Source organism: Lepisma saccharinum, chromosome 21 (genome assembly GCF_977018435.1).
Source record: "Lepisma saccharinum chromosome 21, izLepSacc3.1, whole genome shotgun sequence".
NCBI classification, from domain to species: domain Eukaryota; kingdom Metazoa; phylum Arthropoda; class Insecta; order Zygentoma; family Lepismatidae; genus Lepisma; species Lepisma saccharinum.
In genome coordinates, this window is record NC_139249.1 from 14,001,465 (window position 1) to 14,145,643 (window position 144,179).

A 144,179-nucleotide genomic window follows, 5' to 3' on the forward strand; every position below is an offset into this window, starting at 1 on the left:
GTTAGTCGATATGTGTATAGCACGAAGACGATAATACAAGCGACAAATCAAATTATATTGTGAGACTACATCGATCTGTACTTTCTAGTATGTTCATGGACGTACCCAGAGATTTTTCCAGGGAAACAAACTTTCTCCCACGGGGGGAAAACAACATTAAGATATTTTTAAATATTTACAAATTTGAAAATGTATATTTTATTCAGGCAGATGAACAACTACAATTTTAATGTCTGAGCAATATCGCTGAACCAATATTAAAACGTTTGCCATCACAAAATGTTGGACAATTTTTGGGGAGAGGGTGCTAACGCTCCTTGTTGTCCGCTCTGGATGCGCCCGTAATTATGTTCTTCGTCTCAAATAAACAACGAAATATAAAATAGATATAAAAACATCAAATCCATTCAAAACATACAGTCAGGACACTTCTGGAATGTAACGATTACATTGAGAGTTAATGGGGTTCTTACAGCCCAGAAGTGTCTGTGACTGTACAACATAGAATGCAAGACAAATCCAAAGACTTACCTATTTGTATGTGAAGTCCATTCGACGCTCTGCTGTAGCGAAGTGGTCAATTACAGACTCAAGAAATGTATCTTGTTCCTTTAGTTCACTCAGCAGTCTTGATTCAATTGATATAAGCGCAAGATTAGAAAGACGAATTTGTCCGCATCTGTTTCTCGCGTAGTTCTTAATCCTTTTCATTGCTGGAAACGATCGTTACGGTGGCTGTCATTACCGGTATTGTAGAGATCAAGGAGGCTAGTATGAGAAGCTGTGGCATTGCCTTCCCAACAGGCGTTGCGCTCAGATAAAGTAGCAGCTGGTGAGGAGATTTGTCTGCAAATTCAGCAGAAGAATAGGCTACGAACAACTCATTTTTCAACAGAACTTCATCAAAGAAACGACCGTAACTTGCAATTAGGTTCTTGAAGTGTTCCGAAGGAAATTGATGTTTATATGTCTGAAATTTGGATGTGTCCAAAAGACTCAAAAATGAAATGCCATTGTAGTCCTGAAATCTGGTCTGAATCTGTTGCTGTATATTATCTAATATTTCAATGAACAAACGCTTGAAATTTAACTTCGGATCTAACGAAGCATCGGAACTACGTGGTCTTCTACGTGGTGGCCCCACATCAGTGACAATTTCATCATAAATTTCATCAAAAGAATTTCTTAGAGACTGAATCGCCATTAAAGTTTCCGACACCTTATGTCTGCAGTACACAATGTCCAAAGCTTGCTTCTGAAGATAGGAAAAGAGAACATCTGTGTGCATGAATATTCGGTGGAAAACAGCAAGAAGGAAACAAAATTGAAAATTTTCCATGTTTGCTAAGTGACCCTCTACAGATTCCAAAACATCTCTTTCAAGTTCATTGTTGTGGTCTATCATGACACAAAACACTTCGCGTAGGCTTTCTTTCTTTTCGTGCACAGTGTTTACCAGACGCGATGAATAGTTCCACCTGGTTGGACAGACACTTGGGAGACGGCGTTTCAGGAACTCTTCTAAATATTTTGCACGTTTTGGCGACCGAAAAAAAAATGCTGCCAATCCACCTAAGGTGGCAAAAAAAATACGACATTCTGAAATATTTGACGCACTTTGTGACAGTACTAGATTTAAAACGTGTGCGTAGCAATGAATAAAAACCGCTCCAGGAAAGAATTCCTTGACGATTGCTTGTACTCCATTCAGGCCCGAAGCCATTACAGCAGCTCCACCGTAAGTTTGTGCTATAACTTTGTCGCAACAGCCCATATTTACTTCATTTGCGACAATGACTTCAGCAACAGCTTGGGCTCTTTTGTTAGCACTAACGTCACAAAAACCAACAAATCTCTCAACCACGTGGCCATCTTTAATGTACCGATATACCATTGACAACTGAGATTTATTCGTGACATCAGTTGTCTCATCAGCCATGATTGCAACATGGTGGGTGGCAGCGACGAAATTTTTGCGGCATTGACTTACTCCCTCAATAGTATCAAACTTTTATTCTGTGCAATTTTTCGATTGGATGAATTCTGCATGCGATATTCCATACTATCATTATAAATGGACCACCCGGTATAATAAAAATCAGTATGTATCAGTAATATTCCTAATATATATATATATATATATATATATATATATATATATTGCACATAAACTAATTCTTGTCCTTTGTGGAACATACTGTAACTCATATCTTGATATATGAAATCCATAGAATCGTGGAGTGTCCAACAGGATGGAGTGGAGAGCTACAACCTGCCCTTCAACCCAGATTTAAAGAATATATCTTGCAGGAAAAGAAGACAAAATATAGGAATGACTGCTCCCCCTCACTCCCACTTGTGGTCATTGATTGAGTCTCTCTTTTTAAGTTCACTTTATTCACAGAAAGGATAACCGGAACTGGACCAACTTTTAAAGTGGAATCCAAATCACTATGTGCCTCCAGTGGGTATCAAACCTGGGACCTTTTGATTAAAAGGCAATGATGTTATCACCATGCCATACCGGTAATACAGCAAACCTTCCAAATTTCCTATTCACATCAATAATAGAACTAAACAGACACATTATGACATTAGGTCCATTCTTGTCACTGAATGTGGCCGCGGTGGCTCAGTCGGTAACGCGTCTGACTACCATGCTCAAGGTCCCGGGTTCGATCCCCGGCCGGTTCAAATCCGGGAACTTTTCTAACGGTGAAAGCGGCCACGGCGCCCACCCAGCGTCGAATAACATGGGTACCTGGGGGAAACCCTGGGGGGTAAAGGCGGTCAGGGGCGTGATGCTGATCACATCACCCCCACTCACGACCGAGATCAAGAAAGTGTGAGGCGTTACCCCCACACCCCCTATACGCCTTCATGGCGTGGTGCTCTGCACAGGGGAACACTTTACTTTACTTGTCACTGAATAATGCTCTGTTCAAGAAAGGAAATAAATAAAATGATAATAATGCGAAGAAGAATTATGGCCTACGACGAAATAATTATGGAACATTCAAATTCAAATCTAAGGTTTTACAATACAGGGATTTTATTTGCAACATGATTACATACAATCAAAAAAATCAGCTACACCCTTAATATTCATAATGAGATACTAAATTATCACAGTAATAAAAAGGGAACATAAATAGAAAAACAGCTAAATATGTACATTGTTTTTTACAAATATCACTTCTTCAATAAATTAACTACAAATCTTATATTGACACTACTTGTTCTCTACCACATTGCTACCAAAACTTCTGTAGCTCCAATGGCAAAAGCAGTTACTGTTGAAGGTGTATAACTTGGAGCAATGGAAGCATTACCAATATTCTTATCGCCACGGTACGAGGGTCACTATTTATATTTTGAGCCTAACAATGAAAAAACAGGAATTTGGCATTGAAAACTGCTTTATTGTTTTTCGAAGTATTCTCCTTTATGGTCAATACACTTTTGCATTCGTTCGAACCATTTGTCAAAGCAGTTTTTCCAATCTTCTTGAGACAACTCCATAATATGGTTTTTGAACGCATCAACGGCATCTTCCGCCGACGAAAATCGTTGTCCACGCAATTTATTCTTGACATTCGGGAACAAGAAGAAGTCATTGGGTGCCAAATCAGGACTGTACGGTGGATGACCCATCAATTCGATTTTTTGACTGTTCATAAAGTCGGTTGTTAGACGAGATGTGTGACAGCTGGCATTGTCTTGATGAAGAATGATCCGACGGCGTTTGTTTGTTTTCCGTATTTGACCAAAGACCTCTGGCAAACAAATTGTTGTGTACCATTCAGAGTTGACCGTTCTACGTTCCTCTAAAGGCACAGTTGCCACATGCACCAGTTTTCCCGAAAAAACAGGCGACCATTTGTTTCGATGGGCTTCGAGCGCGAACAACTTTTGTTGGATTGGGTTCATCTTGAAACACCCATACAGTCGACTGCTGTTTACGTTCCGGCTCATATGCATATATCCATGATTCGTCACCTGTTACAATCTTATATACGTCTTTTGAAGCATAACGATTGTATTTATTGAGCATTTGTTTGCAACAATTGACGCGAGCATCTTTTCCAGTTTTTGTCAAATTGTGTGGGATTCAACGAGAACATACCTCTCTCACAGCTAAATGATCATGTAATATTTTATATATGCTGGTGGAACTAATGCCTATGGTTGCCTCAATCTCACAGTATGTCACATGGCGACCTTGCAGTATTAGGTTTTGCACAGCATCAATGTTTTCTTGAACAACAACTGATTTTGGACGACCTTCACGAATCTCGTCGGTGAGCGAATGGCGGCCACGATTAAATTCGTTATACCAGCGTTTCACAGTGGCAAAGGATGGGGCTTCATCGCCAAATGTGGAAGTAAGTTGATCGATGCACTCTTGTCTTGATAATCCACGTCGAAAATCGTAAAAAATCAACGCACGAAAATGTTCACGAGTTAATTCCATTTTATTGTTGTCACGCAATCTCCAAGGCAACATAAACAACACAAATCAAGCTATTGACAAAACATTTGAAGTACTTTATGGTCAATAATGGCAGACGATTCCGTGCAAACGTCAAATCGCACCTAACTTCAATCAGTGTTGCCAAGGCTCAAAATATAAATAGTGGCCCTCGTATAGTGTCCCCCATCCCTTGCAGAAACCATAATACATGCTACGGTTGACAGTTGAAAGCATTGCCACATCTTTTCCTTCTTCTCAGCCCTCCTCTCCATATGGTCACTACATCCCCAGCGGCATGTATATGAGGGAATGATGAAGACAGGAAGGTAAAAAAGAAAGGGACTGAACCGAACCTTTCGCAACTCTCAAGTACACTCAAGGGAGTAAGGGATGAACATCCACCTGTGCCACCCTCTCCTTGTCCTGTTTTAGGGGTGGGGGGAATGGCAAGACACTTGGCAACTCCGGACTAGCCTTCCATTGTTGGTATGCACTACACCCCTATTTGATTTATTGTTGTGGTTTTTCTCTCTGAAATACAGTATACCATGGCGAAGAGAATACATGTTTTCCACACAGGAAGCCCCTGATCAGATTGCCAGGTAGAAAGTACTTATACGTACTTGTATTTTTGCTATTTAGCATCACTTTTCTGCCACTTTTGGCTAATCGTAACAGTGAGGATGAGTGATAATTAAGAGTTGGAAGCGGACAAAAAAATAAAACTGCTTTTTTGAAGAAAGAAAAGTTTCTTTCAGCAGCATTTTTGGTTAGCTTTCTTTTTGGCTTTCCCAAAAGCGTTTCAAATCAATGAAAATACATTACTCTGGTTCATTTATCTTGTTTCACTGCTTTCATTTATCTCTACTGTAAATAGTCACTCATATCTAAATTGAAAATACAACTTTCGACATGGAATTCATAACTAGACAAAACCAGTAGCTGTAAAAATGCCACCTTTCTTGGAATGGATGGTTTTTCCTCAAGTGTTAACTTCATATTTCAGTAAGCATATTACATATATCTACAAAGTATACAAACACTTGGATCACTAGAGTAGTTTTGTATATAACAGTTGGGCTGAAAAGTTCGTAGGCTAACATAGTAAAAAATAATTTTTTGACAAAATTCGATTTTATTATTCAATATAGTTGCCTTCGAGGGCGATACAACGATTATAGCGGTCATACAATTTTTCGATGCCATTTTTATAGTACGATTTCTCTTTAGCCTCAAAATAGGCCTCAGTTTCGGCGATTACCTCATCAGTGCTAAATTTCTTTCCAGCGAGCATTCTTTTAAGGTCTGCAAACAGGAAAAAGTCACTGGGGGCCAGATCTGGAGAATATGGTGGATGGGGAAGCAATTCGTAGTCTAATTCATATAATTTTGCCATCGTTTTCAGTGATTTGTGACACGGTGCATTACCTTGATGAAACAGCACTTTTTTCTTCTTCAAATGGAGCCGTTTTTTCGTGATTTCATCCTTTAAACGCTCCAACAACGCTATGTAATAATCTCAGCTATCTCGATCAACTTCACTTTACGATCATTTAAAATTATTTTGTGGACTTTTTTGATGTTTTCGTCGGTAACAGCCTCTTTGGGGCGTCCACTGCGTGCATCGTCTCAACGGTTGATTTTCCTGATGCAGAGTCCGAATAATGTTTATCAAGCCAAGCCTTGGCTTCAACAGTATTTTTTTTTCACCAAAAAGCAATGCTTTATTAACACACGAAATTCTTTTTTATCCATTTTTTCACAATAACAAAAGCTGCTTCACTCACAATGCTATATCTCACGAACTAATTATCCGGCAGCTGTGAAATTTATACACGTATCTTTTGAAGGTTAGTACTAAGTAAAAATCACATGGATTTAATTCTAGTAACGCCATCTATGAGTCAGCCTACGAACTTTTCAGCCCAACTGTTATTTTGTAAATAGAATCTAATAGTATTATAACATTTATATCTGAGACCAATACTGCCAAAGTACATCCAAGTTTTTGGAAAACATTGTGATTAAGTCATGATTTTAATTACAGGTGGTATAAGCTCATTGCTACAGCAGTGCCAGAGTAACCATCATGGTGAAGGAAAGTAGGATTTATTTAGCTCAGATATTTTTCATAGCTACAGAAATTTTGGTGCTAGATTGTGACGGAACAAATTTCTAAACTAATATTTGATTCTTTTTGCATAGTAAGAAAAATTTTATAATATACATTATATAATACAATTATCTTTGGACGGCCATTATCTTCAAGGTATCTTCAGTCAACTAAGAACCAACAGTAAAAACAAATAAATACCTTTTTTTTAAAAAAAAAGTCTTATATTTCATACAATACTGAAAAAACTGTCTCAATTGTAAATAAATAATTTTAATGAACCTTAGATAAGAGCAATGCAGTAAAATTAATAATAAATATAATACATTCCTGCACAAGCAATAATAACAAAAAAAATGTTTGCAAATTTACAAATACACTACATGAACAACAAAAAATAATAAAAATTACAATTCATTCAGGTCACGAAACGAATTCAATATTTTTAAGAATGCATTTGTATTCAATAGCCACTTTTCTAAAAAAATTATCTACAATGATAGAAATGACACATCTTATATTTCTTTTGAACATTTTACCCAGCTATCCACCAAATCATCCTCGCTATCACTATCATTGGAATGTACAGTCTTCCATGTCAGAGCATCTCCCAGGGGTTTGTGAGCAGAAGGGAGAAGTATATGCCTCCATGTTCTGTAAAAAAATCGAAAATGTATACTGATCACATTACATAAAAAACTAACCATGAACATGTAATGGATTAGTGAACTAGTATGTGCCAGTCGAATGAGAAAAGGGGAAGCCATAAATTTTCCAAGCAAATGAAAGAGGGGGGGGGGCAAGGGAGGATTTCACCCTCCTGCAAAATAAATGTCTATCAAATTATATATTCAAACGTATAATTTCAGTCGCAGTGTTTTGCGTTAACTATTACAAAAGGACTGGTAATTAAAAGTAACACTGGTATTAATCGCTGAAGAAATGCGATTAATTTCAAACTGAAGCAGTGTTTTGGGGTGAAAATGCCACCTTACCCTCTACAAAATATAGCATCGTAAAATACTAACATTGTAAAGTAAAATCTAAACTCTCTTATGCTTAATAAAAATATTAATTCCATATCTATGTAATTACCCTTAAACGCATATGCAGCAATTAAATGTTCTTGTATTTTACATTTTCCTGCATTATACATTCAATCTTGATTGTCCTAACATAGCAAAATGTTAAAAAAGAATTTCCTCGATTTTACATTTCCCCGCATAGTTTTTTCAGCTTGATCCCCTGCACAATGTAAAATCCAGGTTTCACTGTATTACTAGTTCTCTGAAAGTACAACAGTCATTAGTTCTCTACCTTAGTGTGCAGGGTAGCTTACCTTCCCCTAACCAAACCCAGAAACAATCTCCAGTTCTTCCTTGGTTTGAAGTCATATGGGTTTATGTAAACCTGAAATTGAAATGAGATTATCAGACATTATGAGCAAGAAAGTAAACCATAAAATATATCCTCAATACACTTAGTGCTTCAAGTAATTATGATCAATTCCCGCCATGTGACTTTCAATCATTAAGTTCTATAGTGACTACTTGTCACTTTTCTGTGGCACTGACTTGGTCCTATTTAAAACAATTTATTTTCAGAAAAAACAGTATTAACTCTTTCTGGACGAGCATAACCTATGTTCACTATAAAATTATAGTGTGAATGAATGACGGGCTTTAATCACAATGCAGCTCTTGAGCACATGTGTTGCAACCACCTCTTTCAAATTCCAACTGCATTTTCTTCGGTGCTGAATTTTACTTGTACTTGTGTCGCTTTTGTTTATACTCTTGAAATAGCACTGAATAATTTATGTGCACATTGTGGACATTTTTTACAATGATTCTGATTCAGATTTCACGTTTAGTGACAATTTCAATCCCAAGAAGTTTTTGGTTATTTTTCATTAATTATTTCTATATTGTGTATTGAAAATAAGTTTTCAGTAACTTTTCTTGCAATGTTTATTTTTTTTACTTTCAAAAAAAGTTACAGAAAAAAATAATAAATGTAAGAAAATTTGTGTAAAATGTAACACATTATATATCTGTATATATCAGAAAAAATGTAAAATACTCCCTCTGTCCCATAATTATAGTCCGGTATGCCTAAATGGTAACTTTTTATTTATGTTCTTTTGGATACTTGATTGGCCAATTTGTACTGATCCTTGAGTAATAACGTTGTATGACTCATTCCCATGTTTCATTTTCTTCTTCTGTATACACCAATGTCACAGTTTGCATATCGGACAATTATTATCGGACACCAAACAAAAGTGTACCGGACAATAATTATGGGACAGAGAGAGTAATACGTAATACACTTAACAATATATTTTCTATGATTTTCTGGGGAAAAATAATATTTTCAGGAAGGGTCTGGAAATAGTTAACCAGTGACATAGCATACTACAAATCTGGGACTTGTAGGTTGGAATTCCATATAAGGCACGGAATTTCTCTGTGTTATGTCCTTCAGCTCTTTCATTGATTCATCTTCATTGTAGTGACTGGCATTGAAAGGTACGATGGATGATCGGAAAAAAAGGTTACAAAGCATATAACTTTTGTTTTATTCACTGTAACGTAACGAAAATTTATGTGTAAACTAATAACATGTTTGTCTTGTTGCGAGTTTGAGGACTTCGGATTCTGACCATGTATACCCAAGAAGCGGACATTTAAAATGGTGACTCGTCTAGAAAATTGGTCAAGAGTAGAAGTGAGGGCAGTGGTGTGGTTCCTGTGGGCCAAAAACACTACACCTGCTGACATTCATAGGCAGATTGTGGAGGTGTATGGGGAGGGGACAATTTCAAGGCAACATGTAGCGAAGTGGTGTTGTGCCTCCAAAGAAGGACGGACGAGTATTGTTAATGACAACCGTGGACACAGCAGTAGACCCAGTACCTCAACCACTGACATGAACTGTGCTCTTGTGGATGAGTGTATTCTTGAGGACAGAAGAAGAACATTACGCTCAATATCAGCTGAGCTGCGACTACCATTTGGTTGGCTGGCCACCATTATCTGACATGTGATGATGTCAAAAGAGCTGCCTCACGGTGGCTACGAGAACTTGACATGGATTTCTGTGCAACCGGTATGGAAAACCTCATCTACCGTTGTGACAAGTGCTTGAACAAAAAAGGTGATTACATCGAGGACTAGTATTGAGTGCCCTTCATCATTAGGTGTGTTTATCTTCCAGCTATGTCTAACACATACGCCATAATAGGCTTTGTAACCTTCTTTTTCGATCATCCCTCGTAGAAAAGAAATGCAGACTATTGGTGAGTCCAACTTAAAGAGTTCAGTATGGGGCTTATGGCGACAGTGTTGCCGCATTATGCGCAGTAGAAGAAGGCTCCAGTACGAATTGAATGTCTGATGTAGTATACGCTGCAACAAAAGTTAGTGATCAACAGACGGTCCATGGAGGGAGATTTGGAAATATCTGTTCCTAAATATTCTTGTCATACGTCTTGCTGTCCATTTTATCGTGTACGTTGGCCATGTTTTTTTTCTCTTTTAAGTCCACTTTTTGCACAGAAAGACTAATCGAAACTGGACCTACAGTTTAAACTGGGATATGAACCACTATATACCTCCACCGGGTAACAAACCCGAGACCCCTTGATTACAAGGCCAGAACGTTACCACTGTGCCATCGGGGAGGCCTGTTTCACATTTCTCGGCACACTGTCTCATTTGAGACAAAACAGTGTTCACTACCTGCATGCACCAAAGCAAATCTCTCACCCCGACCTGTAGGCGCTCGCAAACCACTCGTAAGGCAGCAAAGAAAGTCTTGTTGTGTCTATATTGTTTTGTCCCTCCATTCTTCTTGCACAGCAGTAGCAGCTCCACGACTCGACAGTCATAGGCGGATCTACATTTTTTTTCTGGGACGTGCACAGAATATGCTGTAAGCATTACTTAATATTGGAAATTTAATGTGCACATTTGCAACTTATTCGACACATCAAAAAGTGCCCTAATATCAGTGGTGTGAACAGTATTTTCAAAGAGGGGGGGGGGGGGGTACATATACTAATTAGTAGCTGGTCCTCATATGTCATCTTCTTCTGCCGCTGACCCTCTTTTTTTAGGAATACTTATCCAAGGGGGAGTTATGACCAGCACATACTCCCATTGGACACATCACGTCATTAACATCAATACAATCACAAGGGTTCATTCTAGGTCTAATTTGTGGTCAGATGAATTAATCGGGACTGAACCTTCAACGTATAATCCATCCGAGAATGTACCTCCACCAAAAAACAAATCCAGGGTCCTTCGATTACAAGGGGATAGCATTAGCAAAATTTCCGTCGTCGCATTATAATCGAGGGATCTAGGGATCGATACCTGCTGGAGACACATAGTGGTTCATATCTCACATAAAACTGTATGTCCAGTCCCAATTAACCTATCTGTGCATAAAAGTGGACTTAAAACTCAATCAATCAATTATTAGCAGAGGTGTCAAATAAAAGGAGTTCTGTTGTGTTTTCATGAAGAATAATTACAGGAAGAAGAAGACAGACATTCTTTTAACTATATAGTCAACTACCTAGATACTTAGTTATCATTTTGGGAGGCAAGTGAACCTTCTCCTGAAAAATCTGCCAATGTACCAAAATACAATGTACCTGGGGCTTTTCGCTGCACATCGCCTCATATAAAAGTTGTATTCGAAGTCGTTGCATCTTGCGTACCTGTTGTTTTTTGGCATTTTTTCTCCTCATTTGGTGTTGCAAGAGGACCTTTAATCGCTTCGCTATTAATTTTGAACGAAATTCCAGTCGTTCCAGCAGTTTCGTTTGCAGTCCAATTAACACTTTTACCAGGATTTTTCTGCTTTAAGTATACAATAATATTTATTACAATTTGTTCCCCCTTCTCCCTCCCTCTAGAAAAGGAAGGGAGGTACCTGGGGATAGCCAGGAAAAGAAGACCTCCGCCCCTAAATGAGAAGAAGAAAGAGAAAGAAAGAAGGAAAGAGAGAAGGAGAGGGTCCTCCTCTCCTCTCCTCTGAAGGAAGAGAAAAAGAGAGAAAGAAGGGGTAGGGACGAAGAAAGGAGAGAAAGAGAGAGGTCTCTCCCTCTCTCTCTCTTTTTCTCTCTCCCTTCTCTTCTCTCTCTCAACTCTCTTTTTCTCCCTACCCCCCTCTCTCTCTCTCTCTCTCCTTCTTCTCTCCCGTCCTTCCCCTCTATTGCTCTTCTCTCTTCTTCTCTCATCTCCTCACGCCCCCTTCCCCCTTCCCTTTCTTTCTGTCTCCTCTTCTCCATTCTCTCTTCCTTTTCTTCCTTTCTCCCTTCTTTCTTTGCTCTCTCTCTCTCAGTAGAGAGAGAGAAACGGGCAGGAAGCCCCCGTTCCCTCTTTCTTTTCTCTCTTTCTTAGGAGAGGAAAGAAAGAAAGAGAGAAAGAAGAAAGAAAGAAAGAAGGTAATAAAAGGAGAGAGAGAGAGAGAGAGAGAGAGAGAGAGAGAGAGAGAGAGAGAGGAAGCCCTTCTTTCTTGGCTTCTTCTTCTTCTCCCTTCAGAGAGAGAGAGAGAGAGAGAGAGAGAGAGAGAGAGAGAGAGAGAAAGGGAAAGAAGGGGGAGAGAAGAAGGAGAAGGAGAGAAGAAGGAAGAGGAAGAGAGGGAGAGAAAGAGAAAGAGAGAAGGTTGTCTCTCTCTCTGCCCCGGGTTCCCCTAGAAAGAGAGAAAGAGAGAAGGTTGTCTCTCTTCTTTCTCTCTCTCTCTCTGCCCCGGGTTCCCCTAGATTGATTGATTGATTTAATTTATTTTACTTCGCGTTTTGTGCCTCTTGGCTAATTTGCGAAGATGGGGATGAGTGATGAAATGATGAAATTGATGAATGGACATTCACAAACAACCAAGCCCGACCAGGATTCGAACCCGGGACCCTTGGCGTCGCAGCGCGATGTGCTAACCACTCGGCCACAGGGTCGGGCAGGGGGGGGGTTCCCCTAGAAAGAGAGAAGGTTGTCTCTCTCTCTGCCCCGGGTTCCCCTAGAAAGAAAGAGAGAGAGAGAGAGAGAGAGAGAGAGAGAGAGAGAGAGAGAGAGAGAGAGTTAGACTCTGGACACTTTTATGCTTAATAATACTGTAACACAATGTTACTTCTGCATTTGGGGTCGAACCAAGAACCTTTAGATTGTATTATTCATCTCTCAGATGGTTATCACTTGCTTGGCCTAAATGTGATAAATGCGAGAGGTTACCTTTAAAGGAATGGCCATAGAAATTAACTTAAGTTAGATTTGGGTTTTTGTACTCTCCATGGCTGAACAGATATGGATTGGTTTAGAAAAGGCCTTATAATTAGATGAAGATTATTCCCACACTTGCCCTCTCAAATGTCACTTGTCTGACCTCCCTGTCAGACATGAATCTCATCACACACCATTGTCCTACTCGCTTTTCACTTCGCTTCTCTCTCACAATCTGCAGTCCTTACTCTTTCTTGTATTCTCGCCAACTGATCTCACTCCCTGTCAATTCCAACACATCAAGCCTCCTCCTCTCCCAAGTCAATAACCTTACGTTTGCCTCATTGCTTATTCTGCATTCCTATCTCTGTTTCCTACTATGCTAAGAATGACACAAGACTTGTCATCTCTATCCAATACCTTGGGTACGATACAATAACCCCCTTTCCATTTTGCTGTTGTAGAATAATTATCCACTTTCTTGATCCGGTCGTGAGTGGGGGTGATGTGATCAGGATCACGCCCCTGACTGCCTTTAACCCACAGGGTTTCCCCCAGGTACCCATGTCATTCGACTCTGGGTGGGCGCCGGGGCCGCTTCCATCGTTAGAAAAGTTCCCGGATTTGAACCAGCCGTGGATCGAACCCGGGACCTTGAGCATGGTAGTCAGACATGTTACCGACTGAGCCACCGTGGCCACCTTAATTATAATACCTAGGCAATAAATTCATTAAAGAAATACCCAAAATGAGAAAGTGTGCACGCAAACAATAAACCACTTGACCCCCGAGGGAAGCCTATTCACAAACTTTTGCCTGAAGATTCCCTGCCCCATTCCATCTTCCCAACACTTGTTTGAAGCAAGTAGCAACCGTCAGACGGCTGTTATTTTTAACTCCCCAAATCGCGGTAAACACAAGAAAGAAAAACGTCTTGTTTGGATGGTCCGAATTGCAATAGGTGTGGAACATCAAATCCTTACATTTCCTCTGGTTTTTGCTTATTTATTATTTTCTGTTTGAATGTTAACGACTTTGGTTTCTGACAGAAACACTCTTGTTTAGGGGTGGTGATCTCAAAAGTAAAAGCTCATAAGAGCCCATACTGAACTCTTAACTTGGGCTCCACTATAGCCAAAATACTTAGTGCATGGGAACCTAACATTACCAGGTACCTTTTTCTCCAATGCCAGCCTCTTTGTTTCAGCTTTGTTGATATGAGCCTCAATGCTGGTTTCTCCATTACCGATCAGCCTCGCGTGCCACACTGCCAAGCTGCCCAAAGCGACAAGAACACCTGCAACAATGAAAGTGGTTCAACTTCCATGCTCAATCACTAGTGCCTTTCAAGAACTGGAAATTATAGAAAAGATCAATGAGCATCAGTATTTATAATCCTACCCCTTATTTAAAGGCCTAAAGTTTGCATTTAGGTCATGTTCAGAATTTCAAAATGTACATTACACTGAATGAAGGGATAATGATTTAATGCATGTATAAGAAAAATTACGCTAATGTAAATTACTTAACTCTCTGGCACACACACGGGAAGTACTACGTAGAAATTTCAGTGAAAAATGTACACTCTACCAAGACTCGAACATGGGTCTCTGGAACACCATGCTACCAACTGAGCATCTGTTGACGTTGACGATGTCTAGTTTCTCACAGTATTGTTTGGAACACACAGGAGATGTACTACATACAAGAATCGCTGACAGACACAATTCCAAGAAAGTAAAACAGCAAGAACGAAAAAGTGGGTGAATCCAGGGCTGGCTTTGTAGTTCACTTGATAGAGAAATGGCACAATATGTCAGAGACCCACATTCAAGTCCTGGTCAAGCCTGCATTATTTACTGAAATTATTATGTAAGTAAATTTGTCCCAAATGAAACAAATCAGAACTATATACAATGTAAGCGAAACCAAAGCAGATATGAACAAGTAGTCTATGTGAGTAATCGAGCAGCAGGATTTGGAGACTTCCTCTCCATACACCTTCTCATGCTATCGCTGATGACGGTGCAGAGGTCAATGAAATATCCAAGTTTTCATCTTTTTATTATTATTACACTACATGGTTTGTTTTATTTCAAATATTAATGTTACTAAACGCAGTATCATCTAGTCGGAAGGGCATCTGACTGCCATGAGGAAGAGACTGGTTTGATTTCTGGGATGGGTTATCTAAGGTTGGAATTTTTCTGGCATTGTCCCCACATAAAGTTGCTCTGGGGTTCACCCAGCCTCAAATCAATGGGTACCAGGGGGCGAATCTGGAGAGGGGAGGGGTAAAGGTGGTCGGGGCATGGTGCTGATCACATCACCTCCAAAATGGCCAAGATCAAGAAGGTGTGGAGACCATAACCTCTAAATATGCCTTCATGGTACAGTGCTATATGCACGGGGAACTTTACCTTTTACCTAGGATCATCTATTACACTTATTTCATATACAATTGATATTTATTTTTCCAAAAAGGCTACTCCTGTGTGTAAAGTATGCAATGACAGTAATAAATTTTCATTCAAATATGCACAAGGCACAGCTCACTGCTCAGGAGAAGATCCCTGCCAGAAGTCAAGTGACGCAGCGGCAGGTGACTCCACTATTAGGGTTGGGGGAGTGCACCCTGGGTCAGAAACAAGCCCTGTGGTCTCGCTGTAAGGCTTGATTCACATCTACGCTCAAATCACTGTCTGCGTACGGTCAGAGGGTATCCACATTAGCGGTCAAGGTATGATCATCGTCAATCTGGTGTTGATTTCTTGACAGAGTAAACTGATTTTTTTTTCTTAATAAAGAGCCTGCCGATTGTACTAACTACAATGTTTAAGATATTTTCAACGACGGAATTGGCTGTTACAGCACTGGCATTCGAAGAAAATGGCAAAGAAAAAAAAGAATTGCGAAAGTGGAGACCATTTATTTGCACTTATAATGTGCAAAGCTACAAATGTCAATAATGGTAAACACTACTTTGTCCGTAATTTTCGTGTTGATTGTTTCATATCGACATTGTTGATCTAGTCTTTTATTCAAATGTTTCCGATACAACACGGCTAATGTACAGGATAAGCAATACAAAAATATTCTGTACACTGGGGGAAAAAATAGCAACCAATGAGAAATAAACAAATTAATAATTAAAATCTCAATAAAGAGAATCAAAATTGGCCAAACTTACTGCATTTATGAAAGAGGTTGTGCCAGATCATCATCCCCATCATTGCAGCTTGTGGTGCTTTCTGAAGAACTGTCGCTGTTCTCTGCTCCTCCAAAAGAAATAATTATTTGTTCGACCTTGTCTTCATTCAGTCCGTCCTTTTCCCAGTACTTTTTCCACGTGCACACAGTACCCCTTCCAGTCCTCTTGTATAGTGAGATCATTTAGTTGGGATGCCGACAGCGATCCCACACATATTTTTTTACTTTCGCCCAAGCTAATTCGATGGAGTTCAAATCGCATGCATAAGGTGGTAAACGGAGTACTGTATGGCCATACTAATGCAGTGTCTTGTTCACACGGAAGGCTTTTCTTGTGGCTTATTAGTCTGTATTAGTTTGTGCAGATAGACTTTTCTCATGTTTGCGTCGAAAGGGACGTTATGATTTGTCAGCCACGTTACCATGTCTAACTTAAGGCTGTAGCTTGAGGGAACCTTATCCACCCTCACAGTATATTAAGGAGCATTATCTCTGATGACAACGGACCGATGGGGTATATTCGGGACCAGCTTCTCTGTCAGCCACTTTTCAAAGTTTGAACTGTTCATTTGCTTATGGTAGTCTCCTGTGGAGCAGCCTGCTTTATAGATCAGGCTTGCATTGGGAATGAACCCATTACTGCAACCTGCATGGACAACAATGAATCGATGTGCAGAACTTGCATTGATATCGCACCCGAAATATCATTTGATTGCCAACATTTGTTTGATATTAGATTGGTGTCCACAGTCGTTTCGTCAACATACACAAGCGTGCGATTCTCTTCCGGAAATCTTTTTATGGCATGTAAATATCTGCTCCGCCATGTCACAATGTCCGGTCTCTACATCAAAACTTTCCTTTTGTTCCTGCACGTCTTCCATTCAAAGCCGGCTCTTCTCATTAAAGAACACAAAGAATCCTCCTTCCACGGGAAATTATTTTTTTGTCGTATGACAGACAAAGGTTTACCACACGTCGGCACACTTTTTTCACTTACGTACATATCACGAATTGAATTCCTGATGACATCGAGAGTCACATTACAGTGAGGTGATCTTTTCCTAATCTTTCCGGGGGAAACGAGTTTTCTCATCCTTGACCGATCATTCTGTTCACACTATTCTTTCCGAATCCTCTTGATTGTCGGATCCGACAAACCTGTTGTTGCAGATGCAAGCTTGAGGCTTTGTGTAATTGGCAGCAAATATTGCTTTTCTTTGGATTCACGATCACAGAAATCAATAACTTTGCTGACAATCTTACGCACTTCACTATGCACAGTAGCACCCTTCATGAAAAAACCATGAAAAATCCCCAAAAAATCACAATTAAACACCTACACACAAGCATTTCCACGACAACAATGACCCTGCAGCGGAAGACTTCCTGTTACCCTTAAAAGCTGCAAATAGACCGGTCTTCCCCTGTCCCTCCGCACACCCTCTCCCCTCATTTGGGGGATCTTCTCGTGAGCGGTGTGCTGTATATTGTCATGCCAAGTCAAGTTTTCTTTTATAATAAAGCAATATTCCATTTTCTTTGGGTACAAAATCTGTTCCACCTATAGAATGTTCGAAAGTGGATAATATCAGGAACAGTTACATACAGCTAATGGTAGAATATAATTCAAACTGTGCTTTTCACATAAATCATATCAGTCCATATTGGATCCAAATTGGAATGATTCACATGTGTTCGGTACGAGAAGGGTAGGAAGGAATATCCATCAGTCCAGATCCAGGTTTTTTCTCGTTATTATAAAATATAATGTGGACAGAACAAAAATAAAGCTCACCTGTTGTGATAAGAGCCAAATAAATAAGAGCACCCCTGCGCCATTTCACCCTCCCATTTGCCTTTGAAACATCATTGTGGGAGATGTTGTGCAATAAATATTCCATCTGAAAAATAGGAACATGTGTTCATCTTATTAAACTGCATTTGCACAATTGCCTGCAGTGCTTTCCAACTTTATAACGTAAATAATTACAGGGTGATTCTTTCGCTGCTAGACCCTGGAAAATGTAAATATATCAGCTCATTGAAAACGTACAAATACGAAACATGCAGTAAAAAGAACCTTATACATACAGTGTGTATAAAAAGAATTACCAATTTTAAAACCTTTTATCTGTGCAACCATCAGTGAATGAAATTTCCAATACTACAACTGTCGTAGCCTAGAGTTTTAAATGTCTGCCACTAGACACCACTAGTAGCGCCTAAATAGATGCTAACCTTAGATGTTCACAATAGGACGTCTATGCAACACAAGGCATTTTGTGTTCTACAATTCAGCAATAGATTACAGCCTGTGACTTTCTTGTGGGGATACGTAAAACACATATGTATTTTTTTTTTTTTTGCTAATACACTTTTTTTGCATTTGTAGACATGTTTTACTGATAACCCTTGATTTTACATTTTCCCACTTTTTACATTTTACCTGTCTGGTCCCAAAGAAGCAATACGCTACAAAAGTTTTCCAGATTACATATTGGGCAGCTTTATAAGTTCCAAAGCCTCAGTTGCCTTAAAAACATATAATTGAGTTCCACTGTACAGGGTGTCTAAGAAATACATGTACCCCTACACTATATTACATAGGGGTGTAAGGGGTACCTTCCACGTAGGTGCCCAAAAGTCAACCTCACTTCCACCTAGTGCACCCTGGACTAAAGACTAACGAGGCTCTGGCGACTGGCACTATGGCCAGTATAATTTTGTGTGTGTTGTTCTGTTTTTTGTCCTCCTGTGTGCTGAGTGCCCGTCTCAGCTTTTTACAGAAGTCAGAACATTTTAAGATTTTTAGTTATGCAACGTTAGAGTTGTTATTTGTAATGATAAGGGGCTGGCCCCCGTATAATGTGACGGGAGCAAAATAGCCGAAGTGCTGACGCTCCCAAAATTTTAAATTCAAATTCAAAATTCAAACTATATTACATAGTACATATTACCTCATCTATTTATTATAGTATACTTGTGAACTTTACAACACATTACATTACAGTACATTGCCCAATGTATTGTTGATTGTGCACCCACAAACACGTACCTTGCCGTTCATCAGCACTATAATTATGTCCAATTAAAAAAAAAAAAAAGTAAAGTGTTCCCCTGTGCATAGCACCACGCCATGAAGGCGTATAGGGGGTGTGGGGGTAACGCCCCACACTTTCTTGATCCGGTCGTGAGTGGGGGTGATGTGATCAGCATCACGCCCCTGACCGCCTTTACCCCCCAGGGTTTCCCCCAGGTACCCATGTTATTCGACGCTGGGTGGGCGCCGGGGCCGCTTTCACCGTTAGAAAAGTTCCCGGATTTGAACCGGCCGGGGGTCGAACCCGGGACCTTGAGCATGGTAGTCAGACGCGTTACCGACTGAGCCACCGCGGCCAATTAAGTCTGATTATATCAGCCATGGTGCAACAACTGGCATATGAATTTCAGCGAATGTTCCATGTAACCTTAACAGGAGGGATGCAGAGCACAAAAACTTAATCATTCCAAAGCAACTGAATACCAGCCAATTTTCAACATGGTTGCATGTCACCTTTTCTGTAATCATTCCACTCGGTTTGATCCAATAGCGAGCCTCTTTCGTTAATTTTTTGGAAAAAATTACAACAGGATACACGTAAGTAGGGTTACGGGGACTTCTCAGGCATAATGTATTTTGTTCATTTGAAATTAAGCAGTTTACGCAACCATACAAGAAGGTTCTTTCTCATTTATCCATACATGTCAATGAAAAATTAATTTTAGAACTGACTTTTAAAGGATTGATATTAGATCAGTGCATGCCACATTAATAAAAATACTTACTACTGGAATAATCACAGAGTTATTTATCCTCACTGGATGACCTACTATTTCTTCCTCTTCATCTCCGTTGGTTTCCTCCAACCACACTTCCACGTATGCCAAATCGAATCCAAATATCATTAAGAATAGAACACCAAGGCACACATAGACCATATACATATAAAAGTATCGATGATTGTAATGTCCAACACAATTATTCAACCAGGCTGAATCACAGTTAAGGAAGAGCAGTTTTAACACAAGTGACGGTGAATAAAAAAGGATTCAATATTACAGATATAATTGAAGCTCACTGCATTCTATTGAACAAGTAAAAAGTAAGCAAGTATTCTCTCCAAAATTATTGGCAAAATACATGTTATAGATCCATTCAAAAATATACAATGAGTAAGTAATATATTTATATTCTAGTTATATTCAGACAGATTGTTGCAGAAATGCGGCAACTTAAAACTGTTTCTGAGAGCGGCTCCTCCCGCAAATAGTACATCCTGCTCCGATGTCAGGATTTCCGGGTTTGAATCACAACTTGGACATGGGTGTCCCTTCAGGTTATGTATATTTTAAAGAAAAACTCTTGTATGTTGATAAAGTATAATTCAAATGAGAAAAAAAGAAATAAATTATAACTACTTTGAATTGTTACAATTTTCGGTTACTGCATCAGAATTAGTGGAAATAAACAAGAGATCATGTCTACTTGTAAGCAATTTTTTTCTTCTGTGCCGATTTATAAGGACAGAAAAAAATCTGCTACCGAGATACATACTGCATGCAACCCAACATATCCTTAATCATTGCAAAATTTGACACATAACAGGAGTTTGTGGTATCTGTAGCAACAAGATTTTGACTTGATAAGTTTCTTAGATTTCATTTAAGCTCAGAAAAAAGAAGGATACGGCAGTGATGATCCATTTTTAGAATGCAACGGTTACACACGGAACAATGGTGCGTTCTTGGAGGTTTTGGTGCTATGCATTTTTTACATATGCTTACTGCTTCAGGAATGAGAGCACCCTGAAAAGAAAAAGAAAAGTTTTCAATATACTGCAATCTTAAATATAAAAAAAAGCAAAGGGAATAGAAACATGTATACCATTAATGTACACATACCCTACATGTATACATAATGTATACCATTAGGAATGTCCTCATAAAATAAAAGAGTACAATAATAATACAAAAGTTACTGTGAAGATCTGGTATAGCTCTAGCAAGGTGGGATAAAACCGGGCAAACTCGTGAATTAAATTGGACAGTCATTTGTTTTCTCCTTTTGCTTCCTCTTTGCTTGTGCCAAGTGCCCCCTGTTTCATTGTCCAAAAAATCAATATCATTTATATACAGTGAGCCTAAAAGAAGACAGACCAAACTCATTATAAATTGAAAACTTTCATTTATCAGAAAGCATTTAGTACTGTTGTATAGAGAAAGTCTTCAAGTTTACGACCTCCGCTTTTCGTTTGTTTTTGTGATGTCAGCATCATGTGAGAACCCTTGATGTCAGTCGAGCAGTATGCCCAACATGCTGAGACGTGTTTGGGGAGAACTGGACTCTCGCATTGATATCTGTCTTGTTATAAAAGGGTCACACATAGAATATTTGTAACTTAGCCATGTAAACTTCAGGACATACTCTTCCAACCATGTAAATATTTCAGCCATGTTATTAAAACTTTTGTATCTGTAAACCTTTGAAAGTGACTATTTCGTTTAGGCCCACCCTGTATATGATGTCTCTCCTTTTGTTGTGTACTGTTTTCTCCTTCATGATGAGGTGATGATGTGTTTAAGAATGCTGCACATTTTGGCAATACAAGGGCAGCATTACATGGTAAGCAGCTGATTGCATCGCTCATGCTCCCTTCACTCACTTCTGGTTGAAAATTCTACCACCGCACCCGAGGGGTTTTCTTTTCTTGGTTAGGCTGTATACTAATCTGAATTATACATTGTTTATAGACATACATAAAAGAAGATTACTAAGTTATAATATTTACAAGGAAAATATGTACAGATAATAATCAAGTGTGAAGTGACAAGTCTAGGAACTTTGAACAGAGGTTGAAACCATTTTCTTTGTACTCGATCCAAAATGTACAATCTTATTATGTATCTGTTATTCCTTTTTGTAGGAAATACAAAAAGGAGGGTTATAACACCTACCAACCTATTTTCATGATCTTAGCCATTTCTGGAAATGACGTGATCAGCATCATGCTGTGGCTGCCATTACCACCAAGGGTTGCCCAAGGTACCTACTGATTATAGGCTGGGTGGACCCTGGAGCTGCTTTAACCTTTACTCGTATTATTGTTGATTTTTGGACCATCGAAAATAAGGTGCTACTCGTAGTTTGGTCGATTTTTCGACCATGCAGCTGATTACAAAATTCCTGTTTTTTTTAATATCTTGATATTTATCTGTTATGTCGGAAACACTTACAGTGGGTTAAACGAAGCTTTATGTGGATGCAACCCCCCCCCCCTCAACTCCAAATTTACGTATGGAAGATGGCGCGAATTTTAAATTCGTACACTTATTTGACAAAAAAAATGTTATAACTCGTAGACTATTTGACCAATCTACTTCGGGTAACTTTTGTATTGCAGCTAAAACATCAGGGCATGCAACCGTGCAGAAATCAAAACGCCAAAAACCAATAAGAGGGGTTGGGTGGGCCGCGGCCCCCAACTTCCAATGAAAAAATCATAAAAATGGGGAGTTTGCCTCCCCTTCCCCCTATTTTGGGAAGGGGATGCAAATTTAGCCTTAATTCCAAAGAATGGACCTTTCTCAAGTGAATGAAATTTTATTCATGTTCCTGGGTGTATTACATTATCGAATATGTGAAACTCCCCTACTCCCCATTTATATGATTTTTTGCATTGAAAGTTGGGGGCCGTGGCAAACCCAAGCCCTCTTAGTGGCTTTGGCATTTTGATTTCTGCACGGTTGCATGCTCTGATGTTTTAGCTGCAAAACAAAAGTTGCCCAAAGTAGATTGGTTGAATAGTCTAGGAGTTACAACATTTTTTGTCAAATAAGTGTACGAATTTAAAATTCGCGCCAAATGCCTCGGTGAAACCGAGGGTTGCTTTCTGACGACCCCCTCGGCAGAGTAAAGGTTAAGGAGGGACAAAGTTAGAAAAATTCCCAACCTTGAGATCACTCACCATGGGAATCGAACCCGGGTCTCCCACATGGCAGTCAGACATCCTGCTGTGACACGGTCGTGCCAGGTTCAACTATAGCATATTAATATCCATAAGAATAGATTTATCTCAATACAAATTGAGCATGAGTAACATGAGACTGTATATCGGTATACACGTGATACCTCCCAGGGCACGGGAAAACATTAAGATTTGCAGTAAATTAACAAACTCAGGACTTACGTGTTAACATCTAAGTTCAGAATATATTTATCTTGATTATGCAATTAAGAACAACATTTTACATCATAACGAAATGCACTAAAAATCATAGTAACAGCAGCACAAAAATTATCACATGAACTTCCATTAATCTCCTAACTTCTATTCCAAGATTCATATCTATCAGGCGGGATGATGTACTTCAGCAGACTGTTCATACGTCCGGGAAGGACATGTCAATCGCCCCCTCCATTGAGAAACAAAATCGACGACGACTCGTGGAAGCACTCACAGTCTAGGAGATTTTGGATTCAACCTTCTAAAAGTATTTTCCTCATGTCTGGAGAACAATTAAAAATCTTCAGATTGTCGAAATTTACCTTGCACACTTCCTTACGAGTTTTTGTGTCCAATAACACTGCCGTGTTGAATTTCACTTGGGTAGCTATGAACGGTCCTGTCCACAAATAAAACAACTTAGAAATGGTTCGGTTAACAGCTGAACTTGGACGATGACTTCTTAGCAGCACCAGGTCATCCTCTTTCAACTGCAAAGCATGGCACTTCTGCTTCAGTTTCCGCCTCTGCACAGAATATCGTTCCCTTAACTGCACTTGAACAACCTTACTCTGCCAGTCTTTCTCACCTTCTTCGGATTCGGGCTCGAAATTTAGTACAATCTTGGATAGAACTGCACGTACAAAACAATTTGTAATTGTTATCAACCAATGAGGCAATGTTGAAGAGCATTTTGAACAATATCAGGTAGACACACTGGCAATACATGTGAAGAAAACGTAAGAATTTCTGCAACTCAACTGGATAAAGTCTTTGACTCACTGGAACGTCACTGGACAAATGAATATCACAAACTAAGTTCTTGGCAGTGCCAGGCCTCTCTGAAAACACCTTACTATGGGCAATAAATATCTCGAACAATTCGGCTCTTTGTTCCTTAGCCAATAATTCACTGGAGTCAATCTTCTCCCTTATATCCTCTAGCGGTGTAGCCCATTTATCGTAGCTAGCTTCAATCCTCCGGACGCTCATTTGCTTATCAACGGAATCATCATCGTCTAGCTTTTGCTCAATTGGCTCTCCATCCACCATTAGATACAACTTCTTATGCTTGAGATTGATCTCTGCTTCATATTTCTGCAGGAACGAATAACCCAATAATAAGTCTGAAGGCAAATCCTTCACAACAAAAATTTCTAAAGGTATGGTGTTCTCAGCAATTTCCAGCACGATTCTGCGCTTTCCCACAACTCGAGTTCGACTTTTTCCAGCGAAATCAATAAGTCGTACCTCTGGAGTAGCTTGTAACATGGCCCCTGGCAAATTTTGCTTTATTTTCTTCCAAATCTCGAGACTCAGAACAGATATTTCAGCTGCAGTGTCCACTATACAAGTGATATCAACATTTGCTACACGTGCCTTGAACTCAGGCGCTCTTCCAAAGTTTTTAGACTGACTAGCCTGACACAAATTGTAAAGAAACTCACTCTCTTCATGATTAATAACAAACACCAGCTTCAGATCATTACTTACAGACTGGGAATTATTTTCTGCAGGCCCCAATTCTATCCGAGACCGCCCGACATCAGAAGGGGACGTTTCTATGCCAGGCGTGGGGTAAAATCCCGCACCTGGTCGAGATTTGCTCCATTCTCCCAGCAAAAATTTCTGGTCAGCTCAACGCTCTGTTGCTGCTCGTTACTAGGGTACGACACTGCAGCATCTGTTTGTAAGCCACTGCTCGCCGTTTGGAATCGTGGAGAGCTACGACCTTCCCTCAAAGGTTCACTGTGCTCCGGTGAAGATACACGGTTCTCATTTCGTGGTCTCTCACAAGGTTCGTATCTGGGAGCAGCATACTCACGTCTCTGCCTATTTTGGCTTTGTTGACGATAACGGTTGCCGTTTCTATATGGACCTGCAGGGCGATTTTCACGGTAATTATTCTGCCTCTGGACCATACGAACCCTCGGGTTTCTGTTTGCCGAGTTGCCTGGAATATCTCTGTTGTTCTGGTGAGTAGGATTCTCCTTCCTCCACGCAGTTCGCCAAGCATCCTGCTCTTCCGCTTGCTCGTATCTCTTAACAAAATCTGCAAGCAAATCAACAGTTACGGGTGCGTGGGCCATACACAATTGCTTCACTCTATAAGGCAATTGGCCGATTATGAGGTTTACCACCTCATGCTCTGTGTAGTGGCTACTCAGGTTTCTGTAAGCAGAGTATACAGACCAAACATATTCTTCCAAACTGTTGTCATTGTTTTTATTGTACCGTTTGGCCCTAACAGATGCCAACTCCCTTTCTTTTGCCTCTGAAGACGCAAAACGCCTCTTAAACGCCCTACGGAAATCTGAATATGTGTGGAAATCATTCTTATGAGAGTAGAACCAATGATAAGCCATGCCCGTTAGCAAACGAGGAATAATCTCCAGCCTGTATCTATGCGGGATCTGAAGGATCTCAAGGTTGGTATCTAATTCTTTGAGATAAATCTCAGCCGAAGTGGCTATAATATTTCCGTCGAATTTCCGCATGGAATTCAGGTCAGCCATCCGGGGAGTCATCCCACCACGCGTAGCATTGATTCGAGATTTTCTTTCTTTTCTCTTTTCCGATAAAGTCGACTCGCTGCCTGAAGAACTGGAAACGATCTCTCTGTGGCGTCTTTTCTTTACATGTGTACGGTTTCGTTGCCCCGAAGAGACCTCAAAACGACTAGGAGACAGCAACCTTCGAAAAGGCGGGCCTAGCTGGTCCATCCGCGGTAACTCTGGTTCACCGGAGAGTGGCAACTTGCTTAAAGTGGTTGAAATTTGAGCCACTTCGTCACAAAGATTACGCATGTCTAAAGAAAGCTTCCCTTGTTTGGATTCCATATCATTTTTCCACTCTTCAGCATTCTCTCTAGGACCCTCCGTGCTGCTTTTAAGGTTTTCTGCCACCGTCTCTACAACTCGCAAATTCAAGTTCTCTCTCAGCTGATATGCCATACTGGTCACCTGGTTATCCAACTCTCTGGACATTTCTTCCCTGAAACCACTCTGTGTTTCAGTGATTTCCTTTCGGAAGTCCTCCTTGGTCTGCTCAGCTTCTTCCCTCAACAGAACAACTGTTTCATGGAGTTTAGATTCCAGCTGCTGAGAATTTGACTGACACGCTTGACGTAAGCTCATCTTCTCAATTTCAAGGTTTTCGTTCAATTTCTGCTGTCCCTCAGACATTTGCAGAGTCAGTTGTTCGATCCTCCGTCCCATCTCTGAATTGGACGCAGCGAGTTGTGAACAACTATGGGACAGTTTCTCCTCCATCCTTGCTTCTAGCCGACACTCAAGACTTCTACTACTTTCTTCTAGTTTTAGTTGTAAACTGTGCTCCAATATATTCATATTTTCCTGGAGTTTATCCTCTAAGCTCCTAGAGTTCTCGTGTAACTTAGCCTCCAAGCTATCAGAATGTTCCCGCATTCTAGATTCTAGATTATTAGCATTTTCCGTAATCCTTTCCTGGATTCTAAGTTCTAGATTACTAGAATTTTCGGTAATCCTTTCCTGGATTCTAAGTTCTAGATTACTAGAATTTTCGGTAATCCTTTCCTGGATTCTAAGTTCTAGATTACTAGAATTTTCGGCCATTTTTTTCTCGATTCTAGTTTCCAGGTTGCTGGAATTTGCCTCCAGCATTCGCTGCAATGACGCAAGCAAATCAGCAGTAACAGGAACAACAGGAACTGCAAGTTTTTCTTTGCATGCGAGACATGCTAATTCACCAGGAGAATTACTTTCCTTTGGTGACTTTAACTTTGCACAATTCAAATGAAAAGTATTGTGACACTCAGTGCAAACAAACGTATCATCAAGCCTTGATGTAGTCTCACAGCAAAACACATGAACTGTGCTTTCATCAACACATGAAGCTTTGGTTCCACTTCTTAATATTTTCTTTTCCATTGTTGCGCATCAAAAGTTCTGAGTCAACTGCAAATCTAAAACACGTTACCAAAGATTAACGTAGCTAATGCACAATGTGTTCGTGGCCCCACGTTCTGTCCGCCAAATTATTGACACGGTCGTGCCAGGTTCAACTATAGCATATTAATATCCATAAGAATAGATTTATCTCAATACAAATTGAGCATGAGTAACATGAGACTGTATATCGGTATACACGTGATACCTCCCAGGGCACGGGAAAACATTAAGATTTGCAGTAAATTAACAAACTCAGGACTTACGTGTTAACATCTAAGTTCAGAATATATTTATCTTGATTATGCAATTAAGAACAACATTTTACATCATAACGAAATGCACTAAAAATCATAGTAACAGCAGCACAAAAATTATCACATGAACTTCCATTAATCTCCTAACTTCTATTCCCAGATTCATATCTATCAGGCGGGATGATGTACTTCAGCAGACTGTTCATACGTCCGGGAAGGACATGTCAGCTGACAGGACCACCACAGCTCCAGTGATTATAATAACACAAAAAAAAATTGAAAATAATAGAATTAAAATGAAAACTAAAAGTATATCCTAAAAATATCATCATATGTGTTACATTAACATTTAGAAAAACTGAATGTAGCTTGTAGGCTCAAATTCACAAATGGACTAAAGATGGATACATAATTCTAATACTAGTTACTGTATAATTTAAGACAGATTGATTAATTGATGAAAATAGGTTGTTTCAAATCATTTTTCTGCAACTTTTGGCTAATTGCAACAAGGATGAATGATGAATCCCTTGGTTGGGATTCAAACCCGAACTTCTGACGCATTGTCATTTTGCTAACCACTCTGCCATGGAGGTCGGCTTTATAATTTAAGAAGTACGGCAATATTCATTAATCTACATAACCATTAATAAAAAAAAAATATAAAATCACGAAAATTTGAATTAAACTTGCAGGACTAGTAACATGCTGTTTTGGTGGCTAACTCATGATTTCACCACCAATAGTTATGGGCTCAAGTTCTGGAATGGGTTTGTTTTTAAGTTGCTTTAAAACCGAAACAAAAATGTACACAAGAGTTGAATGTACCATTTATTGTTTCTTTTAGGTTGCTTCAATATTTGTACTTTTTCTTATTTTATGTGAAGCTTCCTGGTTTAAGTACCGGCCTGTGCAAGGGTGTTTTTTTGTGAGTTACCCTTTATCACTTTCAACTAATCATCTTTATCGTGACTGGCACATACAAAAACACAATTCCTTTTTTATGCGCCTCTTTTGCGAATTTTGGATGCTTACAGTGATGAGAATGAATGAAGATTAGATAAAATTTATAAAGACACTCGTACAGAAATACCAATGCCTAAGACTCAAACCTGGTACCACCACCATGGGTGGTGAGTTCATTAGTCTACTACATGTGTTCGACAATAGATACACCTTTATTAGGGACGGACTGATATGAAATTTTAGTCGAAATTGATAACCAATATTCTACCGATCCAATATAAGATTCCACATGATCCTTGAAGAACGTGAATGGTTCAATGTCTTCCGAAATAAATGTGTGTTTCCAGGTAAATGCAATGCAAAAGAAGTTCTATATTATATTTTTAAAAAGTGGGAGCATGGAGCTTATCCATAAAAATTATAACAAAAAGGCAGAATAAATTATAATATATTTATAGATATATTAATAACCCGTGGCTCGACAGCCCTTGAAGGGCCTAGGCTGATCTCCCGACTGGCAGTCTCCCTCCCACAATCCTACCTAGAGGTGTGGTGATCTTCAACCGGTAATGGGGTGACGTGAAGTCAGCACGTCGAACCCCTAGCAGTTATAGGAGATTTGCAAGACCAGGTTACGCTACTCGCTCGTAGCTCCCCAATTTCCTCACGATGGTGGGTGGCCACCAATCCTATACACAGGCTGAGAACACAGAGACTGAACCCAGGCAGACTCGAACCCATGCCATCCTGCATTCGGAGCCCAAAGCACAAAACCTTAGACCTCACGGCCACGGAGGAGGACTTATAGATATATTAGATTGGTAAAATTATCAGCAATTTTACCAATAAACCGATGTGTACAATACAGATAGAGTACTGATCAATCTGCCCCATTCCTACTTTATATTACAGTAAAACCTCGTTAATCCGGACTTCGCTTAATCCAACAGGCAAAAGCCCTCCCCCCCCAAAAAAAAACAGAATGCAAGGTTTTAAATGTGACTGGAAGTCAGCAAGAGAACTTCCGAAAGGCCTATGCCCTTTACATACACCATAATAAACGTGTCTTGTTGCTATAAACGGAGTTTTAATGCACTTTCTACTATTCTTTTTGGTTATTTCAGTTAATCCAAACTTTTGTTAAACCGGTCAACTTATCCCCCCTTTAGTCCAAATTAACGAGGTTTTAATGCATTTCAATTATTCGAGGCAGATATTCACACCTTCAGCTGAAAATTTCCACAAATATAGTGAGTTACTTCACAGCATGAAATGCAAATAAATAACGAAAATCAAAATTGCCCAGAATGCATGCTCACCTGAGGAGGAAAACCGGGACAGGTCACTGCTGCCATGTAGTAGTGAAAAACTACATTCATTAGTAGCCAGTTGCCAATAGTAATCAGAATGCATGTTGCAACGGGGCTTCTGTTCCACCAATATGGTACACCAATCAAGTATGCAAAAACAACCACTGACGCCGTCAACCCACACACACATACAACAAAAAACTGCAAAGTTGAAATACATTCCATTAGATACATTCCCATGAAAATTCAGAACATGCATGATTGAAGACCCAAAAATATTTAATAATTACAGTAGAACCTCAACTATACGTTATCCACAGGTCAATTGCTAAAGAATGCAGGAAAATGTAAAATCCACAAAAAATCAGGCTTGCACTGTATTTGATAAAACTGGTTTCTGAAGAACAGAATAAAGTGACATTATTTTTTAATTTATTTTTACTCCCAAATCCTGCAAGTACAAAAAAATTAATTTCCTCTGACTCAGGTTTCTGAATTTCCTTTTCAGTATTTCTAGATTAGGAGAGGCGGCACTCTGATGATAGAATTTATATCTAATGAAATAGTCACTGGTGGAAATGGTGCCATTCTTTGAAAGTTTTGGGGTTAGTATCGCAAGTCCATGCCTGTAAAATTTACAAAATATCTTCAATGAAACTAACTGGCATATATGTCGTATCATACTTGCCACTGCTCAAAGTGGAAACTCCTACGTCTAGCCATAGTGGTAGGTGTTGAATGGTATAGTGACCAATGACTTAGATGGGGGATGCTTTATGCAAATTATCCTAGCTGAGGATGATGGCATCCCTTAAATTTCACCACTTTGAACACTGATACATACTATACACCACTTTCTTCAAATTTTTTATTAGCATCGAGACAAAATCATGTGACCTGGAGTTTCCACGAGAAGTATATGAACTTGAGAATAATATCCCAAAAGAAAGCACTAGTTGGTACTTGGAGAATTAAAGTTTTTAGAACTAAGTACTGTGTGTTCCAGCACAGGGTGGAGTGCAGACACTGAAATCCATTAATGGCACTGGCAACACTTCAGTCTGGCAATTTTGCTCAGTGATGTGGTGGAGAGAAGTGGCAAATGGTGAAGAGCACAGGATCAGTCCTCAATTGTGGATTCACATGCACCACATACATACCCCATATCTCAATCATAATTTGCACCAAAGTCATCAAATCACATACATTTGCATGCTACCCACAGTACACAATGATTGATTGATTGAATCGGTGTTTTAAGTCCACTTTATGCACAGTAAGGCTAATCGGGACTGGACCTACAGTTTAAAGTGGGATCCGAACCACTATGTGCCTCCACCGGGTATCGAGTACAAGGCAACTACGTTATCACTGCACCATTGGGGAGGCCACAGTACACAATGACTAACATGTATAGTTATATTTGAATTAGGGATGTCCAAATCTTAATTTTTTATTACTACCTGGAATCTGGAGAGTAAAACCGAAGTGTACAGATTGCACATTATATTAATTATAATGGTAACGATAAAGTTCCCCATGCATATAGCACCATGCCTCGAAGGCACATTTAGGAGATACAGAGGTAGGGCCCCACACAATATTGAGCTCAGACATTTTGGAGGTGATGTGATCAGCACCATGCTCCAGTCACCTTTACATCTTAGTGGTGCCCCAAGGTACCCATTAGCTTGAGGCTGGGTGAGCTCCAGAGCAGCTTTATGAAGGGACAAGGCTGGAAAAATTCGGAGCTTAGATCACCCACCAATAATATAATTTATTATTGTTATTATAATATAGGAGTCGGTGGAATGTCCAAGATTTTTGAAAAGGAGAGGTTATGTATAATCATTTTGTCATATTTTCCTACCATTAACATTATTTTTTCTTATGAATATTGGGAAAGGGGGGTTACAACCCCCACTAACACACCCTTGGGAACGTCACTGACAGTAGTGATATTTTCTGGGAAAGAAGATTCTGGCACTCTCTAGGTTGATTTGTTATTGTGTTCATCAGAACTCCACAAATATTGTCGTATGTTCAAGAATGATCACCTTTAAAACGGTGCTGGTACGGTGTAAGGCCAGAAAAAAATAACATTATTATTATTATATACCTCTTCCATCTGAAATCTGTAAACCCTCCAAAATCCAGATAGTAAAATTTCTTAATACAGATTTTAAATTTTCCAGAATACGAATTCCAGACATTTTTGGCCATCCCTAACTTGTATGTGAACAGCCAATACAATAATATCTACAGGACAGAGTAATCTTATAAGAATTGATATATGCATTTCATTAGAAAGTTCAGTAAGCAAGGGAGCAATATCAAATTAAGAGCTAAGTATCTGTAATGAACTTAATGCAAAAATACTGAAAGAATTTTTCTGTGGATGGATTACCTCATTTACTAAAATACCTTCTTACACAATGCTGTTGTTGCTTTGTAATCGAGGGGTTCTGGGTTTGATACTAGGTGGAGGCACATGGTTCGTATCCCGATATATACTACGTATAGTGCAGATTAGCCTACCTGTGCATAAAGTGCACTTAAACAGCATCATCATCTTACGCCATGCCACATGCAGTAAATGTCCAGAAATAACATAGAAAACGCAGCACAAAATAACACTACAAGCCACACATTTCGCAGATTCCCACCTGCAAAGTCAAAGGAATAAATTGAGGAAGAGTGGAAAAAAAAAATTAAAAATAGTTTTTAAAAAAATTATACAATGAGATTCGGATAGTCAAACACACTGTGTCTGTCTGACTGTTCTAGCTTCATTGTGTCGGCTTCTTTTTAATGCTTGTGTCTGGCTTTTCCCTATTCCTTCCTTTCTTCTTTGACATTGGGTGAAAAATCTTCTAAGTAGCAGGCTTTTAGTGTGCATGTAGTTTTGCACTTTTCCTGGATATCCTCTGGCAGGGGTAGTGTCCAGTCCTCATGGTGCCTAAAAATTTTCACCTGGCAACTGAATTATTAACTTACATTTTTGCGAGTATAAAGGTAACTCCTGTGACATTTCGGGATGCAACTGCTCCCTTCCTCAGGCTGCTAACGTTTAGGTTTTGTATAAATCATAACCAAGTCGAACTCTCCATAAGTACAGGATATAGAATTGGTAAAAGGTGTGTGGTTAAAAAACTATAAAAATCTAAAACCCATTACAGGTGCATGTCAAACTACCATGTCGTTTTCCCAATTAGAAACTGCTCCTTGAAATGTTAAAACTTTAAAACTGTGAATAGCCACTGTCTGCGTGTGCTGAAAAAAAAACAAGAAAAAAAATATTGGAGAACTGCAGCACATGCAGACCGTGCTTATTCACAGTTTTAAAGTTTTAACATTTCGAGGAGCAGTTTCTAATTGGGAAAACGACATGGTAGTTTGACGTGCACCTGTAATGGTTTTTAGATTTTTATAGTTTTTTAACCACACACCTTTTACCAATTCTATATCCTGTACTTATGGAGAGTTCGACTTGGTTATGATTTATACAAAACCTAAACGTTAGCAGCCTGAGGAAGGGAGCAGTTGCATCCCGAAACGTCGCAGGAGTTACCTCGATACTCGCAAAAACGTAAGTTAATAATATATATATATATTAAACTTGTGAGTAATTCGCACAACTTTCATCATGCACTGGCAACTGAATCCTAAAATAATCATGTGTATCATTAATTCAGAATAATAAACGTGCCAATATAATGTTTCTCACTGTTGCTATAAAAATTTTAAAATCTGCGTCGATATACAGGGAGGTTATTGCAGCATGACACCGCAAGAGCGTCGGCCGCTTGCCGGCCCAGTCATGCAACAGGTGCCGGCAAATTGCGTAACAGATAGCCCGTTACACAAACTGCTTGTTTTGTAATGTTTCCACTTTTCACAATTATAGTTACAATTACAACTTAAATAAGCACGTACCTTGCCGCAAGAATGCTGGAAAAGGTGTCCTCTAAAATACAAATATTTCTGGCACTTTATTTCTGCCCATATCGCTTCTGACAGCAATGACTCATCCAACATAAAGGATTCAATTTTTCATTCTTGTCTTGCCTTCGAATAAACAAAACCGTGACTCTTATTTTGCAGATAACACAAGATTAATCCTTTTGAACACTAGAGTCAGTGGCGTGCCCAAGATTTTCGAGGGGGGAGGTTACGTATACATTATTATGCAAAACGAATTATTTAACAGTGTCACTTAATTTTAACGTGTGAATATTTTTGAAGTAAAGTAGCGATCATACACTGTGTGCGTTTTTCTTTCTGAGAGCGCCATTTGAAATAAGCACTTTTCCCCTTTTGCTACTATGGGATAAACTGAATATAAAAGGCTATAACTGCTCAACAACTGCATCTTTTTAAGAAATTTAAATTCTAAATGTAAGAATGAACAAAAAGCAACATTTTATGTAAATTCCGACAATTGTGAGTCCAGGGGGAAACGGGGGCCAAATCCCAAAGTTCTATTTTCCCCGTAATTACGCAAAATTTCTGAACGTCGTAATTTCCATATTTTTTTTTTTTCAAAGTTGCGGCAGGAGCATTACATATCCTCATAGAGTAGTCTTTTGTTGTGCTTCCCTCAAAATTTGGTCCATCCAGTGTCTATAGAGCCGACGCTAGAAGCGAAATTCCTCAGATGTCGCAAGAGCGTCAGCGGCTTATCGGAGTAGTGGTAAGCCGCGAGAAGCCTCTCGATACTACGCGAATGCGACAGCTGTCGGCTACCAGTTGTTTAGACGTGTTCACTTCGGTTTGCGTTTATCAGTACTCGTGTCGTTTATACTGTGTTATTGAGTTGGTGTGCTAAAGTGCTAGTGCTTTATCGTGTGTTATTTGTTATTCATTCATTAGTTATGCCGCCAAACAAATATAGTCTTGAACAAAGAGTTTTTATGTACGATACTTACGTGAAAACGAACTCTTGCAGAAAAGTAGTCAGGCGATTCGCAAGAAAATTTCCTGGCAATCCTGTTCCGGACAGACATACTGTTTACAACCTCGTTAAAAGATTACGAGAGACAGGATCTCTTGAACCTAAGAAACGTGTTTCCAGACGACGTGTTCTTACGGAAGAAAAGCTAGACGAAATTGGTGAACGACTTGAACATACTCCAAAAAAATCCCTCCGTCGGCTTGCTCAGGAAACAGGCATTTCAAAATCCTCAGCACGAAATGCCACTAAATTACTTAGATTAAAACCCTACAAAATTAGTGGTTCATGAATTGCAACCGCGCGATCACGCGACTAGAGTTCGATTCTGTAACTGGATGCTGGATAATATTGTTGCTGGCAGAGTAAATCCAGAATTAATCATATTTTCAGACGAAGCTTGGTTCGAATTGAATGGCCGAGTTATTTCACAAAACAATCGCTATTGGAGCGCAGAAAAACCTGACCTTGTGCATGAAGTTCCGCTCCATCCTGCAAAAATTGGTGTGTGGTGTGGTTTGAATGCGCACAGAATAATAGGGCCTATTTTTTATGAAGGTACTATCAATGGTGAAAGGTATCGAAGAGACATACTACAACCTTTTTTGAACAATTAACGGACATTGAATGCCAGCAGTCATTTTTTCAGCAGGACTCTGCTACTGCTCACACTGCTTATGAATCACTTAATTTTATTGCCGAGATTTTTGAGGACAGAATTATCAGTACTGAGTTGTGGCCCTCTCGTAGCCCCGATCTTACTCCTTGTGATTATTATTTATGGGGAACATTAAAAAACAAAGTGTATCAGAATAACCCGCGTACAATAGAGGATTTAAAAGAAAATATAAGAAGAGAAATTGCCAGAATCACACCTGAGGAGCTTATGGATGTTCAGAGGAATTTCATACGCAGATGCCGGAAATGTATTGGTGTTGAAGGAGGTCATTTTCAACATCATTTATAACACAGAAGGTTAGTGATCATCATTATTATTAGTTTTAAATATAATTTTACACTTTCGGTTTGCTTTATGCGCCGCGATGCTGTCTTCCCTTTCTGTCAACCGAGGATAAAGTAGAGATGTCTAAGAAAGATTAGATGTCTGAAATAAGGTTGTAATTGTAACTGTAATTGTGAAAAGTGGAAACATTACAAAACAAGCGGTTTCTGTTACGGACTATCTGTTATGCAATTTGGCGGCACCTGATGCATGACAAGGCCGGTAAGCGGCCGACGCTCTCGCGGTGTCTAAGAAAGATTACATGTCAAAAATAAAGTGCCAGAAATATTTGTATTTTAGAGGACACCTTTTCCAGCATCCTTACGACAAGGTACGTGCTTATTTAAGTTGTAATTGTAACTATAATTGTGAAAAGTGGAAACATTACAAAACAAGCGGTTTGTGTAACGGGCTATCTGTTACGCAATTTGCCGGCACCTGTTGCATGACTGGGCCGGCAAGCGGCCGACGCTCTTGCGGTGTCATGCTGCAATAACCTCCCTGTAGTACAGTTGGACTTACATTAGAATGTATTACACAGTTATTTATGGTGTTACTGATAGAGCCTTTTTGAGGAAGGCCACCATGGAACAAGAAATTTAAAAAAAAAACTGCTGAGAAAAAGGGGCTAAAGCCTCGATTATTGTTTGTCTTGTCTACCCTTGTCATCAGGTACGTGAGTGTGGACTATACCAATTACGCTTTGACTTGAGTCAGCAAAAACTTTTCAAAAATTTCTCTCCTTTCAAAAAAAGCTTTACTAATCAGATGTAATTAATCAGAACTAGGAACATCATACCAGATTTTTGAAAGGAAAGAAGTACTTGGAAAAGCCTTTGCTGACACAAGCAGCACCTTATATAGTAAATATTGTGTATTTCTTTATATATAGACACTGCATACTTACTGGTCCCAAAAATTTTGTAAAGTTGTCTACAAACCAAAACATTGGTTCTAATAAGGTATCTATAACATAACCTTGATCAATAAAATAATTATAAAAAAGGGAATTATATGTAAGTTTTAATGATTTCCAGTTCCATCTAACACTGTCCCTGAAAAAGAAAATGCATACATTAGAATGACACCTTAATTAATATTCTGCAAATTATTCACACCTCTGAAAAGTATACTAAAAGATGTGTACCAATTCTATCAGTTATCTGATTGGAATGAAATTTGGCACATTGGTAGACCTTGTAAAAGTACCAAATTATAGGTCCCAGAGTATTTTACTTGAAACAATACAAGATTTTTCTTCAAAAAATTGACAACTGAACTAACCTACAGAGGTGAAAGTGAACTGAATAAAAAGCTAATGAAAGTACCTTTCGAATGACATATGGCATAACTATGTTTGTAATTATTTAATATTCAAGGTCACATGATATGACTTTTGACCTTGAATAACATTTTAAAAAAATGGAAAAATTGTACATTTATTAATATCTGAACTTACTTCGCTTTTCTGCCACTTTTGTCTACCTGAGAAGATGAGGATGAGTGATGATATGATTAAATTGAAACAAACAACAACCATGCCCAGGCCAGGAATCTGGGAGCCCTGGCATCGTAGCATGCTGTACTAACCAGCACGGAAGTCAGCTTATTTGAAATATCATGCTGGGACACACATGTATTTTAGTGAAATACAATTTTATATGTAGCATAATGCGTATCAGATAGCGGTTAATATGTAGTATCGCCCGAATGGATTTCTTCACTTTTACAGAAGAAACTACTTACTTTAATCAATTTCCCTGATGTTGTGGAAGTTCGTGAAGGTGTTTTCTTTGTTTGTTTAAGCTTTCTGACCTGGAATTCCTTTTTCTTTCCTGAGAAATATTTCCAACACGAAGAGGCGATTGCTGCCACTTCCTTGCTATTTGCCTGCGTTCGATAACGTAATGCTGTGCCAGTGTTTCCAAACATGCTTTATGTTACCTGAACTAACTTACGTGAATGGTAACGACCCCAAATTTTAACTGTGTTTGCCTAACCTAACCTTATCATGCATGGTTCATGGAGCTAATCATGCAAGAATCATGGAAACATGTAAAAAAAAATCGTAATAGTACGTAATTTTCGGTCATTAAGGTTTGAAACACTGCTTGCGCACTGCAAATCGACGAAACACAAGCACGACACATGATGGTCCATGACGAGTGCACGCCATATTGTCTGTTACACAAGCGAAACAAGGACGACAAATAATGAAAAGTTGACAGTATTTTATGAAAAAAGGCATAACTTCACCTTAAGGAATCTTCCGCAATGCAGAACAGGTAATTATCAATGCTAAAATTAATGAAATAAACAAGTGGGAGGTGTTCGGGCGATACTACATAATTAATCAGATAGCAATATACATACCATTTTTATAACAGGAACACTTTCCAGGCAGAAATATATTATGTCTGCCTTAGTCCAGTGGCGGGATTCAAGCATGGGTACTTCGATGATGTGATCGAAAGTTTACCACTTAAGCCTTACAGAGCAAGGCTGATTTTCCAGGTATTTGCACTAACACCGAGCATGTTTTCAGCAGAAAATTTGAAATCCTGCATGCTTCTAAATGAAATTTTATATTTCCGGAACTAAGAATGTTAGAGGTACAAATGATACCTCGTTTTGTTCAGTATATTTTGGCCTATAATCCTGATGAAAAGAAAATAAATTTTCCGTAATCAGTTAGAAGAAGAAGAAAATAAAGGGGGGAAGGAACTATTTATTTTACACAAAATTTGATATTCATTGGACCCCTATGCAGGCTACGCCAGGACGTGAATCTCCAAACGGTACCCGCATAATGCCTGGTATGTCTGCCATTGATGTAGAAAAATTTATGTACTTATTGCTAATATTGGGCTATAATCCTGATGGAAAAAATCTGTAATGAGTTAGAAGAAGAAAAAAAGGGAAAGTAACTAATGCCTGGTATGTTTGCCAGTGATGTAGAAAAATGTACACACTTGTATGTAACACTTTCAGAGAAAAATAATATTTTTCAATACAGAGCAAAAAAATTCGAAGCTACAAAAAATAATTTGTTATCTTACATTGACCCTACCGGGCATGGTACTTTCGGGAGCATAAAATGCAGAGGGGAACATTTCATTCTGGGCACTGGAAATTTTTTTCTTCTCTTTGCCCCCTCTGCACAAAACCTGCACCATTGCCTCCACAAGCATGTGGAGGGCCCGAATGGCTTGTCTTCCCCTTCTGAATCTGTACGTAATAACTCGTTGTCAATTTCACTCAGTGGCAAACCGGGTCTTCTTGTCATCTTACACACCCTTTACTCTTGTTGGAGAAAAAAGCCCCAATAACACAGCTCGTCGCTGGTCACACGCCACAAGGTGGGGAACACACACACTGATTGAAAGTTCGAACTCAAATAATTTCAATTCGTCCAACTTGCTTTGTTAGTCTGTCCTATCCTCCGCGGCAACTTACCTAAGTAAACACATGATGCAAGGGGCTAAAAATAGCATGACCGACAGAAACGAGTCAAAGCATTCAACAATACTTTGTTTGTAATCCTACGGCGAAGTTTTGTGAAACAGCAAAAAGCAGTCAGCTGTTTTCCAACCCTTTGTTGGCAGCTGGAGGCTTTTGACTTTCTTTCCCTGTCACATCCCCTTCCCCCCTCCTGCCACCCCATTTGTTTTCAAAACAAATGAAAATAAATCGCAAAAAATATCACAATTTTTCGGACATCACCCCCACCCCCATCCCAAATAGTAACAATGAAATTAAACTTTACTAATTGTTAATTGCATACCTTTAGAATCATGCAGAACTTAAAACTTGTATCTCTGATCATTATCCAAGTTACAGTATGTTAAAAAAGTAACATACTACGACAATAAGCTGCTTGTAACACAGGTGTCACAAGCCATCCTTAAGGGAAATACCTGCTGTGACACCCGTGTCACAGCCCGTCCTTTAAGGGGTAATGTGTTCAGCCAGCAGTGTCATCATACAAGGTGTTAGCTACTTGATTATTTGAAAAAAGCTTTATACCTTATAGCACTTACCTCACAGTTGTAAAAATGGAAGTTATTTTCCAGTGAATATGAACCATTTCTGTTGTAATGAGTCTTGTATACTTTACTTTCTCTTGTATATGAATTTCAAACTATTATGGTCCTCGACATGTTCATATTTAGCTGTAAGCTGTTCCCGCTTCATTGTTTAAAGTAACTACACTTGGAACTGCAATAAAAAGAACACAGTTATATTAACCTGAAGCGTGGCACAGGAGACAACATTGAGGACTATTTAACGCTCATTTCAAAACATCCTGTGTTGAACATGCAGGGAAGTTGTTGTGCAGAGGTCAAGGATCAGAACATTCTAACCACAAAGGGTGTGTCCTAACAACAGGTTTTCTAGCTGTTCAAGAATACTAAACTCCATAGCAAGACAGTCCTCCGAGGGTCAGAGCATCGGGCCCCATTGCTTCTGTTCTCAGGCTTTTAAGACCAGAGTCCACTACTTCTTCCTTTCAAGTAGCTCCCAATTGTTCTCATGATATCAAAATTTTGGGGGCTACGGCCAGGAATAGAACCTCAGACTGGTTTCATCCAAGGCAACAGGAACCCTGTTCAAGAATACTGTATTTATTTAAATGGTAACAGTATGGTATAGTGAAAACACATTTCTTCAAATTTACAGGAGAAACTACTAACGGAAATGAGTTTTTGTAGACTTTTGGAAGCTCGTGGAAGTGTTTCCTCCCTTCGTTCAACTTATTCGTCCAGTAAATCATGTATTTTTCGACATTAATGTATCTCCGATGCACGATAGCTGTCGCCACCATTACCGTCGACTACGTGAATCAAATGTTCCGTGCGTTTGATTATGTAACCCCCTGTTAGTGTTGCAACCATGTGGTAGTTTTACAAGATGACGTGCGAGCGGTTTTCTTTTTCCAATTTAATATTCTATGTTTGCCTAACCTAACCTTCCGTGAATGGTTTGTGGATCAATTTTCGCTTAAAAACCTTCTGTGAATAGTTTGTGTGGTAAAAATTTACTATCCTTCGGACACCTCTAATTTTTTCGTTTCGTCAATTTTTGACTTTCGTACTTACGTATCTGCTTCACGGAACATTCCTGAAGGTGTATCAACATTGTTTTGATGAAATTTGAGTTTTGTTTCCTACCCTAACAGAACTTACCTAACCACGTGCCAATGGTTCGTGGGGCTAGCACCAATGGTACGCAATTATTTCCAATAGCAGTCAGCTATACTAACACGACACCAAATTTTAACTGTTTCCTAACCTAACAGAACTAACCTATCCAAGCACCAATGGTTCGTGGGGCTAGCTATTCTCCATCGGAGAATTAATTTTCAACGAACAACATGAATTTCAGCTATGGAACATTCCCACATCACACAAAACACCTTCCCGATGTTCGACAATGCTACAAGAACTTATTACGGTAAGTAGTTTCTTCTGTAAAAATAAATAAATGTGTCCGAAGGATAGTAAACAAGTACCGTTCTTTTTTTCCAATTTAATTTTCTGTTTGCCTAACCTAACCTTCCGTGAATGGTTTGTGGATCAATTTTCGCCTAAAAACCTTCTGTGAATAGTTTGTGTGGCATTTTTCGGTTAATAAGTTTGGTAACACTGCATATCAGCTGACGATAGACAACGTGAGTCAAGATTTGACCGCCATATTGTGTGTAACGAAAGCAAATTAGCAACGAAAAATAAATACTTCTGTGAAAAAATTACGCTTTTTTCAGTGAAAAAAGAAAATCCCACGTTCAAAAATGTTTCGCTATGCATAACAGGTAAGTAGAAATGTAAATAATTAGGAAATGAACGAGTGAAATGTGTTTTCACTATACCGTACTGTTACCACTTAAATCTTACTTCGCATTTCTGTCAATTTTAGCTAATAGCAACAATGAGGATTAGATTAAATTGACGAATGGACACTTACATAGAACACGGATTGTTGGTCGAAGATAACAAACGTTTCTGTCAGATTAAATACGATCTGCAAATCTTGAAGAATGTGAAATTTCTATTAATCATGGACCTGTATGCAAAAGTGAGGGTCACAAAGTACTTATGTAGTTCATGAAAGAGCAACAACATGACGACCTAATATATTTGGGGGGGTTATGGTTAAAATCTAACTAGAATATGAATGATGCATCAAAAATTATTTTGCATATTTAATTTTTCTTGCCATTTTACCCGTTTTATTAACAAGGTAAGGAAATATAATGAATAGCAACCAGACACAAAATAACATTAATTGTACTTTTAATCCTTCTCTATTCATTATTGCTAGCAATTGACATACTTATGTTAGGATTATATTCAATTGTTAAATATAAACAATTCTCTTTCAATTTATAGCACTAAACAAATCACTCACATATACAAATTCATTTCACTCGTCCAGCACATCTGACAAATACAGCTGCTTCGAATTGTACACTACAGAAACGAGTTGTTGTGTAAAGAAATGTTCATGACACAAAGAAAAGATATACATGTTATTTGGAAGAACACTGAACTACCACTAAAAGACAACTTATCCTCAATACAATATTAATTGCAAATACTATTTTTTCTGTAAATATGATTGTTGCTTTTCTGTTAACCTCCACTAGTGATCAATTTACATGATGTATAGTACATTGCGATGGATATACACAAGTTTTGCTCGGCAAATTTCCATTTTCATTATTTATTTATTTTGTCCCATGTTCCCTACGTGTTTTTAGGGAACCAATGATTTTTACATATGCTAATGCAGAAGTTCTCAGCATATCATTTCGAGTTTTGTTCATGGTGAATCATACGATTAGTCGAGTACCAAAAAGGAAGGGCCATGATAGAGGCAGGGAATTATGTAATCAGAGTGCGGCAACACTGCATTGCAGTAAAGTTGGTGTTCTCCGAAACGGCAACATTCACCTGAATATAACAAACGGTGGGGGAAAAATAGAAAATGGGAAGATGTAAAAAATTCATGAGATTTATTCTATGAATAGAACCACGAGAAACAGGTGTTGTAGGTAAGTCATATGTAACTGGTCTAGGAAAATACCTTTAAGCGATTGTTGTGACAAGTCAAAATATTTTTATTTTAAGTTGACCTGAAGTAGTCTGCGTTTTGTTATAGCAATAAATTACAGCGTTTTACAATTGTAAATTATATATCTTATCAGGCAACGGGTATGTACACAGATATTTTTTTTTATTCACTTTCAGAAGTTGCATTCTATTAATTTCCACGATACGAAAGTGTCATCGTGCATCATATTTCCGTTCGACTGTCACTCAAAATCTACACTCGACTGCTTCATCAAGACTAACTTTGCCGTCTATTACATTTTAGTGTGGAAGAAGCTTCGAATTTTTGCCTCAGTTCCTCTTCGAAAAAATGCTTACAGGTTCTTGTACCAGTTGGAATGTAATTGGTTGAACTGAATCTTGCTTTTGGATAGTTTTATTAAATTATGGATTCGCCAGTGGCATAGTAGGCCACACTAATAGGGCTACTTGCCTCCCACAACACTGATCGAACCTGATAATTCTTGATTACAAGGTGACAGAATTCATATGCCATTGAGGTAGAACCATATAATTAAGAATACATGTAATCCACTAGTTAATTGTTGTATCTGCAATGGCCTAAAATGTTTTTGTTGTCAGATTTCCCTGATACCCGGTGGAAGCACATAGTGATTCCGATCCCACTTTATACTGTAGGTCCAGTCCCGATTAGCCTTACTGTGCATAAAGTGGACTTAAAACACCAACTCAATCAATTGTCAGATTTCCCAGTGCTTCCTGTTATATTCTTAACCAAATATGAAAAAGCACTGGGGTAATTATCCTTTGGAAAACCTGTTCGTTTCCTGTTTTTACTCTTCGACTCAGTATTTCATATGCAGAATATATGGTATAAAAATGGCAGTTACAGGACAAACCATTTTGTAGTTAAGCAGTGTACATGCGGTAAAACTTTGGTATGGTCCCAACACCTTTCACTCGTTTCTTTTGTCATTTTTAACATTCGTACTTACCTATTCTGCATTAAGAAAGATTATTCAAGGTGGTATTTTGCTTTTTTCACGAAAATAATTTCAATTTGTGACATGAGGAGTAATTATTGTTGTTCCTTATTTTGCTTCCGTAAGACACTATATGGCGAGACAGCTTGACTAGCATGGTACATCATCATTGGGTATGCAGTGTTTCCAACCTTGTCAACCAAAAAATCCCCTCGAACCATTCATGAATAGCCCTATGAACCATGCACGGATAGTCCCAATTCATGAATAGCCCCACGAACCATGCACAGATAGCCCCACAAGCCATGCACAGCAAGGTTACGTTAGGCAAACATAGTTAAAATTGTCATAGTCTTGCAAAAAAAAAACTGTGTGGTTGGAAACACTGACAGGGAGTTACATCATCAAACATTCGCAACATTTGGTTCACGTAGTGCAAGGAAATGAAAGGAACGAAAATTGTGTGTCGGAGAGATATTTCTGTTCAAAAATACATGATTTCTTGGTGAAATAGATTCCACGATGAAAGGAAATACTTCCACGAACTTCTAATGATACAGAAACGCATTTCCGTAAGTAGTTTCTTGTGTAAAAATGAAGAAATCCGTTGGGACCATGCATAGCTATTTGCCTATTTGCAGAGTAGCAATGTTTAAGTATACTCCCTTGTCTCATTCTTTCTACCAGCGTGTTGTTGTTGCTGCTGATTTGTTGTTTTAAGTCCACTTTATGCACAATAAGGCTAATTGGGACTGGACCTACAGTTTAAAGTGGAATCCAAATCACTATGTTCCTTCACCAGGTTCAAACCTGGAACCCCTTAATTACGCTATCACTGCGCCATTGGTTAGGCCCTCATCCAGCATGTTGCCAGCTGCCCTGACTTACCCATTCTCGATGATAGAGCCGTAGCTAGATATTTCAGCATGCAGAGTGATCGACCAAAAAAGCTACTTCAAATTCATTTTTTGTCGAAAGCCAGCGAGGATCACATGAACCCTTGAACCAATTGGCTTGGTCCAGTTGCCATGGTGAGGGGGAATTCTTGTGGCATTCTGTTTTGCCAAATGTATGCCTGACAGCAAAGTTTTTCGAAATAGGTGGCATAGGCAGCCACAACAAGACCAAGACACGGCTAAGCTTAAGGGTACCCACAGGGTAGCAAGTGATAGGGCCTCCGATTCACTGCCTCTCCCTGAGCTGCAAGCTAAGAGCATATGTTGACAGCAGAAGGTGCCATACAACTGAACAAAAATCGGGTGTGTGTTAACAACGCTTCTACTCCCTTGAAACTCCCACATCTGGAGGCAAAATGTCTGGGTTTTTTGGAAGTTTGTTTTTTGAGCAATCGGACTTGCCAACTTTGAAGAATAAAGTTCTGGCAGATTTATTATCAGCCTCGAAACCCTTTAGATTAAAATGTTCTTGAAGACTAATGTCCTGAATTAGGGTGACCATATTTTCAGAAACGAAAAGCAGGACACTATACACAAAAGCCCTACTTAACAATTTTTTCAAACTGTTTCCTAGTCTCCCATTCCAAAAAAATGCATACATACGTAAAATCAAGGTTGGAAAAATACCTAGGTCACCATGGAAATATAAGGTCGAGAAAACCCGTCTCCCACGAAAGTTATGGTCATTCTGGCGTACAACTGTCAAGGTGTTCCATCCAGTGCATAAGGGGCACACTGTGAATGCAGCGTATTGCACTTCATTTTTGGTGTCACAATTGCACTGTACAGTAACGACCAAACGTCCAGAACTTTTGAACAACACCATTATCGTACACAATAACGCTACAGCTCACACGGCGGACATTGTTGGGTGATGGGAGGTTCTTCCACACCTGCCTTATTCTCCTCATCTAAGTCCATGTGACTGTGATCTCATCTCCGAAGTGAAGAAGTTATTGCGTGGGAAACGGTTTGCCAACAAAGAGTTCGTAACAGTATTTCAGCGAGAGGTGGCACACATTAGTGCTGCATATGCAGCAGATGGTGTTCAGCGCCTGCTCCATTGCTGGCAACGAGCAGTGGATAACCTGGGTGAATACTTTGAGCGTTGTTAAACATTGTAGAATGTCCTGTGTTCTGCCTCTTCCCTACGAAAGTCTCCTGCATCCAGACTTCATCTGGTGGCTTCATTTGAAGGTACATTCCATACACTTTCCAACGTATATCTTTTATTTTTCGTGTTGTCCCCCTCTCAAAAAAAAAAAAAAAAAAAAAAAAAGTCATGACCAATCCACGAAGAGTGGGAATTTCAAGAGAAAATGGAAAATGAAATCTGAAGAATATATCTACAGTACAATTGATAATCCATATATTTTAAGAAACCAACTGACATTTATTGAACTTCTTTGTTTCATTTTCTTATCACTGAATGCAACTGTTGGCACTATGTCGAGGTTTCCATTCAAACATGTGCAAATTAGATAACTTGTAACAATTGAATGGAGGAAGTGAAGAAACATACTTAAGGTGGGAAATAAAGAACCACTGTTGTAGTTTTCAACATAGCAATAATTAACTGTAAGACACGTGCTGTTTCAAACTTATTAAGATTTTTATTAGTAACTACACGATGTAACCTCCGTTACAAAAATTAGTGATTAATTCATATAAAATTAAACATACGTTTGTTATTTACACCAAAACCTCAGAAAGTAATGGAGTCATAACTAATGTATAATCTAAAATAATTGATTTATAAATGTAATGTTTTCTTTTAAAAAGATTTAACGGAGGTTACATGTCTGAAATTGTAATACTACTATTTTGCTATCTGGTTACGGAAACTACTATGTTATTTTGTGCAAGTGTAACTGTTTACTTTCTTTGCACATTTGTCTTCTCTCTGTAACGTGCAGTTATTAACTTGTATCTTATTTTATACATTTTTTCATAATTTCTGAATCCACTGCACAATATTTCCTATTGGTCTGAAGTTGACATCCTGAACTTAGTAACAGTTGTAAAATATTGTATGCTATATAATGTTGTCTTTTCTTTATACCGATGATTTCATATGTAGTCTTCGTAGTCTTGTGTTATGTTTTCTTACTAACATACAACTAATTTTCATTAAGATATGTACGTTTACAGACTGCCTATAGTTTTATCTGTTATGTAACTCTTTCTGTTATAAACAAAATGATTTATTTTTACGATATACTGCCTCAGGAGTAGTTCAGTTAACGATCTGACATTACTTGTAACCTCTGTTACAAAACTTGTGTTACCTCCGTTACCTATCAAATAAATCATAAATAAATCAATTTAATTTTTCTCCTATAAATTAGTTGTTGCAGTTTACATTTTGATTTTGCAATAAATATAAAAATTGAAAACCAATAATTTTTTTGCTACACAGAACCATGGTTCTTATTGGAAACGCACGAAGTTGTACACCCGTTCCCAAAAAATGTAACCTCCGTTACATATTAAATATTGTTTAGTCTTCAAATAGATTTGATATTTCCACATGAAACTGTGTAGGATAAATGTTGACATGTGACTCAGACTAACAAAATGGATAGAACAAGATTCATTTGAATAATATATCATTTTGCCTTAGTAAGAATGTAACCTCCGTTACAAATGGATTGGCTCGTATGTGTGTGTGTGTACAGACAAAATTGGTTTGAACCAGGATAGCTCATACTTAAATTATTTTCATTCCTTTAAAGCAGTACTCAAAGTGGAAAAAAATGCTGAGAGGCATTAGTTCACTTTCTTCATTGTCCCTCTCCTCCTACCTAAGAATTTCCACTTCACGCACTGCTTTAAAGTAACATGTGAAGAGTTTTCAACTTTCTCAAACAAAGTAAAATCCGGTGCATAACATAAATTTGAGGAAAAAAATGTTAATTTGGCAAATATTAATAAGATAGTATACATATAAACAGCTGTAAAGTTTGTATTAACTAATCAAGTGAATCATGTTTATTTGCCTAAGAAATAAACAATGAACTTGTAATGCAATGCAAAAGTCTTATTCCACCCAAATCTTGTGAAACATTTTCACAAGAATGAATTGCTTCCAACCAAGTAAGCCTGCGTTTTTTAGTCAACTCATGAAATTTGGAACATGTGCAAGTTAGGTTACATTTTATAGTCAACAACTGTCTTAAGGTTTTAACTTTATGTTTTGGCTTATCTAGGCTGTTCGCATATTGTTCATAATTGGAAGAAGAGCGAAACTTCTGTTGGTGCATTTATGTCTGCTAAACGTAAACCAAATTCAGGAAGTAATAAAGTTGCATTATCTAAATTCAGTAATTTCGAACACAGTTTCAAAAGTAAGTGTTCAGAAATTTCCACCAATCTCAAGTCTAACATTGTTTGCTGTAATTGCGTAACTTGGAATATTCTATATAGAAATTTTCAGTGAAAAATGCAGGCTCGACCAGGACTCGAACCCAGGTCTTTTGCATACCGTGCCATTGCTCTACCACTGAGCTACCAAGCCGGCCTGGCCTCACCTGATTTTTTGCTATTGCTGTTGTTACCTGCGTGGGATCGTCTCTTGCCAGTGTTCTGTTCGTACAAATTCACAAAAGTCACATAGAATATGAATGTATGCACACTTCACTTCCAAATTTCACACTATGATGTCAGGGATCCTGTCCTGGATGTTTGTGAGTGTACATTCATCAATATTATCACTCATCCTCATCTTCGCAAATTAGCCAAAAGTGGCACAAGATGCGAAGTAAATTAAAGGAAATCAATCAACCAAATTTCAATAAAACTTGAATGTACTTCCTACTGAACTGAAGGTATTTTTATACTTTGCAAACCAGTTATGCAGGACATTCTTGAAAGAAAGGACATGTTTAGTTTTTTGGAGTTGCTTTGCAGACTGCAGGACAAGTGCTTTAAAGAAGTACTGTCCTGCGAAAACCAAGACGTATGCTCATCCTACAAGAATAGCTGTTGGTTGGTTGATTTGGTGTTTTAAGTCCACTTTATGCACAGTAAGGCTAATCAGGACTGGACCTACAGTTTAAAGTGGAATCCGAACCACTATGTGACTCCACCGAGTATCGAACCCGGAACCGCTGAATATTAGCTGTTGTCTGGCCTTGCTACTGTGAATACGGCAAACCTATCTTGTCAACCACAATTTATAATAAAACATTAAAATGGTGACCAAGGCAAACTTTTATAGCATAAAAAATATACATAAAAACATAACGTTTCTACCCTGTAACAGGGGTCCTCTTCAGATGAATATTCACAATAAAATTTTGATTGATTACAAGGTGACGATGTTACTACTACACCATGGGGATCCTAATATCCCTATAAAACTTGCCAAATAAATAAATAAATAAATAAAATGAAATTAACATTCTGAACTGTTCAGTGCATAAATACTGTATCCCAGATCCCCATGTTCTAGGGGCAAATACTACTTAGGAAGGTTTCTTGAGTCTAGGTATAGTAACAGTGTTCTCTATTTCTTGTTTACTTTCCTTGGTGTCAAGCCAGCAGGCTCTCTTGAATACACCATTCCTCTGCTAGACCCGAAGGATGTTTTTATATCCACTTTATGCACAAATAGGCTAATTGGGACTGGACCTATGGTTTAAATTTGGATCTGAATCATTGTACAATGTGCCCTCACTGGATATCGAACCTGGAACTCTTTGATTACAAGGTGATGACATTACTACTACCAGCTGAAGGGTGAGAGAAATAGAAAACAATGTGAAATTGACCCCCATACCCTCCTTCTGGTCAATAAAAGATACTAGTGTTAGTTATATGTGGTGCCTTTCAAGCACTTGTAGTTTCAATGTAATTATGCTACTGTAAAGAAAAATACTGAATACTAAATAGATCTTCTTTTTCTTACAGTTCCATGGTGGACAATCATGCTACATGCCTCATCCAATGGGGATTTGAAGACTTGCCTAAAAAAGAAACCTTTAATGTTTTTGGCAAATATTTTCAGACGGAAGAAAGATATTGAGAGTAACAGTAATAATTATTTTGAAAGTGCTTTTAGGGAAATGGAACATAAAACTAGTATTTCAGGTAAATTTCACATTCTTATACCATGTTTGCAAAATCTACATATAGTGTTGAATTGAAAGTTAACAGATAGTTAGTAGAGGTCTGCGTGGGCAGGCATGACTCACTCCGTAAAGTGAGATCCGTTCAGTCGCCGTGGCACTTCTTGGGACCCAGGTCTCATGTAGCAGCGCAGCTTGGATAAAACTGGGCTGATGTCATCACACTACAGTTGCTTGCTGGGTGGGATCCACGTGCATCGCAGCTGCGGGTGGAAGCGGCAAGTCAAGTACGCACAGGAGCGGGTATTCGTGGTTCGTCCACAGACAGTGACATGCCCAGGATTTTTGAAAGGAGGTTACATATACTTCTTTAGTAGTCAGCCTTCATTTTGACATCTCTTCTTGCCTTTGACGATATGTGTATATATATATATATTTTGGGGGGGGGAGATATTGAGTCAAAGAGGGGGTTATGACACCCCACCAATCCCCTTGGGGAGAACACTCACAGACTATGCCATTTGTAATAAGTTTACGTGCTTACCTGCAGGTGTGACAGTCTTTTCACGAAATGGTGCATAATACTAAAATGGGTAGGAAATTTAATGGTTTGTACTTCGTTATGCACTGTAAAATTCTTCCTTAGAAGAACATCTTATTCATATCTCACAGGTCGAATTGAGAGAAGGGGAAGGGGGGGGGGGGTTCACTCCCATCCTGGAAATCACAGTGCAGTCCATAAGTTCCCAGACTAAGGCAATAACAAAATCAAAGGCATATGAGTTCTTACTGTTTATTTACTCAAAATAGGATCCATTTGATGCGCTACATTGCTCAGCACGAGTTTTCAATCTCTTCATGGCCTCAGAAAAGTCTTCTGTCGGAATTGTCTTGTGTTTGTCGGTCACAGCCTTCTGGATCTCCTCAGTCGAGTCACATCTTGAACCCTTCAGGTGCATTTCCAGTTTTGGGAAGAGGACATATTACGGAGGTGACAAATGTGGTGAATAAGGTGGATGGTGCAACGTGGAAACTTGCTTTTCAGCGAGGGACTGACGGTTTATTGCTGGCGAATGAGCCGGGGCGTTGTAGTGCAGCAGGAAAAGGTCACGAGAGGTGAAGAGGTCCGGACGAACTCATTGGATTCGAGCTAGCAAGCATTTTAACACTTCCTGATAGAATTCCTTATTTACTGTTCTACTTGGAGGCACGAATACTTTGTGAACGACACCACTGCTAACACTGTCTTCACCCTTGATTTTTCGAAGCCCAGTTTTTTCAGTCTTGGGGATGTTTTGCCGACCCATTTGGTACTCTGACATTTTGTTTCAGGATCGTAGGCAAAACACCAAGTCTCGTCACCAGTAATAATCTTGTCTAGAAGTTCTCGTCACGGTCATCCATAGATAACAAGGTTTGACAAGACTCAACTCGATCGTCCATTTGCTCCCGTGTCAGAGTATGTGGGACAAACCTTGAACACAGCTTCCATTTATTCAAATCTTCATGCAAGATCTGCAAAACCACTGTTTTGGGGATTTTTAGTGTTTGTTCAATCATCCGAGACATCACCTGCTGGTCCTCTAATCAAGTTAGTGACAGCTGCGATGTTCGCGTTGGCCTGAGGTGTTGTCGGCCGACAACTGCGTTCGTCATCTTTCACTGTGTCCCGGCCCTCACGACAAGGTTTTTTTTTTTTTTTTTTTTAATATAAATATGAAATAATAATCATGAAAAATTTCAGTTACCTTACTTTGTGTAATTATTTCACTTGTTATTACATACATACATACATATGGAGGATGCTACGTAGGTGACCAAGAACGTCAGTTGTAGGGCCTGGTGATATAGAAGTTTGATATCATTTGAATATCAATAACTATAACCAGTGGTGTAACAAACCATCAGTTACAGGGCCTACCTGCCGACTGCTGGCCTCATTCTCACATGCCCCAATCAGTTATGGGGTGCTGAAATCTCTGAGAAAAGTTGTTATGTTTCCCCCCAAGAGACTAAAAACAGCACACGTCCCAAGCCCAAACCCTGACACCTTATACATACTGCCACAGTGCGACACTTTTGATGATATCAATACACTACAGTCCCGTTTTAACAGAATTTGATGGGACCAATGGTGTTTCGGTTTAACGAAAATTCGGTTAAAACAGAATAAAGGTTTTTTTGATATACGTACAGTATCCATACGATAAATTCCCTCCAGTTTTTTTGTGGCATTGTGACAACAACTCGCTTTCTCTTTTCCGCCATAATCACTGCCGATTGCAAAAAAATTCACTCGCTGAACACAACGCCACCCCACACAACTACGTACAGTATAACGCTAACTAACAGTAAGATTTCAGGTACACTGACCTGAATTACAAATCTCAGCTGTCTCTTGTCCTTGAGCGTACAGCACATTACAGGTGCTAAAAATAGTTGGGGATGGGGGAGCAGGTGAGTACAGCCAATGCATCGTAACAATGAACTTACTCTTTGATAACTAACTCTTATACCAAAACAAAGACAAAAGTTTTGGTGTTCCCATGTAAAACACTGTCATGCACAAGTAACAGGTCTTTTTTAGCAATTCAGTTAACCCGGAAATTATGTTAAACAGGGCTGTAGTGTACTACTAAATATGTCAGTTGTATGTTTGAATTTAATTTTAACTATGAATACAAAATTGTATTAATCAGGAAACCAAATATAAGTGAGAATTAATGGCTCTGTAGCAGGGTGGATAACAATCATGATTTTATTAATAGAATAATTTTTGATGAAGTTTTTTTTATTTAAATCTATAAAAAACATGCTTAAAATTGCTTGTGTGGTTTTTGGCACCATACATATAGATATGTTTTTTGTATTTTTTTTATAGAAATGCTTTTTCTGACAAACGACCGTGTAAAATATTTGAAAAGTTTGGTTAAAGCAAATAGAAAATTATATGTAAAATTTTTGTTTCTGATACTGCACATATGAACCTACTATGGAAATTTTTGTTGAGTGTGGTAATGAAACATTCTGTATCTTTTCTTCCAGTGAAAAGGAAACATTCTGGATGTACTATGTTATTGTAACTCAAATATTTTTTGTAATCTTTGTAGCTGAATTTTGGCATTTTTAAAATAATAGTTTGCAAAATATCAGCTGCCATGTTTATTTACAGTTTAACATGATTAGTACAGGGTGATTCTTATAGAACCAGCTGTAGAAAATGAGCTGTGATATGAAATATACCATACAGATATTAATGTAATTTATACATGACCTACCTTGGACAGTGTGCCATTGATTGTTAATTGTGATCAGAGCATGTGCTCAAAGTATCTGCCGTTTTCAAGACTGCATGCCTCCACCCACATTTGCATATTCGCCATGACTCACTGCAGTGTTTGTCCCCTGATGTTCCTGATTTCAGCCAAAATGTTGTCCTTTTAAGCTTGTAACATACACTGTTTGTTTGCATACACCCTGTACTTCAGTAAACCCCACAAGAAAAATTCCCCCCTTCTTGGGGGTCTGACACCTGAACACTGCAAACACGTTGGTTGGTGCACCATTATGTGTCCTTTAACCTTGCAGCATAGGTGCTGCCACCTGTCAGATCATCTGCACACCATTCGACTCAGCACAGCCCACGGATTGTTGTCATAATTGAGAGCTGTTATATGCATCTCCTGCAGCATTATTAGCAAATTCATTAGACTGGTCCCGTGGCAGAGTGAATAGCACATCGCGGCACGGGTTCGAATCCCAGCCTGGGCATGGGTGTTTGCGATTGTCCATTCGTCAATTTCATCATATCATCACTCATCCCCATCTTTGCAAATTAGCCAAAAGTGGCACAAAAGCAAAGTAAAATAAAGCAAATCAATCAATCATCAAGCTGGTTCTAAAGGTGGGGGCAAGGGAAGCGGACAAATTTTAAAAAGTCACTACAAAGTTAACTTTTGCTGGAAAAAAAAAATATTTACAGAAATATATAGTGAAGATCATAGCATCTTATGCTATTCATGTGCGAAATATTACATTGGACAAATGGCGTCCATTTTCGTGGATGCAACTTTGAAGCCGGTCATGGAAATTGGCTCCACTTTCTGCAGCATGTCTCAGCGATTTCCTGCAGCACACCACAAGGTCACTTTTTTGGCTGCGGAGGGGTTTCTGACAGAGTTGTCGGGGATTTTCCACAGCCCAGTAGCGACAGTTCTGTTTATTTCCAGAACCATTTAGGTGGAAGTGAGCTTAATCACTTATCAACAACACCATGTCTTCATTCTCCTCATAACGTGTAAGCATTCCAACACAAAACAAAACTGCTAGTAACGGAACATTTGAATATCTATCATAAAATGCTATGATCTTCACTATATATTTCTGAAAGAAAATTTTTTTCCAGCAAAAATTAACTTTGTAGTGACTTTTTCAAATTCATCCGGTTCCTGTGCCCCACCCTTTATTGTGTATTATTCTACACAAAATGCTTGCTATTTTTGTGTATAAAGATTATTGAATCGAGAAATTTAAGTGTGTTTAAGTGTACATATTACATTTCCTTTCATATGAGCTTCACATCATCGGTGCACATATTTTCTTTCCTTCCTTTTTCTATCTCGGAGCCTTATAAACACCATTAAATAATTTCTAGTTTAATGTACCTTCACCAAAAGTAATTCTCATATCTACAAAATCGTCATGTGCATTATTCTATAAATTATCTCTTTAAAATTATTTAAATGAGTGATTTTGTTTGGAGAAATTACCTGATTTACATCAATCCATCTTGTTCTGTAGCATTTGTCGTGTTAAGCACGAGATTGTTTACGAGGCCCATTGTTATTAGTACTTGAAACAGCCCTGTTTGAGAGTTCTTTTGTGATCTTCCTTCAGCAATTTTATTTAATTCATCGTCATTGTTGTTGTTAGCTAAAGGTTACAGAAAATGATACAAAGTAAGTTACATATTGAAAAAGTTAACGAACTTTTGGGTTCAATACAATGTCGAGGCACATAGTGGTTCGGAACCCACTCTAAACTGTAGGTCCGGTCCTGATTACCCTATCTGTGCAGAACACTGCAGATAGCAGTTTTCACTGATACCGATGTTTGAAAATTGTAGCAATTAATATTAATGTATTCCAATGCAATGATACATCAATTTATTAGAGATTTACTTTAAAATAGGGCCTGATGGCACAGTGGTAGTGGTTCGGATTCCACTTTCAACAATAGGTCCAGTCCAGATTAGCCTTACTGTGCAAAATATTCTAGTAATTATGCTGGGATATTAATATAGTTGTCATTCATCTCAAAATTCACATTTTTATGCAACATTAGTGCAAAATGAATGCAATTTACAAATTCTGTACAATTTTCAATATATAATGTAAGCAATTTTTAACTCTTACATATTTTAATAATGCAGGTACAGGAAGCTTTAAATGTGGAGATGTTGACAGAGTACCCTCTAGTCTCTCAGTTCATGCAGCTGTTGATATAGATGTTGTTATGCGGCGTTCATCTTCTAGTCCAGATCCTGCCTTAGTCTCCAGCATTACTCTAACTCCTGGTCGAACAAGGGACCTCGACCAGGACATGGAAGCCTTACGTTTGTCCCGACAGGATAACCCGTTTCTTCAGGTTTGTGTTTTTTTAGTATTTAGGGCTGAGGCAATACCTATGGCAATGTATCACTATCGACAAATACCAGTGATATTGTTATCAGATAATGTCTGATGGCATTTAAACAATGATACTATCCAATACTTTTCAGGAGTTTGTGTGTTCATAAAAAAATGCTTCTCACTATTGCAGAGACTAACATAATTTTCATTACTTTTTGAGACAACATTGTGGAGGTAAGTAGATTTTGCAATGAACTTGTTATCTCTTGTGAAATTATAAATACTTTAACCTTAGAGGATGTCTTCCCAGCTTATGCTCAGGATGACTGGTATACATGTTATCTTACAAGCACCTTTTGGTGACAATGAAAATGTTATTTCTAGAAAACTGCAGATGGTAATTCAGTTTTTTTCTTTTTTGTTCATTTATATTCACATGAAAGTATGACATACATGAATCACAAAGCAATATATCCATTGTTACTATTTATTAACGAAAAATGTTGATTTTCTCCTTAACATATTATGGGCTAATTACTCTTCAATTACCACTTTTTGCTGATATATTGCACTTTTACATTTGAGAATGAAAACTATAACATGTGTAGGCACATTGCACATTAAACTTTAGGTCCAGTCCCAATTAGCTTATATGTGCATAAAGTGGACTTAAAACTTCAAATAAGTGCATCTCAATGTTCACATCATGCAAATTGTTTTTTTGAGCCATATTTCAGGTATCTATCATGCACAGACTATACTGCACAACAGCAGACAACATTTCTTACATGTAACTTGTATTCTCTTCCATAACTAAAGTCGTCTTCTTCCTCTTCTGTTACTGTTTCTGTTTTTACTGCAGTTAGCATAATCTCACTTAACGTAATTGTTATGTTCTCAACACCTGTGTGTATAAATATGCCACCAACTTCGAATCTAGTCAAAGGAAACTCAAAGGGTATATACATCATCTGCACTACAACTGCACATTGTGGATGGCGTATATATACACACCATCCACACTTTATTGGTTAAAGAAATAATGTTTATTCATGTAGAAATGAAGACAATGAAATTCAGTTACAAGGATGGTGGTAGCATTATTATACTAACTCCTTTCTATTTTGAGATAGTTATGCAGGCAGTTTTCTGCCACAAGCTGCTTTTAAAGTATGGAAAAACTTAATCTGTCATGTTAGATTCACAACAAATAAGACAGTTCTAGTTTTTTGGACTTTTAACCACTGTTATATTTAAAAAGAGATTTACCTACATTTCGGAGGCTGAATCTGCCTCCATCTTCAGGGTAGCGTGTAGTCGTTAGGTCACATAAATGGTTGCCTAGGATTATTATTCTTGGTGGCCTAGGCTCCACCGTGTCTGTCGGTCACAAGGACCTGTATATACGAGAAAAATGCCAGGTAAGATTATGAGTGGCCCAGGCTCCACTTTGTCAGATGACCACGTCAAGGTCACGATCAAGGCTTCGTGTGGCACAGTTAGGTTTCCACCTTGATCTCCGGGGTCTGGACCGTCCCAGATTGCATGTTGATGTAAAGCGGGGTTGGTGTGCAATGTGTATGAATAGTCTATAGAGACTATGCGTGAGATCTTATGTGTGTGGAGGGATAGTGTCCGAATTGTGTACTCTGGTCCCGTTGTTGTTAGTGATTTTTGTACAATTAGTTCATTGTTTTTTAGTGTTTTTGCTGTGTTCTGTGGGTAAATGTATGACATGTGGATGCGTGTCCAAAGTAAAATCCAAAAAACTAGAATCAATAAATCACCACTGCTTAGCTACAAAGAAGAAATAAGACAGTGCATAACATGCAGTTCTCCAAATGAAGCACAAAAAACAGATTAGTAAATAGAAAAATACATTTCACTGCATTTAAATGTGAAATTTTTGAATGAAAATTTATTCTGATATTGTTACGAAAGGAAACTTCTTTATGTACACTTTTATTTACACCCCTTCTCTGTATATATATATGTTTATGTTACGAATCCATTATCAACTGCTCCAGGTTGCTTTTTGCTCCATTTGTAATGTCCAATTTTACAAGGTGCTTTTATTTTTTAGTTAAACTGGGGCGTTATTGTTATAACGTTACCTCAAAGGCCGGGATCTGAAATTTTAAGCACCTTGGGACAAGTCACAAAATCACGTGGGTGGAGGTTAATGTTACGTTGTTCGTAACACCTCAATGTTACTACGAACTTCACAATCCTTGTCAGCAATTCAAAATAAGGTTTGGGAAAGACAAGGCAAACACGATGACGTTTTGCAAAAAAACTCAGTCCTGAAAAACAAAATAAGTGGTAATGCTACGAATTTTTCCAAAAATGCATAACGCACCAGAGCAAATAACTTATTACTTAGTATCAATTACTCCTTTACCATAAATCACAAAAAAACACTAACTACCAACACTTCCATTTATAGTGCATGCATGTTGTCGAAGACCATGGGTGAATTAGGAAGGTAATGAACGCAAATTATGTCAAATAGGCAAAAGTCAAGGTTTAACAATTAACGTAATTTATTCATGCATTCCAAAAAAGATCAACAACAACAATTTAGAACGTAACCCCCTTTTTACGGTTACAGCAACAAGATCATGTATATAGCGTCGTTAACAAGCTCCTAATTTGATTAGGGCAATATTCGCAATTTTACGTAAAACAACGACTTGTGCGATTGTTAACTCATATTAATTTACAATACATTTGAACAATAACTTTTCATCGCGTGTATCAAAAAACGCTTGCATTTTAGAAATAACAGTTTTATTCAATTAGTCAACAACAATGATATCAAAAGGACGCTGCGTTAAGTCTACGCCAATAATCTACAATTTATATTTAACTCATGTTTCTGCACAAGTTTTAATCACCTTTTAATTATATTGGCTTAATCAAAAATGGTTCTTATACCTTTACAATAAACCTTCAATTATTGTGACAATAGATTCATATTAAAGAAATGTGCAAAGAATTTACAAAGAACCTTTTTGAACGTAGAAGAGAGGCTCTCCCTAGATGCTCATTCTCAAATTAAATAATTTGTTATGCCTCGTACAATTTTTGCCAGCAAATTAACCCAATCCCAGAATGACCAAAATGGAGGTGGGGGGGGGGGGAATGACGTCGGCGAAGTCTTCGTCGCGATTACTCCAAGAATGACTTTGCGACGTATTTAGCAAAAGTACCAATGAATACTTTCTTCAAGAAAAGGCAAACGCGTTGCAGAACATTAAACGAGAACCAGTTTTACGCAGGCACATTTTTTAAATTTGTCAATTTAAACTTTTTTTTTTGTGTCCACACATTTAAATTGAGCGACGCATATCACAACCACGTGGTAAACCAATGTTTTACGACGATGGTTTTTTTAAGATTTACAATTTCGCGAACATTTACAAATTGATTAACTAGGCTTATTTCTGCAACTTGACGCACTCAGTACGAAACTTGCATAGTTCGTCGTCACGTAAGAAAAAATATCTGGTTCGTATTTTTTTTTTGTCTCACTGCTATTCACCACAGAATACTACAAAAATTCACTTCTGCCTACCTTGTTTTGTGCGTGATCGCTTTCTTAGTCCTGGGAAAGGATACGACTTCCTTCACTGATTGGCAGACAAATCCTCGTGAATGCGTGCACGTCTTGGTTGGAAGCACATGTAGTCCATTTTGTCGATTCCCAATATTGCTCCCAATGCTGACTGTCAAATGGCTCTTTCCAATCCACGCGTCCATTTATCAACTGGTACCCAATTTAAGAAATAGTAGTAGCCTATTTTACAACAAAGGTTCTCTGTCTATATTCCGCGCACAAGCTCGCCAATTCATCGCGCGTTACAAATTGTAAGTCAAAGCGTCAAAAGTTCAAACTTCATTTTTGCAGAAGCATTTTGCAACGTGGAGCGCGAGAAAAAAAAAGTAGTTGCAGGTACCGAACGCAATACACGACTGACTGCTCTACACACACAAGTCTGCTCACTTTCACTTCCGTTGTTTCTTCGGGTGATCCAGGTGGCGTGATTTACGACTCGATAACTCGCAAATAATTAGTGGAGCCATCTGTTGTAAATCTTGGGAATTAAATAATGAGCGATTATGTATCGCGTATTTTGAGCGGAGCATTTTTTTCAACGTAAAGTTGGAAGTTGTAAGATTTTGCGAATTCACTTGCAATAAATCGCTACACATTACAGAGAAATTCACTTTACCATACTTCACTCTACGAGCGCACTATTTATCATAGTGCTAACCTGCCCCTGCAATTTATCATGTAGAGGTCCCTACGTACGGTGCTCACTCTTTAATGTATCTATCTGGCTCTATGTATCCATGCGGCTCAGTGTCTGTGACGAACAAGTTGGAACCTGGTATATATACCTCCATATAGAAAAGGAAAGTTAAAAATTGTACTTACGTAAGTGAGTATAGTGCTCTTATTGTAGAACGACGTTTCAGAGATTGACTATCTCTTTCCTCAGGTTCGTATAAAAACTAAGTACTTGGCATAGTACTGCGTCAAAAATGTAATATGAGGATTGTGGTTAAGGGTTGGTTAGGGTACATTTAAAATATTAAGTTTTTGCCATTAGAAGTACGTAAAAACCAAGCCGTTCCCTAATAAAACTTGTACAGTAGACCTATTCACAGTTAAAAAAGTTAAAAAAGTTAAAATTCTAAAAAACCTGCATAAATCACAATGCAACCTGCAGGTTTGGCCTTTCCTACCCAACTGTGCTTATCTATCCACATGAAGGTCAATTCTCAACGAATATTTCCCCTCCCCTTAATTTTCTCGTTTCCCCTTATTACGTCACAAATCCAACGTGAATTCACGTTCCTCTCTTGCAGCTTGCATAACTTCCGGAGTGACGTGGAAACCGATATTGGGTTCAATCTTCCAGGCTTTATCCCATTTTTTGAGGAAATTGATCCACCCTTCTTCCAAATTTCCTTCGTCCCTATTAAGATTACTCTTCCCCCCTCTACAAATACTCGCTGTTTCATACACGTTTCTTCCTAGTTTCCTCCCCTCTTTTCTAATTACCTCTTTTTTTGCGATTCTATGCCCACTTTCCAAAATATGTTCTGAGAGACCCGTTTTGGGAACTTTTTCCCTTATGTCCTTTTCATGCTCGCTCCATCTTTTACCCATATTTCGGCCCGTCTGTCCTATGTACTCCTTCCCGCATTGGCATTCTATTCGATAAACCCCCTTCTGTTTTTCCGGTATTTCCCTAGTTGTCTTTCCTTTCTTATAATCGGTGAAGTATTTTTCTACATTCTTTGGTGCTTTCATCCCGCAAACGATTCCAAAATCTCTCGTTATTTTTCCGATTTTTTCCGATACGGATTGATGGTAAGGGATGCCAACGTACTTTACCCTCCTATTTTCGATTTTTTCCCCCTCTTTTTGATCCCCTTCTTTCCTAATAATTTTCCGTGCTCTCTCCGCTATCTTATCCATTTCTCTATTTGTGTATCCATTTTTTAATCCTGTTTTTCTTATCCACCGAATTTCGTTGTATTTTTCTTTTTCATTATTGCATAGTCTACTGGCCCTAATAAAAAAGTTAAGGAATACGTTTTTCTTTGTTATTTCGGGGTGCGCCGATTCCTTGTTAATATATAAGTTCCCCGATAGGGGTTTATGATGTACTCCTGTTCTAATCCTATTCCCTTCTTTCAAGATACTAAGATCCAGGAAATTGATTTTTCCATCGCTTAAGTTTTCCCTAGTGAAGTTTATTCTTTCGTCTTGTTTTTCTAATTCTTCAAAAACCTTGTTCAGTGCTACCCCCTTTCCTATAATCAAGATATCATCAACGTATCTCCCATAATATTTAATACCCATTCCTGTTTTTTCCAAAGCTGCCTTCTCAATGAAGTGCATAAAAATGCTCGCTACTATACCCGAAATGGGGTTTCCCATCGCCAAGCCTTCTTTTTGTCTATAAATACTGTCATTGACATAGAAAAAGTTATATTCCGTTACAAGGTTATACCATCATACATATTCCCAAGCAGTTAGGATGTCTATTCCTTTTTCTAACAGCCACCTTAGTAAACAATCTCCCGCCCGCCCCCTCGGTACACTTGGGTATAAGTTAACAACATCAAAACTACTTATTGTGTCCTCGTCATCAATTTCCAGATTTTCTATACATTCTTTAACTTCTACGGCATTCCTAACGCTATATTGGGTGTTCTCATTTACCTTCCTTATTCTTTTTACCAGCATTTTTGCTAGCCCATATCCCGGATGTTCGTATGTTGGTATAATAGGCCTAAGTGGTATGCCTTGTTTGTGTGTCTTAGGTATTCCAAAAGCAATTGGTATGTTGCCAACTTTAATTTCCTTAATAAGGATTTTCTTTTCGCTTGTGCCCAATGTAATGCTTGTCTCTACCCCTTTTTTGATCTCTCTTCTAATCTTATTAATAGGGTCTTTCTCTATTTTCTCAAAATCGTTACCTTTAAAGCTATCTTCTAATTTTTGGTGATATTCCTCTCTGTCCATGATAACCATCTTGTTTTCTTTATCAGACCTAATTAGAAATACGTTATTCGCCTTCACCCATTTTCTTACATTTTTTAAATCGCGTCTTAGGTTTTCGTTTACTTTCTCTTTCCGTGTTCTATCTCCCCCTTTCATGTTCGTTTCCTTTTTAATTTCTTTTTGCAAGTGTTGTTCTACAATATTACGTATCCTTTGTCTAACCTCAGTTTTATCCTCCCTTTCATCAATAGTTGTTACGATCGTTTCTGCAGCTATTATGAATTCCTCTTTTTCAAGTTTCTCTACCCCTATTGCAAATTTCTGCCCCTTGTTCATAATCCTAATCAACTCTTTAGGTGGTTCGTGGGTGGTTAAATTTAAAATGTTCTCATTATTTCCCCACTCCTCTGTTTTTTGTTTCTTATTCTCTAGATTATCCTTCCTATTCAATTTTAATTTCATCAATTTCCTCTCTATAGTATTACTATCCCTAAATTTGGCTTTATCAACAGCTCTAAAGTGTCTCTCTTCAATGCGATTCCACGTCACTTCGTCTAGTTCCCCACTAACTTCCAAATGTAATCTATAGCATTCCTTATTAAGACGTTCGACTTGTCCATGTGCCTCCCTAATACATTTCCCTAGTATTCTAAACTGTATTTCTTGTTTTTGTTCCATCATGCCTACACTCAACGGTTTATACCCCCATTTTAAAAAGTTTGGTAAAACCCCCATTTTCCTGCATTGTTTTAAAAAATCTAATCCTGATTAAACCCTTATTCAACTTAATCCTCTTATTTTCTAGTGCACGCACTTTTCTCCCCGTATCGGAGATCAATAGCATTTTATAGGTTTGTCGCGTGTTACTCACAAATCCAGAATATAGAAAAGGAAAGTTAAAAATTGTACTTACGTAAGTAACACGCGACAAACCTATAAAATGCTATATATACCTCCGACAAACTGGCCCACCACCGGGTGCGAAGACCCTATTGTTACATTTTAAACCAGAAAACCATAATCCGTTGGGGGAAAACAACCGTTGGCTACTCTGGCTACTGGACAAAAAGCAGCAAGAACATTTACAAACATTGTACATTTAGTTGTAACTACTGAAAAATTCATCTTCAGTGCTTCTACACACCCACTTTTTTTGCTTTTAGATGTCGGCTGCTGATTAGGATTGAGCCTCCTCCAAAATAAAATTCTGGCTACGGGCCTGCTATAGATAGGAAAGGTGTGATAAGAAAACACCTCAAAGATCAAAAAACAAATGTATATATTTATATCTACTGTGTCAAAAAAATATGCAACAACTTTATAATTTTTCTTTTTAAAAATCATAATTTTTATCTGCCCTGCAATGAAATATAGCAATCAATATCTGATTATATAGGCATGTCAATGTATGTGTTTATGACTAAATTACCAGTAACTTTACTCTTCCAATGTATCTGTAAATAGCATGTGATTTGATACAAAATTATACCATTTTCTTACATGTTTTACATATTTCAAAATATAATTCACATGTCATAGTTTTGTAATAAATAAGAGAGTGTGATGCATAGAAGTTCATATATTTACACCGTCTGTTTCTCTTCTTCAGGTGCTAGCAAGTCGAGAATGTTTAGCCGATAGCAGAGAGGAACTTGAATCTGATGCAGTTACACTCATGTCTCAGGTACATTTGTTTCGTACATACATTATAAATGTGTGAGTCATCCATACTTTCAATTTCATGAGTTAATATTTCTTATAAAATATATAAGAGAAACAGTGTTACAAGAAGAAACAGGCAAGCTGAACCACTGTTTGTTAGGATTCATATGTATCTACCATTGGTGCTTCTTACAACTCCACTATGTGTAAAACAAGAAATTTATGAAACTTTGTCATTGCTTCCTTATAATTTGGCACTCACAGATGTACAGGGTGTTTCACTTACTCTCTGCCCCTGATTTTCGCTCGAGGGTCTCCCAGTGGAATGGCTGCAGCAAATCTTGACACACTTGCCACTACCCCATCTGAACACTGTATACTGTATCACACACACATTCCTATACACATTCTTTATCTTCCAATAAATTTCAGATTCACTAACACTTTCTGCAATCAAAATTTGAATAACTGCTTGCAGGTCCTCTTTGGACGCACCATGTCATGACCATACAACACTTTCTACAGCTGCAAATGTAAAGCTCTGTGTATTTAAGCAACAATGCTAATAAGTGTTTCACTTTCACGACCCTTATGTTTCATAGAACTATAGCTCTTTTCAGTTCTTACGGCAGGTGCTCTAGAAGCTGGCAAGGGAAGTGGGGAGCGGGGAACATGCCACTGACCAATCAGAGAACAGACCACCTAGCCGTGGAGCCGAGGGTTATGCTGCCGCGTGAGGAAGCTGCAGCACTAACCTCGTTCTGCACGTTGCTGTGTTGCCAATTCATCGCTCTGGTGATGGTGTTTTGCCCCAGTGTTGATTCCAGTTTGTTATGAGCGGAATGTAGGAATGACATGCCTGGGAGTAATTGTTGTCGCGTCGTGTATTGCCTAACTGCATTGTTTCGTCGATAAACATGTATGTGGCATGTGATGTGACATTAATTTTTAATCTCCTTCCATTGGGAGGTTTATGTTCATCAACGCAGTAATATCGTACGATGGCGAACAAGAAGGAGGTAGTTTGTAGCCAAGGCAGGAAAATAATCATAAGTAAGTGTGCACAAAGTGCAACAGAGAGTGTCGGAAGCTTGTGGAGTGAGTACGCGAACTGTGCAGCATATTGTTAGGGAAGGCAAAGACAGTCTTGAGGCGTCGGGTTCCACGTCATTTGAATCACCGCGCAAACGAATCAAAAGGAACAGTATCACAAAGGCAATCGACGGTTGCGATAAAGATATAATAAAAATTATCCTCGGGTATTATGTAAAGTGTGAATATCCAACACTGAACAAGTTACGCGTTCATTTGCAAACCCAAATAAGCTTTCAGTGGGGAGTTTCGTTGTTGAGGATACTGAAGTCTATGGGGTTCAAGTACAAAAAGAGCAAAGACTGTAGACGATTTCTGATGGAGAGAGCCGATATAGTTACAGCCAGAGTAACGTTTTTGCGAAAAATGCATCTTCTCAGAAATAAGGAACCTTTACCTATATATTTTATTTAGATGAAACATACATACATCAGAATTACGCTCTTGTCAATGAACCTTTTTATACACTTTATGTCATACACTTATCGGTATTCTACTGACCACAAGATGGGGATAATACGCATACTCAGGCCATATGCGAAAAATGGGACGTCTGTATTTCATGGTTCTTTCGATTTCAACTCGCCTTTCCCGCTACTCTGGCAATGCTGCAGTCTCTCTCTCTCTCTAATCGGCCTGTCTCCTTGCACTGGATAGGTTGTTTCCCCGCTCCCCACTTCCCTTGCCAGCTTCTAGAGTGCTCACCGTAAGAACTGAAAAGGGCTATAGTGTTTTTAAGACTTCATACTTTACAAAATAAATAATTTGCATAATTTACATTTATGAAGAGAAAATCTAACTGAAATTATTTGTTATTGCACTACTTTTCTGTTAATCTGTAACACACCGTACACATTAATTTAATTCATTGAAGTATGATGAATCTTGCCCACCACTTTGATAATATGAACTTGTTACAGAGTTACATATTCATTCCGCTCTCAGAGAATATGGACTAAAAATAAATTACACCCAATCTCTGTCAGAGCATGAAACTGCTAGTTTTCAATGCATGAACAATTGATATTTATTAACAGTCACAACAGAGAAACATGGAAGTAAAAGCAACCCTTCTTCATTCTTTGCTGGCTGTGTATTTTCTAGGGCTGAGCCGATGTATCTGTATCGGCATTGGTGAGTATCTGTTGATAACCGGGCAAAGACAACAACTCGTCTCAACATTTGTCCATTCAAAAAGTTTGTTCACCCTTCCTTGTGACAGATTGGAAGACCACGACAAGAAGTTCCATAGATTTTCCTAGAAACACTGGGTCATAAACCCCCACCCTCCTGGGAAGCAAATTGCAAGATCAAAGGCATGTGCAAGTGAAAGCTGAACCCAAACGTGACCATAAAGGTATGTAACTGCTTAGTTAACACTGTGGGAAATAAACCATTCATTGATAATTCTTGCTTGAAGATCGTGGTCGTAAGGTGGATGTTTTTAACCCCCCCCCCCTTCCTTTCCACGGCTGCACTAATGTCAGGTAGTTGCGGAGTTCTTGAAAAAGAGGGATTATGGTCACTGTGAAATTAGCTTTGTTTTACCTACGTTCAAGTGGAAAGGGGAATCAGCAATTTATACATATCCTCTTCACTTCTGTCTTTCGTGTGACTGCCGATATCGGCCAATGAGAGTTATTTATTTCCACTGAAAGCCAATCAATTTCATCACATAATCACTCATCCCCATCTTCAGCAATTTAGCCAAAAGTGACACAAAAAGTGAAGTAGAATAAAGCAAATCAATCAATCAATCAATTATTTCCGCCAAGATTAGATTGGGAACATATGGCTTTGAATGGCAGTACTAAGGAAGATAAGCTAATCGGGACTGGACCTACATTTTAAAGTGGGACCCGAACCACTATTGCCAACCCGGGATCTATTGATTATGAGGCGACGGCGGTACCATTACACCATAGGGGAGGTGCCTCTAAAGATTTATGTACACCACTACTTAGAATAATGTACATAAAATATTTATCAGGAACTTTACTTTTCATATAATGAACGTACCATCATTCCTTTTGTTATTCAATAAATATTTAATTTTTTACTTCTTTGACATTAACTTCCTTGCCAGGACAGTTGTTTTTACACAAATTTTAGCCGTCTTAACTAAACATAAGCTAGATGATGAATATAAGCTGTTTTATTTCTGATTTTGTAGCATCTTTTTACTATTTATGTAATAACAATATTTTTTAGTCAAGAAATAATCAAAATAGGTATTAACGTTGTGTATCCTCCATTTCTTAGTCTGTGGTTACATACAACAATACTCCATATGCATCGGAGAAATTAAGTACCAATTAATTAATTTACATATAATTATATTATCGTCATAATTATATTAATATATTAAACAGAAACACCTTTATTATTATGTTTCCGAGACACGGCTCGAACTGGCTCCCGAAATTATATATTTCTAAATGCATGCTTAGTGATGTGACAAGTTAGTATGACTCTGTAACTAGCCTTTGTTATTTTATACTGGAATTATACAAGTATCGGTATCAGCAAATGGTGGTATTGGCTCAGCTCTAGTATTTTCTCTTCTACACTGTAATATTCAACACTAGGTTGCTCTGTATTTATTCTTATCTATTTTTAAGAAATCATTGCACAAGAATTCTAATACTGTGAACCCCAATGTTGCATTCCATGATTTTATATTTTTCTCACTTCATACATTTCAATCTTGAAGCCGTTGGTAAAAAAAAAATGTTATAAAATATGCCCAGATTTTTTAAATATTTTTTTAGGGATGGGCAGATTAATCAGTAATCAGTACTCTATCAATATCTGCCAATATAGGTGTATTGGTTTATCTTTAAAATTACCAATTATTTTACTGATTTGACATATTGTAATTAGAGGCACATAGTTTTGGTAAATAAAAAAGCAAAATTTTGGTACAAAAACAGAGTCGATTTCGGGTTCAAAAGCGGCAAATAAAATAAAATTTCGGTGTTATAGCGGTGAATAATCACATCAAAAGTGCTATATAAAATGACATTTTGGTTTTAAAATTGTGAATATAATCCTAAATTTGATTTAAAAACTGCACTTATTACACAAAATAAATTTATTCCTTCTAATAGCACATTTATGTAGTTACCAGAGTATTAAGTTTATTCCTGTGTAAAGGGGTCCATTTTTGCTTCTCGAATATTTACAGCAGAATTAATCAATTTTCCGTGAATTGCATAACTCACAGGATACTTCAGACTTCAGAAAGTGTCGCGTCGGTATATAAACGGTAAATTTCGTGTTTAAGAGTCAATTTCGCATTTTGCAGTTCATTTCGCATTATTTCGTGACAAAACATGGTAGAAAAATGCACCTCAGACCTTTCAGAAACATGAAAAATGAATATTACAGCATGTTATTTCATATTTCGTGTTTTCGTCAAAAACGAAATTTGCATGCCTCTAATTATAATTTAGTGCAATATCCTGTCAGTTTGTGAAAAAAAATTATGGATATAAGAATACAATCCCAATGCCCTACTTTTTTAAAAAGTAAATCTCTAGATATGCAGCTCTCTTGCATTGCAGTCGTCTGCTGACACACACTTATTAAGAAGATGAATGAACCATTTAGATCAGTGGTTCTCAACCTTTTTCAGTCCGGGACCCACCTTGAAGGTTATTACACTTCATAGGATCCATAAGCATGGGTGCCGGCAGAATTACTTGTACGTGTGTTCACCCAGTATTTTTGCTAACATAGAGTATTTTAGGAAACCCTCTAATGTGCTTCCATTAAATTAGGCACACACACTGTCTCTGCAAGTGCTACAGATCCCGTTGCAGTAGCACGTGCAGAGACAATTTCACACAGGTAAAACGGCGCCAGCGAAAATGCAGGGGAAGCCAGGCTGGCTCGGTATCTCAGTGGTAGAGCAATGGCATGGATTGCCAGAGACCCGGGTTAGAGTCCTGGTCGAGCCTGCATTTTTTGCTGAAAATCTACTAATGTGCTTGCTTAAACAAATTACACATACTTAAATCTAGAAACGTAAATATGTAATTTAAAAGGTTACTTTACTGTAGTCTAACATCTCACTAAACAACACATGCTGAATTTGAAAACATTTTTTTTTTACTCACCGAACTAATGTGACAATTGGACCTGCTTTTTCCACATAAGCTGGGGTATTTTGAGCTCAATAGTGGTTATCGTAAATCTGAGTGCACGTCAAGTCTATTTGTGAACTTGCTTTTCAATTGAATCAGAGATGAATCTCTCTTCACACAAGTATGAGGTGGAGAACGGCATGAGTAACTTTAATGCCTCATCAAAACCAAAAGTTCAGGATACTCAGCTGTCAAATGGTGAGTTTAGGTGACATACAACACGAGTTGAATTTTTATCTTTAAAATAGGAATTGTAACGTTCCTGGCGACATGATTTGAACAAGTGTTCTCGGGTTACCAGCCAGGTTAAATCGGTGTTAGCTTCCAACATTTCGAGCTCATACATTGCTCTCATCATCAGGGAATAGGTAACTCAGTTTTAACCTGGCTGGTAACCCGAGAGCACTTGTTCGAATATAACTTTGTAATTTAAAAGTTTTTAAGAGGCAGTAAATAAATTTTCGAGCCCGACTTCAGGACCCAACTGTCGATCGTGCCCCATAGGTTGAGAAACTATGATTTAGATTCTTCATGGATGTCTTTGAATTTTATATTGGATCGATAGAAAGAACCGGTATCGGTACTTTTATTGGCCAAAATTTCATATCGACCCATCCCTATTTTTCCACATTTTAAGTTTATTGAACTTGGTCTCCTGAAAACCTTAATAACAAGGTTCCTCTGTATTCATAATAATACTAATAAGTAGTTTTGTTTGATCTTTGCTACCTTTTTATTATAAACTAATTTACATTTGATTGGAGATGGATCTGAATGAAGATTTTGCTCTCCAATTTAGTATAAAATTAAAAGTGCATCCATTGCTTATTAAGTAACACATGTAACCAGATGCTTACATTGAATTTTGTCTTAGAAAGCACAACTCTGTATTTCAATTTGTACTTTACAAAACCAATGTACATGAGTTACACTTTCATATTAATTTAAAACGTAACAAAATGGCAGGATTTTGCATATATTTATAGGTCACTTATAGAAATATTTAATCAGTAAAATTATCATATCCTGTCCACTCAGTCATAGAATATGCATCTATGATATAGCAGCCCCTGGATAAAAAAATATATTAAAGAAGTAGACGTGATCCAATATTTTACCTAATGAATACATACAATACGATCTATTGAAGTGTAGACCACTGTTGTGTGTTTGTGCTATTGGCACACTCATGGCTGTTTGTCAGTATCATAGACTGTCAATGAAGCAAGCACACAACAGTTTCCATAATTATTTAAAAAAGTTATTTGCCAGATTTATAAAAGAATATGTTCAAACTAGTCACCTTCGATGCACACACATTTTTGATACATCTGTATTAAGACACCCTCTAACGTAAGTTGGCAAGGGGGCTTGAAACTATTTTTACGGAAATTTGGCACTAGACTGAAGTGATAAGAGTCCTTGTGTGGCCTGTTTCTTAGTCTGGCAACTGTGAATTGATAGGCTGCTTGTTATGTATTGTATTTTTTTCTATTGTATTTGACCGCAAAGTGTGTTATGGCTCAGCAAATGTTTTCTACTGCACAGCGTGTATTTATTTATGATTCATATGTGTTAACTCAATTGGCACGTGAAGTTCAAAGGTGATTTGAGACAAGGTTTCTGGGTGAAAAAGTTCCATGTTGTCAAACAATCCACTCTCTGTATACAAGTCAAATCCATACACCCTGGAAGAACTGAAATGTAACATCCGTTAAGAAATTATCAACATTAATCAATGGGAACTGCAGCAAGTTGTGGGTAACTTCAAGACATGTGGCCAGTTTCAGCACCTTCTTTCATAAATTGGTCATTAAATAAATCAATAAATCACTCTTTACACTGGTTATGGAAACTTGCACGCTTGATTCACGGACCTTCTACAGTGCCGACATATGACGGTGATTGCCTAGTTTGCCGAAAGCACCAACACCGACGCGGCAGTCTACACTTCAATGGATCACTCTGTATAAACTGAACATTGACTGCTTCGGGCATATCTGTCCCACTTTTACTTTTAATGATGCGTAACTATGTCTTTTATTATAAATCACTTGTTTACTTTTGATAGGAAATGCCAGATGATGATGATGATGATCCACTGACTCTTCCTGAGATTCACGAGCACATGATACGAAGTCCCCCTCCTACCACTTGGCCCAAGTCCCCAAATTTTAAAATTTTTAGGTTTCCTTCACCTTCAAGTGATGATGATTCTAGTCAGGTATGTGTTTCAGTAAAATCTCTTTTCAGTTGTGTTAAGTGTGATTGTGATGAAATCTTGAGCATTGAGATCTGATATCAGACTTCTAGTTCTATTTGGATGAGACGTTGGCAGTACAAATTAAGATCTGATTCCCTATTGGTATCGGTTCAAATCTAATCCCCCATGCAACAGTATATACTTTTATGGAGTAAATATTGTAGAAATTATGCAAAACATGCTCTTTTCATTAATTTTGTTCCAGAATTGTATGAATAAGTAGATTTTCTGATCAAATGACAGATTTTTTAATATTCTGATTATCTCATTCATGAAATTATGAATTTTAAAATATAATTGATTGATTAATTGAGTTTGTGTTTTAAGTCCATTTTATGCACAGTATGGTTAATCAGGATTGGACCTACAATTGTAAGTGGTATCCAAACCACTATATGCCTCCACTGGGTATCAAAACCTGGGACCCCTTGATTACAAGGTGACAAAATTACCATTATGTCGTCGGGAAGGCATTTTTAAAATAGAAATATGGTGCTATGGAATAGTTATATGTTGGCATTTCACTTTAAATTTTACACCTCGAGAACCAGGAAATCTCAGGGAATTTGAAAAAGAAATTCAAATCTCAAGAATAATCTTCTAATTGATCAGTGTATCCCAATGAACATCAAAGGGACTAGAATATGCTCTTGTCCACTGAAACTAATAATTACAACCAACAATAATAATTACAACTGCAATGTCTTGCTTTACACAAGCTACTTTACAGTTATAGTCTGACACAAATTAAAATTGAAAATGTTCCTAGAAGAATATGACTGGTCCACTCAACTTCTTTGGAAAGTTAATGCATATCTAGACATTTTACTTTACAAAACTGTAGATTCTGAATTATGCTTTTATTCATAAAAGTAATAAGAAAAAAAATGCTCAACTTTTTACTGATAAACCAAAATGAACTGACATACCAATATCAGCTGCTACAGATATGGTATAAATTAATATGTCACATCTCCAATAATAATGAAGAAAAATGGAGCAGGCCATTGTAAGATAAATTTTACATAATAATTGAAAACACTAAGTTGCTGACCAAGTTGCTAAGTTCTTCGTCTGAGGAAGACCCTGATACAGGGTTGAAACGTTACCTGTTAAGTGTTTTTATCTTAATAAACTGCCTTGGTCAGCAATTTAGTGTTTTTAATATGGAAACAAGGCTTAATTATGTTATAATAATTGAGTGGTGTTACCAAATAAAGGTAAGAAAGGGATATTTTTGTGTGAAGATGTATAGAATTGGTAGGTAAACTATAAAATTTTCTCCTCCCCCCCCCAAAAAAAAATATTTCCATGACGCAGGCATGTCATGAATCCCCTCTGTGGGCACCCCTGGCTACATTACATTTTGCAGATGGTGGTTGCATTTTACTTTGCTTGCACAAGAAAGCATTTCCAACTTTTCGTTGTAGAATCATGATATTATTGTTGCAATCAATCCTGCAAGCTTCTTTATTAATTGGTAACTTTTCTTTGCATATCTTTTAAGGAAAGGTAGATGCATGTGCACTTCGTTTTTGGCAGAAACATGAAATGTGAAATAATATGCAGTAATGTTCATTTTTCATGTTTTTGAAATATGTGAGGTGCATTTTCCCATTTAATAACTACAAAAATGTACTAATAGAAGGGAAATATTTATTTTGTGTAATAAGTGCAGTTTTGAAATCAAATTTAGGGTTACATTCACCATTTTAACACCAAACTGGCATTTTATACACCGCTTTTGATCCTGAAACATGCCAGGTTTGTACCGAAATCTTGCTGTTATTTACCATAAACATGTGGATCTATTCCCTGTCCAGCCAAAGAACAAACTTTAAATTCTATTTTTGTCTTTTCAATCCAAAGGCGGGGGGAGGATCACATGAATGCTTGAAGCAATGGACTTGTTCTAGTCACCACAGGGGGTATTCTGCTTTGCCAAACTTGTGTCTGACAGCCAAACAGGTGGCAAAGGCATCCCCAACAATTCCAAGATGCAACTATGCCTAATGGTCGCTACTGCAGCAAACAAAAAGGTCTCCATAGACTCCCCCTGAACTGCGAGGGAAGGGTGCAGAAGGTGTCATTTACGACTGAACAAAAATCAGATGTTTGGCAACACCGCTTTTTGCAGTTTGAACCTTCCCCACAAGTTGGTTCTTTGACTGGACAGATCTTTATGAATGTTTTAGATAAGAGGATTTTTCTTTGTATACTTTGAAGGATGCAAAATGGCTATATGTGCCGACGCATTCATTCATTTCTTAAATCTTAATAAAAGAAAAGCCTGCTTATTGTACAATTCCTTCTTCTTTTTCCCAGGAGAGCACAGTTTTTAGTGGTAAGAAGTCACCTTTAAGGCAATTGTCTCCGAGGCATTCAAGATGCAGTGCAGATGGAAGCCAGAGAGACATTTCAACAACAGAACAAGTTTCAAGTCATGGTGAGTTTTGCCAAGAGGTGTCTGGTGATATCTTGTACAGTAGCAATTATAATGATTTGTGCTCTTTATAAAATTCTACAGTGTCTTGTATTTATGCTGCAGTACAGTTATATCATTACTAGGGCTGAACCGATGCTGATGTATTGGCCGGTAGCAGTGGTATTTGTATCGGAAAGTATTGGTTTCAGTTTTATTTACCAATATCGGCTGATACTATTCCAGCATTTTGGTCTTTCACAGGGTCTGATAAAGTGCCATTTGACACTTTTGTGGAGTTTTTGAAGTTTCCATTTATTTTGGACCAATAGTATGTGGCAAAATTTATTTTGTGATTACATAAGAAGTATTTTAATATTCTGATGAAATTCTTGAATATTTTCAAGCAAATAGATATTTTGATGCTTATAATTGGAATGCAATAGTTACACACTACTATTCATATATTTTGAACAACTTTTAATTATTACAATATTGAAGCATCGGTATCGGTGAGAAATTGTAAGGGTATGGGTGTCGGTTGAAAATGGTATCAGCTCAGCCCTATTTATTAGTCTTCAAATGTTACTGTACCGAACATTTCAATGAAAGTACAATGATTTCATGGTTGGACATGGTAAATGCAGTTAGAGTAGCAGTGACATGCCATCGCTGTCCTAGATACCTCAACCTGTGTTAATGAAGGTTGTGGTCCTTCGAAGTTATTGACAAGAAAAGTAGGAATATGGAAATAGGAAATTTTGTAAACTTGAAGAAGAAATATTTACGAACTTTGTTGTTGATAACTGTTGAAAGTCAACCTATTGCCTCCCAGGTACCTGAATACGAGGGTGTACCCAAAAAAACTGGAATAGCGCTGCGCAGGGTGGAGCATCCATAGTACGCATTTTTCCCACTAGGCAAGCGTCGAGCAACTCATTGTGAGTTCAGTACACTCAGTGGCATCACTGGGGAAGGTTGTCTCTGGTCATGGTGATTTTTTCGTAAAGCAGCTTCGCTCACACCTCGTTTTTTGTGATGGCCGATGTAAGAGAACAGCATGCGGCTGTGAAATTTTGTTTCCTGCTCGGGCAAAAAGGTGGCAGAAACTGTTGTGATGTTGCACACAGCTTACAAGGACAGCGCTATGGGGAAAACTCAAGTGTACGAGTGGTTTTCTCGCTTCAAAAAAAGGTGACATGTTGGACAAACCTAGTTCTGGACGTCTGTCAACTTCCAGAATGGACGAAAATGTCGACAAAATTTGTGAACTTATGCTCGAAGGCCGACGACGGACCATTGAAAAGCTGGGGATGTTATCTGGAATATCTTGGAGCTCAGTTCAGCAAATTTTAACTGAAGATTTGGGAATGAGAATGGTCGCTGCGAAAGTTGTGCCACCACGACAATGCAGCCATCTCACTGCACAAGTTTTTGGCAAAAAAACAGCATGACTCTCTTGCCCAGGTCCCTTGTTATACTGCATGATCATCTTCTGGCAAGTAATCCCATGTAGTGGTTCTGTGCAGATGTTGTATTCCGTGGACAACCAGCACTGCATCGTTTGGTGACATTTCCAGTCTCTTGGAACCTCTGCCACTGCACAGTGTGTTGCACCCATTTCTAGTTTGTGGATGTATCTATCTTTTTGATCATCATTCACATGGGTGTAATATGCCATTCCCCACTTGACTACACAGGGTTGACAGACCCAAGGCACATTCCCCGAGACAGATATGATCCCTACCTTGCTCCTGCATTCTCATTCTCCTCCCCCTCCCATTTCCAAAAAGAACTACAGTGTGGCCGGAAATAAAGTATGCTAAAATGCAGAACATGTACTGTCTACGTAGTACATCTCCTGTGTGTGCCTAATCTTCAATGTACTGTTCAGTTTAATTTTTTAAGTATAATGAAAAATGTTTCTTGAATCAACACTTGTATGTATCAACACAACAGACACTGTACACACCACATTTGAGCATAAATAGAACAGTCAGCATACATGTCCCAAGTGTTGTCTGTCAAACACCAAAAGTTTTTCATAGCGACTGCAAATTTGTAAACACTACTGCAATTTTATTAACCCAGTAAGCGGGATTTGCCTGTGTAGTGAGTGAACTTTCAAGCACGAGTTCCAGAAATATCTTCCATCAAAGTGCACCTTGTTTTGCTGGTGGCCCATCTCAACGGTTGCTTCCCTATGAGTGAAAATAATACTTGACAACAAACACCTTCTCTCGATAATTCTTAAAGCTTTCCTGGCTGCGAATGATGAAGAGGTTTTCTCGGGATATCAACCAGGTTTTGCCAGAAAACATGCCTGCTACGTCAAGAATTTTCATCCAGAAAAAATCAGGGTTAGCAGAACATCCAAGAGGACCATAGAAATACTTCACAACCACCAAGACCACCAATAAGTCATCCAATTACTGGGACCAAATCATCAAAGAAGCAATAGCCATACACGGGGAATAGGAAAAACCTCAACATTGACACGGGATTCGAACTGGACCCACCCTGGCTAGCGCTAGTCAACTCTTGAGTGTAGATGTCGTCGAGATGGCACCTCATTGGCACAGCCTACACCGTACTCATCCCACATCAAATACATATAACCATACCCTAACTATTCTCTGCACTTCAATCCCTGAAAATGAGAGTGACATTAGCTCTCGAAAGCTCTGAAGCCTATCCGGAAATCACCTTGTTGATATCGCGAGAAAACCTCTTCACCTTCTCTCAACTTTCAGTGTACTTTATTTACAGCCATACTGAGCAACTTCAACCTGCACAAGCCTTGGTCAACAATGGTTATCCCTCCATCCTAGTCACTAAATATTTCCCCGAGCTCCTACAATGAAACCTGATACCAACCTCCCCATACTTGTCATCCATACCACCCCTTCCTCAACAAAATCACACACACACTGCATTTCCTCCCTATTCTCCACAATGATCCTGACACCAGAGACATTTTTCCTGGCAAGCACCCTTCTAGTCGGCATCAGTATCGGCTCAGTGCTATTGTAGATACATGCATAGTCATGTGTTTTTTCCTACAGATTTCTTTTTTTTTTCAAATAGTTGATGCTTGAATGAGAATGTGAGAAATTTTTGATGTGAATGTGATTGCTGTCGGTTCGTTAGAAACCAACATGATTGAATTGGAAGTTACTTTTTGAGCATAGTTTAAATTGTTTACCTAGACTATGTAAACTACAGGGTGGTATATAAGCAATGGTCCAAACTGAGGGTGAAGAGTACACAGTAGAAGCAAAAAAGTCTCAGTAAACAAGTGTCTGCAAATGATCCGTTTGCGAGATAATTGTGATTGTATGCATTTATTCTTAGGATCCACCACTGATGTGGTTTATACATGATGATGCACTTGCACATTTTGCTGTAACTATCCAGCAGCATCTAACTCGATTGGTAAAGGTGTGCCTGCCTGCACCTTGGCCTCCAAGATCAACTGATTTGAATCCTTTCAATTTTTGTGTCTAGGGTCTATCTGAAAAGCATAGTGTACATGCTGTTCTCCAGGTAAGAGAGGTGCAGAATTGCATCACCAGTTTTAGATATGAGCAATTCTCAGAAGAGTACAGTGTTGCATACGAATGCATTTCGAACACCTACATAGTGTAACATCTTGCTTTATACTATCCTGTGCACTTGAAATCATATGCTTAATAACCACTGTTCTAGGTGAGGTATGCAGTTTTCTTAATATGGATTCTCCAAACAAACATATCAGTGGTGTATGTATTGTTTTTGAGATTTGATTCTCTACTATACTAGTATGACTAAAGCACCTATTGGACAAGTGTGCAAGAACAGTGCACAATGAGCATAGGTAGTAATAAACATGCCTTTGGCAGAGCCTAGCAATACATTCATAACTTTCCAATTATGTATCTCGCAAATGTTTTATTTGTGGACTCATAGTTTCCATAAGACTTTTTTGCTTCCACTAGTTCGTACTCTTCACTTTCACAGTTTGGACCATCACTTGTGAATCACCGTGTATAACCACAAATTAAGGATCCACGGGTCTTGGAGGGAGGGGGGGGGGGGACTCGTACAACTTGCATCTGTCTGTCCTGCCTGAAAGCAAATCCATGTTGCAGACCTAGCACTCTGCCACATTTGACGACTCCAGAGAACATGTGGTGGCACTAGCAGTGTGCTCTCGTGGTACGGTACACCCTTGCGTGAAATTGATCAGCATGAATGTACCACCTCAATGGTGTAGTGGTAATGGTTTGATATCTGGTGGGGGAACGAAGTGGTTCGGATTCCACTTTAAAATGTACGACCAGTCCCGATTAGCCTTTCTGTGCATAAGTGTGCTTAAAACAATAACTCACAATCAAATTTAATGAAGTTATCTTGTCCTGGTGACTCCTCAATTTATCTACTGAAGAAGTTCTCGATCACTTTCAATGCATGACGATTGCTCGAGTTTCTGCTGTCAGCAAAATGTGAGCTTTTCCCTACTGCCTGCTATAGAGGATACTCAATGCTATGCTGAACTAATGTAGACTTGGATTCATTAATTAAGATCAATAAACAGAATATACCGTGAATATATGTTATATGATCAATAATGTACACATATTTAAATTTGTAATTCCATGAAAGGCATGCTTTAACACTTAATGCATTGCCGTTTGCTATCATATGACATGACATTAGAAATTTTGTAGTGCAAATGAAATAGATTTATAAATTTTATGAGGTAATTGTGAGAGGGAATTAAGTTTTCGTTTTAATCAGTAATTGTGCAGTATTTTTTCTGTTTAACAATTGTAATAGATGATACTGCATTACAGTTTAATGCGGAACTGCATACCTATTTCATATTCACATTCCTCTACAGTTCCATTTATATTTCAATAGGGAAAGGCAAAGATACCAGTGCACTGTGCCATGAAGCACGTTTAGAGAATATGGGGGTTGGGCCTCACACATTCTTGATCTCGGCCATTTTGGAGGTGATGTGATCATCCTTTACCCCACAGGGTTTCCCCAGTACCCATTGATTTGAGGCTGGGAGACCCCCAGAGTGGCTTTATGCAAAGAGAAGGCTGGAAAAATTCCGACCTTGGATCACCCACATTGGGGAATTTAAATTTCATTACTTATTATAATTTACAGTACATATTCAATATTTATATTTGTCTGGAATGCATTGTGGACTTAAATGTATTAATTCAGTCTTAAGTTGATATCTGATGTAAATTGTTTCCTAAGTGCAACATACATTGAGAATCCTCTGTATTTTCCTCTTTAAATTGTGTCTACTGTGGAAAAACAAATAAGTGTTTCTTCCATAAATGAAATAATAATTTTTTAAGAAAATATTTTTTTTAGAGATGGGACCGATTAATCGGTACTCTATCGGTATCGGCCGATATAGGCATATCGGTGTATCGGTAAAATTACCGATTATTTTACCGATCCGATATATCGATAAATATCTTATAATTTAGTGCAAAAATCTGCCATTTTGTTGTAATTTTTATGGATAATCTCTATGCCCTACTTTTTAAAAAAGTAATTGTCTAAATATTCCTTCTTGTGCACTGCAGTCACCTCGAAACACGCATTTATTAAGGAGATCAATGAACATTTCAGGTTCTTCATGGACCGTTTCTAATTTTATATCGGATCGGTAGAATATCAGGTATCAGTAAATTTTATATTGGTACTTTATCGGTATCGGCCAAAATTTCATATCGGCCCATCCCTAATTTGTTTGGCTGTTTTTCTGCTTTATAAATATAATTCTGTGATCATATAAATAAGCTTGTGCTATTTATTTATTTGCTCTTAATTGACACTGCATTACATGTTGTGAATGATTACTTTTCTTCTCCTCTCCCCCTCCCCTTGTTTTTTATACATTTTAATTCTCATCTTCCTCAGTGCATGTCAAACATGTAATGAAAGGATTGTGTGCTTAATTATGTGACGTTGTTGCTTATTTCTTCCGATTCCGGCCTTCTAACATGGGCCCTCTGTCTGCAGATAACAATAATCATTTGAATGTTGGGAGCACTACACCAACTTGTTCTCGATTAAGTGTGATGTCCTCTAGACTCAACATCACACCAAGGCCTCACCGGAGATCTATCAGTGATAGTAGAGGTACGATGAATTGCCTTGACTATGTAGCTGCAATGTAGCATGCCGTTTTACAGTCCTACCTGGGCATGGCAGATTGCATTTTTGTAAAGGTCGTGTTTGTTGTGACGAATTTGTATTTTTTTCTGCATGGTTGTGTAGGTCTTTTTTTTTGTTCATTGTCAGTAGTAGTATGGTCATGTTGCCAAGTGTGTGTGTAGTTTGATGTGCTGTTAGAATTTGACAAGATTTCATACTTGTCTCTCCGCAGTGTCATCCTAAATATATAAACTTGCCAGTGACTTTTGAGATTTTACTAAAGATAATGATCTCGCAAATTCCAAAATGTGTGGAAAATTCCCCATCTTGATCCTAACTTTGGGAAAATTTGAATCATCATTTATTAAATGTTCTTAATTGTTGAAGTTTTGATTGATTAATTACTTTGGTTTATTTTACTTTGCATTTCTGTACCTTTTGGCCAATTGCGATGATGAGTGATGATATGATGAAATTGATGAAGGTACACTCATTAAGAACACCCATGTCCAGGCTGGGATTCGAACCCGGAACCCCTGGCATTGTAGCATGCTGTGCTGACCACACCACTCTGCCATGGAGGCCAGCAATTGTTAAAGCATAAAAACTCATGGAATTTGAGCTATGGTGGTGTAGTCGGTAGGGTGTCCATCTGACACATGGGAGACCCAGGTTCGATTCCAAGAGTGGGTGATTTAAGTTTGGAATTTTTCCAGCCTTGTCCCTGCATAAAGCAGCTCTGGTGTTCACCCAGCCTCAAATTAGTTCACTTATAGGTATATGTCTTTCAATTCAAATCTTAACAGGTCTTAACCTGGGGTAAAGCTGCTGAAGCGTGGTTCTGATCGCATCACCTCCAAAGTGGACGAGATGAAGAATGTGTGTGGCCCTACCCCCACATCCCCTATATGTGCCTTCAGGGCACGGGGAACTTCACGTTTTATCATGTAATTTATGAAATGTGAGACTCCTCACAGATAATCATATGATTAAGTCTACATACAAAATTAGCCACCACAGAAGCTCACTTGCTATGCTTCCGGTTCATTCGAACTTCGTTATCAAATTGGCAATTGTTTGATATGTTGGTCCCAATTTCCCTTCAGGTCTTTTCTGGATTGCTGTTCTTTTTGTTATATTCTTTCAACAGGAAGATCTTTGCTTGAAGGCTATACGGTGCCATATTTGACCAACACAGTCTGAGAACTAAGCAATGTGCTAAATTCCACAGTGAAGTGACGTTCCTTGCCTTGTGGAGTTCGGAGCTGGTACATCTAATGCAATTCTCCATGATGCTTTCCGTGAAAACTAGTTTCTAGCATTCCGAGCCCCTGCTGTAACTTAGTAGGCAAGAGAAGGCGTGACCTATTGTATCGGTGCCAAAAGTGTGATATATCCATCAGTGCCAGGATTTTTGAAAAGGGGGGGGGGTATGTACACTTTTTCTGGTAGTCTGCTCTCATTTTGCCATCTTTTCCTACCTTTGATGTTCTTTTTTTTTTAGGAATACTGGGCTAAAAGGGGGTTATAACCCCCACCAACCACCCCTTGGGCACGCCACTGATCGCCATGGCATTTTTGAAGTACATAGATATTGTTTCTGAACTTCCACGAAGAGGCATTTTCCTGACGCTGTTCTTTGATGTTCGATATGTTGGAATTTAAAACACCCATGATTGCACCACGACTGGGCAGATTGATTGTGTTTGATTCTCTGGGCAATAAGTAGGGACCGGATTTTCATGCAAATGCATATTTTTTATTGCAACAAAAAAGTATGCACATTTCATGAAATGTTCGAATCAAGACATTCCCCACCTTTTAGACATGAGTTTCTGGTGCATATTTTAGTTATTTTGTTAACGGGCATAATATTTTGGAAGATTTCCTTTTATACTGCATATTTCCCTCATAAAACTATTTTATTTTACATTTTTCTAAATATTTATGTGCAAATTTTAATCCTGGCCCTGACCCCTTCTGAAAGCGACCACGATCCGATAACGCAGTCTGGAAGGCTACGGTGAGTCCGAGAGATAGCAAGTTGAGCCCGAAGTTTTGCTGTCTGCAAAATGTGGCTATAAATGGGTTGTGAAAGTGCACAGCATACTTTTAAAAAAAATAACAGGGCATAAGGAAAATTTGTGACATTGAAGAAATTTTAGCTGGTAAATGCAGTGGACTCTTAGCGACAAAGTCCTTAGCAGTGGAGCAAATTGCTGCTTTTCAACATGCACCGGTAAGTTCTTGCGAGGTGGAAATGTGTTTCTCTCGCTACAAGGACGTCTTACGAGGCAGCAGAAGACGACTGATGCTGGAAAACCTAAAACGTCTCCTAATTGTAAACAGAAGAGAATCCGAAGCCTTGGAAAATTGAATGTGAGCACCTCACATCCTCTTCCTAACGAGTAAAAGTTCTTCTGCTGCATGTTTTGTAGTCCCTTTTTTTGGGGGTGTCTTTTCATTAAAATTACATGTACGTAATGTAATTTGAATGTTTTATTTGTTAGTTAAAATGTTGTGTGGAATCAGATTTTACACCCTTAATGAAAATTTAGTGTGCATATTGTAATGCATATTTTGCAATTTTTTTCTGCATAGATGCATGCATATTTTCACATTTTTTAGTGCATAAAAATCCGGTCCCTAGCCGTAAGATAATGTTGAACAGTGAACAGTGATCATGAAAGCAACAGGGATCGATCTCCCCATGAAGATGAATTACTTGTCCCTTCTCAATATATTGGTAGTGATGAAACTAATAGGTGGAATGTGCATAACCCTCGTCAACAAACAATAAATTATGGATTTTCGACAAAATTAAATTCCAAATAAAATTATAAAAATTGTATCTCATATGTAATCAGTAATATTGCAATGCAAGACAGTATTGGTTATTATATAATAAATAAGATACCTTTTAATTCCGAAAAGTTATAATTATTTGACAAAAATACTTATAAATTATTTTGACAAACAATTAAATTCATGTGCGACCACCATCCTCACCGTATACAAACTGAGTTACTCTGGAACATGTATACCAATGGAGGGTTAAGAAACATAAATATGATGAAACAAGTTCACTCATCACATTGAGGTCAGTAATTAAAACAACATTTACTAACAAATACTTACCATCCAGTAATACCCCATGATGGAGTGGTTAGCACATTGCACTACGATGCCAGGGGTACCAGGTTCGAATCCCAGCCTGGGCATGAATATTTGCAAGTCCATTCATCAGTTTCATCATATCATTACTCATCTTCATCTTTGCAAATTAGCCGATAGTAGCACAAAAGCCAAGTAAAATAAAGCAAATCAATCAAACCATCCAGCAATAAGAGAATTTTCTTCCAATACCACATTACGTTATTATAAAATAATTCATGTTGAGGGGAATAAACAACGCGGTTTATAATATAAGACGTAAACAAGTTACTAAAGATATATCCTTGAAAGTTACTTGATGTGTCTGACCGCTGTCGATATTCAGCTTGTCCGGAAAGTGCATAATTGCATGCGTCTCTTTGATTTTGGTGTCGATTAGGGTGTGTGATGTGTGTCTAACTGAAACTTTTTGGATCCTGTGTTTATTGAACTTGAGGTGCCTTGCTAGCCCGGTGGTGGGTTGGGATTTTTTTGCGTCCGCGAAATGCTGTTGTATACGCTTGTTGACAGATCTGATGGATCTGCTGATGTAGTGTGAGTTGCACTCACACTGGGCATCATAAACACCTGGGTTGTCTAGTGGGGAAAAGGAATGATCACTTGTGTTTGCTTAGGGCACTGGCTATTTTGCTCATTGGTTTGTGTGCGAGTTTTATGTTCATATTGTGGCGCCCGCTACTGCAACAGCTCAAACCCATCACGTGCAGCAGACGAAATGGCTACACCAGTGCCTCTAGTGGAAGTGGAGGAAACAACAGGAACTGGAAGTCAACCTAACAGTGAAGCATCGAGTTCCCAAGTGGATGGTGGCAGAGGCCACTGAAATTAATAGAACATTTACAAGTAAGTTTCACGGATATATCTTTAGTAACTCGTTTACGTCTTATATAAATTCTTTTTTTTTTACTACATACCTAGAACATCAGAAACACTAAAAATGCACATATGGTGTTAGCTAAAACCAACACTACTCAGGAATGTAATTCCTAAATTCTCATTGCTGTAAAAATATAATTTTGCTTTGATAGACATAAAAAAATGTGCTGGGGATCCATCTTTGGGTGAAAAGGCCTACTCAGTTTGAAAAGTTTGATAACAACTGCTCTAACGACATGGAAAGTGTGTTAAGTTTGTTTCGTTAAGTCCTTTTTTTTTATTGTAACACCCTGTATATCCAAACAATTTCTGGTAAAAAGTCAGAATTCTGGATGTTAGAATTCAGGTTTTGTGTTATGTGTGCGGAACTATAGTTATGTCTCTCTTCCATAGATCGAAGTACAAATCCCTTCTTGTTGCTCAACCCACCACTTCTCACTGGGCGATCCTTGTCGGAAGTACGGCGACTACATCGCAGCTCGGACGACAACGTTCTCCTTGTTCCTGCACAACACGATGATTATCGAACGGATTTGGACATTGCTCCAAACCTTCCTCTTCTTCCAACAAAACGCATGACGTAGTGAAGATCGGGATATATATAAATATATATATTATAGCCAAGCAACTGTGCATTTACTTTATTAGAAATAAATATACATCTATTTTTATGTGCACAATTAGAGTTAGAAGAGTATGTAGATAAAATGACAGAGATTGCAGATAAATCTGCAAATTGAATCTATTTTGAGACTATGATGAGCTGCTAGCTGTAGTTGCAGATACTACAATTGTTGTAGATTTGATGGGGTTTTAATGTGTTCTACATGACATTAGTGAAACTACAGGGTTATTCTTGAACATAGTTCAAGGAATTCTAACATAAGTACTCTTCCGTGTGCATGTAATCTATTTGTTAAATTTAAGCTGACGTTTTGGTATTAAAAGATTTAAACTTTCATTCCATTCCAAATGATGATGTGTGTGAGCACGCTGCTTCTAGATTGTATGAGTGGAAATGTTGGCTAAGTAGAGATGGGTCAGTTCCACTTCATTTAACACCAATCTTGTAAATCTAGTTTTCCTCTTATAGATGTGATGTTGGGACTAAGAAATTCAGCATACAATGGAAGTGCTTTCACTCGTCATACAATTTCCAAAATCAACTTTACCAAGAGTTGTTCCTCGAAAAAGTGACAAGGGAATGAAATCTGCTTAATAAACAGGATATGTTTTTAACTCCAAATGATTTTTAAATGAGGACCACCAGGTATCTCGAAGTCAATGAATCTAGTCAGAAACGCATCACATTCTTTACATCTGTTACAAGGCACATTGGTAACATCGCCAGATGTTTAACTCCAGATTAAATTATATACAAAATTTTTAAAAACCACTATGCTTTAGTTTCACCAAGTAGTAAAATAATACATATACAAGAAACTTGTAAGAATTCTTGGTAGATATAATTGAAGACGTTCGAGGCTGGTAATAGATGGTAGTTTCTTGTTAACTTTATCAACTGCATGTGTTCGTGGTTGGAGTTCTGGCTTGATTTTTACTAAGGTCTGTGTATCATCCTTATTCTTTCAAGCACACACAGTTTCACACTGGATAGCATGATGAATTTACTAACTCCACCAGCACAACCATTTTTAAAGTTTTGAAATTCTTGGGTCATTATAAAATCGAAGGCACTTGCAATCCTCCCAAGAACTTCAAGGCCGTGCTTGTTAGACTTCAGATTTTTTCGTTTGTAGATGGCACCTTTCAGGAGTTCATCCACAATATAATGCAACCACAAGATGTTAGTGTGTGGCTGGAAAATCTTCCATTTATTTCTGAAATAATTTAAAAAAATATTTCAATAATAAAGTCACAGCAACAAGAAAATGTTTTGCAACCAGGGTTCTCACTTGTGGCAAACCAAATTAAAGGTCTTTTCCAGATTCTATTTTAGAATATCTTTCCAGACCACTCTATGATGCTTTAACTATAAATATGTGTTAAGCAGAGATGGACAGACATGAAATTCTGGCCAGTACCAGTAACTGACATTCTACCAATCCGATATAGAATTCCAAATGGTCCTTGAAGAACATGAACTGTTCATAGAGGTTAATAAGTGTATGTTACAAGATGCAAAAGAAGCTGCAGTAAGATTTGGCACACACACGGGTAAGACAGCAACAGTAATTGCACCAGACCAATTTGAACGGATGCTTGAAAATTGTAACAATCAAAAGTTGTGCAACATATGGATTAATATTAGTGGGTGACAGTGGCTTCTTCTGATAATTTGAACTGGTTCACCACAACAATTCTTATTTGTTGTATATATTTAAATATATATCTAAATAATATATATATAATACAAATAATACACCAGAATGCAATAGGTGACATTCAAACTGACTCCTACTCGCTCTGAAGTCCAAACGTGTACATGAGAGTACTCTCGTACAATTACAACACTTTTGACTAGTCTCAATTTAAACTGAAAGCCACTCAAAACTGGAAGACCTAAACTGAAAAAAAAAAAATCAAAATTATGGGACATCCCCATCTCTAACCTTAGCAAGATGGTTTTGGTACATGCAGGTATGCTTCTGTAGAAAAATGTCATGTAAGTCATTTGCTGTCAGTTTCCATGGATGTAGTACACGTTTGTTCCTATTTTATTTTGTTATATTTTTAAAAACATTGTTTTATATTTTTTTACAAGGTTACAGAAACATTATAAAATTAATGTGAGACCTATAATTGTGGTTGTGTTACCAGCGTTCATTTATGGTCATTTTTTGTATTTTTTTAATATTACTTTTCTGTGTTAATCTAGTTATCAAATTAGACCTTAATTCATAAATAATGGTATTCATAATTAATAATAATTGAATGGACCCAACAACAAAATTAATTTCTTTGAATAGCAGTTAATGGAGCAAAGTGTTGCATTTAATGGAGAAGAAAAGTATTACTTGCATATTATCATTTCATTATTGGGTCATTGTTGTTTATAAGTAGGGTGACCAACTTTCGACCATATGTATTTTTCCACCTGCCAAAGATTAAACTTGAAAGATCTTGCAGTTTTGTATGGCTCGCAAACTCTGAATGAGTTGAAATTTTGCGATCTTGGTTTATAATAAAATATACAGGAGAAATTAATGTTAATACGGGAAATACGAGAGAGTTGGTTACCCTATTTATAACCATATGTTATTTTTCTAGTCTTATTGTAACAAAAGACCGTAAATTTAAGAAGTCGTAAAAGTCAGGCACGTGTACCTGAATTTGAAAGACACTTTTAACAATCTAATGACACGAGATGTCAAATATGTCGTTGTTTACAACATTCATTACCACACTTTATACTTAATTCAGTACTTTCACTTGCACTTTAGTTAAGTTGGTGTTTCTTGAATCCAAGATTTGCTTCTAATGTGCATTGTGAAGTAATGTGTTAAGTTTTTACTAGAATGCATTTCCATTACTTGTTACAACCTATCTCTCTATCTTTGGTTACGTTGTTTTCCTCCAATATTAGATTTGACAATGGTGCAGTAAATTTTTATGTAGGGTTTCAATATTGCTTTAAGCTGGAATTTTTTCATGAGAATCAGAAATTCTGTATCTATTATACTACAGAATAACACACAACACACTCCAAACTTTCAATTCTTAATCAAGGCATATTTTTCTGCCAAGTGAACTATGAGGGTCATTTCATAAATAATGCACACTATGATTCGGGTACCGCTGCAGAAAACTCTTCCAGGGAGGAAAAACGTTATCCACCCATAGGCTCTTTCGACTTGGAGAATAAGTCGAAATCTGGTGGACTCGTGTCTGGACTGTATGGCCTTTGAGTCAATACTTCCTCCTCAAAATTGCTCTGCAAATCGGTCACGACCTTCCTCAGGTGCGGACGTGCAAAATGAGTGGTCCATCCTGAAACAAGGTAGGCCTGTTTTTTGTGCATTTTTTTGCATAATTTTTTGGATCCAGACACAAGAAAATGCTGCTGTGACACTATTTTCATATGAGACTCTTTATCAGTCATGATGATTTCTTGGTGATCATAGGCAAAGGTGATCATTTGCTTCATCTTTGCTTGTGTTTGTCGAACTGTTTTGGTCGTGGGGTTGATGGGACTGCTTCACTCGTTTGACTGTGACTTCAACTACAGTTCAAGGTCTATGGTCCACTGTTTCCTCCTCACCACAAACTTCATGCAAAGCACTGTGAATTTCTGTTGGGATTTTGCCATGTAAACTTTCAATTTTGATTCACGATGTTTGGTCTTCAACCGTCACAGTACCAGAGGTGCCTGCATATGCCATGTCTTAATAATCGTCACTTCCAATTGGCATACACTAGGGAACTGATGAATACATGTGCTGCTTCCACTAGCCTTCAACTGCAACTGGCGTAACTTTTACTTTGATTGCATCATCCATGTTGCCACATTGTGCATTATTTTTTAAATGACCCTTGTAGGTCCAGTTCAGTTATTTACGAAGGAAAAGAACTGTATCAGCAATGTTATATTTTATTCTGACGAGGAAAAATAGTAATATTTGTGCAATTATATATATATTTTTAAATTTAGAAGGATGAACTTTAAAAATGCAAAATATTTAAACAGAATATCAAAATTACACGATCATAAAAGTGGTATGAAAACTTCAATGACAAGGTTTGACACCTTAAATGTTGGTTCTTTTCCCTAACCTTACACAGGATGTACACTGTTTTACTCACATCTACAATATAATCTAGCCATCGCATGTCTCAAGCCACAAACATGTGTCGGCAGAACATCTGACTGCCATATGAGGGATCCAGGTGAGTTACCTGAGTTTGGTAGGGTTTTTTCTGTCAGTATGCTTCGTAAGTAGTTCTGGGTGTCACCCAGTACCTGGGGCCAGACCTACAAGATTGTAAAAGCAGTCAGAGCATGATGCTGATCACAGCACCTCTGTTATGGTGGAGATTGAGACTTGGGCACCATATGTTGGCTTGATGGCACAGTGCAAGACACTGAAGGCAGATTTTTAACCATCTTTTGTTTCACTATCAAAGTGATATTTCCAGTTAAGCCAGGTTTTTTTAAACATTTATTGCACATGTTCACTCGAAAGTTCATCATCATATAAAGAAAATACTAGATATTATTTAAATTTCTTTGAGATTAACATAAAGAATTAGAAAACAATGTTAAATAAGCAAAATAGGTTGTAGCAAAAAAGAATGTCATACTTATAGTTCAGTAATTTAACAGTACTTATTTAGGAATTGGTAGCAAGATTACTCCAATATAATCCAACATTACTATGTAAAAACAAGTGCACACATCACCAAAATGTTTATTCAAGTTAGTCTTGATTAAAAGAGTACCATACCAAACAATAATTTTACTAGTCTATTATATATAAGTAATAATAGTGATTGCAAGATTCTGCTGAATTTGTTATTATTCTCAAGGATATGAAGCGTAATACATGTACACTATCTTTATAAATTATGCTTTTAAATATGCAGTGTCCTTTTCAGAGTCAAAAAGATACTTATTCGGAATTGCATACTTTAATTAAGGATGTGAATATGGCTTTTGAGTTCCTTTACAATTTTATGTTTGAACAGTACACTGTTGGTTATCAATATCAGTCATTTTATAATTTATTTGCATATTGATTTTGGTGAATCGCTGTCACAATTTATCAAAAGCTATTGATTTACCGAATGAATCGTATCAATAGCTTACCAACATCAATAGGCGAATAAGTTACGTTTTTTGTAAGATATGTGGAATTATTATAGCAAAGGTTTGTTTAACACGTTAACTGCCATGTTGATCATAATGACCGAAACATGTGGCTTGATTTTGTTGTTCCTAGGGTTCAGTCGGTCACTAGGATAACAATGATGCGCATGGGTGTCGAGTGCACAATAACCTTTTGAGTCCCAAGGCCATTTTCACAAGTAAGCCTCTCGGTCCCGAGCCGATTTTGAGCAAAATGCAGAGTTTCAATTAAATGAGTGTAGATCGGAGACTAATTGCCCTAGAGAGATGAGTGATATACCGTTGTACGCGGAATGAACCAGAGATTCAGACTATATGAAATTTATGCAAATTCGGCGTATATATGGAGGGAGAAAGGGGGGAAATCCCCTGAAAATACTTTTTTTTTAAAAAAAATGGGGTTTCGCCCCCCCGAAAAAAAGGATTTGAAAAGTTCAAAATGCACATAGAAATTATCGCTGGCATGTAAGGAACACAAAAATATTTGCATTATTATCATATGACCAATGTAACTTGAGTTGTACATCCCAAAAAGGAATGGTCGGCACGCTACTGATTCAAGCTTCAAAATGCAGCGGTACCTTGAAATGACTTTAGCTCAGAGACTATTTTCCATGGAGATATGAACTATATACCGTTGTACGCAGAATGAATCACAGATTCAGACGATATATAATTTATGCACCTGCGGCGTATATATGGAGGGGGAAAGGGGGAAAATCCCCTGAAAATACTTTTTTTTTAAAAAATGAGGTTTCGCCCCCCCCCCCCCCCCGAAAAAAAGAATATGAAAAGTTCAAAATGCACATAGAAATTATCGCTGGCATGTAAGGAACACAAAAATATTTGCATCATTGTCGTATGACCAATGTAACTTGAGTTGTACCCCCAAAAGGAATGGTGGGCACGCCACTGATTCAAGCTTCAAAATGCAGCGGTACCTTGAAACGACTATAGCTCAGAAACTAAATGCCCTAGAAATATGAAAGATATACCGTTGTACGCAGAATGAATCACAGATTCAGACGATATATAATTTACAGTCCGGCCAAGGAAGACGAAACTACCTGGAAAGGACGATTCCAAACGGGAGAGGGGAAGCAGGGAGAAGCACTCGCCAAACTACCCTGTGGTATTTCGCTTGCGTGGGTTTGATTGTTGTGTTTATTACCGCTTTCTGTGTTGTGCTTGTGATTTGTGATGGCTCTTACAATTGGCAGCAAACCGGTTCGAAGTGGAATGAGGAAAATTGGGACGTTTTGGCCCCTGTTGCACATTCTACAAAACACCCTCATTTTGCTAGAAAATGTTACAAGCCATTCAGTTACTACATTTATACTTATAATACTATATACAACAATATTATTATTATTGAATACTATCCTGATTAATGTTGTGTACATTTGTGCTAATTATAATATTTACTAAGAAGATCAATTTAATTGAATGATTTAAAATAAAGCTACTGGTTTACAAACAAGTTTATCTACTAATGTGAGACGATATGAATACTTTCCTGACATGTTCTGTTTGCTGATATAGTATATGTCTGGCTTACATAACCCTTACATAATTCGCAAACATCTCTGTATGTATTTTGGCGGCGATGTTACTACATTGAAACTTCACTGCTGTTTCTACAACAGACGATTTTCAAAGAACCCGCTTCCTGTCCGAAGCTCCGTCACCCCTATTTAGCCACTGAACGCGTCTGGTTGGCGCATGCGCTCTTCCGTCCATGGTCTCGGCTAAGGCAGCCAGACAGTATGCACATTCGGCGTACATATGGAGGGGGAAAGGGGGGAAATCCCCTCAAAAATACTTTTCTTAAAAAAATGGAGTTTCCCCCCGCCCCCCCAATTTTTTTTTTCAAAATGCAAAATTTATGCAAATTTGACGTATATATGGAGGGGGAAGGGAGAAAACCCCCAAAAATTATTTTTAAAAATTGTTGAAATGTTTGAAATTTATATTTTCCCTTGAAAAGAGAAGTCCCTTTTCCCGCCTTTTCACCTCCATTTTCATGAAGAAAAAAAAAGGTGCAAGAAACATTTCTGTTAAATACATGTGTTAGGAACAATATAAAAGAGAAAAATCGAAATTCTAGCCAAAAATAGAAAAGTTATAACGTAAAAACTACGACCTTGACACAGCGTCTCGATCGAGACGCTTGGGACCGTGAGGGTTACAGTTGGGTATCTCGTTCGAGATGCTTGGGATCCAAAAGGTTAAAATTTTTTTTGACTTCTATGTTTTACAGGGGGAAAAAAGGGAAATTTTCGAATTTGCGAAATAAAGTTTAATATCTCCTTTGGCAAAATTGGTGAAACCACCTCGACAGTTAACGTGGTAAGGTGTGAATTTCAGGCTTGTTTGTGCTATGAAATTAATTGCATGGTCTATTCCTCAAATCCACATTGATTGAAATTAAATGTTTATACAGTAGAACCACACCAGATCGCAATCAATTATGTTTTGCTCTGTAACTGGTATAAAGATCCTGCCTTTGTGTGTGAACCTAATGGCTTAGAAATGTTTTGTTCTTGTCATTACCAATATACTGTTTGTTGCAAAACCATGTAGTGTGAATGGAACTTTTGAATTGAAAAATTATTATTATGTTTTCCACGGTGTACTGTTATAAATATGTATAGGATTTGGGTTGGTATTGAAATAGTGGTTGAAATCTAGTATCAATTCAAATTAGATTCTGTGCATTAGTTGGGACATACAGGTGGTGGACAGATCAATGGAAACACTTCAAAAAGTTACACAATATTCTCGTAATATGGCGTGGGACCGTCTTTAGGGCAGCTTGGATTCATCATGGAATCTAGTTTTACAATCCCTGAAGAGTCTCCAGTGGAATATTGTACCATGCTTCCAGAAGCACATTCACACAGTTGCTGCACAGATGAGGGTGGAGGAAATCTACATCATACTCGATCCTCTAAAAGACTAACACAGTGGTTCAATAATGTTGAGGTTCGATGATTGCGTTGGGCCAGAAAAGGTGTTGGAAGTTCATCTTCATGTCGTAAACCAAGACTGAACAGCTCTGGCAGTGTGAATAGGCACATTATCATCTTGAAAGATTGCATCCTTGTTGGGAACAACAGTTGTGCCACAGGATGCACCTGGTCACCTAAAATTGTAGTTCTCCTTCAAAAAAAAAAGTCCTTGCTACACCAGTCTTCGTTACTGATGTACCAGCTAAACGCACTCCCAACAATCTGCAAACTTTGGAAATCCGATAGGTCTCCCATTTTATAGGTTTACCTCGGAACCGTTGCACCTGGAAGTTTGTACTGCACTGATTCAGACACTACATGCAATCGACAAACATGGCGATAACAAATGTTCATCACAATGCATGACGTTTCAGTGCTGCCAACTCAACAAATTACTCTTCCCTTAGCAGTGTGTTTCTATTAATCTGTCCACCCCCTGTATATCTGCCTAGCAAAATCAGATAGGATCTTCTTTTCAGTTAATGTTATTATTATATCTGTACAGTAATGAACATGTTTTAACTGACAACTTGGGAGTTTCATCACAGTGGAAGCTGTACACAGTCATAAATATAAATTAGATGTGTGCAACGAAACAAATTGACATCCGTATAAGAAACCATTGTTTACTCTGCTTTTTTTTAATGCATAATAGCTAATTCTTTGTTACCATTTCCACTTTATGTTCGTAATATTTATCAATTTCCTGCACTTTGAAAGAATCTGAATTGGATCAATTCAAAGTTTTTATTCCTAGTGATTCAGATCTCACTTAAAATTGTATATGCAAAATGTAAGCATTATATAATTATGTAGCAAACCCTTATATGCAAACAACCTAAATTACAATGTGAACAAACTGACGGCATAATATAAAGGATTTATGCAATAGAAAAGTGAGTTCTAAAAGTGCCACCTGCAATAATTGGAGGAACACTATGCTCTGTTGAGTGGGTTCAATTAACTTGTTATACATCAAAATATTTGAGTGGGTAAAATAGGTAAGCTTTTTCCAATGAAAGTTTGTCAGTGCCTTGTTCTTAAAACTACCTCCGTGGTGGGAGTGGTTAGCACAACATGCTACAACATCAGAGGTCCCAGGTTCGAATCAGCCTGGCATAGGTGTTCTTTGTGAGTGTCCCTTCATCAGTTTCATATCATCACTCATCCTAATCGTCACGATTAGCCAAAAGTGGCAGAAAAGGAACATTAAATAACAAAAATCGGTAAAACTTTCAAAGCCGGGAATCAGATTTCTTCAAATTTACAGGAGAAAGTACTTACGGAATTGAGTTTCTGTGTAATTTCGGAAGGTCATAGAATTGTTTTCTCGCATTTTTCAATGTATTTGGCTGCTAAATCATGTATTTTTCTATAATAATGTCCGTCCAATGCATGAAAGCTGTTGCTTGCATTTCCATCCATGTACTTGAACCGGATGTTGCGAGCATATGATGACGTAATCCCCAGTAAGGGTTTCCAAACACAGTTTTTTCACTATATTGCCCAACCTAAAGCAACCTAACCTAACCTTACCGTGATGGTGCGTGGGGCTATCGTGAATGGTTTTTGGGGCTATTCGTGGATGGTCATACTATCCCGAATGGTTTTTGGGGCAATGTGGGAATTTTTCTGTTAAGAAGGTTAAAACACTGCTTTGCCGTTTGAAACATGCTAGTTAAGATTTGCCTGCCATTTTGAGTGTTCAGGAAGCGAGAAAAGAATGAACAATAATTACTTGATATGTCGACAATAGATACTAAATTTGTTAAAAAAAGCGAAATCCTTTGTTAAACAATCTTTCGCAATGGAGAATAAGTAAGTTCAAATGTCAACAATTACAGAATAAACGAGCTACAGACAATTCCCAGCTTTGATAGTTTTACCCAAAAATCAAATTAAACCTTTGGCTTAAATATAGTTTTGATGTCATTAAAACGTAGAGAGCATGCAACATCAAAATAGATGACATTCCATTTCTATCCTCACACCTAAAAGGAAGAGAATAAGTCGAAATAGAGAGAAATAAACAAATTTACACATAATTCTTGGATTTACTAGTAATGAAGAGATTGTGTGAGCAGGTTCGATTCCTGTGATGGATGGATCTAAGCTCGGTATTTTCCACCCAGCCTCAAATAAATAAATAAATAAATAGGTACCTGGGGGGGGGGGGTAAAGACAGTCACAGTATGATGCTGATCACATTGCCTTGAGGCCTTCTCAATGGCACAGCGCTAACATTGTAACCTTGTAATCAAGGGGTCCTGGGTTCGATTCCCGGTGGGGAGCAGTGGTTCGGATCTCATTTTATACTGTAGGTCCAGTCCAGATTAGCCTTACTGTGCATAAAGTGGACTTAAAACCATCTCAATCAATCAACATCGCCTCCAAAGTGCCAGAGATGAAGAATGTGCAAGATACAGGAGGAGCCAAGAGATCTCAAGTTCAGTTCGTGATATGGAGGCTAGATGGAGTGTATAGTGGCAAAGCAGATACATTTATGTACTTATTAACATGGCAATTACCTATCCAGTGGAGGCACATAGTGGTTCAGATCTCACTTTAAAATTGTAGGTTGTCCCGATTAACCTTTCTGAGCATAAAGTGGATTTAAACCAAGTTAAACCTATTCACCACCTTCCAAAGTTACCAATGCATATACATAAGAATCCAGAATCCTGCTTGTGCAAAACCCTGTCCATTAACTGATGTGTGATTGCACTTAACAAGGGTATTTTTTATATATATATATAAATAGTCACATATACACACAGGCGTATGCAGCTTTCAAGATTTTTTTTCACACAAATGTATCAATACTTTACCTAAAGCATACATTTACATATTGCTAGCCTCTCGTAGCACAATACTACAGGCTAACTCTTGGCTTTGTGTGTTGACCAGATCTAGCACAACATCTGCTCGTTATTGTGTTTTTTTTTAGAAGAGCCCGATTTAAAATAAAATCTTAATGCCAGCTGTACCTAACATGAACAAGTCAAAGTAGAACTTTCAATTTTCGAATAACAGAACACAGCAAGATGCATATAAAATACATTTCTTGGGTTGTCTATGTATAAAGGTTGGTTGCACCAATTCAGGACATTTTATTTTTCAGAATCAAACCTTTCATTAATATACTGGAATAATCGTAAAGTATTTACTTGTCCACGAAACTGAAGTTTTAGTGAAGTTCTATTAATTTTGGTGGACACTACCATCTTACATTCGGGAACTTGTATTAGAACTTTGATAAATCAGTTTTGCAGATAAGTAAGTACTTTTATTCCTGTATATTCATTTCCTTTCACATGTTTAATTCCCTGAAATTTCCAAACTTCCCAATTCTTCATTCATTTTATGGAATATCCTGTGTAGAAATTCTCAAGGAATGCTTCATTTAAATTAATGTTGTGTGATAAGAGAATATCCACGGTGCTGTATGTATTTTATTATAGGTCAAAGAATTGTTGCTCTGTAATTATAGTGTGTTCAGTTTTCTGTAAAACTTTGAAGATAATACTTTTTTTTACATATGTATTGCACACACATTCCTATTTGTTTGTTACCTCCCCTATTAATAGCATGGAAGGGTATCACCGCACTAATTATTGGCAAGGCAGTCTATATTTTACTCCTGTAAACTTGAGTTATCAAAAAAATGTTTCAGCAGTTTAGATGCTCATTCATCTTGTTACATGATGCATTATACAAAAAGGAGCAATTGTCATAAAAAAACAAGTCTTATTTTCTTTTTCTGTAAATGTAAAATATGTGAATATGTTTGTAATTTCATTGAACAATGACATTGTGTATTTTAAGAGCGTAACTGTAAAAAACTGTTTGTTCCACTGTTCATAGAATCTTGTGTTACAAACATGCAACTTGTTTGAAATAAATGAATCCCTACAAGACAGGACATACTCGTGCCACGAGACACACAGGACAGATTTATTCGTTGTTCTTGAAAGGGAGAAAATAAAAACTGTTATATTTGTCTAGTCATTGTTAATTAGCAAAGATGTGAGAGGATTTGTGCTGTGATTAAGAAAGTAAATATAAACACCAGGAGGATTCTCTCTGGCGTGCCTCATTGAAGTCTCTCCACATTGGAGACGTGAGTGAGAGTGCTTTGTTTTCATTCGTTGCAGGATAAGGAATTGATTATGTGATGTTTCCATAGGAATGATCTCTAAGGAATAAAGTATATTACAAGAAAGATACCAGGTTGTTTTTTCGTTGTAGCTACCTTTGGACTTCTAGTTGTGAGAGGGAAATGGCAGCAACATCTGGCTCGTGGCACCAGCTGCCATTGGAAACATTATACACACACTGGATGGTAACAATCGCATTCCAAGAACAGGTGGTGGTATATGTTTTCTCCACTTCCTTTGGATGATGCCTAGGGGCATGCATATTTCGTTTTTGACGAAAAAACGAAATTTGAAAAAACACATTGTAGTGTTAATTTTTCATGTTTTTGAAAGGTGTGAGGTGCATTTTGTGACCACATTTTGTCACGAAATAATGCGAAATGAACTGTAAAAAGCGAAATTAACTCAAACACGAAATTCAGGGTTTATTCACCGCCGCGACACCTTCTGAGGTCTGAATTATTCTGAGAGTTATGCAATTCCCGGAAAATTGATTAATTCTGCTGTTAATATTGGAGAAGCAAAAATGAACTCCTTTACACAGAAATAAACTTAATACTCTGATAATGTGCTATTAGAAGTGAAATGTTAATTCTGTGGAATAAGTGTAGTTTTTCAATCAAATTTAGGATTATTTTCACAATTTTAAAACCAATATGTCTTTTTATATACCACTTTTCATCAATTTTTTCACCGCTATAACACCGATATTTTATTTTATTTACCGCTTTTGAACCCGAAATTGACTCCATTTTTGTACCGAAATTTTGCTTTTTATTTACCAAAAATATGTGCCTCTAATGATGCCTATCAACGTTTTTTGCCAGTTGAGAGGAATTTAGTGTGAAGACATCGTGGACATGTTAACAGTACATTCATGTGGTGGACACCTTTTTTTCTTTCACAAAAGAGAGATATCCAGCTTCTCCCCCTTGTCAGCGCCCCACACACCCAATCTTTCTCTTTCCCCTCTCCCTTTCACTGTTTTCTCTCCTGTAGAGAGAGAGACTTTCTTGGAAGAGTGGAATTAAGGGAGGAAAAGATGCTTTTACTGATTGGAGAAAGTCTTCTAAACTTCCCTCCCCAGAGAGAAAGGCTTTCCTTTATCTCATCCTTTTTCAAGAGAAGAAAGGGGGGTCTATACGAGAGAATATAAGGTGTTTGTGTAAGAGACTGGGGGCAAACTCTGTCCCCCCCCCCAAAGTAATTCACATTTAAATCTTCAGATTCATCTCACATTCACTGAATTTTGGGGGAAATCAAGACAAATTTTACATAAACTGTTTTTATATAAAATTACAAATATAATACATTAGTTGAATTTAGGCTTTTTTGCACCCGTCACATTATACGGGGGTCAGCCCCTTACCATTACAAATAACAACTCTTAACGTTGCATAACTTAAGATATTCTGACTTCTGTTAAAAGCTGAGGCTGTAACCAGGCACTCGGCACACACAAAACTATACTGGCCATGTTGCCAGAGCCTCGTTCATCCGCAAAAAATACATTAGTTGTAACACGAATGGTTTTCTTACACACTTAGTGCCCAATGTAAAAAAAAAATCATTAAAATAAGGATTCCTAAAATGTGTTCTTTTTGTGCCAAGTATCTTCCAAGTATTACTACTTCTCGTCCGCCTCATGAAACTTTCTCTTCACACTCTGGATAGAGAGGGGGTTTCCTTATAAAGTTTCAATACTGAAAGCCGGAATGAATTATGAGATTTCACAATGACCTTAGTCTCTTGTACATGTAGGTGTTTTTTTTTTTGGTTTTTTTTTACAAATTATATACAAAATTTTTAACAACCAATATGCTTTAGTTCAAGTAGTAAAATTATACAGACAGCATCATTGTACTTTGTTTCCAACACACACACACACACAGAGTTTCATGGACAGCAAGAAGAATTATCAGCCCCTCCAGCACAACCATATTTGAAGTTTTCAAATTCTTGGGTCATTACAAAATCGAAGGCACTAGAGTAACTCAAAAGTCCTTCCGCAATCCTCCCAAGAACTTCAAGGCCGTGCTTGTGAGATTTCAGATTCTTACGTTTGTAGATGGCACCTTTCAGGAGTTTATCCACAATATAATGCAACCACAAGACGTTAGTGTACGGCTGGAAAATCTTCCATTCATTTCTGAAATAGATTTAAAAAAGTATTTCAAATTTATTTGAGAAAAAAAAATTGTGAACATGTAATACAGTCACAGCAACAAGAAAATGTTTAGCAAACAGGGTTCCCACTCATGGCAAACAAAATTCATGGTCTTTTCCAGATATTACTGTAGAATATCTTTCCAGCCCACTCTATAATGCTTTAACTATAAGTAAGTTTAAGTAGGGATGGACCAATATGAAATTTTGAGCAATACCGATATTCTACCAATGCTGTATAGAATTCCAAATGGTCCTAGAAGGACGTGAACTTTTCATTGATTTTAATAAGTGTATGTTATAAGATGGTTTCAATGCAAAAGAAGCTGCATTAAGGCACACACAGGTAAGACAGCAACACCATAAAATCAGGTAAAGCCACAACTGCCTCTGTAGCTCAGCTGGTAGAGAAAATGGTATGCCAGACCTCAGGTTCGAGTCCTGGTCGAGCCTGCATTTTTCAAAGAAGCTGCATATTTAGACATTTATTTTTTTAAAAAATAGGGAATGGAGATTATGTGTTTACATTCATAAAAAATGTAACAAAATGACAGAATATTGCACAAAATTAGAAGATATTTATAGATATATCAGATTGGTAATATTATTGGTATAGAATAGATTAATTTGTCCCACTCCTATTCACAGTAATAAAGGTTATTGAACAATGCTGAAAATAAATTAACGAAGATACATTTTATATGACACCTTCCTGGCAAGCAAAAGAAAAATGTATTCAATTCTCCAGAATTTTCTATGTATAACAATAGAGTTGACCTTGGTTTTATGTTTACAGGGGATCAAGATAACTTAAAATGTAAAATCCAGAAAAATTTTATGACATCTTTAGTGGGACCAAAAAGATTGAATATAAAATTAGGGTTCAACTGTAAAGTTCCATGTGTTCATTGCACTTTGCCATAGGGCGATGTGAAGGTATGGCTCACATTCTTGTTTTCGGTCATTCTAGGAAATGATGTGATCAGCATCACACTCCAATCATGCCCCTCCCCCTCCCTCCGGTAGATCCTGGTTACTCATTTCTTCGAAGGTGAATGAACCCCAGAGCTGCTTTTGTGCACGGTCAGATAAATTCTGACCTTAAACTGTTTCCAGCTTTAAAACGAAGTAGGTGTGGCCAATAAGTTAAGTTGTATTAATGCGCGCGGTGCCCACTTTCTATTCGCCAGCACTTGCCCCTCCCTCCCAGCGCACGTGTTAGTTTCAGTGTCAGTTTTTTCCACAACGTTTCGAAACTAGAGTGACTTTTAAAAATGTGCAAATATTAGTTTTTAAAATGAACACTGTTGTAAATACGAGAGATGCAGGGTCGAGGGGAGGAAAGCTATAAATAGCCGTGTGCTTGAGGGTAACAGTGTTTCGGAAGATTCTTGACCACGAGAAGTAGTGTCTCCAACTATGTTATTTTTTCCCTTACGAATTAGATACAAGAAATGTGAAGGTCTTATTACGTACACCCCTGTTGGAACATTAATAAAACTTTGTAGTTGCGAAATTGGCTATATAGCAATTATATACGATAACATCTTTGGAATATTACCGAATTGTAACGAAGTTTCTATAAAGGTCGGGTAGCAACACTGAATGGCACAGTTTGCCCATCTGTAACGCCAAAAGCTTGTGTCCCCGCCCTCTACAAATTCCTTCTTGGAAGCAGTTGCCAGTGTATGCATCTGGCATTTTTCTTTGACAAGCTGGGGGAATTCAGGTTCCTGAAATCTGAGCATGTTTTATGTGGGAAGTAAAGGAAAGGAAGCGTAGGTGGATCATTTAATAAATGCTAAAGTAACATTCCGTACGATTTTAAGCATCACTGGTTGTATTTGCACCAACCACTTTGGCTTTCTCAAAGGTTTCCCTACAATCTTTTGCAGTGTGTTGGTTTTACCATTCTAGATAAAACGCATGAAGTTGAAAGTAGTGTTTGTGGTATATACATCAACACGTGTGTAATCTAGAGATTCCCTTGTCAGTCTAAATCATGTTTTCTGATTCTGTCTAGTCCGGTGCTTCAAGATTATAGACTTTACTTAATATTGCGAATTTGCAACACTGCACAACACAGAGTGACGGACAAGTAGCGGGAATTTCGTTAATTTGAATGAGTGAATGTCACCGTAGGTGCTTTACTAAAGAATGATTATGAATTCATAAGCAAGGATAAGGCTAGTAAATGCTTTGAACAGCATACAATGCTGTATTACTCTAGTTTCAAGACGGCATTGAATGGACTATCTATCAGGGTGCAAAAGGTCTGCGGAGGGACTATTGCCAGAATCCACCAATAGGGCTGCACTGGCTTTCTCTAGAACACGTGCTTTTGTTTACATCCACTTCGTAGTGGAAAAAAATGGACAATAGATTGTCATCCGGGATCCATGTGGCAGTCAGCCTACTAACTAAACCACAACTGTCGTCCTATATTGTAACTAAAGTTTATTTCCGTAACTTACGCAGGATTTCTGGTCAGTAGGAAGCATCCTAATATAGACAAGTGAACAACTAAAGGATTTAATAAACAGTTTGTAACTTGTCAAAAATACTGACCTATCTTTAGGGCTGAGTCAATACCAACTTGAACGGATGCTTGAAAATTGTAACAATTAAAAGTTGTGCAACATTTGGATTAATATTAGTGGGTGACAGCGGCATATTCCGATAATTTGACCTGGTTTACCACAACAATTCTTATTTCTTGTATATATTTATTATATATAATAGGAGTAAAACCAATGCAAGCATACAAGTAAAACAAAAACAGAAGTTCGACAATTTCAAATTTTCCAACATTTGCTACATGTACTTAAATGGTTTACTGCTTGTAAACCAGGTAACACGGGAGAATATGCTGCTGGTGGGTGAGTATTGTACTCCAATTGTATGCACCAATTTACCAGAGCCTTTAAAATATTCAAAAATTACACCAGAATACATGTTATATGACAAAATACAGTTTTTTTCACGTGACAAAATCAATGGAAACTTTGAACCAGTTTAATTAGACTCCCTGTAAGTGCTGCACGGCATTTTTGTGGACCCACAAATGACCAAAATGCCGGAAATGTATCAGTTTGTTTCGGTACACAAAATTCAAATGTTCCGTAACCGATATATTGGTACCGGCTCAGACCCACCTCTTTTACTTTCATTCTGTAGATTTTCACTCTGACACCTACTAACCTTGTCCAATCTCTCATGTGGCGGTAGATGTCGAACTGGTAGTCTCCTTTCGCTACAAAGAGGTCAGGATCCAGAGCGAGATTGTTAAATATATAGCATCCATTGTAAAACATCCTCGAGAGAGTGAAGTCTATGATGGCTGCTTGGACCCCTTTACTCTGAACTGCATACTCGGATCCGTAAAATTTGTACTTTGTGTAACGCTCGTCTGTTCTGGAAACCAACACGTTTCCCCAGTGCAAGTCCCTGTGCTCAAATTCCAGAGCTTTCTCTGCAACTGCCAGGCCATGGGCAAGCTGCAAGAAAGAACAAAATTGACATTACATTCTTTTTCATGTTAAGAGGAATAAACAATGCGGTTGATAATATAAGACGTAAGCGAATTGCTAAAGTTATATCCACGAAATTCACTTGTAAATGTATTAATTTCAGTGGCCTTTGCCACCATCCACTTGGGAACTCGATGCTTCACTGTTGGGTTGACTTCCGTTCTAGGGGTGCTGGTGTACCCATTTCGCCTGCTACACGTGATAGGTTTGAATTGTTGTAATAGCGGGAGCCAAACGTGATGTGCCTGACGACTCTCGATATTCAGCTCATGCGGAAAGTGCATGATTGCATGCATCTCTTTGCGATGTATGCCTACCTGAAACTTTTGAGATACATCACACACCCTAATTAACACAAAAATCAAAAAGATGCATGTAATTATGCACTCTCCGCATGAGCTGAATATCGACAGTGGTCAGGCACATCACGTTTGGCTCCCCCTATTGCAACAACTTAAACCAATCACACGCAGCAGACAAACTGGCTACACCAGCAACCCTAGCGGTAAGCGAGGAAAGAACAGAAACCGGAAGTCAACCCAACAGTGAAGCATCGAGTTCCCAAGTTGATGGTGACAGAGGCCACCGAAATTAATAGAACATTTACAAGTAAGTTTTGCAGATATAACTTTAGTAACTTGCTTCCGTCTTATATTACATTCTTGTTACTTGAACATCCAACTATTCGTGCAACTACTTCTCTGTAGAGGCCAAACCACTTTAACCTTTCTTGGAAATTTTTTTAGGTTTTCCCACATTTTAGAGAATATGGGATTAGGGTCATATATTTGTGGTGAATAAACTATTTCTGTACAAAAACTGGCCATATTTTGGGATTTAAAGCAGTACATAAAAACGCATTTCAGTGTAAAAATGATGAGCACAATCCTAAATTTGATTTCAAAACTATAACTAGTACACAAAATTAGCATTTCCTTTCTAATAGAACACACATGTAATCAGAGTATGTATAGTGATTTTGCAGAATAGACTTCAGAAAGTGTATGTGCAAAATAAACTCTAAATTTCTCATTTTTAAGAGTTACATTTTGCATCATTTCATGAAAAAATATGGTAGGAAAAGGTAGATTTCACACTTGGTCTTTGTCAAAAACAATAATACTCCCTCTGTCTGGCAAAGTCAGAAATTAAATGGTAGCTTAGTAGTAGAGCATTGCACATAATGAAGACTCAGGTTTGGCCTTTCGTGATTCTGACCATGTTTCTGCATATAGCCATTCTAGGACTTACTCAGCTCTAACCTCTGATGATGTATAATGATTTGAATTGAAATTTATTTATGTAAGTGTTGTGAACAGATTAACACCTTTATAGAACAGTGTACGTCACATACATGCATAGTACTCATAATATTCATAATCAATAAAGAAATATAAAAGGCATTTAGCATATATTTTACACAGCTAGTTAGCTAGTTTACAATACCGTGTTTCAACAAACAATAACAATATACAGGGTGGAACTGAACTCTACGGACAAACTTTCACAGGCTGATCAGGACTATTGGGAGTGTGTTTGATATAAGGAACGCATGGTCATCGGTACCTTATTACTGAGTAATTCCATTTCTTTTGTTTGTACAACTCTACTACCTTTATGCATGTTTACTCAGCCCAGTACTATTTGACTGATTGCCACGGTATCTGCTTAATGTACGAGACTCCAGTCGACACTTCCATGGATCTAGTTGCTAGGATTATCGCAGCTACTGAAGATGTGCGTCAATCTCCTGGCATGCTCGTGTGCAACAGTCTATGCTGCATCATTGTACAGTTTGTCGTGATCATGGCAGTTGACATTTTGAACAGCTGCTTTAAAGAAAGAGTACGTATTGAAGAGTACGCAGTGTACTGTACTGTATGTAGAGTACAGTTATTTAACAAACTAGTACAAGTTTCTTTACTCATGTAATTTTTTGTATTGTTATTCATGATATTACAGATGGTGATGAGTAGTTGATTAATTTTTCTTTGTATTCTATCAGAATCCATTGATCACAATCCAAAGGACATAATTACAGCTGAGCCTACCACCATTTGCCAATACCGATACTTGCATAATTCCAGTATAAAATAAAAAGGCAAGTTACTGAGTCAGTATAACTCGTCACATATTTAGAAATATATAATTTGGGGAGCCAGTGTCTCAGGAATATAATAATAAAAGTGTTTCTATATGTTAATATAATTATTGGTCGATTTGTAATAATATGTAAATTAATTAATTAGCACTTAATTTCTCCGATGCATATGGAGTATTGTTGTATGTAACCACAGACTAAAAAATGGAGGAAAGACAACGTTAATTGTTCTTTATTTCTTGACTAAGAAATATTGTTATTACATGAATACTAAAAAGACGATATATAATCAGAGATAAAAGAGCAAATTTTCATCATCTAGCTTACGTGTAGTTAAGACCACTAAAAGTTGTGTAAAAGCAACTGTCCTGGCAAGTAAAAAAATTGAATATTTATTGAATAACAAAAGGAATGATGGTACGTCCATTAGATGAAAAGTAAAGTTCCTGATAAATATTTTATGTAGTCAACTCTCGATTCTACGACCCCCTCGAAGTAACGACCCTTTTCCCGGGAACCGTGAAAAATTTGGAAAAAGACCCTTCACGAGCGCTCTACCGCTCACAATTGGGTCTGAACTAAAAATAGACACCACCACACCATGCTTGAGTGATATCCAATAGCACTTGACCTCTGCCCTCCCCTCCCTCAAGGGCACCAATGTTACCCCGCACCCGACGGCCGCCATCCAACGTGCCAGGCTTGTTTTGCCACCCTTTCTCTTGGATATGCGAGGAGACGATCCAATGTGCTTGGATGTTATTTTAAATCGATCTTGACTTGTTTCCTTGTCCTAAGAGCTGCTGAAAACTCGCAGGGGAGGGTGGGAGCAGCCCGAAATGACTGCTGGACTTGCAGTCTTTGCCAATGTGTATGGCAGGTCAAGGTCTTTCATCGATAAATACACCACCTTGAGAGATAAGATCGCAGGAATGTTCCAATGCCCATCTGTCCAGCTCTGACCTAGATTTCAGTAGGTTCCCGTGAGTGAGCAACTCTCGGCCTTGTAGCCGACAACTTCCAGTAACCGCTTTCATTCAAAACGTGTTCTTTGTTCCCTGCAAAACTTCATAAAAAAGCGAAACTGTTAGAGATAATCAAAGCCACATAGGCGAACTAAAGATCGTCAACCCGCTTAATGCTTTGTCATCCAGGTTTCCACAAAAGTTTACTTCGATCTTACGTGCATCATAACTCCCGTTTCCCACTTCATAAGTTTTCCTAATTGTGTCGTAATATCTGCCAAAAAAGTGTCCCGTTGGCTGGCTGACTGACTTCTCCCTTTTTCCTGTCAGCAAAGGGGACGAGGGGCGATTTTCTTGCTCGTGTATGCACCTGGGCTGATTACAGGCGAGGGTGGAAGTGGACCCACCCCTCTTCCTTTCCTTTGACGTCTAAAATGGGAAAAAACAGTTCTGGATATATTCTTGAAAACGAACAAACAGTAAAAAAAAAAAAAAATAATAACCCTCCCCCCTTTATTATCCGCCACTGGTGTGCACGGCAATGTTGATAATTGCAAAATTCAGATATTTTTTTTATGCTGTTGTCTGCATAGGAAATATTACCCATATTATTGTCTGTTGCACGGTAAAACGTAAAGCAAGGGTCATTTCTTTCTTCTTTACACTGCTGTTAAAAGTTCCGTCTTCGACAGTTGCGTTATCTTTAAAATGCTGGGATTTTTCTCTTCCGCCACCTGTTGCTCGAACTTCCAGCCGGTCTCCTTGTTTTTACGATGCAGCTGGCGCCAGTGTTTTGTCTAGCATCTGCAAAGCTCTTGCTTGCCGATAACAGCGATGACTTTGACGATAACGGAATTCAATCTCCAGAAAGGAAAACAAGAGTTAAAATAACTTCATGTTCTGCGCCTTCTGATAAGCAAAACTGTAAATTTAATTCGCATCCGCTTTTCTTCAGAACCATTCATGTGAAGAAAAAAAAAAGTGCTCTATGTAGGAATGGTCGCAGAGATCGATTAAGACATTATTCAAGGGGAAAACTTTTGGAGGAGCGGGTGTTTGACATCGAGAATACTCCTAAATCCAACATTAAATCATCGATTAACAAGGGAGTAAATAACGATCTACCATTTTGATATGTAAAAATGCGCAGTTTCATAAAGCGTTTTCAGTTCATTTTATGCTGATGGGCTCATTGGGACTAAATATACAGTTTAAAGTGAAATTCAATTCCAAACCTAAATGACTTTCGACTGGGACGCTGTTTAATGACGTGTCCTATTATAGAATACGCATTGGGTGAAAACAGATCGCAAGTTGCGGGTTTCCTTTTTCACATTGGATTACAATGCAAGTAAAGGAAGGAGTTTGGACTGCTCCCTTGAATGGGGAAGGGGGAGGGTGAATGAAGTTGGTTGAAGCAAAGAAAACGTGGCTTTTTTTTGCGATGTATTTTACACAGCCGAACCAGAACGAAAATTACAGCCCCGCCTCTTTTTTTTTTTTTTTGTCTGGTGCCTAGAAAGGTTGTGTTGTTTCCCCCGAGAGATCTAATCTTACCAGTTAATCTTGTAACAGACAATGCTCCAGTAGACCCGTATAAAATCCAACATTCATTCTGCCCGATTATCTCCAGACTTCTGCTGGTGCCAGTGTGACTGGTGTCAAGATTCTTCGAGTTTCGCTTGCAGTAAGGGAGAGATTGTTTTCCTTTCCATAGGTCTCGGTGCAAACGGGTTCCTCATGAACTATAATTGTAAGAATTACCAGGAAAGCAACGACTGTGCACAATTGAAAGAAAGTAACATTATTTTAAATTATTTTTTGTGAAAACGTTTTCATGTTCTATTTTCCTTCTCACAACATGCATCCTGTGCATAACAGGTTGTATAACTACCAGGATAAATGGTGTTACCATCTCCTAGGCATCTTTGTGTCCGTTTGAGCTCCGTTTAAGCATAAAATTGGGGCAAATTCCAATAACGACCCCTTCGAAATAACGACCCTTTTCCCGGGAACTGTGAAAGGTCGTTGAATCGAGAGTTGACTGTACATTATTGTAAGTAGTGGTGTACATAAATCTTTAGAGGGGCCTTCCCGATGGTGAAGTGGTAACGCCGTCGTCTTGTAATCATAAGATACCGGGCTCGATACTCAGTGGAGGCACATAGTGGTTCAGGCCCAACTTTACACTGTAGGTCCAGTCCCGATTACCTTATCTTCCTTAGTACTGCCATTCAAAGTCGTATGTTCCCAATCTAATCTCAGCGGAAATAATTGATTGATTTGCTTTATTTTACTTCGCTTTTTGTGCCACTTTTGGCTAATTTCCGAAGATGGGGACGAGTGATGATGTGATGAATGAAGACTCACAAACATCCATCCCCAGGCTGGGATTCGAACCTGCGACCCCTGGCGTCGTAGCGTGATGTACTAAGCAATGCACCCTGGGGGTCAGCTTTTGGTGGAAATAAATAACCCCCATTGGCTGATACTGGCAGTCACACAAAAGACAGAAGTGAAAAGGATATGCATAAATTGCTGATTCTCCTTCCCGCTTGAACTTAGATAAAACAAAGCTAATTTCACAGTGACCTTCATCCCTCTTTTCCAAGAACTCCGCAACTGACATTAGTGCAGCGGGGGGTTAAAAACATCCACCTATTTTAAGACAATGATCTTCAAGCAAGAATTGGCAATGAATGGCTTATTTCTCACAGCTTTAACTAAGCCGTTACATGCCTTCATGGTCCCGTTTGGGTTGAGCTTTCACTTGTCCATGACTTTGATCTGTTTCCCAGGAGGGTGGGGGTTTATGATCCAGTGTTTCTATGAAAATCTATGGAACTTCTTGTCCTTGTCTTCCAATCTGTCACAAGGAAGGGTGAACGAACTTTTAGAAAGGACAAATGTTGAGACGAGGTGTTGCCTTTGCCTGCTTTTCTAGCCACTGAAAATCTTTGGTATCGGTAAAAGAAAATCAACCGATACTGCCGGTATCGGCTGATACTGATACATCGGTATCAGTATCAGCTCAGCCCTAAACATAATACAAGGGCATTGCATTACTCTCTAATAAGGTACCGGGCACCATGAGTTCCTCATATCAAAACACTCAACCAACAACCTGTGAAAGTTTGTCGGCAGAGTTCAGTTCCACCCTGTATATAAGAAGAATATATATATACAAATGATGAAGGAGACAGTAAACACTTACCACACAAAGAGAAATAATTCTATATTTCGCAATCTGAGTCGCATTTTCAAGGTAGAAGAAAGAAAGATCGGCAAAAAATATATATATAATATATATATTGGATAAAAGAAAGGAGGGCCAAAAGGGCTAAGTAAAAATCAAAGAAGGTAAAAGGAAAAACTCACCGGACAGTAGAAAAATTCAAAATTTTCGCTAATTTCATAGCATCATCGGTGTGAGGAGAAATAGACGGAACCATATATATAATTATTATTATTTGCTTACCCTTTTTTTTATTAGAGAAGCAGCAAATAAACAAAATACCTTTATACAAGCACAGAACATATAACTAGCAAAAGCATGATAAAATGTTTGGAAAAAATATGTCTTTGCATAATATGTAACAGATCTTTAATACATATTGTTCATAAATTCTTAGATATCAGCTTTTGAGTCAAAACAATTCAAACTACAGTATCTGTACACTTGTATTGCACATAAAAGCAAATTTTCAGGTTCAAATAATTTATTGATGTTTGTTACAGTAAATAAACTCATTTTTATCCTGTCAATAAAAATATTACGATTTTCAGCAATTAATACAGTGGAACCTAAATTTTACATTTTCTCACATTATACATTTATTCTTCATGGTGTAAGTAAAGCCATATTTTATACAATTTTTCCACTTTTAAAACTGTTTTCCATCTTTGTCCCAAAAAATGTCAGGATTCCACAGCTTCATGATAAATAGTTATTAATCTTGGAATACAGATATAACACATCAAGTTTGCATAATGTGTAAGGATACTGACTAACATATACTGAGATTCACTTATGCAGTTATGACATTTTCTTAAAAAATTGTCTATTGAACGAAATTAATTTTTCATCATTCATTTAACAGTATAAAGTTCAGTCATTCAAAATAATCACAGATATTTCAACTGGAAAGTGTCAACTAGGAATTAACATACAATTACTGAAGACCACTTGGAAAAATCTGGTTTACCTTGTCCCCAGAGAACTAAAGAAAACAGCACGAGATTTTACCAATACCAGCTGATTTTTTTTCAGCATTTGGATCATTTACAGGGTCTGCAAAAATTTAGGTTTTCATTGATTTTGTATCAATATTTTGTTTAAAAATTTATTTTGTGATTATGTAATAGCTATTTAATATTCTGATGTAATTTTTGAATATTTTAAAGCAAATGTCTGGAAAACTGATGATATATTCATAAATATGCTTGCGTATCTGCATACCTGTTCATTTAATTCAATTAATTTCAGTGACCATTGTTGTCCGACTCTTATAATTGGTGGGAAATATTCACTAATATTAATCAATATTTTGCACAATTTTCAAGTATCAGTGGAAATGATTAAGAGTATCGGTACAGATATCAGGCATGAGCTCAACCCTAGATATAACCTCAAAACTGTATATCGAATTGCATTAGGAAATTTGTTAATAACTACCAATTACCAACTGAAAATAAATATGTTAACATTCATATAAATGAAATCGGAAAGAGAAGAATCAAACATTATCCTCTTCATGATGACATCACCAATGGCTTCTCGGACAATACACAAAACAATAGATGAGTATGAATCTAGTCATGATTTTGAACGACATGCACTAGAAACATACCCATCTAATGTAATGTGCAGCTTCCTGAATAGACATGCTTTGTCAGCAGGTCCACAATTTTCTTTCTCGGAGATAGAATCCAAGTAATACTTGTCTTCTTTGATGTAGTCTTCAGGCAATGGTTGTTGCTACTGGGTCCACACAGAGTATGGGTTAAATTGTACATAAAAAGGCTACGTTATAGGTAATAACTGAGCACAACATTATTTCCTATGTTCCTATAAGAGGTGGGTAGTCTATATGTATGTATACCATTATTTCAAATTCAATACAGCATGATACAAAAGTCTCTTGATATTTTCCTTATATCGCTAATGAATGGTTTTTCCGGATGGGATAAAAGACACTTGTTTTCCAGCAAGATGATGCACCACCCCATTTCACCAGAATCGTTCGGGAATAAGTTGCTGACATCTTCTCCAATAGGTGGATTGGCTGTGGCTCAAGACTTTTGGTGGCACACTCTCACACTTGACTCCCCTAGCCTTTTATGTCTGGGGTCTCATTAAGTCTAGGGTGTACCAAGTAAAGATCAACACCATAGAGCAACTGCACAGGGAATATCACGCCAGCTACGTTGGAGCATGTTTTCCAGTCTATGCAAGAGGTGGGTGCTATGCCTAGACCTACAGGGCCACCACATTGAAATGCACCAAGTTTGTCTTCTATTCTAGAGTACTTTTTAGCAGTACTGTCAATTTTGTCAATAAAATGCTTTGATTTAAAATATCAAGAAACTTGAATCACCCTGTATAACAACAATCTGATTTAAAATGTCAAGAAACTCGAATCACCCTGTATAACAATCATAATAATAATCATCCATGGCACAACAGCCCTTGAGGGCCAGGGCTACCTACAGACTGCCAGCCCCAATCCCACTTGCCTCAGTAGAGGTTGGAGTTCATCCAACCAGTTGCAAGGTGGTGTGTGGTTAGCACAATGAACCCTCATTCATTATTGTAGGTTTTCATGACCGTGTTACGCTATTCATTCGTAGCTGCCCAATTTCCTCACTATGGTGGGTGGCCACCAGTCCCATACACTGGCTGAAATTTCAGCAGAAAAGTTGTTACGTTTTCCCCCCAAGGAGACTCAAAGCAGCGTGCATCCTGTAACCCATGCGGATGGTGCGGGACTCAAAATTCAATATAAACACACAAAAAATAATAACAGAAAAAGAGTATGCATACTGATCTATTCTCTGCAGCAACATTATTTTTTTTTATCTTGCTGAATATTTCCACTGTGGTTGTTGTTTCACTTGTATCATGGTGGATGGAGCTTCATAGAGAGGCGGGAAGAGTCTCCTCCTGCCTCTATTTGCACATATTCTATTTTTTTGCTGTCTACCCAATCAATCTTACAGACTAGATTTCATTACCTGCCAAAACACTGACAAGGCTTCTTCAGCTGTTGTGAACTGGAAACTTTCTAAATCGGTGCCGCCGTGACTAAATTCCAGGGACACAAATTGCTGATCATCTTGGAACTCGGTAGGGGAGTCATTTTCGGAACCTGCAAAAACACAATTAAAAGAAGGGTAGAGATAATTTCATAACAAAATACCTGCGTCTTCTATTTGTATGTAAAATATACAGTGAAACATCGATTTTACATTTTTCAGGGGATAAAGCTGAAAAAACTTAAAATACGGGAAAATGTAAAATCAAGGAACATTTCTTGACATTTCACTATCTTGGGACCATCAAAATTGAATGTATAATGTGGGAAAATGTAAAACCCGGGAACGTAAAATCGGGATTCCACTGTACTTCCTTTACAATACTTATCACAAGAGAATTGAAACGTAAACAAGAATTTCAAACAAGTAAAATTGGTGATACTGTAATGTAGTTAGATACAGTGTTGTTAATACTTGTACTAGAAAAATATACAGTAATGCATTTCTAAGTCATCATTAGAGCAGTTCACTTGGTGTGTCAGCAGAGTCTGTTATTTGAAATAATTATCATTTTTCACACACCTGTCGTCAATTTGTATTGACTCTCTGGTGTCAAAAGGCGAGATGTACCACCCCAGAGTAATTTTCTTTTTGTTGTTATATTGGTATTTACTGTGAAAACTTTCAAGCACGATTATGTAATCTTCCTCTGTAACGATATTGTTAGCAGGTGCAGTCAGTTGTTGGAAAGAACATTGTTCATGCTAATAATCAACCTTTTGGGGTGGTGTATCAGCCCTGTTATGTTTCATGCATACCAACATTTTGTTCTACACTTATACAAAATGGCATTCAAGAAGTTGGCCGACCATGAATTCACTACTTTCATGTCAAATTTTGGAAGAAGAAATGATGATGACTATGGGATAATTTGAAATTGAAGACAATGTACAGAGTGATCACAAAGTCCCATTACCCCCTATCACGTGTCCACATCGTCATAGATGGTCGCATTGTATTAATGTGAGATCATTTCAGAGGACAACTCGGAGGTAGTGTGACTATTTGTTACGATTTAGTCCAGAGTGTCTGTGTGTACACCATCGTTTTCATAACAGAGTATGATTCTCCGCCATGTACGATGGGAAATTCTCCTCGACATTGCTGGCGTGATGGCAGTAAATGCACGTTGAACAGCATCCTTAAGTTTGTCAACTGTCTCGTAACGTGTGGCAGCAACCTTTTGTGCTCACTAACATCTATGTAATACATAGGGGGTAATGGGGCTTTGTGATCACTCTGTAGAAGAGCATGTGAAAACTCTCTCTTGAACTGTGTATGGATCTGGTCATAGCAAGACCTCATTTAAATGACCAATTTTATTTCATTTTACTTTCAATATTGTAAAAATTAAATAAATCACAACACAACAAAGTAATGCATCATATATTAATTCTTAGGAAAATAACTGGCATGTATTACCTCTGGGGTGAGGAATAACCCTCATTACGAACAAAATGTGTTGAGTTAATATAATTTACAAATCTTGTCAGGCAAGTAATCTTCTCAACATTTTGCACTGCATTTGTACTTGACTTACTTCGTATCAGCCAGTTCTTTTCTCTCTCTCTTTCTAATTGTGATACTGAGGATGAATGATGATTTGATGAAGGGACACCTACTCAGTCCCACACAAACACCCACTGCAGAACTTTAAACCTGCAACCTTCAGTAGAAAGAATGTGCTTCGGTGAAGGCTCAACGTACTTAGCTACTTATCCAGCTTACTATGGGGCAAAATCAAAACAACATTACAAAGAAACTGATCACTTCCGATTTTAAACCACCATATCCTTAACTGTCTCCCTGGGGAGAGGGGGGACACTACAGTAAACAAATAGACAAAAATAACTGGGAATAAAAAAAAAACACTACCTTTTAGGCATGTCATGCCAATACAGTAGAACGTCGTTTATCCGCATTAAGGTGAGGATGGACAATTACGCACAAGTTGTGCATATATTTCAATATCGTCGGATTGGGCACTGCTATTTAAAAAAGGGATTAGTATGCAAGAGAGTATGAATTTCTCTCCATGTTGCAAGTGAAAACTGTTTTTCAAGTTGATTAATAAGCTAGACACGATGTTTGAAAAATATGATTAATAAGTATTTTCAGAATCCCATGTATTCCTTATGGGAAATCAACTTCAACTTCAAATTACGGCTAATCAAATGTGAGTTTCGACTTTTCCTTCTACAATGACATAGTTCAACGTGTCCTTTTTCGGTCCATGTACTTTTCTACGTCATTGGATGTTTGATATTCCCGAGAGAATGAATAAAATGATGGGTCCCATAAACCTAATGCATTTCTCCTTGCCTCATACGGCCATCCTCGCAGTGTTGCCAAACCTGGTGTGCATAAAAGAGCTACATTTCATCATTAATAGAGCGAAAGATGACTTTCAAGGAGCTAGATTAATGAAAGCTGCATAAAGTGTCTCCTAGGATAATTTTAGGTGTCAAGAGGGGAGGGGGCGCTGCTATTGCCGTTAGCTTCAAAGTGATGGCAATTGATTCTTAGTTTTCACCGCCTAGATTTGGCAGCATCACCCATCTCAATAATCCAACGATGTTCATATGAAATCGAAAATAAAGAATTCCCGGATAACAATATTGTCATCTTCACCTTAGCCACAGCGCTATATATAATAATACCTGGGGAGTAAAGAGGGGTGGGTGACGCAGCCTATGCGTATAGGAATATCACGTCACGTGCAAAATGTACACTCATGGCAAAGGTTGGCTTTTATGAGCCGGAGCCAGTAGTGGCAACATGGTGCGGCAGAGGGCAGGTGCCACAGTTTACAGCCAAACGAGTGCACGAAAGAGGCAAATTTGACTCCAAAAGAGCGAAGTTGGCAACAGTGATCGGTAGCTGCCCTAGCAAGAAAGACTTAGGGGAAATTGTCCCTCCTCGCCTTAATTGGAACCAAAGGTTATGCAGATAACAATTTTTGCGGATAATCAAACATGTGCTTATTTAACAAAGAAAAGCACAAACAGTACAGGTTTATTTTATACATAGAGTACACAGTACTACATATGTATACATGTACAAGAAAACAAAAGACATGAGAAAACACTAGTAATATATGTACAGTACATGCGTAAATTACAGTACTGTACCTGTACTGTATTATTTATGCAGAAAAATAATCAAACTTTTTGGGAACAGATTTTGTAGTCTTATTTTGCCACTCTTTCTTTTTTGAGTGTGCAGATAACTGACGTTGCGGATAAACGACGTTCTACTGTATCATAACTTATTTTTTTCTTTAAAAAAAAAGTAAATAAATACACTTCATGACTTTGCTTTTTGGGCCACTTTTGGCTAATTTGCGAAGATGGGGATGAGCGATGATGTGATGACATCCATGCCAAGACCGGGATTCGAACCTGGGACCCCTGGCATCGTAGCACAATGTGCTAAGCACTCTGCCACGGGGGCCGGCTCAGGATAAAGAAATGGCTGTTTTAGTTGTAGATCGTAAAGCTATTGTTATGCTGATCAAGAGCGAATGACATCATTCCTATTCAATGAGCCACCAACCTACAACACCTCCCCCTCTCCTCTACTGTATCCCAAAGCTTTCAAGTCTGTAACCACCTTGTTTATTCTGTAGTAGAAGAAGAGAGATCAAAATTATGTTATGGATTTGCAGCAGTCGGGAATAAAAGGTACAAAAAAGGTAAAGTGCTCCCCTGTGCTTAGCACCACACCATGAAGGCGTATAGGGGGTGTGGGGGTAACGCCCCACACTTTCTTGATCCGGTCGTGAGTGGGGGTGATGTGATCAGCAATTTCTTGCCCTACAAATATCTCTGATGCAAATCCAGTGGGATGGGAGGAGCATGCACGAATTCTGCTAGAATGGAGCAGTGTCGCAAAATGTTCCGTTACAAAGTGAAAAAATCATGCAAAACAGCTATTTCACTATTAAAAATACATCGGTTATATGTTAGTGTTTATTATTATTATTACTGCTAAAGAAAACCAACATGGTAATTTGCATTTGCTTCTGTATATGCAGTGACATAGTGAAAAAACATGTGAGGTTTTCATGTTGACTGTCCAAATTATTCCATCATACGCACTAGTTTTCTGGACCAAAAAATTTTGGTAAAAAAAGCATGTTATAAATGAGTAAATACTAGGTAAATCAAAAACTAAAGGCAATTTTGTGTTTTCGCAAGAATAAATGAAGACTGGGTGTGTCTGACATCACCACATGTATACTTGGAGTGACATGGAAGTAGGAGTATCCATCACTGCCCCATTCAGTCGAGTGTTACAGACCAAAAAGGACACACGTATGGACGCACCACTCCACGAATGCACCATCGAGGAACAGCGCGTCGTAGTGCACTTTCTGTGGTCAGAGGGAGTCAAACCGGCAGAAATCCACCGTCGGCTGTTTTCGTAGTATGGAGCATGACTCAAACGAAAGGTGTATGAGTAGATGGACCACGACACCAAAAGTGCATTGCCGTGCAGGGAGCATATGTGGAAAAGTGATATGTGTAGTTCTTCTTGTGTGGAAATAAAGATGTTATGTAAAAATTGCCTTTACTTTTTGATTTACCCTAATACAATACTACATACCTTTCTCTTCATGATATTTATTCCAAAGATTTATTAGAAAATCTGGATATCTGCCCCTCACACAGCTGCAGCGAATAACTTCTGTAAAACTACTTGTTTGGAATTCATCTCCATGTCTTAGATTACTCAGCTCCCTACAAAATATAAAGAGTGTTGTTTACAGTATGTGTTGGTACAAAGTTCTTATTAAAATTCCACACATCAAAATAACGGAGATATTTTAGATGTTAATGCAAATTAAGGCTCAGCAGATAATGATGTATTGATAGATTGACTGAATTAAACATTTTAGGTGCATTGGCATATATGGCCAATTTGCACCCTTCAATATATACAGGGAAATATCTCCTTTATATCTCGTTAACTGTGGTGGAGCTATATATACACACACTAAAAATGGGCGGCATTTCAAAATTAATAGTTCTTGTATTGCGGCAAGTCATTTTTCTAGACATAAATTTTTTGTGCTTTTAGTAGTCTATGTGGGCTATTGGCAATCAAATATACCATTGTTGATGCTTTGTCAGTTCCTGAAAAATATTATTTTTGCAATACGAAGTTCCTGAAAAATATTATTTTTGCAATACTAAGTTCCTGAAAAATATTATTTTTGCAATACTAACTTAGAGCCATGGTGGTCTATTTGGTAGGGTGTCTGACTGCCATTTGGGAGACCCAGGTTCAATTCTTGTGGTGGGTGTTCTAAGGTTGGAATTTTACCAGGCTTGTACATGCACAAAGTGGCTCTGGGGCTCACCCAGTCTCAAATAAATGAATACCTGGGAGCAACCCTGAAGGGTAAAGGCAGCCAGGGCATGGTGCTGATAACATCATATGACCAATCAGCATTGGGCATACATGCCCACACACAAATAACCACAGGCCAACCTAAGTACAAGGGCCATTAGGTTGGCATCAGGGAAAGCTTGCGAGAGCTATTTTCCCAGAAACTTATACCCCCCACCCCCAATTAGAATCATGGGTCATGTTTACCAACCAGTTGTCACTCATGGGAGGGGTAGAAATGCTTTATTTATAAAGAACCAACCATTGTTAGGCTAACAGTAGCCATTTTGGAGAACAAAAACCATGTGTTCCAAATCACATGTTTACTAAATCTTTTATTCTTTACTGAAAATCAGAGATAACACTCACCCATAAGTAAAATAATGCCTAATTTATTAAAAGTAAACTCATTTGCAATTATCTGGCATAACTAAGCCAGAAAAGCTGAAAAAACACTTTTGTTTATGCTTTTTAAGCAATTGATAACTCTGCCATCTGGTGGGAGAAAGTGGCAATTCTCCCAAAGACAAGGAAAGATCTCAAAGGACTCCAGCTGGCCAATGAGAAGCCGTCAAGGCTGTGACGTCACAGAGGAGACTTTCAGATGGCCTATTGTGTTCTGAGCTTGCTAGTCAAGCTCACTTGTATTACAGACCCACCTGAGAGCAGGTCAGCTTGGAAGTTGCTGGTAAAATCCAGTGTGAGAATGGCCGCCTGTGCCAGCAACAAAGGATACATAAAGGGAAAAGGGATCTAAGGTCCTGTTACAGTAAACACAGGCCTAAGTGTGATATTGTGTCCACAAGTGCATTTAAGGATCCCAGTGAAAATTCAGCAAAATAGCGAGTTTTGTGTCCCTCATCCCATGTGGAAATCCAGACCACATGGTCGGCAGAACTGACGCCATAGAAGCATCCATAGGATATCAGAGAATATCCAAGTTGTTCTTAGCCATCCATCCAAGAAAAGCCAGGAAAACTCATTTATCACCCCCCAAAGCCTTTGTTACACCAAGCAAACACATAATATTAATTTTTTAGTGTGGTGTACCACAAATTTGTCCATGTGTCGGGATGTGGCGATAAAGAGCGAAATAGCGTGTGTAAGGCCCCAGGTATGAGTAATATAGTGTGAAAACGGCTGATATGTAAGTACAAAATCTTTTGTATATCTTTTTTTGTGTCTTGTACAGTGAAGTGCTCATGTTTGGTGGCAGGTATGCCACAAGCGATGTTCTTTTCAATGAATAAATATGTCGTTTAAAGGTGTCTGACCTTCTATCATTTTAGTGAATCATAAGCCTATTAAGCCCTCCTCTAGTTACCGATTATTAAAGTTAGGCTAAAGTTCGTCTGTTGCTTAACAGATATCTCAGGGGATATCTGTTACTATACGGAACACCACACGTGGAATAGGGTCTGCGTGTGGCCGCGTAAAGCGTGGTTCTCTTTTGTTTTTGCTGTTTTTGATATATTATATATTTAAAGTTAACCTTTTGGAAAACCAACTTTAAAGCAACATAATATAGACAAAGCACCCCCCAAAAACCAATCCCCTTATAATCACCTCCAATTTGGCCAAGATGAGAATATGTTGCGGGGCCCTACCCTCAAATACCTTAAATGTGCGTTCATGGTATGTGTTGTATGCAGGGGGAACTTTACCTTCTACCTTACCTATGATGGAATGTTTATTTGCAGCAGAGTCTATATATAGATAGTTTATGTTAGCTTCATTTTGTGGAAAGTTTTTTTTTTTTGTGATGAAGCAAATTTCTGGTTGCGTCTGTATATAGATGATTTCTTTTTTCGGCGTACTTCCCTTCGAAGTCGCCGCAGGCAAGGGGTTAAAGAAGGGGTGTAAAAAGCCCTTTGCGTTAGGTTGTAAAGGGACCTGCACAGGACAAACAGAAATGTGAGGACACATTAAACTAATTCTTCACTGCTATTAGTATTAGAAAGTTATCAGTTGGAATTAATAACCAATACCAACCACTACTATTCCATGGAGTCTGCTAACATCCCGCACAATATTTTTGCAGTCTAAATATCCTAGAAACTATGCAAAATGAATTTTGTGATTAAATGATAATCTCCCGTGCAATTATGAATATTTTAAAAAAAAAATTACTTAGTTACTCTCTAACATTCTTAAACCCGATGGTTTATGGTTGCAGCAACACAAGCCTTCCATCTATCCCTATCCTGGGTAAAATGAACCCAATCTTTTCCATCCTTACAGATTTCCTTTATGTCCATTCCAACATTCAAACAGTGGTATTGGCTCAGCCATACTAAAAATGCACTGCAAATAAAGTAGGGATGGGCCAATATGAAATTTTGGCCGATACCGATAAAGTACCGATACCGATCTGTAGAGGCATGCAAATTTTGTTTTTGACGAAAACACGAAATATGAAATAACATGCTCTATGTCCATTTTTCATGTTTCTGAAAGGTCTGAGGTGCATTTTTCTACCCTGTTTTGTCACGAAATAATGCGAAATGAACTGCAAAATACGAAATTGACTCTTAAACACGAAATTTACCGTTTATATACAGACGCGACACTTTCTGAAGTCTGAAGTATCCTGTGAGTTATGCAATTCGCGGAAAATTAATTAATTCTGCTGTAAATATTTGAGAAGAAAAAATTGACCCCTTTACACAGGAATAGACTTAATACTCTGGTAACTACATAAATTTGCTATTAGAAGGGATAAGTTTATTTTGTGTAATAAGTGCAGTTTTAAATCAAATATACGATTATATTCACAATTTTAATACCAAAATGTCATTTTATATAGCACTTTCGATGTGATTATTCACCACTATAACACCGAAACTTTATTTTATTTACCACTTTAGAACCCGAAATCGACTCTGTTTTTGTACCGAAATTTTGCTTATTTATTTACCAAAAATATGTGCCGCTACCGATCCGATATAAAATTAGAAATGATCCATGAAGAACCTGAAATGTTCATTGATCTCCTTAATAAATATGTGTTTCGAGGTGACTGCAGTGCAAAAGAAGTGGAGTAATTTATTGAGATGGCATTTTAAGTCCACTTTATATACAGTAAGGCTAATCGGGACAGGACCTACAGTTTAAAGAGGGATCCGAACCACTTGTGCCTCCACCAGGTATCGAACCCGGGACCCCTTGATTACAAGGCGGCGACACTAGCACTGTGCCATTGGGGAGGCCTGCAAAAGAAGTTGAATATTTAGACAATTACCTTTTTTTAAAAAAGTAGGGCATCGAGATTATCCATTAAAATTACAACAAAATTGCAGAATTTTGCACTAAATTATAAGATATTTATCGATATATATCGGATCGGTAAAACAATCGGTAATTTTACCGATAAACCGATATGCTTATATCGGCCGATACCGATAGAGTACCGATTAATCGGTCCCATCCCTAAAATAAAGTCACATATACAGGGTAATTCAAAAATAGTGAAACAACTTTACACAAGATGACTAACTGTTTACGATAGAAAATCAAACAAGGCATCAATATAAAGAAAAACTGTGAAAGTTTTATTCCCACGTGTAGTGCTTATGCAGCTTTGTCATTGCTCCACCAGGATCGGTAGTGTGGCAAAATGCCAAGTAACCAGCAGAAGGCATATTGTGTGTTGGAGTGATTCAATTCTAATGGTGGAAAAAACCTTTCTCAATGCATTTTGATAGTAAACCACTTACATTGCAATTATTATCTCGGACAAAATTTCTCCATATTTCTTTTGCTGCTCTCCATTAACTTCCAAAGTGCCTTCTATTGGGATGACCTTCATCACAGAAATTCCTTCTTCCCTACTGCACAGGAATACCTCACCATATACTCCTTCACCAATTTTCTTGGAGGCCTTCAAACCACTGGAACATAAGAAAATATCCAACATTATTATCTACACAACAGATTTAGAGTGCAATTAGACAAAAGATGAAAATTGGTCCAAAAAAAAAAAAAAAATTCTGATATGTGAATATGCCCTGAAATTATAACACTGGGAAGAGAGCCTGTAAATATCTAATATTTCACCAGATTCCAACAGTTAATTTTCAATTTGGGAAAGCTTAGATATGCTTTGTCTAATGGTTGCTAATGTTTTGAAAATTTTATGAGAGGGAGGAGGTAAAAGGTGCATAAACATAGTAACTGGACGATTCAGTTATCTTCTCTTTCTCCTAATTACAATTCTATGTTCAATTAAAGTAACACCGTTTCCACTTTAGTTATTGTTTTGGTACATGTCTTTTTTCTAAATGCAATATTTCCACTGCTATTTTCAGGTGAGTTAACAAGGATGATACATTTCATATTTGGCCGACCTCGATGGTAGTGTGGTTAGCACAGCATGCTACAATGTCAGGGGTCCCAGGTCCGACTTCCAGCCTGCACATGGCTGTTCATCATATCATCACTCATCCTCATCTCCACAACTAGCCAAAAGTAGCAAAAAATAACAATAATAATTAACAAATAAACTTCTGATGTTGGAATGTCGCAGGTTGATTTTGAATCAAAGGTTCGTTCGTATTTTTCAATAAAAAGTAGGGATGGGACCGATTAATCAGTACTCTATCGGTATCGGCCGATATAGGCGTATCAGTAAAATTACCGATCCAATATATCAATTATTATCTGATAATTTAGTGCAAAATTCTGCCATTTTGTTGTAATTTTTATGGATGATATCCATAGCCTATTTTCTAAAAAAGTAAATGTGTAATAGTTCTTCTTGTATGGATTGCTTGCATTGTAGAATTATTTTCTTGTAGTTTACGGTTATTACAAGCATAAGAAACAGTTTTTCATTGTGACGTTTCAGAACACACGCTCCCTTCATCAGACATTTATTTTTATTTTGACTAAAGATACAGTTTTGACAATGGTTAGCAATTTTTTAAACAAAAAGAATCCATTATACAATGGATGTTGTCAATGTTACATTGTTGTAATATAGCAACAACCTAACTGTGAAAAGAAGCAGTCTGTTTTATTTTTATTTCAGATAAAAAATTTTGATCACATTATTTTCTATTTAAAATTATGAATACCTCATATTATCAGGTAATTCAAATTCATCATTGTTTTCACAAAGTTTCTTGATGTTTTCTGTTACATTAAATTTTTAAGGTGGCTTACTCCATTTGTGAAAAAGAAAACTCCATACTGGATCTAAGTTACCATTTTCATTATTTAATTTATTCCAGTGTTGTTCTGCAATGAACGAAGCTTCCCAAACATTCAACTCTATGTTTCCCGTTAATCTTTTTAAAACCCTTCTCTTTTTAATCAAATGCTTCTCTCAGATGATGTTAGCTGACAAACCTGTTCTTGGTTATAGATTTATAATGTCCAAATCATGTTCATGCCATCGAACATCGAAAATCTGTTTTCTGATGCTTGTCATAACCATAAACTGCAAGAAAATAACAGTAAATGTCTAAATATGCAATTTCTCTTGCACTGCAGTCACCTTGAAACACACATTTATTAAAGAGGTCAGTGAACCTTTCAGGTTCTTCAAGGACCATTTGTAATTTTATATCGCATCGGTAGAATAACGGTATCGGTAAATTTTATATCGGTACTTTATCGGTATCGGTCAAAATTTCATATCGGCCCATCCCTAAAACCATTTGTATTTAAGAAAATAAACACTGTAGAGCCTCAATTTAACATTTTTCCTGGGGAGCAAGGTGAAAAGATGTCAAATGTAAAATTTGCAAACATTTTCTAACATTTAAAATCTGGAAATTTAAAATTGAGGTTTCATTGTGTGTGTCAGGAATAACAACAAAAGTACAAATTATATTATTGAATTAAATTTTATTTGATAAATTATCAACCACAAAGGAAATGGCTCTTCCAACAAATTACTCATGCCATCTTTGAACAGTGTACAGGCTGGAAGATGTTAACGTACTGTGTGTCTCGTGTAGTATAGGTTAAGGCAGGGCTCGAAAAATTCAGGTCGCAATGGCAACTAAAAATTTCAGCCTGGCGACTGTGATCTCTTGCTATAATATGTACGAAATTTTGATGATTCTAAGTTCAAATTACAGTACAGCGTAAGTTAGCAAATGATTTTTTTAATCAACGTTGTGAACACTCCAGAGTGTCAGTAACAAATTCTTACCCTTTGTCCCGGATATCCTGCTTTCTCTAATAATTTAGCGATGTTTTGAATACCGTGATGCTCAACATATACAGAGTGTGTCAAAAGTCGCACAATCCAAACTTTGGAAATGTATATCATGAAAACTGTAAGAGATATTTACACCGGGTTTTATGCAATATAAAGCATAGTGCAGAAAACCAGGTGTAAATATCTCTAACGATTTTCATGATATAACAGTTGGGTTGAAAAGTTCGTAGGCTAACATAGTAAAAAATATTTTTTTGACAAAATTCGATTTTATTATTCAATATAGTTGCCTTCGAGGGCGATACAACGATTATAGCGGTCATACAATTTTTCGATGCCATTTTTATAGTACGATTTCTCTTTAGCCTCAAAATAGGCCTCAGTTTCGGCGATTACCTCTTCATCAGTGCTAAATTTCTTTCCAGCGAGCATTCTTTTAAGGTCTGCAAACAGGAAAAAGTCACTGGGGGTCAGATCTGGAGAATATGGTGGATGGGGAAGCAATTTTATTACGGTTGAATATCGCTAAACATTGCTCCGAATCATCAAAACGTTGTTGCTTTTGATCGATTGTGAGCACGCGCGGCACCCATTTTGCACACAGCTTTCGCATGTTCAAATATTCATGCACAATATGTCCAACACGTTCCTTTGATATTTTTAAAGTCTCAGCTGTCTCGATCAACTTCACTTTACGATCATTTAAAATTATTTTGTGGACTTTTTTGATGTTTTTGTCGGTAACAGCCTCTTTGGGGCGTCCACTGCGTGCATCGTCTTCGATGCTCATTTCACCTCGTTTAAATTTAGCAAACCACTTCTCAACGGTAAATTTTCCTGGTGCAGAGTCCGAATAATGTTTATCAAGCCAAGCCTTGGCTTCAACAGTTTTTTTTTCGCCAAAAAGCAATGCTTTATTAACACACGAAATTCTTTTTTATCCATTTTTTCACAATAACAAAAGCTGCTTCACTCACAATGCTATATCTCACGAACTAATTATCCGGCAGCTGTGAAATTTATACACGTATCTTTTGAAGGTTAATACTAAGTAAAAATCACATGGATTTAATTCTAGTAACGCCATCTATGAGTCAGCCTACGAACTTTTCAGCCCAACTGTTATATGAAGTCCAGCTGAACTTCACTGCCACACCAACCACCACAACATCAGTTTCAACAACTGCTTCCGGGTAGCGATCATCCATCTCCTACCCCAACCAGCCAACACCTCTGTTCGCAAAAGATGGGAGAGGGCCTATATATCGGCCATGAGTGCAACCACTCCACCTGGCCTGAACAAGGCCACCCAGTAATGCCCAACCCTCACCCACCCTCCTGCCCTACCAACTCATCCTACACACTCACAGTTTACGACGAGCCTGGTGACGAAACAGTGTTTTTTCCATTTTACGCACCGCTTCTTCTTCGATGGGGACCTGGCAACTCTGCAGGGCCCCAACTTCCGGTTCCGTTTATTTCTCCTCACACCGATGATGCTATGAAATTAGCATTCTACTGTCCGGTGAGTGTTTCCTTTTACCTTCTTTGATTTTTTTATATATATATATATATATATATATATATACAGATGGGGGACAAAATAATACGAACACCTGTGAATGTAGAGAAAATCTTTATTAATAAAAATCTTTATTAATAGGGGGTTGGACCACCCTGTGACTGAAGTACACTTTGTATGCGACGTGGGATGGACGCATAGAGGTCATGCACAATGTTTAAGGGAGTATGGAGCCATTCTTCCTCCAGAGCAGTCTCCAATTCCGAAAGTGTGGCTGGAGGCGGACTTCGAGCACGAAGTTTGGACTCCAAATATCCCCACAAATGTTCTATAATGTTCAGGTCAGGAGACTGTGGGGGCCATTCAAGATGTCCTACTTCATCGTCATGTTCTTCAAACCATGTTTGGACAGACCCAGCAGTGTGGATAGGAGCGTTGTCGTCTTGAAAAAGCGGTCGGTCCCCAGGAAATAAAGTCTGGACAAAAGGATGGATGGAGATGATCCCCCAGAATGCTGCGATAGTGACTGGCATTGATCTTCCCATGCAGAAAAACAAGTGGTCCCACACCATGCCAAGATATCGTGCCCCATACCATAATGGACCAACCTCCATGCTTCACAGTCGGCAAGAGGCAGTCAGGATGAAATGCATCTCAAGGCGTTCTCCACACATAAACGCGCCCCGTGGTATGAAAATAACGTGAATGTTGATTCATCAGACCAGATGACTTGTTGCCACTGCTGTGGGGACCAACTTCTGTGAGCTCTGCACCATTGGCGTCGCTTGACAGCATTACGTGATGTCACCAATGGCTTACGAATTGCCACTCGGCCATGAATGTTTGCAGCATGGAGTTCCCTTTTGAGTTTTGGTTGAAATGGGGTCCTGGAGATGCCTGTTCATTTCAGATGTTATCTCGGATAACGATTGCTTGTGCTTTCGGGCCACTATGCGCTTCAACACCCTCCTATCCCGAGCAGCAAGCTTTGTCTTTCGTCCACTGTTGTGCTTTGAAGACGCCATCTTACCTTGTGTTGTGTACGCTGTCATAACGGCCGATACTGTGCTCCTTGCACACCCAACAAGCTTTGAGGTTTCAGTCACCGTGGCTCCAGCTGAACGTGCTCCAACAATCATGCCTCTTTGTAACTCTGTCAGGTCTGACATTGCAGTGTCTCTTGAGAGCGTATGATAGACGAATGCACCACCAATGACTGCTGTTGGCAAACTAATACCTTCCCCTTCACAGCCACTAGGTGGCAGACTTCAGTGCCAGGTGGTGCTGCTGTACTGCCGGTGTGAAATGTGGCATACTTTTTCACAGGTGTTCGTATTATTTTGTCCCCCATCTGTGTGTATATATATAAACACAGGAATAGGATCAGAAAAGGTGCCAGAAGGGCGGATAAACACTAATGATGAAGGAGACAGTAAACACTTACCACACGAAGAGAAATTATTCTATATTTCGCGATCTATGTCGCATTTTCAAGTTGAAGAACGCCGATCTTTTTTCTTCAACTTGAAAATGCAACATAGATCGCGAAATATAGAATAATTTCTCTTCGTGTGGTAAGTGTTTACTGTCTCCTTCATCATTAGTGTGTGTGTGTGTGTGTGTGTGTGTGTGTATATATATATATATATATATATATATATATATATATATATATATATATATATATATATATATATATATATATTCAAAGTTTGGATTGCACAACTTTTGAAACATACTGTATGTATGCACAATTGCTAGTAGGTGGTTTCCTGGTGCCTGGCACCTAGCTTTGAAGAAATTTTTTGGAGCACTGGGTTAAGGGTACTCTAGTATTATACAGATTACCTGATTCCAGACAGTCTGTTTTCTGGGAAAGCAAAAGAAACACTTATGGTTAGGTTAGGTTACTTAATGCAGACAAATGAGGTAGTCTGTATAATACTAAGGTACCACGTTAAGCTGCAAACCAGATGCTACATGAAAGCAACAATGGACACCATTTACTTCATGTAACACCGGGTTTTAGAAACATGGAAAATCAGATCAGCATCTACTGAAAAGCTCTCACCTTTTCCCAAATATATCTTTGAAGGGGACGACATCTCTCTGGCTGCAACGCTGTAGTACCAGTTTCTTGGCGCACAGAGAATTATCACAGTCAGCCTGGCACCTCAACTGGAAAAGGCTATCGTCGAACTTCCCAAGAGTCGTACAAGGATGTCTAGAGCATGATGCTGTTACTCCGAGCTCTATAACCTTAGCATCGTTCCCTTCATCCAGCTCAACCGACCACTCTTCTCTTTCAGACAAGATTTCTGAAACTATTCAAAATACAGTTAAAATTCAAGTATAATTCAAGATTTTGATGGGTGATATATATATATATATATAAATCAAATAAGGTAAAAGGAAACACTCACCGGACAGTAGGAAAATTCAAAATTTTCGCTAATTTATAGCATCATCAGTGTGAGAAGAAACAGAAGACGGAACCGGAAGTTGGGGTCCTGCAGAGTTGCCAGGTCCCCATTGAAGAAGAAGCGGTGCGTAGAACGAAAAAAAACACTGTTTCGTCACCAGGCTCGTCGTAAACTGTGAGTGTGTAGGATGAGTAGAGTAGGATGAGTAGAATTATAACCTCCGCCTACACCAGGCCCTGGTTAACCGCAAATATCACGAGCTGCCTCACATACCACTACCACCAAGAAACCTGCTGCCACCAACCCACCTGCACTCATCACCCAATATCATCCCCACCTCAACAAAATCAGGCACACACTGCACTCTCTTCTCCCAATCCTCCACAGTGATCCCGAAACCAAAAACATATTTCCCGACAAACCCAGGGTGGTTTTCAAACGCCCCCCTAACCTCCAAAACATCCTGGTCCACAACACTCCTTCACCACACATCCAACACCCCCCTGCCCATAAATGCAACCGACCCAGGTGCAAGACCTGTCCCATCCTTATCACTTCTCACACCCTCCAGGTGCACACGGCCACTGACAAATTTACCCTCCATCCCAAAGGGACCTGCCATGCCTCAAACCTTATCTACATCCTCACCTGCAACATCTGTGGTGAATTTTACCTGGGGGAAACATCAACGGCCCTCAACCTCCGCATCAATAACCACCGCTCCTCCACCCACAACCTTGACTTCACTGTCGCCGTCCACACCAACCACCACAACATCAGTTTCAACGACTGCTTCCGGGTAGCGATCATCCACCTCCTACCCCAACCAGCCAACACCTCTGTTCGCAAAAGATGGGAGAGGGCCTATATATCGGCCATGAGTGCAACCACTCCACCTGGCCTGAACAAGGCCACCCAGTAATGCCCAATCCTCACCCACTTTCCCGCCCTCCCTCCCAACTCATCCTACACACTCACAGTTTACGACGAGCCTGGTGACGAAACAGTGTTTTTTTCGTTCTACGCACCGCTTCTTCTTCAATGGGGACCTGGCAACTCTGCAGGACCCCAACTTCCGGTTCCGTCTTCTGTTTCTTCTCACACTGATGATGCTATAAATTAGCGAAAATTTTGAATTTTCCTACTGTCCGGTGAGTGTTTCCTTTTACCTTATTTGATTTTTACTTAGCCCTTTTGGCCCTCCTTGCTTTTATCCATTATATATATAATATATATATATATATATATATATATATATATATATATAAAAACTAGGGATTGGCAGATATGAAAATTTGGGAGATACAGATAAGTGCTGATATAAAATTTTCCAATAACCAATATTCTACTGATCCAATATACAATGCCAGGTGGTTCATTAATCTCCTAAATAAATGAATTACCAATTGAATCAAACTTTTGCAGAAGTCACAAGAAGTTGTACATTAAGACATTTACTTTTTTTAAAAAAGTACATGATTGAGATTATACATTTACATACAATAAAAATTTTAAGAAAATGGCACAATATTATAATATATTTAATTTATAAAATCTAAGTATTCCATTCCAATTATGTGCATCAATTTGTCAAGAGTTTTGATTTAAAATAATCAAGAATTACTGTATTTATGCACGCATATGTGCACCCAGATTTTTGATGGGGAAAAGCAACAAATATTTAAATGTCATATATTAGTGTAATTTAGGAGGTTCAAGAAATGACTTTCTTAGTTGTAGGTTGTAAGGCAGTTGCTATGCTGATGAAGAGCGAATGACATCATACCCTTCCAATGAGTCACCTGTTGCTATGTGGACCAAGAGGAGAATAGTATTATCTTGTGTATTCAATGAGTCACCAACCTACGCCACCTCATCCACTGTGCTTAGCATCCCAATGTTTTCACTTCTGTAACTACCTTGTTTATTCTTTAGAAGAAAGCGGAGTCAAAATTATGTTATGGATTTGCAGTGCTCAGGAAGTTATTTTCTATTATTTCTCGTTCAATAAATACCACTGATACACATCCCATGTGACAGGAGGTGCCTCCTCAGTGACAATGAATACACGCTTGGTTTCATGAAATTGTTTACGAAGATGTCCAGTGAACATTGAAAAACCCAAGGGAGAAATTTTCATTTACATCTGTTGATATGCATGTGTTACATGTAGTTACCAGAAGTCGCTAGCATCTGTTTGTGACACTATCCAAAGCGGAAACGATTTTTGAGGAAGTAAATTTCCATTATTTCTCCCACGACAGACAAATAAGACAGGCTCAAATTCTACAAGAATGGTGTCGCTTTTCTAGGTCTCAAAACGCTCTGATAGAAGTGAAAAATCATGTGAAAACACCATTTCACTTTTATAGACTTGGTCTAAAATTAATTGTTACTAAAGAAATCAAACCTGGTGATTCGTATTTGCACCTGTTGATATGTATGGGTGATAAGCAGTGACATGTGAAAACATGTGTGGTTTCATGTTAGCTGTCCAAATTATTCCATGCATATGCACCCCAGTTTTTGGGGACAAAAATTTTGGGAAAAAGTGTGCTTTATACATGAGTAAATATGGTATGTCATAATATTAAAATGCATGTTATGTTATCAAAAAATCCGATTTTCGTGCAAAACTGGCACAAAAGAGAAACTTCAAACTTGGCGTAATTTCCAGAATAATTAGAATCCATAAAAGAGTTGTGCAGCATTTTAGCAGACCTCATGAAAGACCATTTGACATCAATACTATGAGTATTTATCAATACTGATACATCAGCATTTGTATCAACTTGGCCTTAGTATTAAAAATTTTCACTAATCATTTGGAAATACACTTCTCACAAAAAGTTTGGAATATTGTTATACAGGGTTAGCCTAAATGATTCATCGGGTTGCAAAGCACTGTGTATTTACAAGTATACGACGTACAAAGATGGGTGATACATGAAAAGATAGATACACTCACCAAGTTTCTGGTACATTCTACAAATGTTCAATGTACCAGGAACTTTGTGAGTGTATCTATCTTTTCATGTATCACTAGGGGCATGCATATTTCGTTTTTGACGAAAAAACACATTGTAGTGTTAATTTTTCATGTTTTTGAAAGGTGTGAGATGCATTTTGTGACCATGTTTTGTCACGAAATAATGCGAAATGAACTGCAAAAAGCGAAATTAACTCTTAAACACAAAATTTACTGTTTATATACAGACGCGACACTTTCTGAAGTCTGAAGTATCCTGTGAGTTATGCAATTCACGGAAAATTGATTAATTCTGCTGTAAATATTTGAGAAGCAAAATTAAACCCCTTTATACAGGAATAAACTAAATACTCTGGTAACTTCATAAATGTGCTATTAGAAGGGATAAGTTTATTTTGTGTAATAAGTGCAGTTTTTAAATCAAACTTAGGATTATATTCACAATTTTAAAACCAAAATGTCATTTTATATAGCACTTTTCATGTGATTATTCACCGCTATAACACCGAAATTTCATTTTATTTACAGCTTTTGAACCCGAAATCGACTCTGTTTTTGTACCGAAATTTTGCTTTTTTAAATACCAAAAATATGTGCCTCTATGTATCACCCATCTTTGTACGTCGTATACTTGTAAATACACAGTGAGTTGCAACCCGATGAATCATTTAGGCTAACCCTGTATTAGGCAATAGGTGATAGGCAAGATCTTGGAATTGAACAACACATGTTATCTGTCTGCTGGATGTTCTCGTGCTTTCGCCAACATATGCCACCCTGGGTATCACCTAACGCTTTATCGTCGTCGCCTTGTAATCAAGGGGTTCCACGTTCAATTCCCAGTGGAGGCACATAGTGGTTTGGATCTCACTTTAAACTGCAGTTTCAGTCCCGATTAGCTTTACTGTGCATCAAGTAGACTTAAAAACACCAATCAATGAAAACCTATCGCCTAATATAACAATAATCCAAACTTTCTGTGAGGAGTGTATTTACTTCTGCATCTTACGAAGTACGTACGAATGAGAAAACTGTACAAATTAATATTATAGGGAGTTCAATAAATCTAACTGAACTGATTTATTAACAAACCGAAAGCTATAAAATGTTTTTGCTTGTACAATATTATGTGTAAGAAATAAAAATACAACACTCTTCTGACTATATCAGGGTCTAATTCCACACAAACTGGTGAAAACCCATCAACCTTAACAAGTATGACACAAAGAGAATGTCAGTCGTAGAGCAGTTCAAAGTTTAAAAGATAAGAAAACTTACACTTGATGGTATCACATGGTTGTTCTGTGTCCACCTGCTACTATCAAGTCACTGCTTTTAAGTAACATTCACAAAATAAGGACTGTGCGTGTACTGTTAAGTTTCCACCATAACATTAGAATGTATTTAACAATACCATCTGTTTCTTAGGTACAATTAAAAAGAAAACAACTGAGATGAAAATAGGTATGAATGTACAGCTTTCATATGATTTGATTACATATTTCATTGTGAAAAAAATTAACAAGCTTAATTTACGTAATTCAAGAAATTTGCTGGCCAGGAAGCACCTTGAACATGCACATCGATAAAATGGAGGGAATAATTTGAAGGAATTCTTAAATTTATGATGAAAGAAAAAAAAAGACTATTAGGCATTATACTCAATGCAGTACACTGTTGTACTCAACATGAAATTATGTTTCTTATACAAAAGACAACGATACCGTACTCTTAGGCCCGCCGCACATCCAACACAATGCAAAGAGTCATTTTTGTTGCAAACTGACTCCGGGAAGGTTTAACATGAGGGTCTTTATGGGCAGCTGCACCCGGATGAAACATTTGACTCAAGTTACGTTGCAATGGTTTGCAACAAAAGAATGTGCACATAGATGAATCCATTCAATTCAGCCACAGACCTCTATTTACAGACTGAAAACTTCAGGCCAAAATTTCCAAACTGGGGGACAGTATCATGGTGGCAATATTTTTAATTCTAAATTAAACGTGATTATATTCTGACACAGGAGATCACCGAAACAAAAAAATTTGGATGACCAGATTAATGACTGTGCAGAAAATGTTTGTGTTCAACCTGCACGAAGCGAGACATTTGTGAATCTGGATAATTGCAAATGCTGATTACATGAATTTCTAACATCTAACTACTAATAATTATTTTATTTAATGCGAAAATAATGTTTGTAATTTGTATGTCCATACATTGCATACGTTGTCAGAAATTGCACTGTTCAGTGGCATATTCTGAAAATTTTGCCCGGTTTACCACAACAATTGTTATGTAATTATTATATATGTTTATTATGTAGAATTAAACAACAATAGAATTCCGACAACTTCAAATTTCCCGGCTATATATTAAAAAGTTGGTTTACTATTGGAGAATACGCCACTGGTGCAGTTCAAAGTGTAAAGGTCAGGTTAGTGACAAATAATGCATTTAAGGTAATACAAACCGACTCTATTCACAACATATAAAATGATACATTAATTTCACATATGCATTCATTCAGCTGTAAACTGTCATTATGTATTGTTAACCTGCTTCAAAATTATAAAAACCTTAGACCTACTGCGTACGTGGACAAAATCTGCAATTAGATTTTACCTAACAAAATGACTCGTCATGTCAGACATAGTGTGAGAGTAGTTACCTTAACCTGCATGAAAGATGCAACACTGTGGAGGTACTAAAAATTGTAATGATTGCTTACCCCTTAAGGCTGTAGTCCTGCCGGAAATGTCTCCAAATTTGTGCTCCAAGGACTCGTACACACATTTAGAGTTGTTCTCCAAATAATCTCCAGGGAGAATTTGAAGGGTGGATCTTCTTTTCAGTCTGATGCTCCGAGAGACATCGTGCAACTTCTTGGATGGGTTCGTGAAAGACTCTGTATCTTCCTCACTACATTTCTTACTTGAATGGCAACTCTGCAACAGCCCTGAAATAAAAATTTGTTCTCCATAACATAATCCATGAGAAATCTCTCATTTGACATGCACCTGGTAATTTAAGCAACATTACTACATTGAAATTTCAGCAAAAAAATGAATGCTCGACCAGTACTTGAAACTGGGTCTCTGCAATTGCTCTACCAACTAAGCTAACGAAACAGCCCCATTTTGCACGATTCTTCACTCTTGCTGCATGGAACTGTCTCTGTCAGTACTACTGCAACGGAATCTGTTGTACTAGAATGGAGTACAAAATATCAAATTCAAAATTCTCGACTTTTTCTTGTACTAATAACTGGTATCGACTGATACCAATATATCAGTACTAGTATTGTGTTAACCCCAGTCTCGTGTTTTGCTGCATTTTCCTCAACACACTGTCCCTTTACAATAAAAACCACTCTATCATGCAAGGGCTCTCCGAGGGCCTAGCCCAGGAAAGCAGGTTCTCTCTTAGTGATGTGCTATCATTAAATAAGATTCCATCGCCAATGTTATCGAACATTCTTGGACAACTTCCATGAAAGGATATGCGGTGGTCCAGGTGGGAATTTTTCCAACAATTTCCCCTGCATAAAACAGCACTGGTGCTCATCCAGTCTGTAATAATTATAGACCCGACAGTACATTTGAAACCCTAACATGGAAGAGTAGCGGCGCTAGTTTAAGTGATGGAAAATCCTGTAGTTTGTATATTTTCAGAGGTTTCAGAAATCTTGCCCTGGTGAGAAATGATGGCCAGAGCATGGTGCTCAACATATAACCTAACGTATCACAGAGATCAAGAATGAATGGAGCCCTGCCTCTGTGCCTTCATGGAACAGTGCAGTTCATAAGGGATAGGTGAGAACATTGACTCGGAAGAAACATCCTTTGCAACTAAAATTATGCTTTCTTAAATTTCTTGCTATCATCCAGACACTTGTCCGATGTTTGAATTGTTGTTCATGCAGAGAGAGGCTAATCATGACTGGACCTATAGTTTAAAGTGGGATCCAAACCACTGTGCTATGTGCATCCTCCGGGTATAGAACCTGGGACCCATTGATGATTTCATATCAGGCATGTAGATGACTGTTGATCACATCAATTATTGAACATATGAGCACACCTATGCAACATGTGCAATAATATGAGAAAACCTTTTACGGAATTTGTATTTATTTCGTATGCAAACAAACCATGGGTAAGATGTAGGGGACTTCAAGGTTATAGCGAAGCTAAAGGAAATACAAGCAAGCACTTACCACTTACCCATAGAAAACTAAAATTTCATTTTAATACATCGCTGGCTGATACATCATTTTGCTGGGCACCAGCATCATACTCCAGCTGGCACAAGATTGGGTAACACATTTCACAAAAACTGCATACTGACTTCCTCTACGCTACACAGAACACCAACAAAATACATTACTTGTGAAATTTCCCTACCACTACCTTGTTTTCTCCATTAATTGCTGCTTGGTAACATATGCATTGTTGAAAAAGATATTAGGCAGTGAAGCCTAAACAACAGGTATGTACTTCAGCTTCAGATGATGTCTTCGATCACGATCAGACTTTGTTTGTAGTGGAACTTGAACTGCAGAAAATATTGCTCTAGTCCATATCAATTCAGGCAGGCAAAGAAAAAATCTTACCTTCATAGTCTCAGATGTTATTGAATTAAATGTAAGTTAAAATTCAGGACCAAGTATGACACCCGTATTTTTGTTTTGTCCAAAAATGGCACCTCAGGCATCATTACTCAAGTGCAATTTTCGGCAAAATATTAAAATGCTCTATCTCTGGGTTCAAGATATTTTGGTTCTGTTTCTTTTTTATTTGAAAGAGAATAATTTTCGAATTTTTTTTTTAAAAATAAAAAATGCCATTAAACCAGTTTCTATTTCCACATTCTCGCATATTGGTCTCATGAAATCAAAATCTAGTCTTATTTGACATGGCATTTTAATTCTTCATAAAGATAAGTAACAGGCACAGCTTTCAAAACATATTACAATTTCCAAATTACATGTGCAAATTCCAAAACATATTACAGGTTCCAAAGCTTAGAACAGAAAATAGCAATTCAATTAACTAAAAATTTGTTCAACTGCATCAGTATCTTCCTTTGATATTGAGTGATGCCTTCCTGTTGAACCAATAGGAACTGGGGCACCCACAATCATTAAAACATCGTGAATTGGAAGTGAGCACTGGCGGTGGTGCCTATATCCAGCAGCTGGTCCATGTGGTAGCATAAAGTTCACGACGATTTCATTTAACTCGCAACTGATATCTATAACCTCTGTAATCCACCAGTCACAGTTACACACACAAGACAAAAATATCCCTCTTTGTAGGTTGTGAATCTGAATATTCTCCTGCCGTTTCAGAGATCTTGGTTGGACAAATGAAATTTCTTCTTTCTTGGTTCTTTAAAGTTCGTACAATATAGGTTCACCCATCATAGTAGAGAAACCAACAGGGAGGAAAAAAAAAAAAAAAAAAAAAAAAGAAAAGAAAAAAAAAGCATAACACGGAAATTATTGCAACACAAATGTTTTTTGTGCCAGATTGTGGGGAATGATATAGTGAATAATATATTAAAATCCACCATCCAAATGTTTGGGGAAAATCTGCCATTTTGGAAAATGGCGGCAAAAATTCAACTTAAAAATTAAAAATAATTAATATCTCGAAAACGGTACAGTGTACACAAAAAGTAAAGATAACCAAAATGAAAAAACAGAAAATTTGCTAAATTATGTTTTTTATCTGATAGAGCTACCATAAATCTTAATTGAATTAGAAAGATTCAAATATTTTTCTTAATTTTTAGAATCAGCGTAAAAGTTGACTTCTTATAAAAAAAACAGAAAATATGTAATTTACGTCCTAAAGTCGCTGAACCAAAATCATAGCTTATGATTTCCTTTAGAGATTGGTCTTTGTTTCGTGCCTCTAGAGTCGTTTTCACGTTCAGAAGATACAATGGGCTCTTACGGGCAATGCTTTTCTTATGGAAAATACGAGCGCGCTGTTGTCAAATTTCTGGATTTACAAATTTAGCTTAAGTAAAATCGGTACCTGCAGTTTTGCAGGAAATTTTGTAATGAATACGATGGTGAACACAAAAAACTGGTAACTTGCTTACATAATTTTAGATAAATTAAAAACGCAAATTTCCTGTGAAAACACAATTTTTGCAATTTTTTCATTCCTAACGTTGAAACATGCCGTAAAATTGAAGCTTTCATTATGAAAAAAATTGACACTGTTTTTTAATTGTCATAGGTGACGGTGGTACTCAGAATTTATCAATACTTTAAAGCATATTTGCATTAAAAAATATTCAAATAAAGAATGTGGAGATTTTTTATATTCGTGCAGTAGAAAATGTCGTTGCTGGACATTTTTTGTTCTGTAATTCCAAGTAAAAACTTCCAGCGACAAAGTTGTGGAGAAAATAATGAATTTTTTTTTATAACCACTCAAAGGTTCCCAGAAATATTACTTCCATGCATTTGGAGTTTCTTTTTAACCCAAACTGCGCGCGAAGTAAGGAGAAGTTGTCTGGCCATCTTGAGCTGACTCACCTCAGCATTCCGGCTAATCACCACCAAGTTTTCCAGTTGTTATTTTATTTCCATTCAGTAAAAATATGAACTTCATGCAGTTTGTTATAATAGAATTGAAATTACTTAAATTTAATAATTGACAATTATTTCCAATGCTGCTGTTGTGAGCAACATTAGCGCTGTCGCAAATACACGTTGTTTTCGTTTACATTACTGTCGACATTAATACTGAAATGAAGATCACCTTTCATTTTCCAACGTACACATAAATTCATAGACACCATATTAACCTTTGAAAAGCTTTCCAACACGTGACAAAATATGGGGCTTCAAGATAGAAATATGACATGCCTTGCTTGAGTCATTCATGTCTTATCAGTTCACGTGGGCCATAACTCATTTGTTTGTTTGGGTTGCAACTTGAATCTAACCCATGTGCCAGGGTCCCCTTACTTGAGTGAGAGATCTGCTTTGGTCTGTTTAGACTTTTTCCCTCTCCCGAAAAAGTGTTTTCATTTGTGTGAGCTCTCAGTGATTTTTACTTTTTTAAGTGATTTCTGAAGTGTCATATTCGTGCATTACACTCGCATGTGTAGTGATCGCAATGGATCATAGTAAAAAGGGTAACTGTAACGTTCACAGTATAATATTAATGTTAATAATTACATATAATTATTATTATATATACAAAATATGTAACACCTTCATTGTGAAGGAAGGTCATCATTTCCCGGCGACAGGAGCTAGCGCTGTATTGGCAACACTGTGCGGTTTCTCCATAAGCGCCGTGGTCTCTTCTGAAAGTGAAAACGACTCTCGAGTCAGGGCTTGAAGAGATATGTAGTTTAATGCAGAGGCATGAGTTTCCCTAAATTTAAGTGTTTCATTTCCTATGATATTGGGTGATTGATTGATTTGCTTTACTTTGCTTCACTTTTGGCTAATATGCGAAGATGGGAATGAGTGATATGATGAAATTGATGAATGGACACTCACAAAGGTGTCTTAAGTGAGCAGGGCTGGAAAGGATAGTTTACTTTCTACTGACTGCAATTAGAGAGAAGCGTACTGAAAATGGAATTCAGGCAGATTATTTTGGGTCAAATCTACTGGTAGATAAGGCTTAGCATTAAGAGACCATAGTGCAGGGACAAAAAGTGTGTATACAGGGGGGGACTGCTCCCTATGACCCCATTCCTAATCACCGCCACATTCAACTAAAATAATATGCTAAAGTGCAGTTCTAAACCGGTCACTTTGCCTTAGAGTCCATTGCAGAATTTTTCGTACATACCTGGTGCCAACATTTTAAATTTCATCATTTCCTCTACATACAGACGTGCACTTGTAGCACAGGTGTTGCTTCTGATGCAGCAAAAGGAGAAAATTTGCGTAACTGATTCAAGATGTAAACCCCACTTCCCAATACGCTCGCCTTTAATGAAATTCCGACAAATATCGAGCATCCTAATGTATTGCGGCCACAGAGCAGCAGTGTCCTGTTATCTTTCAGAGTTGAACCAAATATAGATAAAGATTTGTCAGCACGTCAGGGCATGAACTTACATTAGAGTCTACTTCTGAATTGAGCAGGCCAACGATTTATTGAACGTATCTCAGAAATATGTTCATTTGCAATGCACTTTACTTCTTTAAGTAGCGTGAAGAGTGCTGCATAAACTATGAAATTACCTCACACATGTAACTTCTGAAGAGTCATCTGCTATGTTTTCCAGACCAAGTGTCTGTAAGACAAGTCCTCCCTTTCCAGGGCAGTCACCACATTTCTCAAACAAACAGGTCTCTCGCTCTACATCACAGACTACTAACGACTTCAAACGTCCAACGAAGGTGTCATATGTCACGCCTTCAAGTAAGTTTTTCAAAGTTACCACACAAAGTTCAAAATTGTCAAAATACACAAACAGATATCTCTAGGTGGGTGTGGAACCACCCACTTAAGTTGTAGTGCATAAAATCTTGATCTTCCAATGTGGAATACTTCTTATATGAACATTGATTATAAAACCTGTTAAACTCAAAGTGGAAGTTCTCCTTTTCAGGGAATGTACTTAGTACTGTATGGTACTGATCAACAGTAAAAAAAAAATTTTGGGATTGTCATTTTTCAATATATATTATTTTTGATTTTTCAAAACAAAATTTCAGAAGGATAGAGCAAGAGAACTTGGACACATATTTCCAAATGGAGGTTATCATTTTAATCAGAAAATTATTCTCTTTCAAATAAAAAAAAAAAAAACACAATATCTTGAACCGTTCCAGAGATACAGCATTTTAATATTTTGCCGAAAATTGCACTTGAGAAATGAAGCCCGAGGTGCCATCTTTGGTAGCCTGTATCTCGGGCCAGGAATTTATTTTGGACAAAACAAAAAAATACGGGTTTCTTACTTTGTCCTGAATTTTAACATATGTTTAATTCAATAACATCTGACACTATGAAGGTAACCCGCCTGCCTGAATTGGTATGGACTATGCCTCAAGAACTAGATCAGAATATTAAAATACGAGGTTTGGCTAGAAAAAAACCGGACTGATGCTATGAAATCTTTTATTCGGCATTTTGTACAACAGGAACTTTATCTCCTTCAAAGTACTCCCCTGCACGATCTGTACACCGCTCCATACGAATTTTCCATTGCTGGAAGCAGTGTTGCCAGTCATTTTCGGAGATCATGTTCATTACATCCATCGCTTTTCTTTGCACAGCTTCTACTGTCTCAAATTTGGTTCCTTTTAGGGTGGACTTCACTCTGGGGAATAAAAAGAAGTCACAGGGAGCAAGGTCCGGCGAATACAGTGGATGTTCTAACACTGGGATGCCATATTTAGCCAAAAATGTCTTTACTGACAGGGCCGTATGGACAGGAGCATTGTCTTGGTGCAGAATCCATGACTTCCGTTGCCACAAATCAGGTCGTCGTCTTCTTACTCGCTCACGAAGGGTTTTCACATTAATGTAATGATGTTGGTTTACACTTTGACCCTCGGGTACCCAATGAACGTACAAAATGCCTCGAATGTCGAAAAAGACAATCATCATGGCTTTGAATTTGGACTTGCTCATGCGAGCTTTCTTGTGACGTGGCAAACTCGGGGTCTTCCAATGCATTGATTGGCGCTTTGTGGCAGGGTCGTACGTGAAAAACCACGATTCTTCACAGGTTATCACACTCTCTCTCTAAGAATGTAGGGTTTGTTTCAATGTTCTTCAAAGTGTCCGTACAAATGTTCACTCGAGCTTCCTTCTGTTCCAATGTCAGGTTCCTTGGCACGAGTTTTGACCACACTTTACTCATCTTCAAATTCTCGTGTAAAATTTGTCGAACACTTTCCTTGTCTATTCCTGTGATTTCAGCAACTGCTCTAATGGTCAATCGACGATCTTTTCGAATCACATCACTCACTTTTTGAATGTTTGTTTCAGTTTTCGACCTGCATGGTCGTCCTGAACGTGGGTTGTCTTGGATCATTTCCTGTCCTTCTTTAAACCGTTTAAACCACTCAAACACTTGTGTGCGTGATAAACACTCATCCCCGTACACAGATTTTAACATGTCGTACGATTCTGTTGCAGATTTCCCCAGTTTGTAAAGGAACTTCATATTGACACTCTGTTCCATTTTTAATACTCAGCATTTTTCCGACGGAGCACAGACGCACGTTCCGCTTCGTCCAAGTGCCACAGCGAAACTGAGAGGCCTGCACCCAGGACAATTAGTCATTCTGTAGCCAGGGTATGGAAGTATAGAATCATGCATTGCTCAACCTTCGCGCATTCGTTGTTTGCCAATAGCAACATCAATCCAGTTTTCTTCTAGCCAAACCTCGTACCTGTTACATAATAACAAAATACATCTGCACAGGCTTAGTCCTAATAAAAATTTAACAATTACATTCTGAAAACGCAATCAAATACTTGAATCAAAACAACCTTTAACTTACCTGTTGATCGTTGATCTTCATACACGTTAACCCCAGGTTTAGGCAGTGCAATAGGTTGAAAGACTTTTCGTTGCCGAAGAGAATATCGACATTCAAACTGTTCAAAGTTTGACAAATCCCCTACAATTTCATTCTCGTCACAAGTACTACTAATATTAATCACACTTGTAGAGTCTTCCATCGTTGTATGGATGTCGGGATTCTGTTCCCTAATACTTAAGCTGTGAAGAGACTTTGAAATATCCAGGTCTTCACACACATTTGTAACTTGTACAGAATTGTCTACCAAATCCTCAGTCATGTAGTTGCAACTACTGTTGCTATCTATGAGTTTGTCAGAGTTAGAACCAACTTCCAATTGAGAGTTAACGCAAGAAATGCTGTTTTCACCGGTATTTTTGCACGTGTGCCTCGTCTTGATTGAATTGTTGTGCGTTTCACGTTCACCTTTATGAAAACTAGAACTGTCCGATGCACTGGTGTGAGTTTCAGCTGAAACGGCTGTCCTCGGAAACAATCTGCACTTCCTGACAGACAGTGTCTCGCTCTGCGAACACTTGCCGTACCTCAAGAGCACGGACAGTTTATTGGGTGCTTCGACAGAAGACGGTATGATGCCACTGCTATCTGATTCAGAATCCAACTTGTTCACCTTCGGTAAATTTGAACCACTATTGTTAATGCAGGGAGAAAATGTCGGAGAAATTACCTCGTCACACCTTTTAGAGTGAGGTGTACTTGTTCTTGGAATAGTCTGACTGATTTGGCTTTGGGATAAATGGGTTTTGTTCCTGTGGTTACTAGTTTTACTTCCTTCACTTTTGGCATTTCCATCAGGATATTTTGTACTGTTCAGGTGAGAATGAAGGAATACACTACTGTCCTCACCAGTATATGAAGAACTATCTGCAAACAGAGAAAAGAACAGCATTACACCAACACAACCAAGCTTCAGACTAAATATTAATAGGTTAAACTATATCCCACTTCAGGGACAAGAATTTATTATGACACACTGCATTGTACAAAACTCAGTATGCAATGAAACAAAAAATTTGGAACATTAGTTGTCACGATTAGCCAAGAGTAGCAGGAAAGTGAAGTAACCAAATCAATCAAAGCATGGCACAGACTACTAACCATGCAAAAATTTGAACTCTTGCCACTCAAAATACACTTTTGGAATTTCACTGAATGTCCCACAATATTACATGGGTCATACAGATAATAAACAACAGCAATTAATAGACATTTCATTTCAGGACAACAGAATTTAAAGCCACACTTAATAGATCTTCTTTAAACAGACTAGAAAAACAATGGGCCCAAGTTCCTTTCATTGCAATTTCATCATGCTACAAATGCAATTTTTACATGGTTCGGTTTCGATGTACATCTGTTAACACACACTGCAGAGTTTTAGTGATTACTTAAGATTTTGTTCAACATATGCTTTCGTGGTTAGGTTAGGCACGTTAGGTTTGGTTAAAGTCCCTAAATGCATTCTACTAAGGTTCCGATTTACTTCTACATTCATTCCCACGCTTCTACGATATTTACTGTCGCTTGTCAACGTAGAATATCTTCTCCATGAGAAGTGTGCATGCTTGCGTAAGGTAATTTTCAAGTTTTTTTTCAACATATAACTCTTTTAAGAGTCCAGTGCTCATTACTTTAAGGAAGGTTCAACTTTTGTGGGGCAATGATTTTCAAAATGCTACGATAATTAGTCTTGTGCTAGGAGAAATCATCAAACAATAGGAACCGTTACCAAACAATGTATAGAACTAAACTTACCACAATTATATCAATATTTTGAAAATTTTGTAAATAAATAAATAAATATTGGAATTGGTTTGCATATTGGAGTTTTCACTCAATATTTATATATCAGAAATCAAATTTGGCATATCCATAATATTTAGTCGTCCTAATTGGGATGGTGAGGACAAATAATGTGTAGATAAATTCAAGACACTACACCTTTGTCCATGAGCAGGTTAACACTCTAAACACATTACCTCCAGTCGGCCCCCATGACGGAGTGGTTAGCACATCGTGCTACAATGCCAGGGGTCCCGGGTTCGAATCCCAGCCTGGCCATGGATGTTTGTGCGTATCCATTCATCAATTTCATCACATCACTCATCCCAGTCTTCGCAAATTAGCCAAAAGTGGCCCAAAAGGCGAAGTAAATAAAGCAAATCATTACCTCCAGTGGCAAGATTGTGGAGTTAAATACTCTGTAGCAGCTTTGGCATTTTAGCTTACAACTTCCTCAATGTGAATATGAAATTTCCTAAATATCTTCTTTGCCTATAATCCCACAAAGTTATGAAGTGGAATGAATCCAGTACTGTACATCACCAGTATATATTTTACCTTCTCCACCCATTTCTCAATTCATTAGCTGCCTGATACAAGAAACGTAACGGACAATGAAATAAAACTCACCACAAGAAGATTCCTCCACATTTAACGGAAACATTGTAGGCCTCAAATCACACCATTTGTTTTTATTTCTAGGCTTTCCATTCTTACGTCGATACTCACTGGTTTGTCTTTTAGGAACAATTTCCATGCTGCAAAGAAAGATTCTTAATAACAAAAAAAATTGAAGTGAACCCCTAACTAGACAAATGTACTAACATGGAAAGGTACATGTACTTGGATCAATTAGTTTTTGTTTTTTTTAAATTGTTTCAAATCCCCGTGATGCACAGGTAAGTTAATCGGAACTGGACCTACAGTTTAAAGTGGGATCTGAACCACTATGGAGCTCCACCAAGTACCAAACCCGGACAGCCTTGATTACAAGGCAGGATCGTTAAAACTATGCAACTGAAGAGGTCCACAAAGGTAAGATTATCAATTGGTAAAATCCACAGCAATATTTAAACACCTTTCTCAGAAAAACCCATCTCAACAAAATTACTCTTACGGTACACCCAGTATACCGTATTTACTCATGTATAATGTGCACTTTTTTCCAAATTTTTGCCCCCAAAAACTGTGGTACGTATTATGCACGGAATAATTCAGACAGCCAACATGAAACCGTACAGGGTATTCCATGATTTTGGGACACTTGCATTGATTTTTCATGTTTACAGAACCCTATCATGTTATATATCGTTGTAAAGCTTGAATCCTGCAGTTTCTGAATATGAAAACAGTATTCCATACAAGATAACGACACTAATGTGAAACGCGGTTGAAATAAGTTCATCAAAAAATGAAGAAACGTTTTGATTTTTATGGTACTTTGGATGAAATAAAACATAAGGAAAAAGATAAAAAAAAATATAATGTATTACTGGCCAAATAATATGACATACATGGAGCAGTAAATTCCTTAATGGAAGAAATCTTG

The 144,179-nt window shown here is 37.9% G+C and overlaps 4 protein-coding genes across 6 annotated transcripts in view; 1 reads left to right on the top strand and 3 right to left on the bottom strand.

The window, feature by feature from the left end:
• Positions 1-3,029: 3,029 nt before the first annotated feature.
• LOC146003970 (palmitoyltransferase ZDHHC16B) lies at positions 3,030-42,246 on the bottom strand. Of its 2 annotated transcripts, none has more exons than XM_083142501.1 (10): positions 42,117-42,246; positions 39,749-39,926; positions 36,616-36,763; positions 29,764-29,955; positions 20,758-20,875; positions 19,856-20,061; positions 17,826-17,931; positions 13,993-14,114; positions 7,927-7,997; positions 3,030-7,241 (listed from the first exon to the last, which is right to left on the bottom strand). In XM_083142501.1, the coding sequence occupies exons 2-10, from the start codon at positions 39,793-39,795 to the stop codon at positions 7,103-7,105; spliced, it is 1,149 nt and encodes a 382-aa protein (XP_082998627.1). In that variant the 5' UTR covers positions 39,796-39,926; positions 42,117-42,246; the 3' UTR covers positions 3,030-7,102. The 2 variants fall into 2 exon arrangements, with proteins under 2 accessions (XP_082998627.1, XP_082998628.1); XM_083142502.1 differs by lacking the exon at positions 42,117-42,246 and adding an exon at positions 42,042-42,060.
• A 379-nt stretch (positions 42,247-42,625) lies between these two features.
• Positions 42,626-90,284, top strand: LOC146003920 (uncharacterized). Its single transcript, XM_083142406.1, has 7 exons — positions 42,626-42,762; positions 49,632-49,811; positions 55,221-55,435; positions 63,552-63,626; positions 70,916-71,068; positions 73,433-73,553; positions 84,141-90,284. The coding sequence occupies exons 2-7, from the start codon at positions 49,649-49,651 to the stop codon at positions 84,329-84,331; spliced, it is 918 nt and encodes a 305-aa protein (XP_082998532.1). The 5' UTR covers positions 42,626-42,762; positions 49,632-49,648; the 3' UTR covers positions 84,332-90,284.
• An 8,198-nt stretch (positions 90,285-98,482) lies between these two features.
• On the bottom strand, positions 98,483-141,271 carry LOC146004233 (serine/threonine-protein kinase haspin homolog). 2 transcript variants are annotated; one of them, XM_083142908.1, is made up of 8 exons: positions 140,807-141,271; positions 133,031-133,258; positions 126,955-127,207; positions 120,909-121,082; positions 116,407-116,540; positions 111,718-111,851; positions 102,089-102,384; positions 98,483-98,870 (listed from the first exon to the last, which is right to left on the bottom strand). In XM_083142908.1, exons 1-8 carry the CDS (start codon positions 141,105-141,107, stop codon positions 98,618-98,620), a joined length of 1,773 nt encoding a protein of 590 aa, XP_082999034.1. In that variant the 5' UTR covers positions 141,108-141,271; the 3' UTR covers positions 98,483-98,617. The 2 variants fall into 2 exon arrangements, with proteins under 2 accessions (XP_082999034.1, XP_082999035.1); XM_083142909.1 differs by lacking the exon at positions 140,807-141,271 and adding an exon at positions 134,526-134,706.
• LOC146004460 (uncharacterized) overlaps positions 141,118-144,179 on the bottom strand; it is a 33,444-nt gene continuing 30,382 nt past the window's right edge. The window contains exons 8-10 of the mRNA XM_083143316.1: positions 143,261-143,388; positions 141,159-141,712; positions 141,118-141,126 (exon numbers count right to left, since the gene is read on the bottom strand). Coding sequence (XP_082999442.1) covers positions 141,118-141,126; positions 141,159-141,712; positions 143,261-143,388 — 691 coding nt within the window. The remainder of the gene's footprint in view (positions 141,127-141,158; positions 141,713-143,260; positions 143,389-144,179) is intronic.

Coding starts and splice junctions, on each gene's coding strand:
- LOC146003970 (XM_083142501.1), bottom strand. CDS start 39,795: ATGGTTCATATTCACTGGAAAATAACTTCCATTTTTACAACTGTGAG. Junction 20,876..29,763: donor GTCCCGGTTTTCCTCCTCAG/GTGAGCATGCAT, acceptor TTTTCTTTTCAG/GGTGCTCTCATTCCTGAAGC. Junction 20,062..20,757: donor AAAAATGGATCATCACTGCC/GTATCCTTCTTT, acceptor ACTGTGATTCAG/CCTGGTTGAATAATTGTGTT.
- LOC146003920 (XM_083142406.1), top strand. CDS start 49,649: ATGCTACATGCCTCATCCAATGGGGATTTGAAGACTTGCCTAAAAAAG. Junction 55,436..63,551: donor AGGATAACCCGTTTCTTCAG/GTTTGTGTTTTT, acceptor TCTCTTCTTCAG/GTGCTAGCAAGTCGAGAATG. Junction 73,554..84,140: donor AGAACAAGTTTCAAGTCATG/GTGAGTTTTGCC, acceptor TCTCTTCCATAG/ATCGAAGTACAAATCCCTTC.
- LOC146004233 (XM_083142908.1), bottom strand. CDS start 141,107: ATGACTGAGGATTTGGTAGACAATTCTGTACAAGTTACAAATGTGTGT. Junction 111,852..116,406: donor TAAATATCATGAAGAGAAAG/GTATGTAGTATT, acceptor GTGTTTTTGCAG/GTTCCGAAAATGACTCCCCT. Junction 98,871..102,088: donor CACATGAGAGATTGGACAAG/GTTAGTAGGTGT, acceptor AATCTATTTCAG/AAATGAATGGAAGATTTTCC.